The 141851-nt window shown below is 46.7% G+C and overlaps 6 protein-coding genes and 1 long non-coding RNA gene across 10 annotated transcripts in view; 1 reads left to right on the plus strand and 6 right to left on the minus strand.

The window, feature by feature from the left end:
- Positions 1-1651, minus strand: part of LOC309526195 (uncharacterized protein) — a gene marked incomplete at its 5' end in the record, with an annotated part of 4364 nt that extends 2713 nt beyond the window's left edge. The window contains 3 exons of the mRNA XM_082212110.1: positions 1-371; positions 1045-1165; positions 1403-1651. The exon at positions 1-371 is cut by the window's left edge and continues 2713 nt beyond it. Coding sequence (XP_082068236.1) covers positions 1-371; positions 1045-1165; positions 1403-1651 — 741 coding nt within the window. The remainder of the gene's footprint in view (positions 372-1044; positions 1166-1402) is intronic.
- Positions 1652-3489: 1838 nt separating this feature from the next.
- LOC309524820 (uncharacterized protein) lies at positions 3490-11684 on the plus strand. 3 transcript variants are annotated; one of them, XM_082209910.1, is made up of 5 exons: positions 3490-3690; positions 3961-4025; positions 4973-5514; positions 9176-9305; positions 10323-11684. In XM_082209910.1, exons 2-5 carry the CDS (start codon positions 3977-3979, stop codon positions 11171-11173), a joined length of 1572 nt encoding a protein of 523 aa, XP_082066036.1. In that variant the 5' UTR covers positions 3490-3690; positions 3961-3976; the 3' UTR covers positions 11174-11684. The 3 variants fall into 3 exon arrangements, with proteins under 3 accessions (XP_082066036.1, XP_082066037.1, XP_082066035.1); XM_082209911.1 differs by lacking the exon at positions 3961-4025 and having other exon boundaries at positions 3499-3690; XM_082209909.1 differs by lacking the exons at positions 3490-3690; positions 3961-4025 and having other exon boundaries at positions 4756-5514.
- A 3257-nt stretch (positions 11685-14941) lies between these two features.
- Positions 14942-30334, minus strand: LOC309524971 (tripartite motif-containing protein 10-like). 2 transcript variants are annotated; one of them, XM_082210248.1, is made up of 8 exons: positions 29716-30334; positions 28881-29296; positions 27339-27434; positions 25495-25725; positions 24966-24988; positions 19134-19252; positions 17067-17096; positions 14942-16443 (listed from the first exon to the last, which is right to left on the minus strand). In XM_082210248.1, exons 2-8 carry the CDS (start codon positions 29280-29282, stop codon positions 15926-15928), a joined length of 1419 nt encoding a protein of 472 aa, XP_082066374.1. In that variant the 5' UTR covers positions 29283-29296; positions 29716-30334; the 3' UTR covers positions 14942-15925. The 2 variants fall into 2 exon arrangements, with proteins under 2 accessions (XP_082066374.1, XP_082066373.1); XM_082210247.1 differs by having other exon boundaries at positions 28881-29323.
- A 2483-nt stretch (positions 30335-32817) lies between these two features.
- On the minus strand, positions 32818-102679 carry LOC309524790 (uncharacterized protein). Its single transcript, XM_082209833.1, has 3 exons — positions 102607-102679; positions 40887-41073; positions 32818-35129 (listed from the first exon to the last, which is right to left on the minus strand). The coding sequence occupies exons 2-3, from the start codon at positions 40984-40986 to the stop codon at positions 33373-33375; spliced, it is 1857 nt and encodes a 618-aa protein (XP_082065959.1). The 5' UTR covers positions 40987-41073; positions 102607-102679; the 3' UTR covers positions 32818-33372.
- LOC309524640 (uncharacterized protein) lies at positions 58264-89481 on the minus strand. Its single transcript, XM_082209432.1, has 4 exons — positions 89382-89481; positions 68395-69123; positions 66749-66881; positions 58264-60650 (listed from the first exon to the last, which is right to left on the minus strand). The coding sequence occupies exons 2-4, from the start codon at positions 69106-69108 to the stop codon at positions 58870-58872; spliced, it is 2628 nt and encodes an 875-aa protein (XP_082065558.1). The 5' UTR covers positions 69109-69123; positions 89382-89481; the 3' UTR covers positions 58264-58869.
- A 13665-nt stretch (positions 102680-116344) lies between the features above and the next one.
- On the minus strand, positions 116345-124238 carry LOC309525414. The gene is made up of 2 exons (XR_014216250.1): positions 122968-124238; positions 116345-116758 (listed from the first exon to the last, which is right to left on the minus strand). It is a non-coding gene; the product is annotated as an uncharacterized lncRNA (long non-coding RNA).
- Positions 124239-136003: 11765 nt separating this feature from the next.
- The window catches only part of LOC309524664 (uncharacterized protein), an 11328-nt gene continuing 5480 nt past the window's right edge, over positions 136004-141851 (minus strand). The window contains exons 3-4 of the mRNA XM_082209516.1: positions 141143-141329; positions 136004-139241 (exon numbers count right to left, since the gene is read on the minus strand). Of these exons, the coding sequence (XP_082065642.1) occupies positions 137350-139241; positions 141143-141329 (2079 nt within the window). The 3' untranslated portion in view covers positions 136004-137349. The remainder of the gene's footprint in view (positions 139242-141142; positions 141330-141851) is intronic.

The following is a 141851-nucleotide window of genomic DNA, read 5'->3' on the forward strand; positions in this document are numbered from 1 at the left end:
AAGAAGGTCTGCTCTCCTGTTAGCAATTTTCCCACAGAATGTGCATGTGTACAGCATTTTCTGATTCTTAGTTAGATCAACGTCCTGACAGAAGTTCTTTCCACACTCTGAGTCCATCTGTATTGCCTCATGCCTCAATAATTTATCTTGGAAACTTCCTTTGCACGAGTCACTGTTACCTTCCTCACAAAGTAACCTGTATTCTGGAATGGTCCACTGACGGTACTCCTGCCTGGATTCTTGAACTGCAGGGATCTCGTCCACCTCGCCACCCAGGAAAAACACCCCTTTAGCTCTTTCCAAGGAGATTCCACTGGTGTCAATTTGCTTAAGTGGAAAAGCCTCCTTTACACTCTCCCACTCTTGGCCTACTGGAAGAAACAGAATAACGGCATGAGTTAAACCCTGTACTGGAGATAGAAAAAGTTTTCTCAAAGGAATAAAGTGAATTACCCAATCCTCCACTCTTAAGTGGAGGTCCAGCGCCGAGGGCCTTCTGGCGGTTCCCTCATTGCGAGAAGCAAAGCTACAGGGAACCAGGCAGAGGGCCTTCTCGGTAGTGGCGCCCGCCCTGTGGAACACCCTTCCAGCAGATGTCAAGCCGATAAACAACTACCTGACATTCAGGAGACATCTTAAGGCAGCCCTGTTCAGGGAAGTTTTTAACGTGTGATATTTTATTGTATTTTTGGTTTTTATGGAAGCCGCCCAGAGTGGCTGGGGAGGCCCAGCCAGATGGGCGGGGTATAAATAAATTATTATTATTATTATTATTATTATTATTATTATTATTATTATTATTAAGACTGAGTTTTTCCTGTAAGTGATGTAGCCAAAAAGCTACCATCCACACACCAACAGGCTCAGGGAAACCCAAAGGAGTGCAGAAATACAAGCCTTACAAATGTGTACTGAATCTTCCAGCATTCAGGTTGTTGAATGTCCCTGAGTCATAGTGTTGAAAGAGAGGGAGAAAAACTTCTGCCTATCAGAAGCATCTAGAAGTTTCCAAATAATACTAACTTTCAGGATTCAAATCCTTACCCAGCAAGCTGGCCTCTCCGCAACCCTCCTCCTTGACTTCCAGAGGAATTTGGCCCTTCACAGGATTTGAGATTAACTTGGGATAATCAGCTGCCACGTCTTCAACGGATCCTGGTGGCATCTGAAATAGAAAGGGAGGTGGGGAGATACAAATTAGAAAGTCTGCATCAATGCCAATAATTCTGATTTCTCGCAGTCACCACTCCACCCAGCACTGAGGGAACAACCATGCAGGACAAGCTTCGTGTGGCTGTGTCAAGTCCCTATAAAATTGAGATTTATTGCACAATATAGATGGGCAGAAGGGGAAGGTTGAATAAATCCTGGTTGCAAAGCTTCCCAGAGTAGGCTAAATTACCTCTGGGGCCTCCATGGCTCTTTGGCCAGTGAATTCCTTGAAGTAGCTGCTGACAGTGTCCTCGTCCTCCAGAATCTCTTCCTTCACTTTCACTGAAGAATCCAGGCTCTCTCGGCTGAGGCCCAGCGGGGTGCTAGACGTGTCCCCTCCTCTGTGCTCCAGGCTGCCCTCAGCTCCTTCAAAGGAGACCTGGAATCCCTCAGCACCCTCTCCTGAGGTGGGCTCAAGCAGCCGTTGAGTTTTCTCCATGAATCCTGGCCACTGGCCTTCCCAGCCCAGCTCATTCGGTTCTTGCTTAACGGGCTGTGGGGCAGCCCCCGTCAGTAACTCCCTGGTGGCTCCCATTTGAGGGATGTGGGGTTTGCCTCTTCCTGCATCCAATCGCTCGCTTGGTCCAGGTCCTGGTGGTTCATGCACTTCCATTTTTTATTCTCACTGAAGCTCCTGGACTAGAAAAGAGAGTTTGCATTAAGAAATGCAGACGCTCGGGTGGGGATTGAACCTGGAAACTTCTGACTGCAAGGCAGGCGCTCTGAGTTGCTGTCCTCCCCCTACATCTAGAGAGCCACAGGTTCCCTTCCCCATAAGCTTAAGGCTGACACTTAGTTAGAGAAACCTTGTTTTCTCTCCAGTGTTTTTGCATCTCTTAGCCTTGCTCCTTTCCCAGTTCGAAAAGGGCGCATTGGTGCACAGACAACCCGCAAGGTCTGGGTCCTTTGCATGTCTTCTCCCTGTTTGCAACCCTGACCGGCCAATTGCAATCCCGTCCCTTTTCTGCCGTTTCTCTCACTCTTTCGCCTACCAGCTGATCTCTGCCTTTCCGCTTCATCCCCTACTCAACTTACCTCTCGCTACTGTTTCCAGTGCTGGGGATTCAGATCCCTGGAGCCAAAGTCTCCTAAGGCAAAATACCCCCTCCCCGCCCCCAGCTATTTATTGCACCAAAGCTATGGGGATGGGCAGGAACAGGAAGTCAATGCCCCTCCAAGACGCACCCAGCCCTTGCCTATCTAGGAACGGGAGAGTTGTCAGTTTAACTCTTCCCTTCGACACAAAGATTATTCCTGGCATTGCACACCTTTTACTAATGGGTGGTGGGGAGCAGAAGTTTTAGACTAACCCCTTTTGATTCATAATAAATGTATCCTCTCCCTTAGCCTCCATCTCTCCCTATTTCTGTATCTGTAGGCGTATTGCTATTGTTTACTTATTTAATTTGCAGAGTTTTGTACAGCATCACATATCCTAGCAAATACCAACTTAAAAAATACATCGCAGTGTGAGTGTCGTGTGTCCACATGTTGCATTCAAGTGATGCACAACCAGTGTACTTGTGAATACAAGAGGAGTGTTCACATGTTACATTCGATGAGTGCACAGTCTGTGCAGTATACCTCTCTGTACACAAGTATTTCACACGCGTACAGTTGCTGACGTGTAGCGTTTCACAAGTCGACAGCCTAGACACCTGTGTACGCAGCAGCTGTGATATGCAGATCAACAAGGGCTCACTCTTTCGCAAGAGCACCTGCACATATGCAGAGACAGTGTGCACCAGTGTTCAGTGTAACGTGCGAACAAGCCTTCTGTAAATCAGGGATACACCTGCTCCTTCTGTAAAGCTTTCACACTCTTTGTAAGGCTGCAATTTGGAGCGTGATGATAAGATACCAACCAGCGAGTTCAGTACTGGGTTTAAGTTTGTACGTAACCCGGGAGGCCGGGTGTTCTTAAAGGCTGCTTTGAATAATACTGAACCAAACAAAGAACCATAAATATATTGCACAGTCGGGGAACTCAGAAGAGACAATACCAATTTGTGGGTGTCTGCAGAGGGGCTTCAATGGGCATACACTTGCCTAGGAGTAAATCCCATTGAACTTAATGGGACTTAACGACTGTCTATTGCAATGCGGTCCTTTTGCTGAACAGGAAACACCTAATCAGGCAGGTGGCGCTCATTCCCTCTTTTTTGAAAAATTGCGAGTTCCCGAATGGAAACAGACTTTCCAACATTAATGATCTGGGGGCGGGGGACGCACCAATGAACTCCACCGTTTGCTGCGAGGCACTGAAAGAGTTAAAGGGCACTGAACGAGGATGCCTAGAGTGGCCGGGTATGTGTGACAAATTGGGGGAGAACTCAGGAAAGCAAAGCCACTTTCCCCTCCTCCTTTTTTTTTTTAATTGAAAAACAAATCCCTGCTCCCCTCTTTTGGGTTTCTTATCCTTGGAGCGATTAGGGGGCTGCTGCCAAGGGCGAGCAATGCAAAGCCTGCCTGAAGCAGGTGAGTTCAAGGAAGGAGGGGAGGGGAAGTGGATTGAGCGGAATCTAGCAGAAGGGGATCTGTTGGGAGAGCAAGCAGAGGGTGAGAGATGAGACTCTTCTCAGGCTCAGCAAGTGCCCTCGGGCTCAGTGGAGATCAGGGCTTCCCCTCTCACCAAGGGCGTCAGATCAGCTAGGAAGGACCACTGATATTGGTTGTGAAGGAAGAATGGGTGCTGTGCTAATCACAAATTGTATTTATTTATTATTATAATCTTCATCATACCTTCAGGATCACCGCACCGAATATGTGCCGGTTCAGACACTTTGGATCCGCAGAACTGGCAATGTTAACAGGTGCCACACATACTCCTTCTGCAGCTGTAAAATTTATCCTTTAGTGTGGCAGGGCCAACATGTTGGAGATCCCTGCCTGTCTGTCTGTTAATAATAATAATAATAATAATAATAATAATAATACCCCACCCATCTGGCTGGGTTTTCCCCAGCCACTCTGGGCAACTCTCAACAGAATTACCAAAAACACGATAAAACGTCAAACATTAAAAACTTCCCTAAACAGGACTGCCTTCAGATGTCTTCTAAAAGTCAGAAACTCTTGACATCAGGCAGGCCGCCTTCGCTGTGCTCTTTGCAGCACCTGCTTAAAAACATTTTTGTTTAGGCAAACCTATGCAGACACATAGATGCTGGCATGTTTTAATATCTTTCACTGTTGGTTTTTGTCTTTGTTTAAATGTTATTAGCTGTTTTTATTGTTAATTTTAATATTTACTGTAAGCAGAGGTTTCATCCCAGCCTCTTGCTTGTAGAACAAGGTTTCCCAATCTTGAGTCTCCAACTGTTTTTGAACTTACAACTCCCATCATTCCTACCTAGCAGGACCAGTGGTCAGGGATGATAGGAATTGTAGTTCAAAAATAGCTGGAGGCCCAAGTTTGGGAAACACTTCTGTAGAGCATGAAACTCTTAATGCCTGGAACCCTGGAGAGCAGCTGACAGTCTGACTTGACATAAGGCAGCTTCCTGTATAAACCAGGGGCCCTTCAGACATTGTTGAATGCAGTTCCCATCAGGCCCCAGCCAGCAAGGCCAACAACCAAGGATGATGGGAATTGTAGTCCAGCAATATCTGCAGGGTCACATGTTCCCCATCCATGAGTCATGGATGGTTGATAGCACATATGCCATATTTTTTATTAATAAAATGTGTCTATTAGGGGAGAGTAAACATGCCCAGTTTTCATCGGCTGTTGCTTATTGGCATTGCTTTTCTTTTCCAGGAATAAAAATGGAGGAGCAAGACCTGAAAATGGAGGAGCAAGACCCGCAGGGCTGGGAATCTCAGCGGCAGAAGGTTTTGCCACTGCAGATGCAGGCCCCATTTTCAGGGTGGAAAAGCTTGCAGGTGCCTCAACAGATGTCCATGGGAGTTCATAAGGATACCCAGGTCTCTTTCAGCAGGTGGCCTAGTAGAAGGGAAGATTCTCCTGTGGAAGTGAAGGAAGAGATTCTGGATGAGGATGCTGCCAGCTTGGAGATGCGGCGCCAAAGCTTCAGGCAGTTCTGCTACCTGGAGACTGATGGCCCTCGAGACGTGTGCAATCATCTCCAGGAACTCTGCTATCGGTGGCTGAAGCCAGACAGACACACCAAGGAGCAGATCGTGGACCTGGTGGTTCTGGAGCAGTTCCTGACCATCCTGCCCCAGGAGATGCAGAGCTGGGTCTGGGAACGTGGTCCGGGGAACTGCACGGAGGCTGTGGCTCAGGTGGAGGATTTCTTGATGAAGATCCACCAGGAGGCCATGAGAACAGAACAAGAGGTGAGGGTTTTGCATGCTGTTCACCTTAATGCACCTGTGGACGGCAGCATAAAAAGAGACCTGTGGCGTCAGGACAAAGGTCCATCCAATCTGCTTTGCATGCAAAAGGTCCCGGGTTCAGGCCTCGGTATCTGTAGGGCTGGGAGAGTCTCTCACTGAAAATCCTGAAGAGCTGTTGCCAGTCAGTGTCTTAGACAATAGAGCAAATAACCTAAAAACCCAATAACCGCCCTGTGGGGATGTTGAGGAAAGTAGAAGAGGATATGCTCTACATGGGGCTACCTTGAAGGTGACCCAGAAACTGCAATTAATCCAGAATGCGGCAGCTAGACTGGTGACTGGGAATGGCTGCCGGGACAACTTAACACCAGTCCTGAGAGATCTGCATTGGCTCCCAGTACGTTTCCGAGCACAATTCAAAGTGTTGGTGCTGACCTTTAAAGCCCTGAAGGGTCTTGGTCCAGTATACCTGAGGGAGTGTCTCCACCCCCATCGTTCAGCCCGGACACTGAGATCCAGCGCCGATGGCCTTCTAGCAGTTCCCTCATTGCGAGAAGTGAGGTTACAGGGAACCAGACAGAGGGCCTTCTTGGTAGTGGCGCCTGCCTTGTGGAACGCCCTCCCTTCAGATGTGAAGGAAATAAGCAGCTATCTTATCTTTAAAAGACATCTGAAGGCATCCCTGTTTAGGGAAGTTTTTAATATTTAATGCTGTATTGTTTTTAAAACTCGATTGGAAGCCACCCAGAGTGGCTGGGGAAACTCAGCCAGATGGGTGGAGTATAAATAAATTATTATTATTATTATTATTATTATTATTATTATTTTGATTAAATATTATCCCTCCTCACTCATGCTAGTGAGCAAGCAGCAGAGCACATTCCCTTGCACATTGCTGGAAGCAAGTTGATGGATTCGTTAGCATCATTTAAGTTGAGCAATCCAGTCTGACATGTCCAGTCTGGATTGTTCCTGGTAAGTTTCCCCCCTTTATTTCCCTCTTAAAATAATAATAACGTGACAGTCGTGTTTAAAAGTAAGAGTCAAGATTACTTACATTCACTTCACAGTATTGTCCTGAAGGCAGGCTTTATCTTGTGGTTACAGTTACATTTGTAGAGAGAAGAAGTCTGAGCTAGCCCTCAGACTTTCTACCTTGTGGCTTCCATCCTCTGTAAGGAGGAGCCGTGTGCTGCTGGCTAAGAGCCAGAAGAGAGGAAGATGGCAAAAGAGCAGAAGAGGAAGATTGCTGCATGACTAGCCCTTTTTATGAGGAGATTTCACCCCTCCCATACCCAAGAATCTCCTGATGATCTCCTGATGGTCTCTGCTGACTCTCCACAGAGAGGAGGAGGCGTGTCCTGCCTATTTACTTATTCTGCCCAGCAACATATCTCTGTGTGTGAGAGAGAGTCAGTCAGTCAGTGTATCGGAGAGAGTGAGAGTGTTAGAGATCCTAGAGATAAGATTGCTGCTAAGTGCAGCTGCAGACTCTCAGTGTAGCATTGATTTATGCTTAGAATATTCAGCTCTGTATATAGTTTTGTATCATAGTTGTAGTTACAGAATAAAAGGAAGATATTCTACAGAGCTGCTCTCCGAGTGGTTTATACTCTGCAAGACTCTGCAAAACTCTGCTGCGCAACGACTGTAGTATTGAGACAGTGAATCCGGTGCTCTCAGCTCTAAGCTGTGAGTCCACAGCACTGTGACCTGTTCCTGCGAGAAGGAGGTCTCTGGCGGTGCTACCCAGCTCGCCTAGCCCAGTCGGGGTTGAGGTACATGAGTCCAGTTGGCGCACTGGCTCTAGGGCGATGCTGACATTTTATAGGGTCACGCCCATCTATTTGGTCACACACACACACACAGGGAGGATGCTCCAGAGCTGGTATGACAGGAAGTCCTCCCTGTCTGGAGCAACATTTCCCTGTGTGTCCACTCTAGGCAACAGGAAATGTTGTATTTGACTGCTTCAGTGATGATACATCTAACACGCCCACCTCCCCAACTCATTTTAAAAGAGCATTGGATGTCAAACAGCCAAAGCCCTGGTTAAATAGGAACATTTTTGCCTGGTGCCTACAGGTGTATAATGCAGGTGCCAGACGAACCTCCCTGGGGAGAGCATTCCACAGATGGGGAGCCACCGCAGAAAAGGCCCCTTCTTGTGTTGCCACCTTCCAGGCCTCACATGGAGGAGGCACACAAAGAAGGCCCTCAGAAGATGATCTTAAGGTCTAGGAATGTTCATATGGAAAGAGGCAGACCTTGAGGTATTGTGGTTGGATTGCACCTTGTACCCAGAGGCGTCTTTCCCATAGCGCTTAGTGGTGCGTTGCGCCAGGGTGCCACCTCTTTGGGGTGCCCTAGCAAGTGGGGGAGCTGCACAGCTTTGCTGGCGGCCTCCACTTTCCCTGCATACCCGCCAGCTGCGCCCAGCCAACCATATGGCTGGCGGGCACACAACTTCCCTCCCAAGCCTCTGCGGGGATCACTCTCCTCCCGAGGAGGCTTGGGAGGAAATAATAATAATAATAATAATAATAATAATAATAATAATAATAATAATTTATTATTTATACCCCGCCCATCTGGCTGGGCTTCCCCAGCCACTTGGGGCGGCTTCCAACAAAATATTAAAATACCGTAATACATCAAACATTAAAAGCTTCCCTAAACCGGGCTGCCTTCAGATGCCTTCTAAAAGTCTGGTAGTTGTTGTTCTATTTGACATCTGGTGGGAGGGCGTTCCACAGGGAGGGCGCCACTACCAAGAAGGCCCTCTGCCTGGTTCCCTGTAACTTGGCTTCTCGCAGTGAGGGAACCGCCAGAAGGCCCTCGGCGCTGGACCTCAGTGTCCAGGTAGAACAATGGGGGTGGAGACGCTCCTTCAGGTATACTGGGCTGAGGCCATTTAGGGCTTTAAAGGTCAGCACCAACACTTTGAATTGTGCTCGGAAACATACTGGGAGCCAATGCAGATCTCTCAGGACCGGTGTTATGTGGTCTTGGCGGCCGCTCCCAAGCCTCTGCGGGGATCGTTGTCCCGCAGCGGCATGGGAGAGAGGTGCGCCCCCCAATGGCTGGCAGTGTGCAGCTGCAGCCACCCCAACACTATCCGTGGTAATTTGGGGGCGCTGGGTGAATATTTGCACCCCGGCGCCGCATCTGCTAAAGACGGCCCTGCTTGTACCTCTCCTTCCGGCAACTTCTGCAGCCAAGCTGGTGCCAGATGTATTGCTCTGCTTTCCTTTGGACCACATCAGCAAGGTTGAGAGGGGTTTTTTGTCCTCTGGGTATCCCAGGACCTCCATGTACACCACCCAGGCTTGTGCTCCAGGCATGTAGCTCTAGTGTCAATTATGCAGCAAAAACAACACGGGAGGCTGTGGTTTCACTGAATACACCACTGTTTCTCGAGAAAGGCAGATGCCAACAACACCAGAGACTTCCGGGAAGGTCTAGCCCAAGATTCCTTTGAAGAAAGTCTGTATAAAGGTTAGCAAATAAATATTTAGCACATTGTCACTTAGCTCAGGTCTGCCTACACAGATTGACACTTGCTCTCCTGGCCCTTTGTGAAGGTAGGGTATTGAATTAGGGACCTTCTGCTCTGCCTCTGAGCTGTGACCCCTGAACTGTGTGCCTCTTCCTGTTCCAGGTCCCTGGCCTTTCAGAAGAAGGGCCTGCTAACTTGCCTATGTTGGAGCAGAATTCATCAACCACCATGGAAATCCACCTCTTGCTGGAAGCCAAGCAAGAGGGCGAAGATGGGGAGACCAAGCTGGTGGGTAAGGATTTTATTATGGCTAAATGTTAACGAGTTTCTTTTCCTGAGGTTGTTTCTGTCATTCCCTTTCCAGCACTGCTCTTTGACAGAATTATTGGCTGTCCTGCACAGAAACCTCTTTCTGTGGGCCTGTTTAGGGAACAGCCCTGTATTGGGAAGATTTTTAATGTTTTATTATTTTTTTTATATATGTTGGCAGTGGCAACCCAGTCAGATGGATGGGTGCTAATAAATTTATTATTGTTGTTGCTGTTGTTGTTGTTTGACCACTGGCTCCGTTCAGGTTTCATGCCACACAATAGTTTGCACTAACCGTGGCTTAGAACCCAAACCACAATTTCAGCTGCCAGCAAGGAAACAATGGCTTAGAGCTGATTCTCCACCTTAGTTTTGGGACTACAAAATATGGACTTTTCAGCTCAGGACTACAACTCCCATCAGCCCCAGCCAACACAGCTGGTTAATGGGAGTTGTAGCCCACAACAGCTGGGAGTACCAGGTTGGTGAAGAACCCTGCCAGAGCAGAAAAAGGGTCAGGTAAATGGAGCCAGTTCCTCTGAGGAGCACTTGAGAGGGGCACGGAGGGCAGGGGAGGGGTCTGGGGGTAGGGGAAGAATGAGGAGAGTCATGAGAACCAGATAAAGAAGGCCCCAGGCCGGAGTCACTCCACTCCTCCTAAAACCAATACATCACATTAGCTATCCTGTACAGTGGTACCTCGGGTTACATACACTTCAGGTTACATACGCTTCTGGTTACAGATTCCGCTAACCCAGAAATAGTACCTCGGGTTAATAACTTTGCTTCAGGATGAGAACAGAAATTGTGCAGTGGCAGCGCGGCGGCAGCAGGAGACCCCATTAGCTAAAGTGGTGCTTCAGGTTAAGAACAATTTCAGGTTAAGAACGGACCTCCAGAACAAATTAAGTACTTAACCCGAGGTACCACTGTATTATTATTATTGGAGGCAATATGTAAGGTAAGAAGAGGTAACAGGTTGTTTTTCGATGTCTTCCAGCAGGTGATATGCAAGTGAGGATGAAGGAGGAGGATCCTGAGCTGGAAAGACTTGACTGCATGAACGTTGATACAACATCCTTGAAAAGTGCTGAAAGCCTATCCCTCCAGGCCACTGAGGAGGAAGTGAGGGATATAGGTCAGCAAAGACCCATACATCACCAGGAAGTCGATCTGGGAACAGCAGCAGAAAACACTGTTCATTCCAAGGAATGTGATGAAAGGCCCTTCCAAGGGAGGGTTCATTGGTGTAAGAGAGAAAAGATGGCCTCTGACACTGGGAAAAGTTTCTCCCAGAACTTGGTCCTTCTCAATCGTCAGAGGATGCAGAAGGGAGAAAAGGCATTCAAATGCTCATACTGTGGGAAAATCTCAAACGGAAGGACGAACCTGATGATACACGAGAGGACCCACACGGGGGAGAGGCCCTACGAGTGCTCAGAGTGCGGGAAAAGCTTCAGCACCACCTCGAATCTCATAAACCACAAGAGGGTTCACACGGGGGAGAAACCATACACGTGCTTGGCTTGTGGACAAAGCTTCAGCCATAATGCGTCCCTGATAAGACACAGAAGGACCCATACGGGGGAGAAGCCGTACGAGTGCTCAGACTGCGGGAAAAGCTTCATTCAGAAAGGAGAACTGGTTGCGCACAAGAGGACCCACACTGGAGAGAAACCGTACGAGTGTGCCGAGTGCGGAAGAAGCTTCAGCACCAGCTCTCACCTGATAAGGCATAAGAGAGTCCACATGGGTGTGAAGCGATGGAACTGCGTAGACTGCGGCAAAGGCTTCCATCAGAAACTCAGCCTTATGAAGCACAAGGGGACCTACACTGAGGAGAAAGAATAAAAGTACAGAGCAAGGATGAGGGAACCTGTGGTTCTCCAGATGTTTGGAACTCCCACTCCCACCAGTCTAAGCTAGCATGACCCAATGTTTGGGAATGATGGGAGTTGTAGTCCAGCAATATCTGGCGAGTCACAGCTTGTCCAAGAATATGGGTAGAGGGCTTCAGGTAGAAATCCATATTGTCTTGTTTCCACGATGGAGGTGGACAGAGAGAGGCTGTGATCAGCAGCTCAGGAATAGCTTGGTCCTTACAGTTTCTAAAAACATACAAATAATGTGTGCAAACATAACTTTCCCAATCTAACCATGGTTGGAGATTAATATCATGCCACAGATTCGCTCCCCATCTCCTCTATAGTACACCCTGCTTCTTTCCCTCAGTGGACTTAACCATAGCTCAGGATTGTGTCTACCTGTAGCTCGTGTTAATCAGGATTTGCACACCTGCAGTAGTGGCAGCAAGATGCGTACACGTACAGTCAATTAAAAGTTGGTTTTATTCCAGAAAAAACATGCCGCTTGTCTGGAGCTCTCGGCCCCGTGACTTATGGCTACCCTGATGATGACTCAACTAAATCCTCAGCGTTGTTCTTCTTCCTCCGGAAACAATGCGCAAAAACAAAGCTCTTCCGTTGCTTCAATATCCCCTTTTCTTGTACCCCTCCTCTTCTGCATTCTTGCACGCTGAGAGGTTTGCAAACTGGTTTGGACAAGCTATCGTCTGCTAAGTCCTGTGTTTCTGTTATACACTGGTTATACAGTGGTTTCGCTCCTTTCTCCTGGGCCGTGTTCAGAAAGTGGTGGTGGGGGATGAGTGTTCAGACCCTTGGGCCCTCACTTGTGGGGTGCCTCAGGGTTCCGTCCTCTCCCCCATGCTTTTTAACATCTATATGAAGCCGCTGGGAGAGATCATCAGGGGGTTTGGACTGGGTGTCCATCAATATGCAGATGATACCCAGCTCTACCTTTCTTTCAAATCAGAACCAGTGAAGGCGGTGAAGGTCCTGTGTGAGTGCCTGGAGGCGGTTGGAGGATGGATGGCGGCTAATGGATTGAAGTTGAATCCTGACAAGACAGAAGTACTGTTTTTGGGGGACAGGGGGCGGGCTGGTGTGGAGGACTCCCTGGTCCTGAATGGGGTAACTGTGCCCCTGAAGGACCAGGTGCGTAGCCTGGGAGTCATTTTGGACTCACAGCTGTCCATGGAGGCACAGGTCAATTCTGTATCCAGGGCAGCTGTCTACCAACTCCACCTGGTACGCAGGCTGAGACCCTACTTGCCCGCTGACTGTCTGGCCAGAGTGGTGCATGCTCTAGTTATCTCCCGCTTGGACTACTGCAATGCGCTCTACGTGGGGCTACCTTTGAAGGTGACTCGGAAACTACAACTAATCCAGAATGCGGCAGCTAGACTGGTGACTGGGGGCGGCCGCCGAGACCACATAACACCGGTCTTGAAAGACCTACATTGGCTCCCAGTACGTTTCCGAGCACAATTCAAAGTGTTGGTGTTGACCTTTAAAGCCCTAAACGGCTTCGGCCCAGTATACCTGAAGGAGCGTCTCCACCCCCATCGTTCTGCCCGGACACTGAGGTCCAGCGCCGAGGGCCTTCTGGCGGTTCCCTCATTGCGAGAAGCGAAGCTACAGGGAACCAGGCAGAGGGCCTTTTCGGTGGTGGCGCCCGCCCTGTGGAATGCCCTCCCATCGGATGTCAAGGTGATGGAAAACTACCTGACATTCAGAAAACATCTTAAGGCGGCCCTATTCAGGGAAGCTTTTAATGTATGATATTTTAGTGTTTTTTGGTTTCTGTGGAAGCCGCCCAGAGTGGCTGGGGAGACCCAGCCAGATGGGCGGGGTATAAATAATAAATTATTATTATTATTATTATTTCTCTGGGCTGTGAGCTCCCCCCTGCCCTTTCCTCTGATCTTCCCATGACAAACCTCCCTTTGTCTCCTGGGCTGCCGTCCAAGTCTGGCAGCTGCTGCTGTTCGCTTGCTGGCTCCAGCCTGACACCTGCTTAAGATTCTGGTTGCAGTCTTGTCTGAAGATAACCATGGTTAGAATTAGCGCTGTTGTCAATGTAACACTGCACCATGGTTTGCTCTAAAAAAAGAGGAGGGGGGGACAAGAATTCTGGCGAAGGGGAAGAAGATTCGGGTGAATGGAGAGTCTGTGAGCACATATTTTGCATCCCAAACCATGGGAGAACGTTGCCGCTGGCACGGGCTGCTCTCTATACACACCCTCCTGGACAGACCTCAAATATTTATATTATTTATTTGCAATATTAACTGCCAATATAAAAAAATATGCCGTGATGGTGAACCATGTAAAATCAAGAATAAATTTGCCTTCGGAAATCCAAGTGCAAATGATAAATCACTACATCAGATCAAAAGAGATAGGTCAGCCATCAAGACCAGTTTATTGGCTCTCATCCAGCTGTGCCTTGGCACCAATCCAGTTGTTGCACAGCCACACCTGATTCACATGTTATGAAGCAGAATTGGGTGCCATCAGGACGCTCCAAATCCTGTCTTAGTTGCTCCCAACTGCTTTGTATAAACCAGGGGTAGGGTACCTCTCTCACCCTCGGAATCCCACCGCCAGGATGCACCCTTGCTTTGCTCCCCACTTGTTTTCTCGCCCGACTGGAATGTCTTCTTGAACTCATGATGTCTCTTGCGTCTCTGGAAAGCTGCAAAGGTAAAGTTTACATTAGTTGCTCCTCCCACTTTTGCCACTTGGACACTCCCGCTGTTGGCATGTGACCAGCGGAAGGTTGCTCAGAGGGGAATGCCGTTCTTCAGATCAAAAACGGTTCCCCATCCCTGCTATAGATGTCTAATAGCATTGGGATAAGTGCCCTGTGGAACCCAGATTCCAAGGGGCTGAAGAGCAGCTCCCCTGAAGCTGCTGCTTGCAACCAACCCTGGAGGTAACTGCTGTGAAACTGTGAGTGCATTCAGTACATGCCCCACAGGGCCGACCCCAGAGGATCCCCTGGCCAATGGCATCGAAAGGATATTGAGATCAGGCCCTGTTGGGCAGCAGGAGGGGCAAAACTCTGGGTGTGCAGAAAGTCTGAGAAATGGAGGCTAAGAGCAGGACAGAAGTGGAAAGAGCCAGGAGGGCTGGGAGAAAGCAACTGAGCATTTATTTCTAAAGACAGCTCTTCTGCGCAAGAGATGCTTTTTGAAATAAAAATACTGCAACCAGCTAGTAGCAGGGCCCAGTTCACCCGTGAGGCAGTTGCCTCAGAGGGCAGATTGGGGGACAGTAAGGGAGGGGCCGCAGGTCCAAGCTCCAGGGATGCTGCTTTCCTCACTGCCTCCTGTTGCCTGCCTCCTCCCCTGCTGCTCTCTAGCCTCCTTTTTTCACCCCCTCGGGCAGCAGCTTCAGTGGGTGATAACTTCAGCAGCAGTAGCAGGTGATCACCATTTTCTGTTTTGCCTCAAGAGGCAGTGGACTCTGCAACACAAGAAGTGGTGGACTCTCCTTCTGGGATCAAATCAGAAACCTCTCTCATTCTGGGATCAAATCAGAAACCAGGACAGTGTCTCTAAATCAGGGACATCCCTGGAAAATAGTGGCACTTGGAGGGTCTGTCTTTCCCTGCTTTTTCATTCGCTGCCTCTGGTCTCCTGCATCCATTTAGCAGAGGAGGGGAGAGGTTTTGGCCATCATACTTCTCCTCCACCCCCACCAATATAAACAAAAGCACAAGGAGACACACCATTTTGGAGTGAGGACCAAAAAATAAAATTGTTTTACTATTTTATTACTTATTTTTGCAGTTCAATCTATCTATAAATTTTATTGTTTATAGCCAATGGCCACCACAATACAATATGAGCACAAATCACACAGCTGCAAAACAAAAGACATTGCATGCACCATACCAGGATAAATCTATAGCGTCCAAAATTTATATTCATGGTTGTTTCAATGGGAAGGATATAGGGCAGCAGAGTCCAGGTGGTGAGGTCCAGATTACAGCTTCCATCATCCTTGACTGTCAGCCCTGCTGGCTGAAGCTGATGGGAACTGGACAACAACATCTGGGGACACCTCAATGACTATTCTGTGATATACAGAATCTACAATACTCTCCTGGTATGCCCCACGGAGGACCTTAAGATCCATAAATAGCAACACCCTAGTGGTCCCGGGCCCTAAGGAAGTTAGATTGGCTTTAACCAGAACCAGGGCCTTCTCAACACTGGCTCCGGCCTGGTGGAGCGCTCTGCCTCGTAAGACCATGGCCCTGCAGGATCTGATATCTTTCCGCAGGGCCTGTAAGACAGAGTTGTTCCACCTGGCCTTTGGCTTAGAATCAGTTTGATTCCCTCCCCCTCTTTCTTTTTCCTTTTTCTTCCTGTGAAGAGGCTGTATCCTAATTTTTTTATGTTGTATTTTAATCTTGTTTTTTAAATTGTATTTTAATCAACTTGTTTTTATTATTGGTTGTTAGCCGCCCTGATCCCAGTCTTGGCTGGGCAGGGTGGGGTATAAATAAAATATTTATTTATTTATTTATTTATTTATTTATTAGAAAAGGATTAAGACACTGATCCAGAAGACAATGAACTGCTGACTGTGGCTGGAATGAATCCTCTCCAAGGACCTCTACAAAGATGTCAACATAGCTCTTTGCAAATAAACGTTCCCTTTTAGAGCAATCATTTTGCTCTGGAGAGAAGCGCCTGCTGGGCCTGAGAGGTAGATTTGGTCCCCTTAAGTCTTAAGCCATCCTAAGTTGGGTTTTGTTTCCTGACAGCCAAAAGAAAGGGAGGAGCATCTCTCCAGAGAACGAGGCTCCTAGGAAGGTGTAGAGATGGGCTCCTGTGTCGGCATCGAAGAAAGACACCTCCCTCCCATCATAGTTCAGAGTCACTCGGATCCGCTTGGGCTTGTTGCTCAGGGACAGTGGAGGGTTGTCAGGGGGGTTGAAGGCACTGTACCAACCTCCCCTCTTCCCCACAGCCCAGACGCCTCCTTCAGGACTTAAGGCTAAGCAGCCCTTTCTCCTCACTGACTTCCTGGCAACCCCAAGAGCCCACATCTCCTCACTTCCCACAATGACTTCCCAGTAATGGCTGCCTTTGGTGAAGCCCTCACGTCCCAGCACAGCAGGATCGCTGTAGAACCTCTCAGAATTGTTGGGCAGGTGTTGATACTCGTCTCGCCATCTCACGCTTTTGCAGTCCTCAGACAGGACAAGCCGAGGATAAGCTGTGGCTGGATCCAGAGTGACATTTGCTGTTGGGGAGAGAGATGAGGCGTAAGGAAAAGAGGCAGAATCTGCGGAAAGAGAGGACACACCAATCCAAGACAAAACCCAAGAACCAGGTTCCCTCTCTCATGAAATAGGACTTCATTGCATTGCATTCAGGATTGGGACCCTCCTCTCCTTCCTCCAGACGATAAATGCCCTTTTTGCTGTCTTTTTTAATTAGGCTCCCCACCCCCTTATTTAATATATGTTGCTGGATGAACATTTTGTATATTCTGTTCATTGTCTTACATTTTCTGACTTTTTCTGACTTTTACATTGTGTATTTTATTTGCTCAAGTTGTTTTGAGATATTTTCTCTGTATAAAGAGATTGATAAATGTAATAAAGAAACAAAATAATAACATTATTTATGCTGTACCCCTCCTGTCAATCCAGGTATCTCAAATGACCCAGAAAAGGTTTACTTTCCTTTTTTGTGTGAGTGGATCCAGGAATCGGATGCTATGATGGCTGCAACATCACAACAATGCAATTCACTCAAGTTAAGCTACTGATTGTTCCAAGGTCTGGGGGACGGGCTGTTTAAACCCAATAAAACAACATTTCCCATCCCCTCTGTGAATTTGGTCTTCCATTGGAAATTCACCTTTCTGAGCCAGTCTGAGGAATACAGTGTCTGAAGAAGGAAGAAGATAGAAAGTTTACAGTGTTGGACCTCTGGTAAATCTTGTCACAAGAATATGACTTAATAACATAATGCATATTGTTTATTTAAAGTTAAAGAAATTAAGTTGAACAAATATTTTTATAAAAAACTAATAATAATAATTGAAACAGAAATAGAAATTGAAATACTTTATTGTCACTTGTACAACTTGTATACAGTGAGATTATACAAGCACCCCCACTCAGCTCTCTTAGTCTTAATTCCCCTCGTTTACTGACACACCAAACCTGAAAGTCAGTTGCCCTGTTGTTATCTTTTCATTCAGCAGCCTAACAGTCCATGGATAGAAGCTGTTCTTTACCCTGTTGGTGCGACTAATCATGCTTCTATATCTTCTGCCTGAGGGCAGGAGATCAAGAAAGTGCTGGCCAGGGTGTGAATAATAATAATAATAATAATAATAATAATAATAATAATAATAATAATAAAACAATAACAATAATGTATATATACTGCCCTTTACCAGAATATATCAGGGTAGTTCATATGGGGAACAGATTAAGATAATTAAAAATGTAAAACACAGAAATAATAAATCATACTAGAAAAGATTGTCTATGAACCTCATAGTTCAAAGTAGGATCAATAGTGGTGCATAAGCTCTGCAGTACCAGTCTTTGGCAGGAATACAAAGGGGAGCTGGCCACAGCCTCACATCTGCCCCAAGTACACTGGTGGTTCCAATGGTGGGGGTTATTAAAGCCGCAATTTTTTAACATAACAAGAAGCTAAACTTGCAGAGGCAGAATTGGCAAAGCTCTTAAGCAAAAGGAAGTCCCAGACCTTCTAAGAGTCCCTAGTTTCCAGGGACAGTCCTGGATTTACAGAAGCTGTCCAGGTTTCTGATTTGTCCTGCTTTTCCTTGGGACATCCCTATTTTCATCGGAGAAATGTTGGAGGGTATGAAGTCCTGCCTCACTGAATTTAATTTCCAGTAGCATTGCCCTGGAACTCTAGAGATGGTTTTTGCATCAAAGGCTGGTAGGATCATATATGGGACGTTGCCCTCTCAGAGCACACGACACAGCTCTGTTGGGGTGGTCAGATACGCAGGTTTGCCAAATGAGGTCAGTTTGGAAAGGTTATGGTTTCTCTTCCTTTGTTTTGCAAGCAGTAACACTTCCGTACTCAAATTTCTATATGGTCTATCTGGATCTCAATCACAGAAGGCGGAGAACTCAGTTAAATATAGACATTAACTTCAGCACTGCTTGCACTGTGTTCTATTTTTATGGCCTTAATGTAGTCTACATTGTGGTTTTGGTTCTTGTTTGAAAGTGGATAAAAGCATTTTGGGGGTTTGGGATTCTTTCAAACCAACACTTAGGTAGAGGCTGTTTGGAATGTCCCCTTACTTCTCCAGTGAAATGTGGAATCTCTTGTGAGACCAAGATGGTTGCAGCACTAGATTTTTTCATTCTGTGATTTGCCCTGAGATCTAATAATGAAGGAGTGGTATAAAAATAATAGATAGATAGATAGATGATAGATAGATAGATAGATAGATAGATAGATAGATAGATGATAGATAGATGATAGATGATAGATATAGAGCAGATGCAGGTGTGAGTCTGAGGAGGAGGAGATGCCTCAGGAGGGTAATAGGTGATTGTTGTGAAGCCCAAGCAAACTCTGAGAACCTCCCAAAGGACCACTCCTGATTGTGTAGATTGGCAACAATACGCAAAGGAGATTCCATATAGTTATGAACAGAAACATGTTGGAACAAAAACTCAGGACTTTACAATACAATACACCCTGGTGCATTTGTGGCGGTTACCATTCCAGCCTCAGAGGACGAGAATGGCAATATAAATGGGGCAATGGGTAGTTGCAGGGGCGGGGGAATGATGACTAAGCTGAAAAGAAGGAAGCTCTGCTGGTGCCACTATTTGGCAAGAACAAAATATAATGAAGAGTCTGGCATGCTCATTTTCAGACTTATACAATACCTAGCATAAAATCCTCACCGTCATTATTCATTACCTTTGAACTGCTTCATGTCACCCTGCAGAAGGGGATTTGTAGCACAGAATTGCGAGATCCTTTTCTTCAGCTCTGGAGGGAGATCCACTGGATTCCCTAGTCTCTCTCTTTTCTCATATCTGGTGGAGAAAAACAATTTTAAACCACCCAACTCCAAGGAATGCAAAGGAATTGAGAGGAGGAAGGAACTGCTAGAAAGCCAAGAGGGAGAGGCAAGCACAGAGGGATTGAGGCCCAGAGGGATGGAGGAGATTATGGACGCCAAAGCCTGGGGGCCAGAACACGGTCTCTGAGTCTTTCCACTTACATCTATGCCAGTAAAAAGAAACGTTAAGTGATACCATTATGCTCAGAGTTTCTCTGTTTCTAGCTTTGCAGCATTGCCTATAACATGCAACGGGCATAGGGTTGCCATACGTCTGAAATTTTCCAGACATAGCTCAACAACTTTGCCCAAAAAAAGCCCAACAACTTCTGCATCCGGATTTTAATTTTTTGAAACATGGCAACCCTAAAAGGGCATAAATTATCTGAATGTACAGTGGTACCTCGGGTTACAGACGCTTCAGGTTACAGACGCTTCAGGTTACAGACTCTGCTAACCGGAAGGAGTATCTCAGGTTAAGAACTTTGCTTCAGGATGAGAACAGAAATTGTGCAGTGGTGGCATGGCGTCAGCGGGAGGCCCCATTAGCTAAAGTGGTACCTCAGGTTAAGAACAGTTTCAGGTTAAGAACGTACCTCCAGAATGAATTAAGTTCTCAACCCGAGGTACCACTGTATTGACAACACATTGCATATTTCATTCCATCACCCATTCCTTGGCACTGGGCCATTCTTGCCCTCTTTTCAACCCATTGCTCAGTTCATTTTTGCCTTGATTATGCCTTTTGGCTGCTCTAACCATTTGTTAAAATTCAACATTTGGAATCAAATGCAACTCGAAAAAGCACTTCGAGAAATAACAGAGTGGGCTACAGAAGACAACTCCCACCATCTTAAAAGTATATGTAAGGGTATCTAAGAAGAAGTTTAAAAGTCTAGAAAAAACTGAAAGGATTTTGCCTGGCTCTTAAAAGATGTTTTCTATTCTTTGTCATTTTCTGACAAAGAGAACAAAGGAGCAGAAAAACAGGTTGGACCTGAGGGGTTCAAAAGAGGGCTCCTGTAGTTACCTGCGAAATGCTGCAGGTGTGGGGAGTCCCCCTCTCTCTCCCTTGGAGCCTGGAGGGGCAGGTTTTATGTACTGGGCTCCTGGACCCTTCCCAGCCTCATGAGGGGAAGCAACTGGAAATGAGAATCTTTCACGCCGGCATCGGAATCATGGCTTCACTTGTGCCTCTACCGCCGTTTGCGCCAGCATCTGAATCATGGGACTCCTACCTCGCTCGGTTCGACTGCTACCTCCAAGCCAACGAGCTGACAGCAGTATCAAAGGATCGGAAGCGGGGCCTATTCCTCAGCCTCTGTGGGCCTGAGGTGTTTGAGACGGCCCGAGCATTGGTTGCGCCTGAAGCAGTCCAGGAAACACCATGGGACACAATCCAAGAGAAGCTCCGCAGCCACTACGCACCAAAGCCGTCCAAGATTGCTGCCCGCCATGCGTTCTACCACCGGAACCAGGCAGAGGGGGAGTCAATCAACAACTACACCACCGCCCTGCGACAGGCTGCAATGCACTGTGAGTTCCGAGACTTAGACGATGCCCTGATGGATCGAATCGTCTGCGGGGTCCGGGACATCCATCTGCAACGGCGTCTCCTAGCCAAGCCAGACCTCACGCTACAGAAAGCCATTGAGGAGGCTGTGGCCTCAGAAGCTGCTGAACGCTCCGCTCAGGAGATCCGCAAGTCCAGCACCCCGCGTCTTGCTAGGGAGCCAGTTCCGGTGCATCATGAAGAGGCCAGCAGTGATGAGGCATCCTCCAGTGAAGACGATGATTTGCACCAGACAAAGCGGGAGCGCAGGAAGTTCCAACAGAACTCCAAGGGCCAACCGGAATGTGCTGGCTGCGGAGGCAACCATTCCCGTGCCAAGTGTCGATTCAGAGACGCCATCTGTAGGAAGTGTTCCAGAAGGGGCCACATCGCTAAGGTCTGCCGATCGGCTCCGTCTGACACCCCCCCTTCATCGACTCACAAGTCCAAGTCTTCACGCCAGTCTGCCAAGGGAAGTTGTTTCGCTCTCACCAACTGCCGCTGCCCGTCTGGAACCACGATTGGCCAAACCGACTCGTCGACGCGACGCAAGCTGAACGTCACGGTGCTCATTGAAGGAGCTCCATGTGACATGGAGATCGACACCGGGTCTGCCCTGTCCATCGTGTCATGGAGCACCCTCAAAAGACTGGTACCCAGAGTGTCCAAAAGGCAACTCGACTCTCACCGCGTACACCTGAGAGACTACCAGGGAAACGACATTCCCGTGGTAGGCGTTGGCCGGTTCCGGATCGCCTTCAAGGATTTTTCGGGCCTGCTCCGGTTGGTGGTGGTCGAAGGTCAGCGGCCAAGCCTCCTAGGGCTAGACTGGTTTGATGCCCTCGGCCTGGAAATCACCGGCATCAACTGCATCTCTAACACAGAGACTGAGGGTCTGGTCAAAGACTTTGCCGAGGTTTTTGACGGCACCTTGGGGCAATATACAGGTACGCCCATCTCCTTTAGCCTTGATCCACAAGTCGCCCCCATCAAGCTAAAACCACGCCGGGTTCCCTTTGCTCTCAAGGCTAAGGTGGACGAACAACTGGACAAACTGATCGCCCAAGGAGTTTTGGAGCCGGTTGACCACGCAAAGTGGGAAACCCCCATCGTCACGCCTGTCAAGCCAGATGGGTCGGTGAGAATCTGCGCTGACTACAAGTGCACGATTAACAAGGCACTTCAGCAGCACGCTTATCCGGTTCCTGTTGTCCACCACCTGCTGCATTCCCTGGGTGAGGGTAAGATCTTCGCTAAGCTGGACCTTGCCCAAGCCTATCAACAACTGCCTGTCGATGATGCCACTGCTGAGGCCCAGACAATCGTCACCCACCGGGGGGCATTCCGTTGCCGCCGGTTGCAGTTCGGGGTGAGTGTGGCTCCTGGCATCTTCCAAAGCCTTATGGAGCGTCTCCTGCAAGGGCTTCCGGGCGTGGTACCATATTTTGATGACGTCTTGGTGTCTGCAGACTCACACCAGCAGCTGTTCGAGCGCCTCCGTGCCGTGCTGACCAGGTTCCAGGAGGCCGGGCTCAAGGTAAAGAGGGAGAAGTGCCAGATCGCCGTTCCACAGGTGGAGTTCCTGGGCTATCTTATCGATGCCTCCGGCCTTCATCCAACCACATCCAAGATCCGCGCTATCCAGCAGGCCCCCACCCCAAAAAACAAAACGGAGTTGCAGGCATTCCTGGGGCTGCTGAACTTTTATAACATGTTCCTGCCCCACAAAGCCACAGTGGCTGAGCCTCTTCACCGACTCCTTAGCACTAAGACGCCTTGGTCCTGGGGTCATCGGGAGACGGCGGCCTTCAACGCGGTCAAGGCTCTCCTTTCTTCAGACAGTGTGCTGGTACAGTACAGTGAATCCAGGCCGCTGGTCCTTGCCTGCGACGCCTCACCTTTTGGCATCGGTGCTGTCCTTAGTCACCGTTTTCCAGATGGAAGAGAAGCACCGCTCGCCTACTTTTCCAGGACACTATCTCCGACGGAACGGAATTACAGCCAGCTCGACAAGGAGGCATTGGCACTTGTGGCTGGAGTGAAGAGGTTCCATGAATACCTCTATGGCAGGACTTTTGACCTCATCACTGACCACAAGCCACTCCTGGGCCTCCTCGCCGGTGATCGACCAACTCCACCGGTCCTCTCACCACGCATGCTGCGATGGACTGTTTTCCTGGCTGCCTACCACTACCAGCTCATCCATCGCCCGGGGAAATCGATGGGCCATGCCGACGCCCTCAGCCGTTGCCCTCTTCCAGCATTTGTGGAAGACCCGGCTCCAGCTTCATCGCTCCTTCTGATTGAGGATCTTCCGACAGCGCCTGTATCGGCTGCCACTGTGGCCTCCGCGTCTGCCCAGGATCGCACCATCAGCCGGGTGCTCAACTGGGTGTGGAGGGGGTGGCCACAAGGGCCTTTTGCATCGGAGTTACAGCCCTTCGCAACCAGACAACATGAACTCTCAGCTCATCGCGGCTGTCTGCTGTGGGGAGACCGCGTCGTGATTCCCCAGGGACTCCGTCAGCGCGTCCTGGAGGCTCTGCACGTTGGCCACCCGGGAATTGTCAAAATGAAGGCGTTGGCTCGGTGTTACGTCTGGTGGCCTAATATGGACGATGCCATCACTGCCTGGGTGTCCGCCTGCCAAGCGTGCCAAGAGTCGAGGCCTGCACCACCGGCAGCTAAGGGACACACCTGGGAGACGCCAAAGACACCCTGGTCGAGGGTGCACATCGATCTGGCTGGCCCCTTTCACGGCCGGACCTTTATGGTAGTGGTGGACGCCTATTCCAAATGGCTGGAGGTCGCCCTGATGCCCTCCACCACTACCGAAGCTGTCATCCGGGTGCTGCGAGGCCTGTTTGCAACGCATGGGTGTCCTGATGTCCTGGTCTCTGACAACGGACCGCAGTTCACGTCAGGCACGTTTGAGCGGTATCTTTTGGGACTGGGCATCCGCCATGCCCTAACGGCACCTTTTCATCCATCCAGCAACGGGCAAGCAGAAAGAATGGTGCGCTCGACAAAAGAGGCACTGGCGCGCCTGGACCGGGGAGACTGGCATGAGCGGGTCGCCGAATACTTGTTCATGCAACACATCACCCCTCATGCGGCCACAGGGAGGAGCCCTGCTGAACTGCTTATGGGCCGCCGCCTCAGGTCACCGCTCGACCGGCTACACCCAGACTTTGCCGTGGCTGAACCCCCAGGCTGTGCCAACGCACCACGGTCATTTGTCCCAGGAAACCAGGTCTTTGCCCGGAACTATGTGGGGGACATTCCTTGGGTGCCAGCCACAGTAGTGGGAGTCACTGGACCTCGCTCATACCAGGTGGCACTCGAAGACGGACGCTTGTGGCGACGGCACATAGACCAGCTTAGGCGCAGGGTTGGGGACGTGGACACTACCGAAGTGCCCCCAACTGCGCTTGCGGCTCCAGAAGAGACACGTACAGATGGCGAGGCCCCACCTACACCACCCTCGCAAACTGCCAGCGTGGAGCCGAACCAAGCCGTTTCAGAACAGACTCAGACCACTCCACTTGCGGAGGCTCCACCCACAGCAGCGGATCCAGGGGAGTTGGTTCCAACGCCACCTAGGGTCGCACCACAGCCTCAGCGAGAACTGTGTGGCTCTCCGGACTTGGCTACCAGTCCCCGGCGGTCTGGCAGAGTTTCCAAGCGCCCAACTTATTTAAAGGACTATGTTGTTGGACAGGTATCACTGTTGGTCTAAGTAGGGGAAATGTAACCGATATGCTTTTGTGCCTAATTGAACCATTACGCGTAGTGCTGTATATAAGGAAACCATTACGATTGTAACTAACGCCTTATCTCGGTGGGGAGGGGTGTTATGTAGTGTAGTTCACCCTGGGCCAACAGGGGGATATTGTATATAGTTTTCACTCAGGTCTGTAGATAGTTTTCACTCAGGTCCGCGTCCGTTATTTTAGGCGGGAACTCTGAGCTGTTATGGTTACAATGTTGACAGCCGGCTGACTATAAATACAGGCCGGCTGAGCTGTTCGCAGTCAGTTTATTTCCAGCTTACCAGAATAAAAGAGCTACTTGAAGAAATCGCTGTGCCGGCTGCTATGTCAACTCACAACTTAATAGAGAAGGACCCACTTACCTCTGCAAGGTGCTTCTCACATCCTAGAGAGAAAAAGAGGGAGAGAAGAAGGGAAATCAGTGCCTTCCACAAGATAGACCCAGGATAGGATTCGCTCTGGCCCTTTGGCGCTGTGGGTTTCCCATGGAGGAGATATTCACGAGACTATTGTCAACAGACAAAATGGCTCCATTTTGACGCAGTGAAAGGTGAACTATTAGATGCAAATGAATAGAACAAAGCTGCTCCCACTTTTAAAATCTGCAGGGAAACTTCCCAGTTTTTCATGCAACATAAGAGAGAAAACCCACATTTGGAAAACAATGGAAAGAAGCTCCCATAGAATCGTAGAATTGTAGAGTTGAAGGGAACTCGAGGGTCACCCTGCTCCTCTATAGAACAGCCCTGGCAACCAAATATATATATTCCAACAGAATATATATATATATTTATATCTATAAATAAGGAAACATCAAATCTTTAAAAACTTCCCAAAATGATAATAATTCCCTTACAAACACACTTTCAGCTGCTTCTGCCACAGCCTTACCCGGAGGAGTTCACTTCCCGGCTGCTGGCATTTCTCCTCAATCTCCTGGATGATCCTTTGAAGAGAGGAGAGTTCCTCAGAGAGCTGGTCCATGAGCTGATCCCTTTTTGCTGCAATCTCCTTCTCCACCTTCTCCATCTGATTCAGCAGGCGCTTCTCTTGCTTTTTGAGAAACTGGCGCAATTGCCTGAACTCATTGGCTGCCTTTTGCCTCTCCGTTTCTGTTAATTTCTGCAATAAGCAGAATAAAAAAGAAGAGGAAAGGAATTCAGCATCTCTATTTGTGTCCAATCTTCGCAGAATAGAGGGGTGTTGAGAGAATTCCACAGGAAGGGCAACTCTGGCTTCTCAAAGCCTACGGGAACGCCTCTCCTGGTATGCCCCGCGGAGGACCTTAAGGTCCACAAATGACAACACTTTGGAGGTCCCAAATCGCAAGGTGGTTAGATTGGTCTCAACTAGGGCCAGGGCCTTTTCAGTCCTGGCCCCAACTTGGTGGAACGCTCTGTCACAAGAGACTAGGGCCCTGCGGGACTTGACATCTTTCCACAGGGCCTGCAAGACAGAGCTGTTCCGCCTGGCCTTTGGTTTGGACTCAGTCTGGCCCTTATGTTTCCCTCCCCTTATGGGTTTGATCTATGGGCTACTTTTAAAATGAGGCTGCATTTTAAATTGTAATTTTACTGGTGTTAGCCGCCCTGAGCCCGGCTTTGGCTGGGGAGGTCAGGGTATAAATAAAAATAAAATTTATTATTATTATTAAAGGCACGATGAGAAGAAGAAGAAGAAGAAGAGGAGGAGTTTGGATTTGATATCCCGGCTTTCACTCCCTTTAAGGAGTCTCAAAGCGGCTAACATTCTCCTTTCCCTTCCTCCCCCACAACAAACACTCTGTGAGGTGAGTGGGGCTGAGAGACTTCAGAGAAGTGTGACTGGCCTAAGGTCACCCAGCAGCTGCAGGTGGAGGAGCGGGGAAGCGAACGCGGTTCACCAGATTACGAGACTACCGCTCTTAACCACTACACCACACTGGCTGGAAGATGCTGACTCTGAGACTTCTAAACTGGGTGGGAAGCGTTGGGAGTAAAACGCCAAGGATTGTAACAAGTAATTTGACCCAGAAAGGGCTGGTGGTGTAAAGCAGTGTTCCCCCACCGGGGCCCCCATGATATTCTAAGGGGGCCAAAGGTGAAAAATGCATAAATGGGGGGCCACAGCAAGAGACTAGGGGGCCACAGAGGGAAGTGAAAAGTGAAGCAAGAAAATCCTGATTGGCTGGCTATTCGCTTGGCCAATCCCAAGTGGGTAAGGGGGTGCCCACCAGGGCCTGGAACTCCTTTTTGCCATGTGCGTTTTCTTGGAGTAGTCCTGGTTTTTTCCTGGCAGGAGGGGGCGATGGCTGAGGCTCCCATTTCCACCAATAGAGCCCACAATCCAGAACCCCCATGTCAGGTAAATGTGATGGTGGGGTGGCAATGGGTAGGGCTGGGTGAGCCGGAGCTGCTTTTTTGCTGCCCCCTGGTGGCAGCCTGGGCCTGACTCTGCAATCCACCCCAGCGCCTTGAGGATTGGGGCCTTTGGATGTTGCCGAGGCGCTTTATAGGTTAAAACCAGCACTTTGAATTGGGCCCGGAAACTAATTCGTAGCCAGTGCAGTCAGAAGAAAGTCACACTGCGTTCAGTGGGCCTAACTCCCACTTTTAGGAGAGATGAGGCCTTTCCAAAGGACATGTGTTCTGAGGACTTGGGCTGCCTCTTGGCTTTTGTTTCTCTGCATTTTACATGAAGTTTCTCAATATGAGGGTGATGGTTTATGTCCTCCTTCCCTGGTCCAGGTCACTTACGAGAAGGTCTTCGCTTTCTCTTTTCACCGCTGCTTTTTTTAACAGAATTTTCTCTTTCTCCTCCAGCAGATTCTCCAGGCAACTATCCATCACATTCTGAAGAGAAAACAAAAACTCAGGATTGATTTGGAGAGAGTAAAGGTGGGCGATATGCTTATTTTCCGCCATGCATTCAAGCGCCTGGGAACAAGGTCGGCCCTGCGCTTAGGAAGAGTGATAGGCTTGAAGCTGCTCTGTCTCCTTGCAGAGGATGCAATCCTAGGTTTTAAGTGAGTAGTTGCAAAGTGCTTTCTGTCATTTTTGAGTAAGACCCGTTTGTATAACTCCTGCTATTTCTATAAATGGTATTTTTACTAGAGGCTTATGTGAATTGCTGAAACAGGCACAGAGCCTAAAAGGTAAATACAAATATATGTATAATTGCCATTTTTAGGGCAATTTCCTGTTTGCTTTCAGCCTTAATTCAAATTATGAAGTAATCTAAAGTTCAGTTTACATTGCTAAACATCATGTGAGAGGAGTTTTTCAAAACTAAAATTAATCAAGAGCTATCTTGGGTCCAGTATGAGTCAAGCTCGGATCTCTGGCTTAGCCATCTTGTCAATTGAAAACAAAGTAGCGAAAGGAATTGATTTTGATGATGTGATTTCAAAATTTGCAGAGAACAAAGTTCGGAAAAAGGGGTTTTAAGTGATTTTGCCTACAATGTTAAGTAAATAAACCAGAAAATAACACCTGCAACTATAAGTATCTTATTTTTCCTTCTTTTAATAATTTCAATGTGGGGGGGCGGGGCGGGGTGACAATAAATTTTCGCACTGGGTACCGCCTGACGTTACTACGCCACTGAGCATAAGTGTGGATGAACCCTAAGATTCTCCTGTCAGACTGCACAGCTGCTGTGTTTGCAATGAGGAGAAAGGTGTTACCTTGTTCTTCACCCCTTGGGATGAAACTATCCTTTACAAAATGTTCCAGGAAATGTCAAAACAAAGAATCCCTTAATACAGAAATTTTTTTAGGGGAAAGATGGGAGCCCCCACTATAATTATTATTATTGTTGTTAATTATTTATACCCCGCCCATCTGGCTGGGATTCCCCAGCCACTCTGGGCAGCTTCCAACAAAACACTAAAATACAATAACCTATTAAACATTAAAAGCTTCCCTAAACAGGGCTGCCTTTAGATGTCTTCTAAAAGTTTGGTAGTTATTTTTCTCTTTGACATTTGGTGGGAGGGCGTTCCACAGGGCGGGCGCCACTACCGAGAAAGCCCTCTGCCTGGTTCCCTGTAACTTGGCTTCTCACAGCAAGGGAACCGCCAGAAGGCCCTCGGCGCTGGACCTCAGTGTCCGGGCAGAACGATGGAGGTGGAGACGCTCCTTCAGGTATACTGGACCGAGGCCACTACCTACAGAAAACTAGAAGCTCCCTTGCATTGGGAGTTGCTTTCCAGACACATTGAGACAATATTCTGCAAAGAGAACGCACGGTGGGGAGGAGGAAGGAGTCAGTGACCAAGTGCAAAGATGACTTCGTACCTTGTATTCCTGGACAACTTCTTCCTTGAGGACCACCGTGTGCGATTCATGTTCCGGGGAACGTTCACAAAACATGCACACCAATTCTTTATCATCTCTGCAGAACAGGTGGAGTCTTTCCTTGTGTTTCTCACATAGCTCCTTTCCTCGGAGTTTAAACTTTTCTGATATATTTGCCAGGTCCCAATTGGGACGGAAATTCCCTTTCTGGATCTTGGCTCTGCAGACAGGACACGCCAAGTCCCCCGCACCCTTTTCTTCCCATTTATCGCTGCAGTTCTGGATGCAGCCCTGACAGAAGTTGTGGCCGCAGTCCAAGGTCACGGGGTCTGTCAGATAGTCCCTGCAGATGGGGCACTTAACTTCATCCTCCACATCTGTGGATGGAGAATAGGAGGCCATGGTGGGTGGAGAGTCTGCGGCTTTGTTGACAGAAGAGGCAGCTGTAAAAAAAAAAAAAGCAAAATGAGAAGCAGCTAGAGGATAAAGGCCAGTTGGGGGGGGGAAACTATTGGTCAATAAGCATTTCCAAATCCTTCCAGTGAGGAGTGACAGTGCCTCCAGACTGTGTGTGTGAAATAGATTAAATAGCTCCACCATCCTAGTGGAACAAACAAAATTTAAAAACACTTGGCCTTTTTGTGGTCTGCAATAGAAGTTTCTTGCCTGGGGTGAACAGTTTCTGTATGGATGTCTTATTTTCCACAGGATTGTGAAGGCGAAGGCAAGGGTTAAAACACCCCTGCAGGTTCACTGAGAACTGAATGAAAACAGCCCTTTCTGAGCAACCAGCTGCCTGGGACCATAAATTGGGGTCTAGTGGTAAAATACTCACCCCTGGATTAGCTTTCTCTTGCTGCCAAGATGCTGGGCTGACTGATCGACGAGAAATTCTGAGGCTTCCTTTTTCCTCGGTCGGCTATTCCTGCTGTTGCTTCCTCGCCCTTTCTTTACGACAGGGCAGAGAAGTGTGCATGATGTAACTACAACCAGGAACTGTTGCCTTAAATGGTGCTTCTGGGAATGCTCATCTTCCTCCCTCTCTCCCTTCACTTCTCAAATATCACTGATTTCCTCTTCATCTTTGCTCCACCCGAAAGAAAGAAAGAAAGAAAGAAAGAAAGAAAGAAAGAAAGAAAGAAAACCACCCTTCTCCGTCGTTATTGAATTGAGCATTTGTGTGAGACGTCTTTATACAAAACAGAACAAAGACATAGTTTCTTTGGGGGGAGGCATGGAAGGCTTTTTAAAATCAGAAATATTACAGTAAATGGTTAATGAGTAACTGCTTTGGCCTTTCTAGCATGAACTTTGCCTGACACTTCAGCCACACTCATATTGTTCCTGATGCAGATATAGACTGGCTGTTCCTCTGTGTGTTCTGGGAGATCAAGAGGAAGGGAACTGGTCACAGTAGGAGGAAGATTCCCTGGCTTCTCCAGCAGCCTGCCTGATCTCTTCTTCTTGCCCCCCCCCCCCCGCTTCTGCCTCTGATTCTGGACTTCTCTCTGGTGCAGACTCTCCCTGCTCACTAAGCCCTGTTGCCCCTTCAGCTTCTGACACCTCCTCCTCCTCCCCACTGTCTACTCCTTTTTCTCCCTCTGACCACCCATTGTCATCCCACCTCTACTCCCCTAGCTCTGAGCTTTCTTCCCCTGGGGGTTCTCTTAGGGGTCCCCCAGCTCGTGTCTCCCACCACTCCTCATCCAGTCAGTCCATGGCAGTATGCCTTTCTTGTCTGCCTTCACTGCCACTCAGTAGGCTTGGTGGGGAGCCCTTTCCAATTTTTGATAACATTTGACAGGATCTTTCCTCCAGTTGTGTTTGAGCTGTCTCCTAGCTTGCTTCTTTGCCCTAAGCTCTGGAGTAGACCAGGGAGCCAAGTGGGCTCCACAAAGTGGGAGAGAGCCCTTCGGATGTTCCAGAGGTCAGTCAGGGCTTTCGCAGGAGCACTTGTTACCAACTGCCTACGCCATGTGCTCTTTACCCAGCCTGCCCCATTTCCCCCATACAGTGGGACTTCGGGTTACATACGCTTCAGGTTACAGACTCCACTAACCCAGAAATAGTACCTTGGGTTGAGAACTTTGCTTTGGATGAGAACAGAAATCGTGCGGTGACAGCAGGAGGCCCCATTAGCTGAAGTGGTGCTTCAGGTTACGAACAGTTTCAGGTTAAGAATAGACCTCCAGAACGAATTAAGTTCTTAACCTGAGGTACCACTGTATTTCCCCCTACTCTGAAGCACTGTAATTACCCCCCCCTTCTCCCAAGCTCCTCTCTTCCCAGGCGCATCCTGCACTCATTTAAAGCAAAACAACCAAAATTTAAATGTTGTTGTTTAGTTGTTTAGTCGTGTCCGCCTCTTCGTGACCCCCGAGCACGCCAGGCACTCCTGTCTTCCACTGCCTCCCGCAGTTTGGTCAAACTCATGTTTGTAGCTTCGAGAACACTGTCCAACCATCTCGTCCCCTTCTCCTTGTGCCCTCCATCTTTCCCAACATCAGGGTCTTTTCCAGGGAGTCTTCTCTTCTCATGAGGTGGCCAAAGTATTGGAGCCACCTCCAATAAAATTTAAATACCCACAGATGAAAAGCCATTTTAAAGCATTTTAGACATTTGGGGCAGTAAAACCAATAACGGAGACCTGAAAAGGAGACCCTAAGCACTGCCCCAACCCAAGAGTTTGTTTCGGCATTATTTTTTAATATGGAGGCTGGATTCTGCCCTCCGGGTCAGGTGGAAAAGGCCTCCCCGCAGTGGATAAGTCCTCCAGCATGAGTTCTGGGGCCATGAGTTCTGTGAACTAGACCCTCCATGGCCAGAAGAGAGCTACCACAGTGAAGCAGATCTGACTCGCCTGAGAAATAGCTGGATTAAGGCTGTGCAAAGGCATTGTGAGCCCACCCGCAGCCAGAGGAAGTCAGGGCATCCATGCCCATTGCTCCCTGGGTCCTGAACCAGGAGAAGAGCTCCACCTTTTGGTTTTCTGGACTTGCAAACAGGTCCACTCTTGGGAGGACAAAGTGATCCCCTATTTGCTGCAAAACCTGTTGGCGAAGGCTCCATTCCGCCTGGGAGGTCTGCTATGTGGTCTGCTGATAGGGATTATAGATTCCATCACATCTGAAAGTGGAGGGCCAGTCTGGCCACTCTGAGCTCCAACCTGTTTATGGATTGGCTGGCTTCTTCCTTGGATCAGGTCCCTTGGGCATACTGGTATTCTGTGTGGGCTCCCCACCCCAAGAGACTTGTGCCCATGGCTATTTGCACCTGTTAGGGTGCTGTTAGATGGCAGCCCAAGAAAGTATAAAGACAAGGGAAAGTTTCTAACAGTCCTTATTTATTTCAAACTTTATAGAGAGAAGCTGTAGAACCCAGCCTCTTGGATAATGGCATTGTCCCGAGTGAATCTCCACCCCCCCAATCTCTCCCACCTCCTCATTCGCCGCCATCAGCATCACCTGCTCTGCCACTAAGTGCTCTTTGTCTTCAAGCTCTTTGCTCTCCTACTTTTATGGCTCACTGGGTTCCCCAAGTTTGGGAAAGTGTTAAGGATAATAGTTTAATTTCCATAAACCTGCCCTTCTACATTCCTTGAATTTCATTGTCTGTCTGACCTCACTTTTTTCTTTCCACCCATGAACACATGGGTGTGTGTGTGTGTGTGTGTGTGTGTGTGTGTAGAGATAAATATAAGAAGCTTACATTCATGCTTCATGCATCTGACAAAAGGACATTTCCAAACCATCTCTGTTTTGGGGTGGGATTCAGTCACACACAGGAAAATTCAGGTTTCGTAATTAAAGCTGCTTTGGAGTTCTTGCGCAACAAACACACTTCACCAAAAGACTGGGCGCTCTGCAAGAAACAAAACGACCGGGCAGGGGGGTGGCACAGACCAACCAAACTATACAGTGGAATACATGAGAATAAATCTCTTGAAAGGGATCTTTGCTTTATTGAAATTTCATGAACCCATTACCAGCAAAAAACCATTTTGAACAACAACAAAAGTAGATTATTAGTAACTGGCCCAAAGGAATCCAAAGCAGCCATATTCACAAACTGAGGAAGTGTACGTGGGAATGATGCACTGAAGCAGGAAATCCGGATCCAGCTCTCTGTTCTGACCAATAAGCAGCATTGTGGGGAAAGTCCAGAATGCCAGATTCCAAGCTATCCAGATCAACAGTTCAAATTAAAAAAGCAAGGGTCTCCAAACAGCATGGCCCCGAAGATGGAAAACAAACACTACCAAATTCTCTTCTGCACATCCAGAGACTTGACAGTCATCGTCACTTATCAGGAACACGGGGAACCCTGAGTGGAAAACTCCATACATTTATATGGTTATCCGCCTGTGTGAATTTGCTTATGAATATTAAGGTCTCCACTCCCTCTGGAGCTCTTTCCAGATTCCATACATCTATAATTTCCCCCTGTGTGTTAGCTGATTTTTCCTAAGGTGTTCCTTTTCAATGAAGCTCTTTCAACATTCAATACGTTTAAATGGCTTCTTCCCAGTGTGAGTCCGTTGATGTTTTCTAAGAGATCCACTTCCACTGAAGCTCTTTCCACATTCAATACATTTATATGGTTTCTCCCCTGTGTGAGTTCGTTGATGTGTTCTAAGGTTTCCCCTTTCACTGAAGCTCTTTCCACAGTCAATACATTTAAATGGTTTCTCCCCTGTGTGAGTTCGTTGGTGTGTTCTAAAGTGTTGAATTCTACTGAAGCACTTTCCACAATCAATACATTTAAATGGTTTCTCCCCCGTATGAGTTTGTTGGTGTGTTCTAAGGTTTCCATACTGACTGAAGCTCTTTCCACATTCAATACATTCAAATGGTTTCTCCCCCGTATGAGTTCGTTGGTGTGTTCTAAGGTTTCCCCTTTCACTGAAGCTCTTTCCACATTCAATACATTCAAATGGTTTCTCACCCGTGTGAGTTCGTTGATGTATTCTAAAGGTTCCACTTGTACTGAAGCTCTTTCCACATTCAATACATTCAAATGGTTTCTCGCCCGTGTGAGTTCCTTGATGTATTCTAAAGGTTCCACTTCCACTGAAGCTTTTTCCACATTCAATACATTTAAATGGTTTCTCGCCCGTGTGAGTTCGTTGATGTTTTCTAAGTGCTCCACTTTCACTGAAGCTCTTTCCACATTCAATACATTCAAATTTCTCCCCTGTGTGAGTTCGTTGATGCGTTCTAAGTTTCCTACTTTCACTGAAGCTCTTTCCACATTCAATACATTTATATGGTTTCTCCCCCGTGTGAGTTCGTTGATGCATTCTAAGTGCTCCACTTTGACTGAAGCACTTTCCACATTCAATACATTTAAATGGTTTCTCGCCCGTGTGAGTTCGTTGATGTTTTCTAAGTGCTCCACTTTCACTGAAGCTCTTTCCACAATCAATACATTTAAATGGTTTCTCCCCCGTGTGAGTTCGTTGGTGTGTTCTAAGGTTTCCCCTTTCACTGAACCTCTTTCCACATTCAATACATTTAAAGGGTTTCTCGCCCGTGTGAGTTCGTTGATGTTTTCTAAGGTTTCCACGTTGAATGAAGCTCTTTCCACATTCAATACATTCAAATGATTTCTCCCCTGTGTGAGTTCGTTGATGTCTTCCAAGTGATCCACTTTGACTGAAGCTCTTTCCACATTCAATACATTTAAATGGTTTCTCCCCTGTGTGAATTTGTTGGTGTGTTCTAAGGTTTCCCCTTTCACTGAAGCTCTTTCCACATTCAATACATTTAAAGGATTTCTCCGTGTGAGTTTGTTGATGTATTCTAAGGTTTCCACGTTGAATGAAGCTCTTTCCACATTCAATACATTCAAATTTCTCCCCTGTGTGAGTTCGTTGATGCGTTCTAAGTTTCTCACTTTCACTGAAGCTCTTTCCACATTCAATACATTTATATGGTTTCTCCCCCGTGTGAGTTCGTTGATGCATTCTAAGTGCTCCACTTTGACTGAAGCACTTTCCACATTCAATACATTTAAATGGTTTCTCCCCCGTGTGAGTTCGTTGATGTCTTCTAAGTGATGCACTTTGACTGAAGCTCTTTCCACATTCAATACATTTAAATGGTTTCTCCCCTGTGTGAATTTGTTGGTGTATCCTCAGTCTTCCCCTGTGACTAAAGTACATGCCACATTCCATGCATTTAAACTGTTTCTTTGTTCTTCCTAATGAATACAAAGGCTCCATAGAATACTGGTCGTCATCTTCCTCACCTGTTTGGGAGTAGAGGTGAGAGAATCCTGTTAAGACTTTCAACAAAGACAAGAAAGGGACTGAACACATTCCAAACCCAATGTCCACATTCTGTTATTTTAACACTTTCCCCATTCTCCACTGTCCTCTCTATGTTCCAATTTATAGCAATGCAGATGAGAAAATGGCAAGAGCAACACATGATCACTCCATTCACACTAAGTAATACAGCATCATTTTATAATGCAGATCTATGGTGGAATTGACTTAATTAGACACATCTCCAATCAGAGTATCGCTAACATTTTGGGCAATAGAATGAAAGGTGTTTTAGCAGAAATAATTCATCACAATCAGTCCAGTATGTCAGATGAAGGATAACATAAGGAATATAATTGATATTATTGAATATTTGGAAGTAAGAAATGAGATAAAGCATCCTCAATGTTTATAAATGCTGAAAAGGCTTTTGATAACGTCTCATGGGTTTTCATAGAAAAAAATGAATTTTGGGAAGCATTTGGGAGAGGAATTGATGTCATTTATTCTGAGCAACAGGCCATGCTGATTGTTAACAAGGGTTAGATACAGAAAAGTGTAAGATAACGAAAGGGACAGGACAATTATGTTCCCTATCACCATTATTATTTAATTTGGTATTAGAGGCCCTGGAGAGATAAGAGCAAAGAAATTACATAATTAGAGGAATAACAGTAGGAAATAAAACATATACCGTATTTTTCTTCCTATAGGATGCACTTTTCCCCCTCCAAAAATGAAGGAGAAATGGGTGTGCATCCTATAGGGCAAATGCAGGCTTTCGCTGAAGCCTGGAGAGCGAGAGGGGTCGGTGTGCACCGACCCCTCTCGCTCTCCAGGCTTCAGGAAGCTCCCACCGGGCTCCCTAGGCTTGCGGATAGCAGCCTGTTCTGGGGTCGGGGGAAGCTCGGGCTTCCCCAGCCCCGTGCCTGGGGGGGAAAAATAATTTCCCCCCAAAAAAAAAACTAGGCGCGCCCTATAGGGCGAAAAATATGGTAAATTAAAAGCTTTTGTAGTTGACCTTGTAATCTCAAAAATACTCTACCAAAGGTGTTAGAAAAGATACAGGACTTCAGGCAGGTCATAGGCTTTAAACTAAACAAGAATAAGACTTAGGGTTTTTGGTAAAAAACCTGACGGAGTAAAACAAAAAGGAATTACAACAGAAAACAGAGTTACAGTAGCTATACATAAAAAAGTCAAATACTTAGTTTGGTTGATAGCTAAGAATATTAATATTTTTAAACACAATTTTTAGAACGTGTGGAAAGAAAGAAAAAGAGTTTTAGATCTATGGGGAAGAATGAATTTATCATTTTGGGGAAGAATCTCAGTAATAAAAAATAATGTATTGCCAAAAATGTCATTTTTATTCCAATCAGTCATGGCGATAGGCAACACAGGATGCGTTGAAAAATGGCAAAAAGACATATCTAGGTTTATCTGGCAAGGGAAGAAACCAAGGATAAAATATAAATTATTTACAGTTGTAAGAGAGAGAGGAGAGAGAGCCAGTGCGGTTTAGTGGTTAAGAGCAGTAGACTCGTAATCTGGGGAACCGGGTTCGCATCTCTGCTCCTCCACATGCAGCTGCTGGGTGACCTTGGGCTACTCACACTTCTCTGACGTCTCTCAGTCTCTCAGCCCCACTCACCTCACAGAGTGTTTGTTGTGGGGGAGGAAGGGAAAGGAGATTGTTAGCCGCTTTGAGACTCCTGAAGGTAGTGATAAAGTGGGATATCAAATCCAAACTCTTCTCTTCTTCTTTCACCCTGCTGGATTTGAAACTTTAGTATGAAGCATCCTGTATCTGCTAGAACCGGGAATTGATTACATTGGAAAACACAGGTATTTTAGATCTGGGAGGACATTTTAAAATACCTCTAGGAGGTATTTTAAATCTGGGAGGTGCATAGAGCTTTTCAGAATCATATACAGTGGTACCTCGGGTTACAGAAGCTTCAGGTTACAGACTCCACTAACCCAGAAATAGTAGCTTGGGTTAAGAACTTTGCTTCAGGATAAGAACAGAAATTGTGCTCCGGAGGCATAGCAGCAGCCGGAGCCCCATTAGCTAAAGTGGTGCTTCAGGTTAATAACAGTTTCAGATTAAGAACAGACCTCCAGAACGAATCAAGTTCTTAACCTGAGGTACCACTATAGTAAGAAAATCAATTTTTAGGGTATGGGAGAAGTATAAAAATTTGCTTGAGCAAATAAAAAATTGCTGGTGGCTTTCCCCCTTGAAGCAATATCTCTGAAAAAACGGAATATGAGAAGTAATTGGCCAATTTACAGAGAGCTGTTAACTGAAGATGAAAACCAACTGAAATTAAAAGATTTTGAAGAGATAAGGGAAGCTGTAACTGACTGGTTACAGTACCATCAACTAAACAATATATTTAAGACAGACAAAAAGAAAGGTTTTAGTTATGAGATATCACAATTTCAAAAAGAACTCTTAGGAAGTAACAACAAAAATCTGTCTAAAATGTATAACTTGCTCCTAGAATGGTAACAAAGGATGAACAAGTCAAATCAGTTATGATTAAATGGGCAAAGGACTAAGGACATAACATACAAATGGCAGATTGGGAGAGGCTTTGGAAAACAGATCTGGACTTTACAGCTTGTTGTACATTGAAATAAAACTATATGAAAATGATGTATCAGTGGTATTTGACTCCTAGCAAGTTATTTAAAATGTATAGAACAAATTCAAATACCTGCTGGAAATGTAAAGAGACGTGGGTACCTTTTACTATATGTGCAAATGATTCTTCAACATCAACTTTGATGGCCTGGTCATGTTGTGCGGATGCCTGATTATAATCTTCCAAAGCAACTACTCTACCCCAAACTTAAAAAGGGGAAACGTAATGCTGGTGGTCAACAAAAGTGGTTTAAAGACTGTCTCAAGACAAATATTAAAAAATGTAGTATAAATACCAACAACTGGGAAACGCTTGCCTGCGAGCGCTACAATTGGAGAACGTGTCATGGGCTTTGAGGACACTCAAACTCGGGTTGCAAGGGAGAAACATGCTAAGAGGAAGGCACGCTTGGCAAATCCACACTGTGATCAACTCCCACCCGGAAAACAATGTCCCCTCTGTGGAAGGTCGTGTGGATCCAGAATTGGCCTCCACAGTCACTTACGGACTCATTGTTAAAACCGCGTTTGTGGAAGATAATCTTACTCAGCTATGAGTGATTTCCAAAGAGAGGAAGAGAAAAGAAAAGAAAAGAAAAGAGATGTGGTGGTCATGTAAGATAACAAAATTATTTTGGGAAATGGTATATAATGAATTGAAAAAATGTTTAAAACAACTTTTGTTAAGAAACTAGAAGCCTTTTATTAGGAATTACAGGTACAGAGATCCCAAAAGACCAGGAAAGACTATGTATGCGACAACAGCTGCACGGATGTTATTATTCCAAAAATGGAAATATGCAACAATCTTGATTAGGGAAGAATGGCAAGTCAAACTGCTAGACTCTGCCGAAATTGCAAAATTTACCACGAGACTCTGCAGTCAAGAAGATAAGGAATTTAAAAAAGAATGGGGGAAAATTATAATTTTGCCTAAGAGATTACTGCAAGCAAATCAAAACGTTAGCTGGACTTTAAGAATCACTTGTAAAGTAAAGACGTTTATGGACAATTTAGGTAAATGAAAACTGTGGGAAATGTATCAATATTTAGTTGGCCTATATATAGAGATTTGTTAAAGGATCAAGAAGGAAAATGGAAATTAAAAGATTAGGAGGAAATAAAAGACCATTTTCAGAGTTGGTTACACTACAGACAATTACAAGAGATGTACAAGGAAGACAACAAGAAGGGATTTAGTTATACAACTTCTAGATTTCAAAGGGAAGTTATAGAAGAAGTGAAGTTGCTGAACAAAGCATATAGTATCTTGCTAGAATGGGAAATAAAAGATGAGGTGGTCAAATCAAATGGGCACAAGATATAGGACACAATATACAATTTGAGCACTGGGGAAAAGCGTGGAAAATATTTTTAAAATTTACAGACTGTTCTCTTTTGAAAGAAAACTATATGAAAATGATGTATAGATGGTATATAACACCAGTACAGATAACAAAAATGTATAAAACCAGGTTAAACACATGTTGGAAATGTAAAGAAAAAGAAGGGACTTTTTATCATATGTGGTGGGAATGTAGAGAAGTAAAAAAAAAAAAAGGGAAATGATATATAATGAATGGAAAAAAAGTTTAAATTAACATATGTTAAAAAAACCAGAAGCATTTTTGTTAGGGATTGTAGGGCAAAACCTGCCAAAAAAAATAAAGAACTTATTTATGTATGCTACAAAACGGCAAGAGTCTTGTTAGCTCAAGGATGGAAGAATGAGGAAATCCCAACGAAAGAACAATGGCAAGAAAAATTGATGAGCTATGCAGCATTTGTAGCGTTCGCACCCCGAAATTCTACAACCCAAACCTAATGTAAGTAGAGATATTATGGCCTAAGCTTTTGTGGGCTGCAGTCTGACAAAGTGGACTCTTGTCCAGGAAAGCTGGTGCCACTATAAACTTATGAGTCTCTTTGTTGGCTTTGTGTACCAAAGTTGTACCACAGTTTCTCCATGTAAGCTTATGGGTGGACAAAATTGCAGGGGTGCTCTAAATTATTATCCCTCCCACTCCCTCACTCACTTTCACACACAACCCCAGTCTGTAAGATTGGCAAGTTTACACAATTTGCTTATAATACTAGCCACCTTTGGTCTTCCTATGCCCATCCCATGTATAGAGCCTCCAGCCACAGGAATTGTGTATCATGATAATTGGTCCTTTGTCCCTAAACAAATCAAACTGGGGAGGTGCATGCATTTATTGTGTTTGGATGCTGGTAATAGAAACAATTTAAATATATGAAGAGCAAATAATTATACCTGGAGTACTGTGTCCAGTTCTGGGCACCACAGTTCAAGAAGGACACTGACAAACTGGAACATGTCCAGAGGAGGGCAACCAAAATGGTCAAAGGCCTGGAAACGATGCCTTATGAGGAATGGCTAAGGGAGCTGGACATGTTTAGCCTGGAGAAGAGGAGGTTAAGGGGTGATATGATAGCCATGTTCAAATATATAAAAGGATGTAACATAGAGGAGGGAGAAAGATTGTTTTCTGCTGCTCCAGAGAAGCGGACACAGAGCAATGGATCCAAACTACAAGAAAGAAGATTCCACCTAAACATTAGGAAGAACTTCCTGACAGTAAGAGCTGTTCGACAGTGGAATTTGCTGCCAAGGAGTGTGGTGGAGTCTCCTACTTTGGAGGCCTTTAAGCAGAGGCTTGACAACCATATGTCAGGAGTGCTCTGATGGTGTTTCCTGCTTGGCAGGGGGTTGGACTCGATGGCCCTTGTGGTCTCTTCCAACTCTATGATTCTATGATAATTACAGGAAAGCATTTCCATAGCCCTCTTCACCCATTTTTCTGGACTGGTGTGCAACATCATTATCATCAGTTAATCCCGCAGTGGAAATAAAATGAGAGATTTAAAAGCCTGGAGGAAGAAAATCTGCTCCCACTACTTTATGAAAGTGATTCCAAAAACAAAGAGCTGCTTTGGAGAAGGCCTCACCACTTCCTTCTTCCTGTCAGGAACTTCCTTCCATTTGTCTCCTCTCCATCTTTTCCTCTTTCTCCCTCCACCATCCATCTATCCCTGTCCCCATCTCCTCTTCCCTGGAACTCACTAGATTTCTCCAAGTGTCTTGGGAGGGAATGCTCAGAGGTTGTGGGGAGGGATGCGGGAGACAGCCTGACCAGGTCACCCGTCCATCTTCCTCCTTCCATCCTGGCCAGGGTTGCAGGTTCAGTCTCAGCTAGGTTTGCAGCTTCAGCTTCCTGAGGAGCGCAGAATCCAGAGCAAGTTGCAGCTTCCTGGGAGGGAGGGAAGAAGAAGAAGCCAAGGGAGTCTGAGAGCCCCTGCAGGGATTCTCCTGCCCATGGGGCTTCCGGTTCTGGTCTGCCTTAATGGAGGCAACTCCTACAACAGCGGGAGATCATTATCGAAGAAAAAACAAGTATGATTGAGGGTAATCACCATTGCAAATCCCCCCCAGGGATGGGAAAACGGGCTTCACTCACAGATTGTCTTGGTACCTGGCTCTTGCTCTGGAATGGAATGCGAGAGGCAGGGAGGCACTGAATACAAAAGCACTTTGCCTGCCGATAACTCACCTAAGCTGCCATGAAGAAGCAGAGGTATTTCTGTTCATTAGATTTTAATTTGGACTAATCTACAGAGGCGTGCTGGGAAAGGTGAGATCATGAACTACATAATCGAAAAGTTGCAAGCTCGTTAAGGTTTTAACTTGGAAAAACAACATCATTCCATGTAAAAGTCGGAGTGGGGTTGAAGCCTTTGGCTTCTTTATACTAAGTTTGATTTTTTATATTTATGATTCGGCAACTCTCCCCTGAAATACTTGTTAAAATCATGGATGTATTGGCGATGGCGGTGAAAAATGGATTGCAGATGTGGAATATAACATCAAATGGAACTGTGTGTGTAAAGAAAAAATGGGGGGGAGGGAGAGAAACTATATTTTCCAAAGGTTTATGAGACACCATTCCCTACTTTTTATCCTCAGGCTGAACTGAATAATGCTAAAGACTTCAAATTTAGTTTAATTGGATCTAACTTCTTATCGGCTGAATGGAGAAATAACAGTGGGCTGGAAGCTTGCCAAAGAAGGTTCATTACTAGCTAGCTAGCTAGCTAGCTTTCCTCTCCTTGCCAGGCTGAGAGGAAATGGTGTATACTTATTTTGATAGTATGATTTCTGCAGCTGCTGCTTAAGGTGCAAAATAATGAAGCTTGGAATGGTGCAATGGAGAACTTATAAAACAGCTGTGGAATACTAGCTCCACCCAAGACATGATGTAGAACAGCGACAACTAACAAAAGATAGGCATAATACAGGACAAGGACAGGAAGAAACATTATGGGCACAATAATAGCCACACACAAGAACAAAGAGAGTTTGAATGCTTCACCCCTAGGACTGTAAATTATTTGATGTGTTAACGCGAATAGAAGTCGTTAAAATTGCAGATGTGGTATAAGGGTTTGTTATTCTGACTTGTGTGTAATTGGAATTAGTAACAGATAGGTAGCCGTGTTGGTCTGCCATAGTCAAAATAAAAAAATTCCTTCCAGTAGCACCTTAAAAGACCAACTAAGTTAGTTCTTGGTATGAGCTTTCGTGTGCATGCACACTTCTTCAGATGCACACGAAAGCTCATACCAAGAACTAACTTAGTTGGTCTTTAAGGTGCTACTGGAAGGATTTTTTTTATTTTGGAATTAGTAAGATTTTGGAATGATGATAAAGTAAATAATCCAGCCATCAATTCACGTGGGGACCAACAAAATTGTATCATTTGGCGTCTGAACAATTGGCATTATTAATTGTATTATAATTTGGTGTTGTGTCAATGAGGCTTTTATTGGATTATTGTAATTGAAAATCTGTGTGTGTGTGCATGCATATATATATATATATATATCCCATGGGACTTAAGAGTTCATCTGCAAAGGACTGCTCTGAATACATGGGTGGCCCTTGCATGGAGAAGAAGGAAGCCGCTTGCTTGCATCAGCAGCCCCTGGGAGAGGCGGGGGATCCACCCACTGCTCCCTCTGCCCTCGCTGCCTCCTCCTCTGTCCTCCTGTCCTGCAAACACCCTTTGCTCTTGTTCCTCAGGGGAGAGAGGCAGGAAGAGCCTTCAAACCCATCCCTTTCCTCCTCTGCAGCCCAGTGAGAGGGGAAGGAGCTGCAGCACGTGGTTCACTTCAGATACACACATTGTTTACTGGGATTGTGAATGAACACGTCCTCCGCCTTCCATGCGGTGGGAGTGGGGGGGTTAAAAGTGGTGAGGAGACCCCCCCCCTCCAGTCCTTTTGGGAAACAGGAGTTTTGGTCAAGAGTAAACAACTTAGATGGCAAGTTCACAAGAGAAGCACTTTGGAGCACTGCTTGCTCATACATGTGTGTTCTGTGTGTGTTTGGACCTAGAAGACAACATACATGTTTATACCACATGATTCCTTAAAGAGGGCACTTCTTTAAATTTGAAGGGCATTTCTACAAAACGGAAGACTTCTGAAGGCAGCTCTGTACAGGGAAGTTTTTGGTGTTTTTTATTTTGTTGGAAGCCACCCAGTGTGGCTGAGGCAACCCAGTCAGATAGGCTGAGTGCAAGTATTATTATTATTATTATTATTATTATTATTATTATTATTATTCCCTCCTAAGCCCGTCCTGCTATACATGCTGGTCAGAGACTCTGTCCCAACCTCCCCCTTGAACACAACAGGGCTTCCTGTTTTTTCCTGCTATTCTTTACATTTCTATACTGCCCTTCCTCCGAAGATCACAGGGCAGCTTACAAGAGAAAAACACAGAGATGCATAACAGAGTAAGAAATAAAAAAGACAACGTCCCTTCCTCTGCAGTTGTGAAGGCCATAGATAGTTTCATGAGCCAAATGCCTGAGAGAAGAGGAATGCTTTGGCCTGGTACCTAAAGATAAGGAAGGAAGGAAGCCGGGACACTGAGGTCCTCCTGCGAGGGGTCTTCTGCTGGGGTATAAATATTAAAATTAATGCTATTATTAAGGCGATCCTGGCCAGCAATGCCCACCCCTCTCCCATCTCCCCCCTCCATCCCTGCAGCTCCCTTTGCACCAGATCCCTGCAGGAGGAAGCATCTCTCTCTCTCCCCCCCCCTTCAAGGCCCCCTTTAAGGAAACAGCTCCCTTTCCTCCCTTCTCTTCTCCCCGTCCCGGGGCTTCTCATCCTGGACCCCCTCGCAAAGCCCCTTCCCTCCTTCCCCGCCACTGGCTTTGCACTCACCCGAAATCCCGGGCAGCGGGGGCGGGAATGGGAGCCCCCGCGTGGGAGGCAGGGAGTGAGGGCGCTTAATTAGGAGGCTTGATTAGGAAGCAGCCCCCTCCTCCGCCTCCATATGACGCAGCGCTGCTTCCCGCCTCCTCCCCTCCCTCCCTCCCTCCTTTGCAAACCCCAATTTTATCTCTGCTGGTGAAGCCGGAAGTGGAGGCAACTCAGAGGAGGAAGGGGAAGTTTGTCTCCACGCTCAGCCTCTTGTCTGTTATTTGATAATTGGGGGAAGGAAAACCTTGTAGCACCCAAGCAATGGGAAGAGGAGAGAGGGAACGTGTGCATGGGGAATAGAAGCTCATTCTTTGCCCCAGCTGGACTGTGCCTGCTTTGGCTCTCAGCTCTTGCAAGAATATATCGTCCTCACTGCTTCACCAGTTTTGTTCAGATTGCATTTTGAGGAGCACGTTCAAGGGTCTTGTTATAGGAAAATCCTTGGGCTCACCTGGATTACCAAACAGAGACACCAGCCAGGAACATAGGAACAAAACAGGTGCCAGGAGGCCTGATCTTTATTTTAAAAAAACTATTGCAACAGAGTTGCAATAGTTTGCAGGGCAGCAGTTGAAGAAGGAGCAAAAAGGGTTTTCTTGTGTGTGTGTGTGTGTGTGTGTGTTTCTTTGTGGCTGATTAGCTGTTTTCCCTGTGTAAAGGTCAGAGGGGGCAGGGTTTCTGTTGAGACAGGGGATTAGCTGTGGGAGGAGCTTATCAGAGTTTTCAGGGCAGCAGTTGAAGAAGGAGCAAAAAGGGTTTTCTTGTGTGTGTGTGTTTCTTTGTGGCTGATTAGCTGTTTTCCCTGTGTAAAGGTCAGAGGGGGCAGGGTTTCTGTTGAGACAGGGGATTAGCTGTGGGAGGAGCTTATCAGAGTTTGCAGGGCAGCGTCGCGCGCCTAGTTATATCCATCTTTTATATTTAGGGGAGCTAGTCTCAAACATTTGTTGCGGGAGACCTAGGTTTTTTTTGTGGGGGAAGTTATTTGTCCTGTCTTCAAGCTTTTTATGATGGAGGACCTCTGTAGCCACCCCCAACGACACGATCTCAAGATGGAAGGGGAGGGAACAGCTGCAGTCACCTGCGATTCCTGCGCAATGTTTGCCATCTTGCCAAAGGTTGCAGGCAGCTTTACCTGCAGCAATTGCATGTTGATTGCCCTTTTAAAAGACAAAGTCCAGCAACTGGAGGAACGTGTAGCTACGCTCCAAAGAATTAGAGAGCTGGAGCTCTTCTTGGAAGCAACAGAGCACACCGTTCCCACCAAGGAGGAGACAGGGGACTCCCCTGAGAAGGAGGCTAGTTCACCAACACAGGAGCCAGATATATGGAGAAACGTGACTCAAAGAAGTAGGAGGCCCAGGGTTCACTCTGATTGTTTAGAAATACACAATCGCTTTGAGGTCCTCTCCCCTAGCATGGAAGACGGAGAGCAGACTCCATTTGAGGATCTCTCCCTCATTACAGTCGATCAGGTATATGAAGACGAGCAGCAAAGTCAGTCCTCAGGGAATGTGCAGGCGACCTTGGAACGGACAGCTCATGGAAGAACCCCGACCAAACCCAAGAGGAGGCATGTAGTGGTGATAGGGGATTCCCTACTGAGGGGAACAGAAGCAGTGATCTGTGGGCCTGACAAGATGTCTCGGGAAGTGTGCTGTCTCCCTGGGGCTAAGATCCAAGATGTAACTGAACGACTGCAAGGAATCATAAAACCCACTGACAATTACCCCTTCCTCTTGGTTCATGTGGGAACCAATGACACTGCAAGCAATAGCCTCCAGAAGATCAAAAGAGACTACGAGGCTCTCGGCAGGAAATTGAAGAAACTAAATGCACAAATTGTCATCTCGTCTGTCCTCCCAGTTGAACGACGTGGCCCAGGGAGAGAGGGGGAAATAGTGGAAGTGAACAGCTGGCTTCGCAAATGGTGTAAACAGGAACGGTTTGGATTCTTAGATCACGGACTGCAGTTTCTTGAAGATGGACTTCTGGCAAGTGATGGGCTGCACCTCACAACGGTTGGGAGAAATGTTTTTGCCAAAAATCTCAGAAACCTCATCAGGAGGGCTTTAAACTGACTAATGTGGGGGAGGGAGACAGTGCTCCTGAAGGTAGGAGTCTATCAATTAATGAAGATGATCATCCAGATGTCATAGACCAAATGGAGCAAACAGCACGCGGACCTAGTGGTGGGAGGAAAAAATCCTTAAATAAGAGACACGGGGGAATGATTAATGGACTTCAATGTCTGTACACTAATGCGCAAAGCATGGGAAATAAACAAGATGAGCTTGAGCTCTTGGTACAGCAAACTAAATATGACATAATAGGCATCACTGAAACCTGGTGGGATAAGTCCCACGATTGGAATGTAATAATGGGGGGATACAATCTATTTCAGAGAAACAGACCAGACAAGAAAGGAGGAGGAGTGGCATTATATGTCAGGGATGTGTATACCTGTGAAGAGATCCAAGATTTAGAACCTCAAAGCCAAAGTGAGATCATTTGGGTCAAAATTAAGGGAGAGAAGAATAACAGAGACCTCATTGTGGGAGTTTACTATAGATCCCCAAGCCAAACGGAGGACATAGATGATGCCTTCCTGGAACAGATGGCCAAGCATGCAAAAGGAAGGGAGATATTAGTAATGGGGGACTTCAATTACCCGGATATTTGTTGGACGTCAAACTCAGCCAAGAGCATAAGGTCAAACAGATTCCTCACTGGCCTTGCAGACAACTTCATTGTCCAGAAAGTGGGAGAAGCAACAAGAGGAACAGCCATTTTAGATCTGGTCCTAACCAATGTCGATGACCTGGTTAGTGGGGTAGATGTGGAAGGATCATTAGGCGCGAGTGATCATGCTCTTCTGAAGTTTACTATACAGCGGAAAGGAGCAGCCAAGCATACTAGGACTCAATTTCTTGACTTTAAGAAAGCCGACTTCATAAAACTTAGGGAAGTGCTGGGTGAGATCCCATGGACAGCAATACTAAAAGGAAAGGGAGTTCATGATGGCTGGGAGTTTGTTAAGAGGGAGATAGTAAAAGCACAACGTCAGGCAATACCAATGAGACGGAAACATGGAAGGTGCCTAAAGAAGCCAGGGTGGCTATCTAAAGAACTTTTAACTGAATTAAGATTAAAAAAGGATGTGTACAAAAAATGGAAAAGGGGGGAAACCACCAAAGAGGAATTCAAACAAATAGCCAGCACGTGTAGACACAAAGTCAGAAATGCTAAAGCACAGAATGAACTCAGGCTTGCTATAGAGGTTAAAAGCAACAAAAAAGGCTTCTATGGGTATGTTCGTAGCAAAAGGAAGAACAAAGAAACAGTGGGGTCACTCAGAGGAGAAGATGGTGAAATGCAAACAGGGGACACAGAAAGGGCTGAACTCCTCAATGCCTTCTTTGCCTCAGTCTTCTCCGATAAAGAAAACAATGCCCGACCTGAAGAATTTGGAGCAAATGATTCTGCAAAGGAAACACAGCCCAGAATAACTAAGGAGATAGTACAAGAATATTTGGCTAGTTTAGATGTATTCAAGTCTCCAGGGCCAGATGAACTGCATCCAAGAGTATTAAAAGAACTGGCAGATGTGATCTCAGAACCACTGGCAGTCATCTTTGAGAATTCCTGGAGAACAGGCGAAGTCCCGGCAGACTGGAGGAGGGCGAATGTTGTCCCTATTTTCAAAAAGGGGAAAAGAGAGGACCCAAATAATTACCGCCCAGTCAGTCTGACATCAATAGCAGGGAAGATTCTAGAGCAGATCATTAAGCAAACAGTCTGTGAGCACCTAGAAAGGAATGCTGTGATCACCAATAGTCAGCATGGATTTCTGAAAAATAAGTCATGTCAGACTAACCTGATCTCGTTTTTTGACAGAATTACAAGCCTGGTAGATGAAGGGAACGCAGTGGATGTAGCCTACCTTGATTTCAGCAAGGCATTTGACAAGGTGCCCCATGATATTCTTGTAAAGAAGCTGGTAAAATGTGGTCTTGACTATGCTACCACTCAGTGGATTTGTAACTGGCTGACTGACCGAACCCAAAGGGTGCTCATCAATGGTTCCTCTTCATCCTGGAGAAGAGTGACTAGTGGGGTGCCACAGGGTTCTGTCTTGGGCCCGGTCTTATTCAACATCTTTATCAACGACTTGGATGATGGACTCAAGGGCATCCTGATCAAATTTGCAGATGACACCAAACTGGGAGGGGTGGCTAACACCCCAGAGGACAGAATCACACTTCAAAACGACCTTGACAGATTAGAGAACTGGGCCAAAACAAACAAGATGAATTTTAACAGGGAGAAATGTAAAGTATTGCACTTGGGCAAAAAAAATGAGAGGCACAAATACAAGATGGGTGACACCTGGCTTGAGAGCAGTACATGTGAAAAGGATCTAGGAGTCTTGGTTGACCACAAACTTGACATGAGCCAACAGTGTGACGTGGCAGCTAAAAAAGCCAATGCAATTCTGGGCTGCATCAATAGGAGTATAGCATCTAGATCAAGGGAAGTAATAGTGCCACTGTATTCTGCTCTGGTCAGACCACACCTGGAGTACTGTGTCCAGTTCTGGGCACCACAATTCAAGAAGGACACTGACAAACTGGAACGTGTCCAGAGGAGGGCAACCAAAATGGTCAAAGGCCTGGAAACGATGCCTTATGAGGAACGGCTAAGGGAGCTGGGCATGTTTAGCCTGGAGAAGAGGAGGTTAAGGGGTGATATGATAGCCATGTTCAAATATATAAAAGGATGTCACATAGAGGAGGGAGAAAGGTTGTTTTCTGCTGCTCCAGAGAAGCGGACACGGAGCAATGGATCCAAACTACAAGAAAGAAGATTCCACCTAAACATTAGGAAGAACTTCCTGACAGTAAGAGCTGTTCGACAGTGGAATTTGCTGCCAAGGAGTGTGGTGGAGTCTCCTACTTTGGAGGTCTTTAAGCAGAGGCTTGACAACCATATGTCAGGAGTGCTCTGATGGTGTTTCCTGCTTGGCAGGGGGTTGGACTCGATGGCCCTTGTGGTCTCTTCCAACTCTATGATTCTATGATTCTATGATTCTATGATTCTAGGACCTCCGCCCACCACCAGGAAGGAAGCCCAGAACAAAGGATGGCTCCCACTCTGATCAGTTTTACAGAGATACCCACAACACCCCTAAAATTACATCAAGTGATGCAAAAGAGGTATTTACATGTCCCTGTTTCCCAGCCAAGTTAATCACACCCTTTTGTCTTGATCTGGGTTTGCTATTGTTTCTGGAATGGCTTACCTGTCCCGCACTCAGGTATCAGGATGCCAGAGATTATTACTCAGGCAGAGGGGCTGCTGAGTACATGGCCTCACACTTTAGGGATTATGGCTGCCCTCACTCATGTCCCAAGCTCCTCCCTTGGCAGCCATTTCCTTCCTGAACAGAACAACGTTGGAATGGTGTAAATCCAACACTCAAGTGATTCTATATGAATTTCTGAAGTTTTCCCAGTGAGCCAGGACATAGATACAGTGGTACCTCAGGTTACATACGCTTCAGGTTACATACGCTTCAGGTTACATACACTTCAGGTTACAGACTCCGCTAACCCAGAAATAGTACCTCGGGTTAAGAACTTGGCTTCAGGATGAGAACAGAAATTGCGGTGTGGCGGCAGCAGGAGGCCCCATTAGCTAAAGTGGTGCTTCAGGTTAAGAACAGTTTCAGGTTAAGAACAGTTTCAGGTTAAGAACGAACCTCTGGAACGAATTAACACTTAACTCGAGGTACCACTGTACATTTATCAGTGAATTGTTATGTGCAGCACAGTTCCTTTTGAATGGTTAGGAAAAACTGTAATGATGTATTTTGTGGGGACATTTGCAGAAGTGATTGTGTTGATTTTGGTAGTCGGTGTGTTTGTGTATGATGTCTGCTGAAGGGGCAACCCCCCCCCAATCTCCTGGACAGAAGTCTCCCTGTTTATATTATAGGGAGGGAACACTATCTCTGGCTTATTGCACATTCATTACACACAGTGTCTTTTGCAGTGTCCTGTATTCTCCTCACAGACACAGAGACACAGGAACATTGAACAGGGACTTGCAGCAGCTGCCGGACAGACTACCGGCCAAAGAATTCCTCACATGCAACCCCTCCCATGAATCTTTTGGGGGGAACCATGTACTTTCAATACGTGCTGAATTTACACTACAGATGTAAAATAAATATTCTTCATGGGAAGTACTGAGAAAAAGTGGAGGGAAATTTTAATTTGTAAGGACAGAGGGGGAGTTCTTTGCTTCATTTTCTGTCGTGAAAAATAAAGCAATAAATTTAAAAAGCAACCCCTTTTTTCAGTGCTTGCTTTTAAAGCAATAAAGGTGCAGGTACTCACCATGGAATTGTTATAGTAAGTGCCATACTAAAGCCTTATTTCGCCAGGGAATCGTTTTTCCCGCGTCCCCAGGACCAAAGAAAGAGTAAAATAACACCAGGAAAGTTTCTTCTTTGGAGAAAAGGGTTTTATCTGTGCACAGAGACAGCCAGCAGAATATAGTTTCTGAAATATGACTGCAAAGTAATACACATCAGCAAACTTTCTTATACCTGAAAGCATTCACCCACCTCTCAAGACCTCCCCCAAAACTTCCCCAATCAGCTGGCAAGTTTTCACTTATTCCCTTTTAGGGCATATCTATATTGCTTGCTAAGCACTTCCTCCTCTTACCCCTGTACGTGTGCCTTTTCTGCTTGCTTAGCAGTCCCTCCCCTCTCCTTCGTACACGTGTCTTTTTTGCTAGCTAAGCAGCCCCTTGTACGTGTCTTTTTTTATCTTGCATTACTGAAGCAAGAAGCGCAAGGCAGGAAATGGCCCCATAGCCTGTCTGGTCAAAATTTAGCTTGCAACTGTGGGTCTAGCTGGCTGCTTAACCACAATTTGCAGAAGTAAATTTTGCAGAAACTCACTATGTGCAGAAAATATGAAGATTAACCCTTCAATACTTTGAACAGTTGGGGAATGTTGTGGATGTTGGAGTACTCACAGAAAAAAGCCCCACTTTTTTTTTTAAGCACCATAATTGCACGGTGGGTGGAAGACGATTGGCTCTGTCCAGTAATACCTGTATACAGCTGTTATAATAAAAATACTGCTCCCTTTACCTTAAGGGAAAGGGACCCCTGACCGTTAGGTCCAGTTGTGACCGACTGGAGTTGCGGCGCTCATCTTGCTTTACTGGCCGAGGGAGCTGGCGTACAGCTTCTGGGTCATGTGGCCAGCATGACTAAGCCGCTTCTGGTGAACCAGAGCAGGGCACGGAAACGCTGATTACCTTCCCGCCAGAGCGGTACCTATTTATCTACTTGCGCTGGCGTGCTTTCAAACTGCTAGGTTGTCAGAAGCAGGGACCGAGCAACGGGAGCTCACCCCGTCGTGGGGATTTGAACTGCCGACCTTCTTTTTTTGAAAATAATATTTATTACTTTTCCAACAATTTAAACACAACACTACAAAAAAAGAACAATACAATACAAAAACACTACATAACACTGACACATTAAACTAACATAACCAAACAAAAACAGTTTAAAACACATCAAACAATTTCAGTATCTTATCTTTCATTCACTTATTTCAACGACCTCCTCATACCTCCCTTTTTGTATTCCACTTCTGTTAATTGTTTCAGCAATTCCTTTCCATCTTCCTCTGTTTTCTATCCTATAATTATCTTAACACATTCTAACCTTATTTTTTCCTTTAATATTCTATTAATCTATTTATACTTAATTCCTTATAACATTTCTACTAAAGCCATATAACTTCATTCCAACATACTTCTAACATTCATTAATTTTACAGTATTTCTGTAAATAGTCTTTAAACTTTTTCCAGTCTTCTTCCACCGAATCTTCTCCCTGGTCTCGGATTCTGCCAGTCATTTCCGCCAGTTCCATATAGTCCATCAACTTCATCTGCCATTCTGAACTGCCGACCTTCTGATCGGCAAGTCCTAGGCTCTGTGATTTAACCCATAGCGCCACCCGCGTCCCCTTTCCCTTATGGGGTATCTAAAAGCCCATATAGAGTCCTTAAGTACAGTGGTGCCCCACAAGACAAACGCCTCGCAAGACGAAAAACTTGCTAGACGAAAGAGTTTTCCGTTTTTTGAGTCGTTCCGCAAGACGAATTTCCCTATGGGCTTGCTTCGCAAGACGAAACGTCTTGTGAGTTCTTGCGAGTTTGTTTCCTTTTTCTTAAAGCCGCTAAGCCGTTAATAGCCGCTAAGCTGCTAAGCCGTTAATAGCTGCTAAGCCGCTAATAGCTGCTAATAGCCGTGCTTCGCAAGACGAAAAAACCGCAAGACGAAGAGACTCGCAGAACGGATTAATTTCGTCTTGCGAGGCACCACTGTAGGTTCTCTATCAGTAGGAGAAAATAACAAAGGCTGTTATGAGAATTATAAGGTCTTAGATATAAAATAAATGCTCGTAAATGTACCAGGCAAACACATACATAAATATATATAACAGACATTTAATTCCAGCAAGCTGGTCTACGACCGTAATAATAAATTATTATTATTATTATTCTTAAAAACAGAGGCCAACCAGAGAATATTGAGAAGCAAAGCAGCTAGTAAGCATGATCTTTATTTAACTGTTGTAACAGGGTCCCCCACTCCCCACATGCAGGGAGGGAGGAGAGGAACCTAGAACAATGGTGTGCAAGCTGTTATGTAGACATTTGAAAATTGCCTCCTCTGTAGCTCAAGACCACCCCCCAAAACATCATACATACATCACAGAAGGGGTGGTCTACAACAGAAAACTTGTCTGCCAGGATATCTGATAATGGTCACTGATTGCTTTTACCTGGGCATCCTGGCCATTTTTTGTGACAGTTAATACTTTAGTTCCTGAATCCAGGTCACAGGCTCACCCTGTTCATACACAGATACGCTCTTAAGACAGGATTTGTGAGCAAAGAGACAATGGGGAGGCTTTCCCATTTCCTTCCTCCTTGCAGAGAAACATTTGAAGTCAATTTGGAAGAGACAAAATGGTTTCAGGATTGTTCTCCTGTACTATTTCAGACACTTCATTTATGTACTTATGTATGTGTTTGGCCTTGTAAATTTATGAACATATTACATAGAGATATAGATATAGATATAGATATAGATATAGATATATAGAGATAGAGATATAGATATAGATAAAGATATGACCTTAGAATTCCTATAACACAACCATGTACACAAGAACTCTGTAGCAATGATGCCACAAGCACATGGGGTCTCCCAGGGATTTTCCCCAGAGGGAGTCAATTGCTCTGTAAAAAAAAGGAATCTGTCACCAAGATCAGGTAAAACCACAAGTTGTTTTCAAAACACCGCTGCACAGCCAACTTCCCAGCTCTTGCTATAAAGAGGGAGGGCCCTGCTCTGTTTACAGCATAGATACTTTATACCCTAAGCCTGTCCGAATTTCCCTCCTCCAAATTGTCCCCGCCATTTCTGGACCTAGATCCTTGGACTCCAGCTCCCATGAGTCCCAGCCAGCGTGGCCAACGGCTAAAGAAGACGTGAGTTGCAATTTGACATCAATCTGGAGGGGCCACAGGTTACCCAACAGGTCCGTTTTCAGCGCCTTGACCTTCTCCAGGCGCAGCTGCCCTTGGAACTCCCTTGTACTGGATGTGCTTCGTCCTGTGGTGCCTCTGCAGGTGGGCCTTCTTCAGGACGGAGAGGGCCTCACAACAAATGAGGCACACGGGCATGCCTTTCAGCTCCACAAAGAATTTGTCGTGTGTCCATCTTTTTTGAAAATGCGGCACTCCAAATCGATCTTCCTCTTCTTGTGTGACGGCATTGCAACCAAATGATCTAACAACACAGGAACAGGTGGAGCGGTTAACTGGATTTCTTCCAGGGTGACGGGAGTGATAATATAATTATTATCAAGACCGATCAAAAGAAAATACTGGAAACGAAGGCTCCACAACCACCATCTTGTGCTTCAGTCCCCTTCAGCCTTATTAATGGGAGAGGAAGTCCTGCCTTCCATGGTAGGATTAAAAACTCATATATCTATCAGTTAATTGCTAAATGTCTCCTTAAACCTAGGCTACGGTCGCCACAATGGAATGTTGAAGTGCCGTTTCTTATTTTTGGCAATGAAATTATCATTATCATTATTTATTTCATTTCTATACCGCTTTATATTTTAAAGAAAAAGCCTCAAAGCGCTTCACAACACATCAAATAAAACAAATAAAAAAATAAAAACCAATTCAAGCTTCAAGGAAAATATTTCAGATCCTTCTTCTCCCCCTCTTCTCGTGTGGGTTCTCCCGTGTGTCAGGAGAGAGGGGCTACCTGGCTGAAGCTCTAACTGCAGTCAGGGCAATGGGAAGGTTTCTCTCACCTGTGTGGGTTCTGACCCCCAAGCTCTTCCTGCACTCAGAGCACCTGCATGGCTTCTTCCCCATGTGGATCCTTTTGTGTGAAGTGAGCAACGATTTCCAGCCAAAGCTCTTCCTGCCCTCGGAGCACCAGTACAGCTTCTCTCCTGGGAAAGCCCCCTTGCACACAGTGAGCTCCTCAAGGCTTTCCCACACAGGCTGCAGTGATTGGGGTCAGGGCCATAGTTAGGGGACAGCGAGGAAAGCCCCCACTAGGGGCGTAGGTGAGGAGGGTCCCCCAAAAACAGCTAAAAAATATGTCAGTAATATGTCTATAAATAAAAATTTCGATGATCGTCTGATAAGAAAAAGTTTTAAATAGAGGGTATTTATATTTTACCCGGGGGCCCTGCAACACAGCCGCTCGGAACAGAAAAGGGATTAGGGTGTGGAGGGGTGTGTCGCCCAGAAGAGAAGTGGCTCTGGCCCAGCAGAAGCCCACCCTCCCCTCCCTCTCGGCAGCCTGACCAAGAGGGCAAGTTGAGCTTGGGGGCAGTGCGCAACGTGAGGGAAGGCAAGAGGGTTCCTGTGTCTCTCTCTGTGTGTGAGTGGGTATCCAAGCGGAGGGATGGTGGAGGGAGCCAGCCCTGGGCCTCAGAGGTTCCTTTCATTAGTGGAATGAGTGGGTTGCCGGTTCTGCCGCTGCTGCCGCCATCACAACACATGAAGGCAGCAAAGGCAGTGGCTGGCAGCTGTCCGGGCCTGGCTCAGCACAACCGCTGACCTCCTTGTCAGCCTACCACCCTGCATGGGCAGGTCCGTGGGGGGTGTATATGAGACCCAGACAAGGGGGGCAGAGGGACGCTGCTTGGGGCGTTTCCCAGAGGCCCCCCTTTTTAAAAATATTTTTTCTTTATTTTTTTTACAAAATAAATTTCACAATAACCACATTTAAATTTCAAAATGAAAAAAGATTCTTCTTTGATGGATAACTTACCTAATGGACAATTCTCTTTGTTCCAGGGGATAGCCTTCTACCATGGTTAACAGATCCAGAATTAAATCCCTCACGAAGAATCAAACGTTTCTTCTCAGTACCACTACCACCTCACATTCTCAAAACCGCATCACGGGATCATTAGAATACATCTCTCATGTGGATAGAATAATTAGAATAATACGCAAACATTGGCATGTATTCTGGAACATACCAGGGTGTAATGAGTTTCCTCTGACAGGCCTGAGGCAGACCAAATCCATTAAAGCTATGTTAGTAGATACAGACATAAATTCTGAAAAAATCATTCCTCGCACCATTAGCACTTCCGGCCCCACTGGACATCATAGATGCGGTAGATGCTCATCTTGCCCATTTGCCTTACAGATGAAAGAAATTTAGGATGAGAAAACGAACTTCAGATTATTATTCGTCATTTTAGTACCTGTCAAACCACGGACGTAGTCTACCTGATTCAATGTCCTTGTAATTTATTGTATATAGGCTCTACCACTTGAGCTGTGGGGGTTCACATTGGTGAACACCAATCACGTATTCGTAATGCTAATTTGGAGGCACCTCTGGTAGAACATCTTGTTTCTCACAAACATTCAGATACGGATCTATTATTTACAGTTTTATGGGTGAATCAGAAGGCAATTAGCATCAGAAAATATTATGAGCGATAGTTACGGCAGCAAGTAACACAATTTATTTTCATGTTTAAAACCATTTATCCAGGGGGGTCTCAACTCTTGAGTTAGACCTTAATTGTTTCATTCAATTATTTGTATTTTGTCTGTAACTTTACACTGCTCCTTTAATCCCAACCTCCTTGTATTAGTATTGTTACTTTGCACTGTACCTTTAAACTCAACCTCCTTGTTATTAGCACCACCTGGAGTTGGCTTTATATGTTTTTCAAAAAACATTGTTAGTAGCAGTGACTATATTATTACATGAGCACTATTCCATAGGATTTGATATTTTCATTTACATACAGTGGTGCCTCGCAAGACGAAAAGAATCCGTTCCGCGATTCTCTTCGTCTAGCGGTTTTTTCGTCTTGCGAAGCAAGCCCATTGACAGCCTAGTGGATTAGCGCTACAGCGGTCTAGCGGCTTTCCGTGATCAGCTGTTAAGCGGGGTTTTCAGCGGAACAGCTGATAGGCGGCTTAGGAAAAGGGGGGGAGCGAAAAAAACCTGCGGGGACGCGCAAGATTTTTTCGTCTTGCGAAGCAACCCCATAGGGAAATTCGTTTTGCGAAGCGCCTCCAAAACGGAAAACCCTTTCGTCTAGCGGGTTTTCTGTCTTGCGAGGCGTTCGTCTTGCGGGGCACCACTGTACATTCATTTAAAATAAGATGGGGTATGTACTCTTTTTCATTACTGTTTGTATTCTAGTTTATAATTTTTGTAAAGTGGTATGTAATGCAGGTCATCGTCTGCAAAATTTTAGTTTCAGTTTATGAAGCAATTCTATATCCTCCCACCACGCTGACGAAGAATTCTACAAAACAGTAGTCAATATCCGGAATCACTGTTCAGTGTTGGACATCATATTTGCTGAATACACAAAGCTTCACAGCTTGTCTTTCATCCTACAAAGTCTGGTACCTCACTTCATTTAAAGATTTCCAGAGACTTTGAGACTAAAGATTTCGTTTTGTACTTGTTATGGTTTGAAGGAATTCTGTAAAGCTTGTCCATTGCGTATATATATGGTCATCGTGCTGCCTCGACATTGCTGAAGTGAGCTTAAGGGCGACAGCGGCCACAGTGCTGAAAAGTCCAAATAAATGGGCAGTCGCAGATCATGAATCTGACTTTCCTCCAACTTCCAAACCAAAACGGGATGAAAAAAGCTTTCAGGTTTGAAAGTGGCATGTTAGTCTGGTTTGCTAAACCAAAACTAAGCCAAAATTTAGCTTAGTAAGTGTGAGGCAAAATACAGGGCAGTAAAACAAGGAACAGGGTGGTGAATCCAGGGCAGGGCAGGGAGGGGGGGTTGGTGGACAGTTGGTTTTCTTTTTCCACCTGGTACTGAAGTGACTTCAAAACAATCCATTCCAATCTCCTGCAGCCTCACAGGATGCCCCCCCCCCGGAATTTGACACATTCATGCACACACCCAGATACTCATGAATCTGTCAGTCTGTGCTTGGCTACCCAGAGTTTAAATGCAGGACTTTTCACACACACACACACACACACACACACACACACACACACACTCACACACTCACACATTTTCAAACACCCTTTCAAACAGGTGCTCGGAGAGGATCCCTAATTTGGCAGAGGGGGGGGGGAGAGAGATCTGAAATACTGGACAAAACTATCAATACAGGACATGGCATTTTTGTATTAGGCAAAGCAGGACTTTATAGGTGATAACCAGCACATTGTGTCCAGAAACATACATTTAGGCAGACGGAGCTGTATGAATATGGGAGTCCTATGCTGCCTATAGCCAGGCCTGGTCAGCAAAGTGTCTGCAGCTCTTTCAGCCAGTTGAACTTTCTGAGCTCTTTTTAAAGGCAGCCCCAGGTAGAGTGTGTTACAGTGACCCCTACCCAATGTGGCACCAGACTGCCTCTTTTTTTGGGGGGGGGAATTACCTGTGCTAACCGTGTGTTGTTGTGTTCATCTTCACTTCATTCCTCAGTCTCTTTCACTAATCTCCCCTAGCCCTAATTCTTTCACACATTCCTTTAAAACATTTCTGTGAACTAAGAAACACAAAAAAACACCCTCACTGGTCACCTTCCACAGGTCAAAAGCCAATGCAGAAAATATTTAATAAAAACAGCTCAAAACAGGTACACAAGAGCACAGAAAAAAAGGAGATGAGTTTTAAAAGCAATCCCAAATGAACATTTAACACAAGAGACCTTTTCATTCAGCTGCAAAATGCTATCAGTAAAAAGCTCTTCAATAGATTATGCAAAGTTCAAGTAATGAGCGCCTGGAATGCTGATCTACAAGACAAGGGCAGCCGATCATTTTGGCAGTGAAAGGCGGACCTGAAAACTCAACAGATTCAACACACACCTTGAGCATTGCAGATTCACACTCTCTCCCTGTTTATCTAGCAAAAAGTTGCAAAACGTTTGTACATTTAGTGTATGTGACCTTCATTACTTTAATGCATATATATGTGTATACAAATTTAAGTACAAACACTAAAACATCATTCCATGCATTTACAACTGATTTCCCCCTTTATGAGTTTCTTGATACAAATAGTGAACCCTGAGTGGAAAACTTCATACATTTACATCGTTTCCCCCGTGTGAATTTGCTAATGAATATTAAGGTCTCCACTCCCTCTGAAGCCCTTTCCACATTCAATACACCTGTACTTTTCATCGTGTGTGAGTTAGCTGATGTTTCTCCCCTGTGTGAGTTCGATGATGTATTCTAAGTGTTTTACTTTCACAGAAGCTCTTTCCACACTGCATACATTTAAATGGTTTCTCCCCTGTGTGAGTTCGTTGATGACATTTAAGTGTCTCACTTCGACTGAAGCTCTTTCCACATTCAATACATTTAAATGGTTTCTCCCCTGTGTGAGTTCGCTGATGACATTTAAGTGTCTCACTTCGACTGAAGCTCTTTCCACATTCAATACATTTAAATGGTTTCTCCCCTGTGTGAGTTCGCTGATGACATTTAAGTGTCTCACTTCGACTGAAGCTCTTTCCACATTCAATACATTTAAATGGCTCCTCCCCTGTGTGAGTTCGTTGATGTATTCTAAGTTCTCCACTTCGACTGAAGCTCTTTCCACATTCAATACATTTAAATGGCTTCTCCCCTGTATGACTTCGCTGATGACATTTAAGTGTCTCACTTCGACTGAAGCTCTTTCCACATTCAATACATTCAAATTGTTTCTCCCCCATGTGAATTCGTTGATGTATTCTAAGTGCTCCATTTTGACTGTAGCTCTTTCCACATTCAATACATTTAAATGGTTTCTCCCCTGTGTGAGTTCGCTGATGACATTTAAGTGTCTCACTTCGACTGAAGCTCTTTCCACATTCAATACATTTAAATGGTTTCTCCTCTGTGTGAGTTCGTTGATGTATTCTAAGTTCTCCACTTCGACTGAAGCTCTTTCCACATTCAATACATTTAAATGGCTTCTCCCCTGTATGACTTCGCTGATGACATTTAAGTGTCTCACTTCGACTGAAGCTCTTTCCACATTCAATACATTCAAATTGTTTCTCCCCCATGTGAATTCGTTGATGTATTCTAAGTGCTCCACTTTGACTGTAGCTCTTTCCACATTCAATACACTTAAATGGTTTCTCCCCTGTGTGAGTTTGTTGGTGTCTTCTAAGTTTTCCACTAACACTGAAGCTTTTTCCACACTCAAAACATTCAAATGGTTTCTCCCCTGTGTGAGTTCGTTGATGTATTATAAGGTCTCCACGTTGAATGAAGCTCTTTCCACATTCAATACATTTAAATGGTTTCTCTCCCGTGTGAGTTCGATGATGTATTCTAAGTGCTTCATTCTTACTGAAGCTCTTTCCACACTCCATACATTTAAATGGTTTCTCCCCTGTGTGAGTTCGTTGATGTATTCTAAGTTTCCCACTTTCACTGAAGCTCTTTCCACATTCAATACATTTAAATGGTTTCTCCCCTGTGTGAGTTCGTTGATGTATTCTAAGTTCTCCACTTCGACTGAAGCTCTTTCCACATTCAATACATTTAAATGGCTTCTCCCCTGTATGACGTCGCTGATGACTTTTAAGTGTCCAACTTAGACTGAAGCTCTTTCCACATTCAATACATTTAAATGGTTTCTCCCCTGTGTGAGTTTGTTGGTGTATTCTAAGTTTCCCAGTTGTACTGAAGCTCTTCCCACATTCAATACATTTAAATGGTTTCTCCCCCATGTGAGTTCGCCAATGTACTGTAAGTTTATCCTTCCGGTTGAAGTTCTTTCCACACTCCATACATTCAAATAGTTTCTCTCCTTTGTGAGCTTGTTGATGTATCCTCAGACTTTCACTGTGATAAAAGCACATCCCACACTCCATACATTTAAGCTGTTTCTTTGTTCTTCCCAATGAATTCACAGGTGGCTCCACAGAATTCTGACTTTCATCTTCCTCAACTGTTTGGGAGTCTGGGAGGAAAGAGAATCCTGTTAAGACTTTCAAGAAAGAACTCAAGGCCTTTGCAGATGACTTGGTTTTGACATTACAGGAGCCAGAATCTAGTACGAAAAGGGTTCTACAACTGATTCAATAATTTGGTCAGGTGGCAGGATTTAAACTAAACAAGCAAAAAACTAAGGTTTTAGAGAAAAAATTGACAATAATGGAAAAAGAAAGGTTTCAGAAGGAGACAGATTTAAATGTGGTTAAGAAAGTGAAATACCTAGGGATTAATATGACGGCTAAAAATTTGAATTTATTTAAAGATAATTATGAAAAATATTGGTCAGAAGTTAAAAAAGATCTAGAAATTGAAGCTTTCCTTGTTGGGTCGAATTGCTGTTATAAAGATGAATGTATTGCCAAAAATGTTGTTTTTGTTTCAAACTTTGCAGATTGTGGACAGGATGGATTGTTTTAAGGGGTGGCAGAGAGATATTTCTAAATTTGTCTGGCAGGGCAAAAAGCCCAGAATAAAATTTAAAATATTGACTGATGCTAAAGAAAGAGGGGGGTTTGCCCTGGCAGACATGAAGTTGTATTATGAATCAGCAGTATTCTGCTGGTTGAAAGACTGGCTACTTCTTGAGAACACTGACATTTTGGATTTGGAAGGGTTTAACAATGCGTTTGGGTGGCATGCATATCTGTGATACGACAAGGTTAAAGCTCATAAAGCATTCAAGAACCATATTGTCAGGAAAGCAGTGTTTAATGTCTGGACAAGATATAAAGATTTATTAGAAAACAAGAGCCCAAGGTGGCTATCACCTATGGAAGCTAAGGCTCTGAAAAGACTCAATATGGAGGCCAAGTGGCCGAAATATTGGGAGATATTAGAACAAGATGGAGACACATTGAGATTGCAGGGTTTTGAGAAATTACCGTATTTTTCGCTCTATAACACACACCTGACCATAACACGCACGCAGTTTTTAGAGGAGGAAAACAAGAAAAAAATATTCTAAACAAAACAGTGGATGTATGATTTTTGTGGTTCATGCTGTGGCCACAGACATGTGATCTGACGGTGAGTTTGGGGTAGCCCAATGCAAAAATCCTGAGGATCCATGTGGGTCCATGCTTTGTAACCACGTTTTTGCGCCATTGCGGCCCCATGAAACAGTGGGTGCGTGTGTGTTTTTTGTGCAGGCTGTAGCCATGGACATGCTATGTGATCTGATGGTGAATTTGGGGTGACCCAGTGCAAAAATCCTGAGGATCCATGTGGATCCATGCTTTGTAACCACATTTTAAGTGGGGAGGGAAGGAAAAGCACTCAAGGGACAAGGAGCAGTGTGGGGTGTGTGGAGAAGGATGCTTCTAATAATGCAGGAGAGGCTCCTCTCCGGCTTTGCTCCTTTAGAACAAGCAGGCTCTGCGTCTCTCCCTCCTCCCCAGCAAGGAAACCACGATAGTAACCACTCTGAGACAAATCAAGAAAAATTGCGACCAACACTCTCCCCCAACAAGCGCAGTGAGGTCAAAACACACACACACAGAGAGAGAGAAAACTGGCCCTAAAGTCGCAGGGCGCTGGAAGTCGCAGGGGCGCTGGGGGAGTGAATGGGAAGCAGGAGAAGGAGAACGATCCCTCACACACACACAGACGCACAGAGTGTCAATTCTAAAGTCGCAGGGAGAGTGAAGGGAAGCAAGAGGAGAAGGAGCCCTCACACACACAGAGAGACACACAGAGTGTGGATTCTAAAGTCGCTGGGAGAGTGAACGGGAAGCAAGAGGAAAAGGAGCCCTCACACACACAGAGACACACAGAGTGTCAATTCTAAAGTCGCAGGGGCGCTGGGAGAGTGAAGGGGAAGCAGCAGGAGGAGAACGATAGCTCAAGCACACACACACACAGCCCCTACAGTGGCTAATCCAAAATCGGACAGCAAAAAACTGCAGGCAGGGACAGAGAGCAGGGGTTGTTTTAAAGCAGCCAACTCCTGCTCTGCTTCTCTCCCTCCTCCCCGGCTCCGCTAGCTGACAGGAGCCGCTTACACCCACTTTGCTGTTTCAAAGCGAGCCACGGACTGCTCACAACTGCAGCAGATTCCCCCGCCATCTGTAGGCATTCGCTCCATAACACGCACAGACATTTCCCCTTACTTTCTAGGAGGAAAAATCTGCGTGTTATGGAGCGAAATTTACGGTAAAAGATAAAGTGCAAGATTAGTTACATTATTATCAAATTAGAGAGGTTTTTAACATGGATAAAAAAATAGGCTTCCAGGTGGAAAAATCAAAATTAGAAACAGAATTGTTAGAACCTAAAACTAAGGTACTTTCAAGAATGTATAACTTGCTGTTAAAATGGAACACTCAGGATGAAACGGTCAAATCAGCTATGATTAAGTGGGCGCAAGATATTGGGTATAATATTATGTTTGCTGACTGGGAACAGTTATGGACCACTAGTGTGAAATTTACGGCATGTAATGCCTTAAAAGAAAATATTATGAAAATGATATATAGGTGGTACATGACCCCAGTCAAGCTTGCAAAAGTATATCATTTGCCTGATAATAAATGTTGGAAATGTAAAGAAACTGAGGGAACATTCTTTCATCTTTGGTGGACGTGCCCAAAGGTTAAGGCTTTCTGGGAAATGATCTATAATGAACTGAAAAAAGTATTTAAATATACCTTCCCTAAGAAACCAGAGGCCTTCCTCTTGGGCATTGTCAGCCAATTGGTGTTAAAGTAGGACAGAACTTTCTTTATGTATGCAACAACAGCAGCAAGAATACTCATCGCAAAGTACTGGAAGACACAAGATTTGCCCACCCTGGAAGAATGGCAGACGCAAGTGATAGACTATATGGAATTGGCAGAAATGACTGGCAGAATCCAAGACCTGGGAGAAGAGTTTGTGGAAGAGGACTGGAAGAAGATCAAAGACTATTTGCAAAAACATTGTAAAATGTTTGAATGTTAAAATGATGCAGGATATAAAGACAATATGGCATCAGTGACATAGTTAAAAGGAATATGTAAAAAATGTTTTAAAAGAATAAGGGTTAAAAAAACCAGAACAACATTATGTCAAATTTAAACAAAATGATATAAAGGGATTAAGTTATAAAGAACAGGTAAAAATGGATCTAAAAGGAAAGGAAAATTGGAGACATAACAGGCTGAAATGTATAATATAGAACAAGATTTGAAAGAGAGTAAGGAACTGCAGAACACGATTGTGTAAAGGGGAACACAGAAAAGGGAGATGTGAGGAAGTCAGGAAGGAAGGTTATAAAAACAATAAGTAAAAAACTGGATTTTTCTGTTTTTTCTGTTTTTCTTCTTCTATCTTTTTTATGTTTTTTAGTGTATTCTTTTGTTTTTGTTTGATTGCGATAATGTTTATGGTTTCTCTTCTTTTCTGTTTTTTTGTGAAGTTTGTTTTATTATACAAAATTTCAATAAATATCTTTTTTAAAAAAAGACTTTCAAGAAAGACAAAGGAACTGAACACCTGTCAATCCCAATCTGCACCTTCTCTCATTTAAATAATAATAATAATAATAGTAATAATAATAATAATAATAATAATAATAATAATAATAATAATAATAATAATAAATTATTTGTACCCCGCCCATCAGGCTGGGTTTCCCCAACCACTCTGGGCGGCTTCCACAGAGACCAATAATACACTAAAATGTCACACATTAAAAACTTCCCTTAAGATGTCTTCTGAATGTCAGGTAGTTGTTTATCTCTTTGACATCTGATGGGAGGGCGTTCCACAGGGCGGACGCCACTACCGAGAAGGCCCTCTGCCTGGTTCCCTGTTGCAATGAGGGAACCGCCAGAAGGCTCTCAGCGCTGGACCTCAGTATCCGGGCAGAACGATGGGGGTGGAGATGCTCCTTCAGGTATACTGGGCCGAGGCCATTTAGGGCTTTAAAGGTCAACACCAACACTTTGAATTGTGCTCGGAAACGTACTGGGAGCCAATGTAGGTCTTTCAAGACTGGTGTTATGTGGTCTCGGCGGCCACCCCCAGTCACCAGTCCAGCTGCTGCATTCTGGATTAATTGTAGTTTCCGGGTCACCTTCAAAGGTAGCCCCACGTAGAGCGCATTGCAGTAGTCCAAGCGGGAGATAACTAGAGCAGTGTTTCCCAACCTTTTTTGGGCAAAGGCACACTTGTTTCATGAAAAAAATCTCAAGGCACACCACCATGCCAGATGGGGAAAGGTCACTTTTTACTTATGTAAAAAAAAATAAAAAAATAGTAACAGCATAGAAGGTAATGGTTAGGCTAGCATCCCTCTTCCAAATATGCTAGGTTTTTATTTGCAGGGACTGTTCTACATGGGAAGGGGAAAGGAAAGTTAATAGAAGGAAAGGCGGGTGGGAGAGAAAGAGAAAGAAAGAGGGAAGGAAGGGGGGAAGAGAAGTGGAAAGGAGGGAGACCGAGGCGGGGGAGAAGCGTCTGGAGAGTTGCTCCGAAGTTTGGGGGGCCGCGGGGGTGGGCGCGCGTCCCAGGAGGCGGAGGCCAGCCTGGGCTGGGAGCCGCGCCGTGGCCCGGGGGCGGAAGGCGGACCGCGGCTCCTAGGATGTGGAAAGGGGACGGTGGCGCAGGGGGAGGAGACCCGCACGGCTAGGGCAGCGCTCAGGGGGAGGGGAGCGGGCCGGAGGCGGGCGAGGGGGGCCGCGATCCCGCGCGCCACGAACATGGCCTCCTTCCCCGCGGGCCCCGCCGAGCCCCCCGGCCGGGGAGGGCGGCGCGCCCCCGCCGCCAGAGGAGAGCAGAGGCAGCAGGAGGAGGACGAAGGCGCTGCCGAGGAGGCGCGCCAACTTCTGCCAACTTCGGCGCCCGCCCCGTCGCCGCAGGCTCCTCCCGGCCGAGAGCCAGAGGACGGCGGCGGAGCAGGAGGAGGAGGATCGGGTTTGGCGACGGCTGCTGCGTCCTCGCCAAGCGCGGGGCTGGCCTCCGCCGCGCCCGATCCTCCGCGCTCGCCGCGCTTCTCGGCGGAGCAGGTCTCGTGCGTGTGCGAGGCGCTGCTGCAGGCGGGCGACCCCGGCCGGCTGGGCCGTTTCCTGGGCTCGCTGCCGCCCGACGCCGAGGCGCCGTGCCTGGAGGCGCAGGCAGGCGAGAGCCTGGCCAAGGCGCGCGCGCTGCTGGCCTTCCAGTGCGGCGACTTCGCCGAGCTCTACCGCCTGGTGTAGAGCCGGCGATGGGATGTGGGAGGGAGCTCGCTCGCGGCCCCGCATGTGCCTATGTGGGGCACGTTACAGCCCCGTGACGTCAGCGCCACGCAGGCAGCCAGGCAGGCAGACAGCGAGAGCCCCGCGCTGGGTGGCCTCTCCTCGCTGCCGCCGCCCCGCCTCTCGCCGCCCGACTCGCCCGCCTCCCTCCCACGGCACACCAGGCAACGTCACTAGTGTGCCGCGGAACACTGGTTGGGAAACACTGAACTAGACCATGTACCACTCTGGCAAGACAGTCCGCGTACAAGCTGGAGCTGGTAGCTGCCCTGGATACAGAATTGACCTGCACCTCCATGGACAGCTGTGAGTCCAAAATGACTCCCAGGCTGCGCACCTGGTCCTTCAGGGGCACAATTACCCCATTCAGGACCAGGGAGTCTTCCACACCAGCCTGCCCCATCCCCCAAAAACAGTACTTCTGTCTTGTCAGGATTCAACCTCAATCCATTAGCCGCCATCCATCCTCCAACCGCCTCCAAGCACTCACACAAGACCTTCACCGCCTCCACTGGTTCTGATTTGAAAGAGAGGTAGAGCTGGGTATCATCAACATATTGATGGACACCCAGTCCAAACCCCCTGATGATCTCTCCCAGCGGCTTCATATAGATGTTAAAAAGCATGGAGGAGGGGACGGAACCCTGAGGCACCCCACAAGTGAGGGCCCAGGGGTCTGAACACTCATCCCTCACCACCACTTTATGAACACGGCCCAGGAGGAAGGAGCGGAACCACTGTATAACAGTGCCCCCAGCTCCCAGCTCCTCTAGACGGTCCAGAAGGATGTTATGGTCGATTGTATCAAAGGCTGCTGAGAGATCCAGCAGAATTAAGAAACAGCTCTCACTTTTGTCCCTAAACTGCCGGTCAACCGTCCATCTTCCTCCTTCCATCCTGGCCAGGGTTGCAGGTTCAGTCTCAGCTAGGTTTGCAGGTTCAGTTTCCTGAGGAGCGCAGAAGCCAGAGCCAGTTGCAGCTTCCTGGGAGGGAGGGAAGAAGAAACCAAGGGAGTCTGAGAGCCCCTACAGGGATTCTCCTGCCCAAGACATTCTGCTGCCCCTGGAGAAGCCCCAATTGGGCACCCCCTTTCCCAAGAGCCCCCACCCATTTTCAAACACCTTTGGCAATTCCTTTCACCTGCCTGTCCCACCTCCCTTCCTAAGGCTGGCATGGTATGCACATTAGAAGCTTGAGATTAGGTCCCATAAACCAACCAAAGTTTGAAGTTAGCTTAATATCCTGGCTTGTTCTAAAATTGGCAGCTGTAGTTTCCTGGTTTGGGCAAAATGGAAAGTTTGTTAGCTATGGCTCATAAGAGACTGCCTGGTTTCATCACAGTTCACCCTCAGGGCCGGCCCAACCATGAGGTAAGCTGGGAGAATTAGGTCAGGAGGCAGATGCAGGGAGATACGGGACTAGCACATTCCCAGCTCCCCTGTTTGTTAGCCTCGCTGCCAGTGCAGGACCACAGCTGGTAAATTTGTGAAGCTACCCATGCAGAGTCCTTTTCTTTTCCCCTTTCTCACTAAAGGTTGGGTGGGCGTCCTTCCTGGAGTGATGCATTCTGGTTGTGGGGGCCAGGAGACTGCGTTGGCAGCTAGAACCTGGCCATTATCATAATAAATCTGGCAAGATAGGCCAGTGTTATTCTATTTACACTACACATGGCAGTGCTGAGGCTGCAAGACGTGCCAAGATTTTTACCACAGCAGAGTGCTGGAGGTGAAATAGTTAAACAGGTTGCCAAGTCAGGACCCAGGGGGGTGGAGTCAGTGGGACTATAAAAAGAGCTCAGGGAGGGGCAAAGGGGGAGTTCTTTGAGGAGTTTGTTGGGAGTTGGGTGGTTGGTTGGAGTGGGAGTGAGTTGGAATGGAGTCTGTGGGGAGGTTGAGTTAGTGTAGCGGAATAAGCTGAGTCAGGAACAGTTAGGAGCTAGGAAGACAAGTAAATATCTGAGAGGTGGTTTCGTGAGTGAGAACAGGTAGCGAAAGTTATGGGTCTGGATAGGCACCCCATGAATGTAATTGACCGATACCGTTTATGAAACCATACGCTTGTTAAACTGCAATAAATAAACAGAAGTTTATGTTTCAATTTAACCCTGACTGGACTCCGTATTGTCCCAGGTAGGGCACAGGTGCTGACAGCGAGAAATAAATTGGTGGCACAGGGATCAATAGACAGTGAAAGGTCCGGGGACCCTGTGTGATCGCCACAGGAGCAAACAGCATTTTGGAAATGGAGGCAATTTAGACGCGGAAAACAGGGGTTGGTGGAGGGACAACTCTTCTGACGTAGCTCCTGCTCTGATATAATTGCCAACCTCCCATGTATAGTAAAGTTTGCTCTAACAAGCCATTTTAAAGTGGATGAGAGAGAAAATGAAGGTAGGAGGAATATTCACCACCATAACTAAACAGAACCTCCATGTCTAGAGGCACTGGACCTGTGACCATGAGATGCTGGAGACCCAGGTGAGAGGAGGGCACTTACCTTTCCCGGAGGCCCCTCGGTGTCTTGCAGCTGCAGCAGGAAGTCCTCAGCGAGGGCCGCCGCCTGGGCGCAGGTCTCTGGCCTGCATCCCTTGACCCAGCTCTGCATTTCCGCAGGCAGGATGGTCAGGAACTGCTCCAGGACCAGCAGGTCCACCATCTCTTCCTTGGTGTGCCTCTCTGGCTTCAGCCACCGGGAGCAAAGTTCCTGGAGCTGAAGCCAGGCCTCTCGGGGCCCCTCGGCCTCCTGGTAGCAGAACCGCCAGAAGCTCTGCCGCTCCATCTCCGACCTCCTGTTGGCGTCTTCTTCTTCCTCGTCCAGGATCTCCTCCTTCACTTTCACAGAGGAAATCTGCTCCCCTCCTTCCTCGTGTGCCTCCCCACTCAGGTCTGGCAGGGTCTGGTCTGTCCCCCCTGCTCTCCCACTGGGCCACCGACTGGCATCCGCAGCTCCCCTGAAGGAGGCCGGGAGGACAGCATCTCCGGAGAGGGGAGGACTGGGAGCCTGTGGGGTTTCCCACCGTGAACGAGGGGGCTGCATCGTCTTCAGGAAATCCTGCCACTGGGCATCCCAGTGCTGCTGTGGCCTCCGCTCCTGCTTAATTTGACGTAAATCTTCCTGAGACAGAAGATCCCTGATGGTCCCAAGTTGGTCCGCAGCAGATTCCTTTCCTTTGGACTCCAGTCTTTTCCTCTTTGGTCCCTGTTCTTCCATTTTCACATCACTCTGCTGCACAAGGCAAAACACCAGGGAAGGTTAAAACACAAAAACCAACTTCAAAAACCCATTGACTGTTTTTATTATTGTTATTGTTATTATTATTATTGGAAACATGCTTTTGGACAATTCATCCTTTTAAATAAAATATATCATGATGATCATCCCCTCTATTGCCAGTCCTCACATCACTAAAACCAACTTTAAAAACCCATTGACTGTCCTTCCCTCTCGCCTGCTTCTGCCTCCCTACAGGGGCTGCAAGGGTGATGAGTGGGTTCTGGGGGCGGCAGCACAGGCACAAGCTCACGCTCTCCCAGCGGCGGAGAGGGAAGGCGAGGCAGGGGGGAAAGTGTAGCAGGGATGTGCCCCTCTCACTCTACAGCCCCTGACACCCTTTGCAGGCCACTACTCCTGCCCCCTTCCTCTGCCAGTGCCATTGATAAACCTACCGCCCTCCTTCGTGAATTAGTCTGATCACCTTTGAAAGCTCTCTTAGCCACCACCATCACCGCATCTTGTGGCAGTGATTGTTACGATAACGAAGCAATGCAGCTGCAAAGTCCTAGCTTGAAGTGTAAACATGATTGGAATGTTGGGACTGCTGTGGGAACAGAGGAGCAGTCATTTCACAGTGCGCAGCACCGGAATTACCTCAGAGTGTAATATGAGCTGTACAGGAAGTTTTAGTCACAACACTGCTGGAATTTGGAGAGAGCAGTCATGATTTCTGTAACGCTGCAAAGACAGAAATAAAAGCATGTAAATACGTTTCTGTCTATCTCTTTCCCTTGCCTGGGGGGAGGCAGGAAAGAGGGGTGTGTTCTTCTCACGTTTGAGAAGAATCACCGATCGAGACCTTGCCTGCGTCTGCTGGGGAATGCAGCCAGGGAGGTCAACAGGAATTCAAGCCGGGTGCCTGGACTGCTGCCAGCTTCTCGTGAGAAGAGCTTGAACTTCCAACAGTGATGTCTATCTGATTCATTTAGCAAGGAAATGGCTTCTTTTGCCTTCCCCAAATCAAGGTACACTGTGCCAACACATGGAGGCTCCGTTGTTCTGTCACGGCTAATGAAATAGCTGATAGATTTACTCCCTGGAGAACGCATCTTATCTTTCCCCAAGCTGTCAAAGCTGGTGACCTCTTGTGTCTGCGTGTAAATAAGTGAGAGAGTCTTAAGGTTTTATCTTCCTCCTTCCCCAGTAATACAGCTGAGTTTTCAGGTGTAAGCTGAGAGTTGAAGTGGGTGACAGTTTTGAGAAATGCAGAGGAAAGGAGGATTCTTCAGAAGTGTGGCATATGGAAATGACTTAATGATAATAAATACGTTGAAGACAGTATTGTAAAAGACTGAGGGAGGCGAAATTGAAATTAGCTATTCATGTTCAGATTATTACTCATTTCATTTATATACTGCTTCATATTTTTAAGGGAAAAAATCTCAAAGCAATTAAAGGGAAATCTCATTGCAGTTTGTGTCCATAGGATGCTGAGAACATTAACTCTGTAGATCCAGGAGTTCTCTCCTCCTGATAGTCTCAGATTTGATTGTTCTATCCTATAGAGCAAGAGGAACGAAACATTTATGGGCTTAAAGCTGCATTGATTCTTGAGGCCACATTCCAGTGAGTGAGCTTTGTGGCCAATGTATGCACATGTATGTACACACAGAAAAGAGATGCAAACCATAAAGTCACATGCACACACGCCAGAGGTGCTGCACACACTCACCAGACATGCCATCTAGCATACATACAAGTCTTGCAAACACAATCAGAATGTTTAGACCTTCCAACCCCAGTGCTGGGGGGAGGAGAAATAAGAGCACCAGAAGACCCTTCCGAATTAGCAAGGAGATCTGTGGGGAAAAGACCCTTCAGATTGTTCTTTAGAAATCCTCTTTAAAGAGCAGCTAGAGGGATCATTTATTTCCATGTCAGAACTTCTATCCCATCCTTCCAATTCATGAAGGAGGGCGATAGGTTTTTCAATGGCACTGGCAGAGGGGGGGGGGGCAGGAGTAGTGATCTGCAAAGGGTGTCAGGGGGCTGCAGAGTGAGAGGGGCCCTCCTGCTGCACTGCTCTTCCTTCCTCCCCCCCGCCTCCCCTTTGACGGAAACCAGCCGTCACAAATGGTGCACAGCATAGAAAAAAGACACAGAGAGACAGCAGTATTTTCAGGGTGGAGGGCAGCTCATTCGACTTCTCTCCTCTCCGGTAATTTTTATTATCCTTTGTCTCTCAGCCTGCATGGCCGTCTGCCAATGTCTCACGTTACATCCTGGTAATTGCCTTACAACTCCCATCACCATATAAGGTAATACACTCTATACACTGCAAGGCACAGAAATGCCGGTCACCGAGGTCAGGAGCCACCATGCAGCATTTACAAGCCTCTGCCATGGGTTTATGACTCCCATACCCCTTCCCTCTCCGCTGTGGGGAGGACCGTCGAAATGGGCTGGGCTCCCTGATGAGGGACAGGGAGAGGGGCGGCAAAAGCCCCAGGTACGCCGCTGATCCGTGAGCGACTATATGCATCGTCCATCGCGGAGCAGCAGCTGCCTTGGACCCCTCATTCTGCCCCCAGGGGCCGGTTCACTGTTCCTCAGACTCTGTCGGGGCCAGACTATCATTTGGAAAAAATATGAATGAATTCCTGTGCGCACAGCAGGGAAAACAATACAATATTTAAAATCAAGAACGATTTTAATCTAAATAATAATAATAATAATAATAATAATAATAATAATAATAATAATTTATTATTTATACCCCGCCCATCTGGCTGGGCCTCCCCAGCCACTCTGGGCGGCTTCCATAAAAACCAAAAATACAATAAAATATCACACGTTAAAAACTTCCCTGAACAGGGCTGCCTTAAGATGTCTCCTGAATGTCAGGTAGTTGTTTATCGCTTTGACATCTGCTGGAAGGGCGTTCCACAGGGCGGGCGCCACTACCGAGAAGGCCCTCTGCCTGGTTCCCTGTAGCTTTGCTTCTCGCAATGAGGGAACCGCCAGAAGGCCCTCGGCGCTGGACCTCAGCGTCCGGGCAGAATGATGGGGGTGGAGACGCTCCTTCAGGTATACTGGACCGAGGCCGTTTAGGGCTTTAAAGGTCAGCACCAACACTTTGAATTGTGCTCGGAAACGTACTGGGAGCCAATGCAGGTCTTTCAAGACCAGTGTTATATGGTCTTGGCGGCCGCTCCCAGTCACCAGTCTAGCTGCCGCATTCTGGATTAGTTGTAGTTTCCGAGTCACCTTCAAAGGTAGCCCCACGTAGAGTGCATTGCAGTAGTCCAAGCGGGAGATAACCAGAGCATGCACCACTCTGGCGAGACAGTCCGCAGGCAGATAGGGTCTCAGCCTACGTACCAAATGGAGCTGGTAAACAGCCGCCCTGGACACAGATTTGACCTGTGCCTCCATGGACAGCTGTGAGTCCAAAATGACTCCCAGGCTGCGCACCTGGTCCTTCAGGGGCACAGTTACCCCATTCAGGACCAGGGAATCCTCCACACCTGCCCGCCTCCTGTCCCCCAAAAACAGTACTTCTGTCTTGTCAGGATTCAACCTCAATCTGTTAGCCACCATCCATCCTCCAACCGCCTCCAGACACTCACACAGGACCTTCACTGCCTTCACTGGTTCTGATTTAAAAGAGAGGTAGAGCTGGGTATCATCCGCATACTGATGAACACCCAGCCTAAACCTCCTGATGATCTCTCCCAGCGGCCGCATGTAGATGTTGAAAAGCATGGGGGAGAGGACAGAACCCTGAGGCACCCCACAAGTGAGAGCCCAGGGGTCTGAACACTCATCCCCCACCACCACTTTCTGAACACGGCCCAGGAGGAAGGAGCGGAACCACTGTATAACAGTGCCCCCAGCTCCCAACCCCTCAAGACGGTCCAGAAGGATGCTATGGTCGATGGTATCGAACGCCGCTGAGAGATCCAGCAGAACTAGGAAACAGCTCTCACCTTTGTCCCTAGCCCGCCGGAGATCATCAACCAGTGCGACCAAGGCAGTTTCAGTCCCATGATGAGGCCTGAATCCCGACTGGAAGGGATCCAAATGGTCCGCTTCTTCCAGGCGTGCCTGGAGTTGTTCGGCAACCGCTCGCTCAATCACCTTGCCCAGGAATGGAAGATTTGAGACTGGGCGATAGTTGGCCATCGTGGCCGCATCTAAAGATGGTTTTTTAAGAAGCGGTTTAATAACCGCCTCTTTCAGCGGGTCTGGGAAGGCTCCCTCACGGAGGGAAGCATTCACCACCCCACGAAGCCCATCGCCCAGTCCTTCCCGGCTAGCTTTTATAAGCCAGGATGGGCAAGGATCCAGGAGACAGGTGGTTGGTTTCACTCGTCCAAGCAGCCTGTCCACATCCTCGGAGGTAACAGATTGGAATTGATCCCACTCAACTTGACTAGACAGAACTCTAGCACTCTCCCGCCCCGGCCCTGCTCCCACGGTGGAGTCTACTTCTTCCCGAATCTGAGCGATTTTATCTGCAAAAAACTTTGCAAAGTCATTGCAGGAGAACATGTGGCCCGTACTGGGCCCTGATGTTGCAGGTGGTTCCGCTAAATTGTGAACCACCTGAAAAAGTCTCCTGCTGCTGTTTTCTGCAGATGCAATAGAGGCGGTGAAGAAATTCTTCTTCGCCGTCGCTATCGCCACTTGGTAGGCTCGACGTTGAGCTCTAACCTGTGTCCGGTCAGATTCGGAATGAGTTATCCGCCACCGGCGCTCTAGCCGTCTCAACGATTGTTTCATTGCCCTCAGATCCGTGGAAAACCACGGGGCTGTCCGGGCTCCATGAAAAACTTATAAGTATTTCAATGGGAAGTATGGGCCTGCTTTTGGTTAATGAGATGGTCATTATCACTAATGCTTGTCCCCACGACCCAGCCTATGCATGTGCTTCCCTATCCGATCCACTGGCTTCGCAAGTTTAAGCTTCCTTCTGTGAGAGCTCTGCAGCTTCTGTTTCCGGAGATGAGTTATTGGGAAAAATCACAGACTCCTCTGATGCTTTTGTCAGTGGAACCTCTTGTCTAAGAGAAACTTCCCTTTATAGCATTTTAATTACAATGCTTTCAAGCACAGCATTATATGTATATTAAACTTATAACACTTGCTCCCTTCCAAGTAACAATGACACTTTCAAACAGGTTGTCACTTTCTTTTTCTATGTTTGCTTCATATGTGTAATGGTTGTATGGGGGTTGCTCGTGCGTAAGTTGCCACCACTCTTGGCGAGGTTGCCTGGTTAAACCTTTTCCTAGCTGGACAGCCCTTCACTTCGTGGCTGTTTCAGTCATTAGCAGAATCCGTCAGTGGGCGTTTCCTGAACCTCTTCCAGCATAAAAGTTCTTTGATGCCAAGTCTCCGCCTACTCTCCCTGCGTGGAAGTCTTCTGCGCAGGGTGGGTGTGGGCAGCGGAGGACCCATGCTCTCCCTGCTGGTCTCTGGCGAGGAGTCCTGGAGCCCCCTCTCCGATGCCCCCATCTGCCCCCCTTTCTCCCTGGTGTCACGCTGATTTCCTTCCCCAGCCGATGAGTCCCCTCTCTCCCTGCTGGGCCCTTCTCCGGCATCGCTTGGGAGCCTTGCCTCCACTCCTGGCTCCGATGTCAGTTCCCTGACATCCACCTCCCCCCCAGGACCCCCTCCACCTCTGGCTCGCTCCTTAGACCCAACTTCGTCCCTTTCCTCTGCCGACGATGCGGGGAATCCCCGGAAGGAGCTGTCCCCATCCTCTGAGGATTCAAACTCCACTTCCCACCTGCTCCTATCTCTTCCCGCGGGGTGGCCCTCCCAGTCCGATTCCTCTTCCTCTAACGCCTCTCCTCCCTCCTCTTCGGAGGCCGGAAAACACACAAAATCCTCTTCATCTTCTGTGACTCCAAATTGCTCCTCCCAGAATCTCGCTAGTGGTTTAGGTTTATCTGGGAACAGGCTGTGGAACTCCTCCCTAAGATACCCATCCTTGATAGCCTCCGCGGGAACCCACGTGTTTTCTGACTCGGGTTCGCCCTCCCAAGCCACCAAGTACTCCACCTGGCGCCCTCGCCATCTTGAATCGAGTATTTCCGTGGCTTGGTTGTGAAGTTCCCTCTCCTCCACCTGCGGGTGTGTGGTGACTTCTCCCTCTCGCCCCGGAAATTCCCGCCCCTCCCTGTATGGTGAGAGTAGAGACCTATGGAACACCGGGTGTAATTTCATGCAACTTGAGCTTAAATGCCACGGGGTTCACCTGCTGTGTTACCTCAAAAGGTCCCAGCCGCCTTGGCCGCAACTTCTTGCACCCTCCCTTAAAATGTAACCCTTGGGTTGACAACCACACCTGGTCCGCCACCCGTATGGTTTCTCCTTCCCAACGGTACTTGTCTGCCTGCCTCTTGTAAATTTCCTTGGCCCGTTCCAAGTTCATCTTAAGTTGCTGGTGTAAGGCCTCCATTTCTTCCACAAACTGCTCTGCCGCAGGTACGCTCCACCCTCCCTCCCCCCTCCCTGGGAAGGCCCTGGGGCGACACCCATAATTAGCCATGAACGGGCTCATTCCTGTGGACACATGTTCAGCCTTATCGTACGCAAATTCGGCCAGCGCTAGTTTCTCCACCCAATCGTTCTGTCTCTCGCTTACGTAGCAGCGTAGGTATTGTTGGAGTATACTGTTCGCTCTTTCTGCTTGCCCGTTGGTCTCCGGGTGTCTCGCCGTTGAGAAGCCCACCTCGACCTGCAACAAGCTCATGAGCTTCCTCCAGAACCGGGAAGTAAATTGTTTCCCGCGATCCAAGATGACCCTAGAGGGAGCCCCATGCAGCCTGAAGATGTGATCCACAAACAACCTGGCTGTTTCCTCTGCCGTTACCGCATGCGAGCAAGCGATGAAATGGCACATTTTTGTTAGCAGATCGACTACTACCATGACTGCCATTTTCCCCCTTGACTTGGGCAAATCGTTCATAAAATCTATGGATACCACCTCCCATGGTCTTCCCGGCGTGGGTAAGGGTTCCAGTCCAGATCCCACCCGAGCCGGTGGATCAGCATCGCAAAACGTGACCAGTAGTCTCTAACTGATTGGCTCCTCTGCTTGCAAGCCATCAATTCTCGGCGAGTCACATTTTGCTCCACTTGACTGGAATACATTGCATCCATCGCTCCAAAAAATTTCCTAAGGTCCTTTAAGGCAGCATTCTGCGTCGCCATTAGGGGCCTGATCCATTCACGGGCCTCATCCTGTAGATGCCCGACAATATAGGCCACCCTTTCCCTATCACCAGCAAAGTCATTATGCTGCAGTTCCAAAGCGTACTCTATTTCCGTTCGGAACGCGTTATAGTCCTGGGGATTCCCCCCAAACTTGTGTACCAGTCCCGGTACCTTCCTTGCGACGGGGGTGGTTCTGACCTGTGCATCCTGAGTCCGCCTTTCGTCTAGCCGCGCCATCAGCAGAGCCACATGCCGTTCCAAATCTCGGTTCCTCTCCACCAGATTTTGCACTCCAGCTGCTTCCTCCGTGGCGCCGGCTCCTCCGGTTTGGCTCATGCTGCTGCCTGCCTGTCGCTGTGCACAAGCAACGTCAGGGACTGACGGATTGCTGTAATGGTTGTATGGGGGTTGCTCGTGCGTAAGTTGCCACCACTCTTGGCGAGGTTGCCTGGTTAAACCTTTTCCTGGCTGGACAGCCCTTCACTTCGTGGCTGTTTCAGTCACTAGCAGAATCCGTCAGTGGGCGTTTCCTGAACCTCTTCCAGCATAAAAGTTCTTTGACGCCAAGTCTCCGCCTACTCTCCCTGCGCGGAAGTCTTCTGCGCAGGGTGGGTGTGGGCAGCGGAGGACCCGTGCTCTCCCCGCTGGTCTCCGGCGAGGAGTCCTGGAGCACCCTCTCCGATGCCCTCATCTGCCCCCCTTTCTCCCTGGTGTCACGCTGATTTCCTTCCCCAGCCGATGAGTCCCCTCTCTCCCTGCTGGGCCTATCTCTGGCATCGCTTGGGAGCCTTGCCTCCACTCCTGGCTCCGATGTCAGTTCCCTGACAATATGCCACAGTGTTCTCTCTCTTTTTCTTCAAATGCTCCAGGCGACCACAGATGAGTGTCTAAAGGGAAACCAAAAGCTCAGAGTTGGGCTGGGGGAGGAGGAGGCTTGTATATCAGGTTGCCTTGTAGTGCCTGGGAGCCCTGCTATTAGATTTGTATCTGGTAACTGCAGCTCTCAAGGAAGAGGCAGCCCAGGAATACAAGGTAGGAATTCACCTTGACACTTGCTAACAAAATCCTCTCATAGCTTATTGTGAGGGTGTGGCTGCTAAACCTTAACCCGGGATGAGCACTAAGAATTGGGCCTCATTTCTCTGTTATTATATAAAAAAAATGCTTGTTCTTCTTCTAAAGAAACCCTTTATAATAAATTTTTATTCTTTTCTCATATTAAAAATCACTGTTTTAAACCTGTTTTAAACTGTGCAAACGTGCTCCTGTGCAATGCTATAACAATGCAATGTCAGAATAACAATAGAATGAAACATCTCATGAGAGCCTTGTTTTTAAAATATACAGCTAAAAAACCTAAAAACTCCTACAACACTTCTCACTAATAAGAAAAGCAATGACAAACGTAGTCAGCATCCTAAAAAGCAGAGACATCGCCATGCCAACAAAGTTCCGTATAGTTGAAACTATAGAGCAAGAGGAACGAAACATTTATGGGCTTAAAGCTGCATTGATTCTGGAGGCCACATTCCAGTGAGCTTTGTGGCCAATGTATGCACATGCATGCGCACACAGAAAAGAGATGCAGACCATAAAGCCTTTGACTGTGTCGACCACAGCAAACTATGGCAAGTTCTTAAAGAAATGGGAGTGCCTGATCACCTCATCTGTCTCCTGAGAAATCTCTAAGTGTGACAAGAAGTTACAGTTAGAACTGGATATGCAACAACTGATTGGTTCAAAATTGGGAAAGTGGTATAACAAGGCTGTATATTGTCTCCCTGCTTATTTAACTTATATGAAGAATTCATCATGTGAAAGGCTGGGCTGGATGAATCCCAAACTGGAATTAAGATTGCCAGAAGAAATATCAACAACCTCAGATATGCAGATGACACAACATTGATGGCAAAAAGTGAGGAGGAATTAAAGAACCTCTTAATGAGGGTGAAAGAGGAGAGCGCAAAATATGGTCTGAAGCTCAACATCAAAAAAACGAAGATGGCCACTGGTCCCATCACCTCCTGGCAAATAGAAGGGGAAGAAATGGAGGCAGTGAGAGATTTTACTTTCTTGGGATCCATAATCACTGCAGATGGTGACAGCAGTCACGAAATTAAAAGACGCCTGCTTCTTGGGAGAAAAGCAAGAACAAACCTACACGGCATCCTAAAAGCAGAGACATCACCTTGCCAACAAAGGTCCAGGCTGGCATAGCAGGTTTGTTGGTTTTGGAATGTCTGGTGTAGATTTTTTCAATTTGGTTGTTCTGTATGGGACAATGACAATAAAGATTATTGTATTGTATTGATACATGTGATCCCATGGCAAGGACCCCGTAAGGAGCCTCGCCATGGCATTCTGCACCTGCTGGAGTTTCTGGGTCTGATTGTTTGTTTAGGACATCATTATATTGTATGAAATGCCGCTTGTTTCTTTGAAGGGTAGACTCTTTTCATCAGCAGTAATAAATATGACATTAATTGGTTAATGAGCAGCAGCTTCAATGCTGTCAACATGAACTCTGTCTGAGGTTTCAGAAATACCCATTTCCTTCAAGAAAGATGCAGGAATTACTTTCCTTTTTGATTCTGGGCACTTGACTTCTCCCATCCTGCTACCATCAAGGCAGACATTTTGGGCTGAGATCCAGAGAACCCCTCAGCAACAGCAGCAATGGATGGAGCCCCCACAAACATATGGCACATTTTAAAGTTGTTTTTTTTAATTAAAAACAAACAAAAGGCTTTTCCTTAGCCTCTCATAGCCCCGAAGTTAGCTCTTGAAAAAGAGAGGGTTGCCAAACATCATGGCCCCCAAGAATGAAAACAAACAGTATTGCACCGCAGCATATCTGTTCCGTTCTGAGACACCCTCCCAGGGTTCGGGGTGTGCGAAGCCTTGTTTCCCTGTTTATAACTCCGCTACCGAATGCAGCGAGCGGTTCCTTCTGCAGGACGCGTGTGTTGGGAAACTGCCAGGGAGATATTGTCCATCATGGCCCCAAGCCGTCTGCCGGACGTCCATCGATCTCCCGTAGACAGGCAGATCCAGCAGTTAGCGACACGAAGCCTCTGGAAATTCCTTGCCACATTCCAGGGCTTGTGCACACTGTTTATCAGCAGAAACACAGCCAGAAGTTGCACCGCAGAAGAGCATAATTTACAGACTTTATTTAGCGTTGAACAGAACAAAGAAAAACATGACCGTTCTGTGTCGAGTCTCTGACCAACAGAAATCGAAAGGAAACAGAACATAAACATCCTGTGAACAGAACATGCGCAGACTCTGTGACTCACAAAGCCTGCTCCCTTTTAAGGTGGAACGGAAATATCCCAACATCCTCCCCCTTTCCGTGTAACCTGTAGTACCTGTGGTTCAACCCAATTGCAACCTCTGTGTGTAAACCTTAAGTTGTTCTTTGTTAACAACCTTAGACAACAGATCAGCAGGAATTTCATTTCCTGCCATGTAGGACACCTGAATCAGTCCTTTCTGAATACACTCTCTTGCACGATGTAGCTTAATCTGCAAGTACTTGGTTCTTTGCTTGCAACTCTCGGAGTTCAGCAAAGCCAAACACGATCTATTGTCTTGATACACTTGTACAGGACATTTCACAGACACCCTGATGTCCTTAAACAGTTGCATCAACCATTCACAATCCATGAGTGAAAATGACAGAGCATTGAGTTCTGCTTCACAGGAACTTAGGCTCACTGTTGTCTGCTTCTTGCACAACCAGTCAAACAGGCAGTGGTTGTACATGTAGCATACTCCAGAAGTGTTTGTACCATCCGTGGTGTCACTTCCAAAACTTGCATCTGCAAAGATTTCAAGACCTCCAGTCTTGTGACTGGTGAACCTCAGCCTGTAGTGCATAGTCCCTTTCAAATAGCGGGCTATGCGCTTCAGAGCTTTCCAATCCTGAACCGTAGGATTGTTGGCATGTCTGCTAAGCAGATTACAGCTTACAGCTATGTCAGGTCTTGAACATCTGGCAATGAAATTCAGCTTGCCTAGAATGCATCTGTACAGCGTTGTGTCAGAAAACGCTTCAGCAGTACTGTCTACCTGGTAACCTGTCACCATCGGTGTGTCTGCTGGGTTTGCATCAACCAAATTCAACCTGGTTAACACATCAGCAATTTTCTGTGTTTGGTGTACCAGAAAATTACCTGCTTGGTCCCTCTCCACCTGCAGAGAAAGATAGTTGGATACCTCACCAAGATCCTTCATGTCAAAGTGCTCCTTCAGCTGAGCTAGGGTGCTTTGATAAAAAGCCTGATTCTTCCAAAACATCAGAAGATCATCAACAAAACATAAACAATACAGTTTGTTTTGCCCCTCCTCCTTGACAAACACACATGGATCAGCTTTGCCCTGGTGAAAACCTAGAGAAAGCAATGTCTCAGTGAGTTTTGTGTTCCAACACCTGGCACTCTGCTTGAGACCATATAAGGATTTCCGCAGTTTACAGACCATTCCCTTCTGTATCTCCATCCCATCAGGTGGAAGCATGAACAGCTCTTCATTCAAAATCCCGTACAAAAAAAGCTGTATTAATGTCATGGTGGGAAACATGCAGTTTATCCTCCGCAGCGACCTTGAGCATCAGCCAAATGCTCTCATACTTGACTGTGGGTGAGTAGGTCTCGTGGTAATCCTGTCCTGGTACCTGTGAAAAACCTCTGGCAACCAATCTGGCTTTGTGTCTGACTACCTTGCCATTCTGGTCTGTCTTGGCCTTGAAGACCCATTTGCTGCCAACCAGTCTCATTCCTGGGACTACCGGTACCAGTTCCCAAGTTTGGTTCCTGTTCAAGGAATCAACTTCAGCCTTCATGGCATTAAGCCAGGGCTCAGCATCTTTAGAGGTTAACTCCTGAACCTCTTTGAAGCTTGAAGGTTCCCATACCTTCTCTGAGCTACTAAGAACAGCAGTTGCTGTCTTAGCAAACTCATCAGCATACCTCTTTGGAGGTTTGCCCTTCGTGGCTCTCTCAGATCTGCGTAATATACGCAAGTCTTCTTGACTCATCTCCTCTTTCTTAGGAGAAAAGCGACCAATTGTGAACAGTGGTTCTTCCAGTTCATTATCAGACGCATCAGATGGTCTGACTGAGGCCTTTGCGCTCTGGTAGTCTGCTGTGTCATCACTGTCACTGACACCAGCAGCAGCGCCGCCCACTGAACTGGAATCCGAACTCTGATCATCATCATCATCCTCATCCTCAGCAGCAGCAGCTTTCTCATCTTTAGCTGCTTGCTTGACATCACCTTCATCATCCTCTGGGTAACTCTGGAAAATTCCCACATTTCCCCCCCACTTAGGATTGTACTCGACACTCCTTGTGAACTTAATGGACTTAGAGTTAGTCATCCATACCCTGTATGCACCTTTTTCGTACCCCATGAACAAACCATGTGCCCCACGCTTCCCAAGCTTGTTGGTTTGTGGGGAATGTATCCACATGTCAGATCCAAAGATTTTCAGGTGTTTGGTGTTGGGTTTCTTGCCAAACATCTTCTCATAGGGAGTACAGCCAATGGGTGATGACAATCTGCGATTATAGGAGTAAACCAAATTCCCCAGAGCCTCCCCCCAAAACTTATCAGGGAGATTGGCATCATGCAGCAAGGTTTTGATTCCTTGCAGCAATGTCTGATTTGCTCTCTCCGCAAGCCCATTCATCCATGGCGATCTGGGCGTTGACATGTCATGCTGGATTCCCTTCTCAGTCAGGAAAGCTTCAAACTGCTGAGAAGTGAACTCCCCGCCCCAATCAGTAAACAAACAGGCAATACGTTTACCGTGCACATTCTCCAACCAAGCACAGAATGCCTTAAACTTTGGAAACGCTTGCGATTTCTGTTCGAGCAAATACACATGAATGTACCTAGAAAAGGAATCAATCAGAATCATAAAGTACCTTGCTCCTCCTAAAGAGGGCGCTAGTGGCCCACCCAGGTCCGCATGCACTAGCTGGTAGGGTTTGGAAGCCTGCCTGCTAGACTCCTTGCCTTTTGGAGCAACCTTCACCTTGTTTTCTGCACAAGATACACATTTCATGTGAAATTTACAGGGTTTGATGTTCAAACCCTCAACCACCTCTGGCATCTTGGCCAGTGCCTTCCAAGAGAGGTGACCAAACCTTCGATGTGCATCGTGAATGCAACCTGCATGAAGAACTTTGTTAGTTTGTGCAACACAACAAGAATCAGCATTAGATACAACAGCAGTGTCATCATAAGTTATATGGAACAAACCATCCATAAACTTTGCATGCAAATAGTCCTCTTTGCCTTTACTGATGACACAGACGCTCCTCTTGAAGGAAATCTGAAAACCACGTCCAGTAAGCTGTGGAACGCTGAGCAAGTTGCTTGCAGCGCCTGGAACAAAAAGTACATTACTGATGGTAGTGTGCAGACTTGCAAGTTTCACAGTCCCTTCTCCTGCAATTTGCAACGTCCTTCCATCAGCCAGGTGGATCTCACCTTCCTGAGGCTTGAAGGAGATAAAGAGATGCCGATCCTTCGAAATGTGGCGGCTGGCACCTGAATCGATAATAAACCTGCCTTTGGCTTTTGGAGCAGTCTTTACAGCAAGCAAACCCTTGTTTTCCAGCGGTGTGGGCTTTTGCAGCTTGCCCCCCCCCCCCGCTGCTCCTGGCCAGCAGACGTGCCTTTAGCCTTTGGTGAAGCAGTGCCAGCAAACATAGCCTTGTTTTCCGCTGGCGTGGGCTTTTGCAGCTTGCCCCCCTGCTCCTGGCCAGCAGACGTGCCTTTAGCCTTTGGTGAAGCTGTGCCAGCAAACATAACCTTGTTTTCCACTGGTGTGGGCTCATCACCCTCCCTCTGCTCCTGGCCATCTGCAGACGCCTGCCTGTGTTTTCCTTTGCCTTTCCAGCCTCTGCAAAGGCGATGACCTTGGTTCCCATGAGAAACAGAGCTCTCAGCTGCCGACTCCTCGGCTCCCCCTGGAGGCTGGAATGCTGCCTGGGATGACGTGACGGTCAGCTCCCCCTGCAGCTTGCAACCGGTGCCCTCAGCATCCCTGCATTCACTCGCATTCTGGGAAACAGCTAGGACCTCCGATGCAGTCAAACTCTGGGCTGGGATGACTGGCAAATGAGCAGCTTTCAAAGCATTCCACATCCCACGTGCAGTGGTGTTGCCAGCAAGCGTCTTAATTTCCTCAAGAGAAACGGATAAGACTATTATGTCTATGGCCTTCGAATTCTGGCCTTTCCATTTCTCTGTCAGAGGAACCGGAGGGGGCTCACTCACGATATGCCATACCCCAAACTGACGCAGCAAACATTCACACCATTCTGCCCAGGTTTTATAATTCTGCCCATCCAACTTCGGATACTCAGCATCTCCATAAGCTTGGAAAAACTCCATTTCCAGCCTTTTGCTTGAGCCGTGAGCCTTCAGAGACTCCTTATCTTGGCAGCCATTAATCACGAAGCCTCTTTGGCGCAGCTCCCAGGCCAATTAAGCCTTGCCGGAGTTCAAAAGGCTCCTTGCTGAGGTAAACAGAAAAGCCAAAAGCCTCCCTCATTTCTTTCGCTTTTCCCACATACCTCTTAAACGCAGTCTGTTGCAGCATTTACTCTCCTGTAGGTCCTGTGAATCTGGGCCCGAAACCTTGTTGTTGGGAAACTGCCAGGGAGATATTGTCTATCATGGCCCCAAGCCGTCTGCCGGACGTCCATCGATCTCCCGTAGACAGGCAGATCCAGCAGTTAGCGACACGAAGCCTCTGGAAATTCCTTGCCACATTCCAGGGCTTGTGCACACTGTTTATCAGCAGAAACACAGCCAGAAGTTGCACCGCAGAAGAGCATAATTTACAGACTTTATTTAGCGTTGAACAGAACAAAGAAAAACATGACCGTTCTGTTCTGAGTCTCTGACCAACAGAAATCGAAAGGAAACAGAACATAAACATCCTGTGAACAGAACATGCGCAGACTCTGTGACTCACAAAGCCTGCTCCCTTTTAAGGTGGAACGGAAATATCCCAACAGCGTGTTCTCTCCTGTCCTGGAGGGGGAGACGCTTTCGGTAGCGGAGTTAAAAACTGGGAAACAAGGCTTCATACACCCCAGAACCCTGGGAGGGTGTCTCATAACGGAACCACTCACTGCAGCGGCAGGAGCAGCGAGCCAGGGGAGGGCCTGCCTTCAGTGGCGGCCGTCGAGGAACCATGCTGGCACAAACAAAGCCCAGGCCCTTTCCTCTCGGGTCTAGGAGGAGGGAGGGAGGACGAAAGAACTCTGCAACCTATCAGAGGGAAACAATGCTGCTGGCACCAATCAAAGGCTAGCCCCCTTCCTCCGCAGGGTGGGTAGAAGCCATAAGAGAGAGAGGAGGTGCCGCCGTCAGGAAGAGAAAAAGAGAGAAAAATGGTGCAGCCCAAACTATATGAATCAGAACCATGAGGCGATTTCTGGACCTTCTGTGGGCCGGATCCAGAACCCATTTGGCGGGAACCAGCCCGTGGGCCTTAGGTTGCTGACCTAAGGAGATGAGTTTTAAAAGCAATCCCAAATGAACATTTAACACAGAGACCTTTTCATTCAGCTGGAAAATGCTATCAGTAAAAAGGTCTTCAATAGATTATGCAAAGTTCAAGTAATGAGCGCCTGGAATGCTGATCTACAAGACAAGGGCAGCCCATCATTTTGGCAGTGAAAGGCGGACCTGAAAACTCAACAGATTCAACACACACCTTGAGCATTGCAGATTCACACTCTCTCCCTGTTTATCTAGCAAAAAGTTGCCACTTACTTTGAACATTTAGTGTATGTGACCTTCATTACCTTAATACATATATATGTGTATACAAATTTAAGTACAAACACTAAAACATCATTCCATGCATTTACAACTGATTTCCCCCTTTAGGAATTTCTTGATGTAAGTAGTGAACCCTGAGTGGAAAACTTCATACATTTATATTGTTTCCCTAGTGTGAATTTGTTAATGAATATTAAGGTCTCCACTCCCTCTGAAGCCCTTTCCACATTCAAAAAACACGTAGTTTTCATTGTGTGTGTGTTAGCTGATGTCTTCTAAGGTGTTCATTTTTACTGAGGCTCTTTCCACAATCCACACGTTTAAATGGTTTCTCCCCCGTATGAGTTCGTTGATGTATTCTAAGGTGTCCATTTTTACTGAAGATCTTTCCACAATCCACACATTCAAATGGTTTCTCCCCTGTATGAGTTCGTTGATGTATTCTAAGTGTTCCACTTTGACTGAAGCTCTTACCGCACTCCATACAGGAGACTGGGGTGGTGGCTAGAGTTTTTTGTTTTAAACTTGGATCAACTTAGGTTTTATCGTAACTTTGCTGCAGCAATGCATCAAAAACTGTTCCTATTTGTAACCCAGCTTTTCAGGTTGTGATTCAGTCATCTGAACCTGACCATTATCATAATAAATCTGGCAAGATAGGCCAGTGTTATTCTATTTACACTACACATGGCAGTGCTGAGGCTGCAAGACGTGCCAAGATTTTTACCACAGCAGAGTGCTGGAGGTGAAATAGTTAAACAGGTTGCCAAGTCAGGACCCAGGGGGGTGGAGTCAGTGGGACTATAAAAAGAGCTCAGGGAGGGGCAAAGGGGGAGTTCTTTGAGGAGTTTGTTGGGAGTTGGGTGGTTGGTTGGAGTGGGAGTGAGTTGGAATGGAAGCTGTGGGGAGGTTGAGTTAGTGTAGCGGAATAAGCTGAGTCAGGACCAGTTAGGAGCTAGGAAGACAAGTAAATATCTGAGAGGTGGTTTCGTGAGAGCAGGTAGCAGAAGTTATGGGTCTGGATAGGCACCCCATGAATGTAATTGACCGATACCGTTTATGAAACCATACGCTTGTTAAACTGCAATAAATAAACAGAAGTTTATGTTTCAATTTAACCCTGACTGGACTCCGTATTATCCCAGGTAGGGCATGGGTGCTGACAGCGAGAAATAAATTGGTGGCACAGGGATCAATAGACAGTGAAAGGTCCGGGGACCCTGTGTGATCGCCACAGGAGCAAACAGCATTTTGGAAATGGAGGCAATTTAGACGAGGAAAACAGAGGTTGGTGGAGGGGCAACTCTTCCGACGTAGCTCCTGCTCTGATATAATTGCCAACCTCCCATGTATAGTAAAGTTTGCTCTAACAAGCCATTTTAAAGTGGATGAGAGAGAAAATGCAGGGAGGAGGAATATTCACCACCATAACTAAACAGAACCTCCATGTCTAGAGGCACTGGACCTGTGACCATGAGATGCTGGAGACCCAGGTGAGAGGAGGGCACTTACCTTTCCCGGAGGCCCCTCGGTGTCTTGCAGCTGCAGCAGGAAGTCCTCAGCGAGGGCCGCCGCCTGGGCGCAGGTCTCTGGCCTGCATCCCTTGACCCAGCTCTGCATTTCCGCAGGCAGGATGGTCAGGAACTGCTCCAGGACCAGCAGCTCCACCATCTCTTCCTTGGTGCGCCTCTCTGGCTTCAGCCACCGGGAGCAAAGTTCCTGGAGCCGAAGCCAGGCCTCTCGGGGCCCCTCGGCCTCCTGGTAGCAGAACCGCCGGAAGCTCTGTCGCTCCATCTCCGACCTCATGTTGGCGTCTTCCTCCTCCTTGTCCAGGATCTCCTCCTTCACTTTCACAGAGGAAATCTGCTCCCCTCCTTCCTTGTGTGCCTCCCCACTCTGGTCTGGCAGGGTCTGGTCTGTCCCCCCTGCTCTCCCACTGGGCCACCGACTGGCATCCGAAGCTCCCCTGAAGGAGGCCGGGAGGACAGCATCTCCGGAGAGGGGAGGACTGGGAGCCTGTGGGGTTTCCCACCGTGAACGAGGGGGCTGCATCGTCTTCAGGAAATCCTGCCACTGGGCATCCCAGTGCTGCTGCGGCTGCCCCTCCTCTGGCTCCTGCTTAATTTGACATAAATCTGCCCAAGGCAGAAGATCCCTGATGGTCCCAAGTTGGTCCGCAGCAGATTCCTTTCCTTTGGACTCCAGTCTTTTCCTCTTTGGTCCCTGTTCCTCCATCACTCTGCTGCACAAGGCAAAACACCAGGGAAGGTTAAAACACAAAAACCAACTTCAAAAACCCATTGACTGTTTTTATTAGGAAGAACTTCCTGACAGTAAGAGCTGTTCGACAGTGGAATTTACTGCCAAGGAGTGTGGTGGAGTCTCCTCCTTTGGAGGTCTTTAAGCAGAGGCTTGACAACCATATGTCAGGAGTGCTCTGATGGTGTTTCCAGCTTGGCAGGGGGTTGGACTTGATGGCCCTTGTGGTGTATTCCAACTCTATGATTCTATTATTAATTATTATTATTATTATTGGAAACATGCTTTTGGACAATTCATCTTTTAAAGAAAATATATCATGATGATCATCCCCTCTATTGCCAGTCCTCACATCACTAAAACCAACTTTAAAAACCCACTGACTGTCCTTCCCTCTCGCCTGCTTCTGCCTCCCTACGGGGGCTGCAAGGGCGATGAGTGGGTTCTGGGGGCGGCAGCACAGGCACAAGCTCACGCTCTCCCACCAGCGGAGAGGGAAGGCGAGGCAGGGGGGAAAGTGTAGCAGGGATGTGCCCCTCTCACTCTACAGCCCCTGACACCCTTTGCAGGCCACTACTCCTGCCCCCCCCCCTCCTCTGCCAGTGCCATTGATAAACCTATCGCCCTCCTTGGTGAATTAGTCTGATCGCCTTTGAAAGCTCTCTTTGCCGCCACCATCACCGCATCTTGTGGCAATGATGTCCATCCGATTCATTTAGCAAGGAAATGGCTTCTTTTGCCTGCCCCAAATCAAGGTACACTGTGCCTACACATGGAGGTTCTGTTGATCTGTCACAGCTAATAAAATAGCTGATAGATTTATTCCCTGGAGAACGCATCTGACCTTTCCCCAAGCTATCAAAGCTGGCCTCTTGTGTCTGCGTGTAAATAAGTGAGAGAGACTTAAGGTTTTATTCATGTTCAGATTATTACTCATTTCATTTCTATACTGCTTCATATTTTAAGGGAAAAAATCTCAAAGCAATTAAAGGGAAATCTCATTGCAGTTTGTGTCCATAGGATCTTGAGAACATTAACTCTGTAGATCCAAGAGTTCTCTCCTCCTGATAGTCTCAGATTTGATTGTTCTTTCCTATAGAGCAGGAGGAACAAAACATTTATGGGCTTAAAGCTGCATTGATTCTGGAGACCACATTCCAGTGAGCTTTGTGGCCAATGTATGCACATGCATGTACACACAGAAAAGAGATGCAGACCATAAAGTCACATGCACACACGCCAGAGGTGCTGCACACACTCACCAGACATGCCATCCAGCATACATACAAGTCTTGCAAACACAATCAGCATGTTTAGACCTTCCAACCCCAGTGCTGGGCTGGAGGAGAAATAAGAGCACCAGAAGACCCTTCTGAATTAGCAAGGAGCTCTGTGGGGAAAAGACCCATCAGATTGTTCTTTAGAAATCCTCTTTAAAGAGCAGCCAGAGGGATCATTTATTTCCAGATCAGAACTGGCACTGGCAGAGGAAGGGGGGGCAGTAGTAGTGATCTGCAAAGGGTGTCACGGGGCTGCAGAGTGAGAGGGGCACCTCCCTGCTACACTGCTCTTCCTTTCCCCCCTGCCTCCCCTTCCCTCTCCGCTGTGGGGAGAACCCTCGAAATGGGCTGGGCTCCCTGCTAAGGGAGAGGGAGAGGGGCGGCAAAAGCCCCAGCTACGCAGCTGATCCATCGCGAAGCAGCAGCTGCCTTGGACCCCTCATTCTGCCCCTTGAGCCCAGGACTGAAGGGAGCAGCTCCCCAGGGTCTCCGGCAGGGTCCGTGCCAGCCTGAGCCAGAGATGTTTGCCCCTGCGCCCTCCTGCAGATGCCCTGCCCCTCAGCTGCGCCCCTTCCCCTTCCTGCCCGGGTGGGGGGGGCGCCCTGCAGCCTCTGACTCCACTCGGGGCCCGATCCTGCCAGGCCCACCTGCTCTCCTCCTCCTCCCCCTCCTGCCCCCCCCCGCCTCCTGCACCTCGGACTCCTCGCTCCGTCCCTGCTCCGGAATCCGGCTCCTCTCCGGGGAAACTCGCCAGGCCACGGGCCGCTGCTCCTCCGCTCTCCTCGGCGGGGGACAGGAAAGTGCAGCCGCTCTCAAGTCCCCCTGGCTGGCCCCGTTTCCTGCCTCTCTGGGCATCGGAGCTCGCTGGCTGTGGGTGGGGCCCTGGGAGGCTGCGAGGCTGGATGCGCCCCCTTGCGCTGTCCCTCAAAATTTATTGTATCGTTGGAATCTACCTGGCATCTTATATGCTATCCAGAATGTTGGACAAATAAGTTTCCTTGTGATCTGATGTGCAATCAATCACAATCTGATGTGCAATCCTCATCACTAAATCTTTTCAGAAAGCTGGGACGACGCCACCCTGCAGCCATAGCTGTCAAGTTTCAGATTTGAAAATAAGGGATCAGCCGACTGGAAAATAAGAGATGAGCAGCCTCACCTCTCCCGGGTACAGTCTACAGCAGGGGTCTGCAACCTTTAAGACAAAAAGAGCCACTTGGACCTGTTTCCGAAGAAAAAACAACTGGGAGCCGCAAAACTCGTCATTATAAAAATGACTTTTTTGTCACTTTTTTATTATTTCTTTGTTTGACCCCTCAGAATTACTCCTCCTCATAGAAATAAACGTTAAATTAACAAGTTACCTTTTTGTGTGTGTGTGTTCTTCACTCCCCTTCAAAACAGTGACCAGTGTACATGCCCCTTACAATGTAGCGGGCAGGTGGGCGGGAAGGTGACGTCGGGACGGTGCGTGACTAACGCACGCACCGCCCCCATGCGATGTCACAGCCAGTACAGCGCCCACCACAGTGGGGAGTGTCGGGGCGCACAATGCGCCTCCTCCCCTCGCTAGTATCCGCCCCGGAGCCGCGGCAAAGGTGTAAAAGAGCCACATGCGGCTCCGGAGCCACGGGTTGCAGACCCCTGGTCTACAGGATATCTGACAATCCGGGATAGCAGTGGGAAATGGCACTGGAATAAGGGAATTTCCCGCAAAAAAGGGAAGGTTGGCAGCTATGCCTGCAGCCCGAATGGGTAGCTGGAGGAGGCAGTCCAGTTCCCAGCTCTGCTGGTTGGGATCATGCAATCACTTAGCTCCAGCAACCGACCTTTCCAAACCCTCCAACATTTCTCTGGTGAAAATGGGAACATCCCATTCCATAAATATAATTTTCCTATTTATACACCGCAAATCTTAATACGTTGCCCCAGCCACTCTGGGCAGTTTCCAACATATATAAAAAACATAATAAAACATTAAACATTAAAAAACGTTCCTATACAGGATTGCATTAATAGGGCCGGGGGTTGGATAACTCCATTCCCTTCAACATTTCTTCAATGAAAATAGGGAGACCCTAAGGAAAATCGTGACATTCTGGGATCAAATCAGAAACCAGGATGGCTTCTCTAATTCTAAACAGTGGCACTTGGAGGGTTTCTCTTTCCCTGCTTTTTCATTCGCTGCCTCTGGTCTCCTGCATCCATTTAGCAGAGGAGGGGAGAGGTTTTGGCCTTATACTTCTCCACTCCCCACCCCACCCCCAATATAACCAAAAACACCAGGAGACACACACACACCATTTTGGAGTGAGGACCAAAAAAATAAAATCCTTTTATTATTTTATTACTTATTTTTGCAGTTCAATCTACCGTATCTATAAATTTTATTGTTTATAGCCAATGGCCACCACAATACAATATGAGCACAAATCACACAGCTGCAAAACAAAAGACATTGCATGCACCAGATCAGGATAAATCTATAGCGTCCAAAATTTATTCTCACATTTGTTTCAATGGGAAGGATATAGGGCAGCAGAGTCCAGGTGGTGAGGTCCAGATTAGAGTTCCTATCATCCTTTACTGTCATCCCTGCTGGCTGAAGCTGATGGGAACTGGACAACAACATCTGGGGACACCTCAATGGCTATTCTGTGATATACAGAATCGACAAAGGATTAAGGCACTGATCCAGAAGGCAATGAACTGAGAAGAGGCCCCACTGAATTATCTTGGAGCAACTGTAACTGTAGTTTGTTAGTGTGATCTGTCTGAAGTGAAACAGATCTAAATAATAATAATAATAATAATAATAATAATAATAATAATAATAATAATTTATTATTTATACCCCACCCATCTGGCTGAGTTTCCCCAGCCACTCTGGGCGGCTCCCAATCAAGTGTTAAAAACAGTACAGCATTAAATATTAAAAACTTCCCTAAACAGGGCTGCCTTCAGATGTCTTTTAAAGATAGGATAGCTGCTTATTTCCTTCACATCTGAAGGGAGGGTGTTTCACAGGGTGGGGGCCACTACCGAGAAGGCCCTCTGTCTGGTTCCCTGTAACCTCACTTCTCACAATGAGGGAACTGCCAGAAGGCCCTTGGCGCTGGATCTCAGTGTCCAGGCTGAACGATGGGGGTGGAGATGCTCCTTCAGGTATACAGGACCGCATAGGCGCCGACTCCATGGGGCCTGAGGGGGCCCGAGCCCCCTCAAAAATTCGTTTGGGGGGCTCCGCCCCCCCAATAATCTCAGACGCCCCTCCAGCAGAGCGCCATCGCCGCCCCTCCCCCAGCCCAAAATGCACAGGGTCGGGCTGCATGCCTCCTGCCCTCCCTCCCGAGCAAAAGCTCCACCCAATTTCCTTCGGAGCTGATTAATAGGCGCAGCACGCTCTCCCCTATTCGCTCATGAGGAGGCGGCGCCACTTTATTTGCATATTCATGAGCTTATTTATTATTCATGAGCTTTCATTTATTATTCATTATTTATTATTCATGGGCTCCCCCAATATTTTTTATAAGTTGGCGCCCCTGCAGGACCGAGGCCATTTAAGGCTTTAAAGGTCAGCACCAACACTTTGAATTGTGCTCAGAAACATACTGGGAGCCAATGCAGATCTCTCAGGACTGGTGTTATGTGGTCCTTGCGGCCACTAAATGTTAACAAGCAGAAACCTGTGCAGGAATAGAGACAATACTGCTGATGTGAAAGGAAAATGTTTCATAAGAAACTATAAGAGAATTCAAGTGAGAACGCACACGTGTTTGAATAAGCAGAAGATTGTACAGTGGTACCTCGGGTTACATACACTTCAGGTTACAGACTCCTCTTCTATTCTTCTCAATTACCGTATTTTTTGCACCATAACACTCACTTTTTTCCTCCTAGAAAGTAAGGGGAAATGTCTGTGCGTGTTATGGAGCGAATGCCTGCGGCTGGCAGGGGGGATCTGCTGCAGTCGTGAGCAGAGGATCCATGGTTCCCCTTCCTTCCCTCCTCCGTGGTTACAAAGCATGGATCCACATGGATCCTCAGGATTTTTGCATTGGGCTACTCCAGACTCACTGTCAGATCACATGTCTGTGGCCACAGCATGAACCACAAAAATCATATATCCACTATTTCGTTTAGAATATTTTTTTCTTGTTTTCCTCCTCTAAAAACTACGTGTGTGTTATGGTCTGGTGCGTGTTATAGAGCGAAAAATACGGTATATGATTATGAAAGTAAAGTTCTTTTGAATAGCAAGAGTCTGGCCACTGTATAGTCTGTAAAAAGGAACTATCAACTAGAATAGCTATTTGGTTTCCTAGCTATGAGCTACTCTGTTACTTTGGATATCATAAAAATTCACAGACAGACTTTAATGTTGTATACAGTGTAAGGCTGGAGAATTGAGAGGTGGGGAGAGTGAGCGGGGGGGAGGGGTAGTACACTTTCATTATTTTACGAAGTTCATATGCAAGGCGTTTGTGTCAGTGTGACATGGGTAGCTTCTCTTCCTATTCATTTATTAGTTTTCATTGGCAGTGAGAAAGATCGGGGGGCCCAGGGCACAGTTGGTTGCCTTCAGTTGACTGCAGTATAGGTGGTGGAGGCTGAACCATTTTGAGGACGTGAGTTGCAATTTGAAGAAGACGTGAGTTGCAATTTGACATCATCTGGAGGGGCCACAGGTTACCCAACAGGTCCGTTTTCAGCGCCTTGACCTTCTCCTTGCGCAGCTGCCCCTGGAACTCTTCGTACTGGATTTGCTTTTGTCCTGTGATGCCTGTGCAGGTGGGCCTTCTTCAGGACGGAGAGGGCCTCACCACAAATGAGGCACACAGGCATGCCTTTCAGCTCCACAAAGAAATAGTCGTGTGTCCATCTTTTTTGAAAATGCGGCACTCCAAATCTATCTTCCTCTTCTTGTGGACACATTGATTGAAAAAGACAATTAGGCAGACGGAGTTGTTCAAATATGGGAGTCCTATGCTGCCTATAGCCAGCCCTGGTCAGTAATGTGTGGGGATTTGGATCCAGAAAAGGAGCAGACAGGGAAAGGTTAAGTAGAATCCCACCCCCCCACACACACACACCACCCTTAGGTGAGCTCAGCCTTCGCCTGCTTCATGACTCCACCTTGCATGAGAAGGCAGGATGGAGCTCCAGGAAACAGGAAGTGGTCCTTCAACCGGCCAGGACATCTCACCATCACAGACAGATCCAGCCTCCTGCTGTGGAGTCAAGAGTGGCCCTGGGATGGCAGAGAGAGGAGGGGAAGGGGGCAGGGACAGAAGGAATGGCAGGGCTCCAGATGCTGCCTTGGACCCCTCCCCTGACACCAAGGGGAGGTCCTCTTCTGGGGCTGAAAGCATTGGGGTGGTCTGATATTATCAGTATTGCAAGGAAGCATAGAAGGAAAGGTAAAAAACACCTATGCGGTTTATTAAAGTTTATTAAAATATCTGTGGTTTTTCCCCTGTGTGAGTTCGTTGATGTATTCTAAGTGCTACATATTGACTGTAGCTCTTTCCACATACAGTACATTTAAATGGTTTCTCCCCCGTGTGAGTTCGTTGGTGTATTCAAAGTGATCCACTATCACTGAAACTCTTTCCACATTCCATACATTTAAATGATTTCTCACTCGTGTGAGTTCGTTGATGTATTCTAAGTGCTTGACTATGACTAAAACTCGTTCCACACTTCATACATTCAAATAGTTTCTCTCCTTTGTGAGTTTGTTGTTGTATCCTCAGTTTTTTTGTTCTTCCCAATGAATTGACAGGTGGCTCCATAGAATTCTGACCTTCATCTTCCTCACCTGTTTGGGAGTCTGGAAGGAAAGAGAATCCTGTTAGATTTTCAAGAAAGACAAAAAAGGAACTGAATACATGTCAATTCCTATCTGCACCTTCTCTCATTTTAACACCGTCTCCAATCTCCACTGTCCTCTCTAGGTTCCAATTTTTTGCAAAGCAGATGAGATAATGGCAACAGCAACACCTGAGCACTCCATTCACACTTAATAAAGCACCATTATTTCATAATACAAATTTATGTTGGAATTAGCTTATTGGACACATCTCTGTATTTTTCTTTTTCAGGTGAGGAAATAATCTCATTCTCGAGTAACAGTATCTCCTTAGTGAAATCAGTAAAACTTAAGTGCTACATGTCACTGTAAAATATTGCAATATATTGGAACCTAAGAAGAGCCTTCTGCATCAGGCAAAGGCCACCTAGTCCAGCATCCTCTTCTCACAGAGGCCAACCAGATGCCTGTGGGAAACCGGCAAGCAGGATTGGAGCACAAGAGTCTTCTCTGCCTTCCCGTGCTTTCCAGAAACTAGTATCAAGAAGTATTATTGCCCAGGACTGCGAGAGCAGAGCAGAGACATCAGTCTTATCCTGTTTTTCAAGCTATCCAAGTTGCTTCCCGTCACTGTCTCCTGTAGGATAGATTCCATAGATGAACTACGCTTCTGTTTATTCATCTTTTGCAGCCCTTAAAGGCAGATAAATGTATTATGGCCTAAGCTTTTGTGGGCTGCAGTCTGACAAAGTGGACTCTTGACCAGGAAAGCTGGTGCCAGTATAAACCTCTGAGTCTCTTTGTTGGCTTTGTGTACTTATTTTGAAATTTGCACCAAGGTTGTACCACAGTAGCTCCATGGAAGCTTAGGGACGGACAAAATTACAGGGTGTCAGCTCCGTGAATCTCAAGCCTCTCGTGCCTCCGCTGACAGAGCCTGAGAACGCAAGAGATGTGATTCGGTTGGAATGTGAAGCAGAGGAGGAGCAGCCAAGCTGCAGCAGGAGCAAAGAACAAAGAGCAGGAAGAGGGGGTGACGGGGCGGGGCACAGACTGTTATCTCCAGTTTGAGCTCTGACAAAGAGCCCCCCAAATAGCCTGTCCAAAAAATCGTAGGCTCGAGAGAATCTGCGAGAAGAGGGGGAAAGAAAGCGAAAGTGGGGGCTTCTTTGCTGGAGGACTCGGCAACTTTTTCTTTTTGTAATTCTTTGAAACTTTAATAAATATTATTTATTTATTTTTTAAAAAAGAATTATGGTGCTGGAGGAGACTCTTGAGAGTCCCATAGACTGCAAGAAGATCAAACCTATCCATTCTGAAGGAGATCAGCCCTGAGTGCTCACTGGAAGGACACATACTGAAGCTGAGGTTTCAATACTTTGCCCACCTCATGGGAAGAGAAGGCTCCCTGGAAAAGACCCCCCTGATGTTGGGAAAGATGGAGGGCACACGGAGAAGGAGACGACAGAGGACAAGATGGTTGGACAGTGTCCTCAAAGCTACAAACATGAGTTTGACCAAGCTCCGTGTGCTGGCCCCAGGGGGAAGGTTACCGTTGGCGTTGGCAAAGTCCTTTCCTGGGTCACTAGCCTGAAAACAGTTCACAAGGAGCGGGGCCAGGTCCGAAGCCGGAAGCCGGGCGGGGACAGGAACACTGGAGGGTCAGGTCTGGGTCCGGGCAGGAACAGGTACTCAACAACGACGTTGCTCCCGCAACCTGGGACTGGGCTGACTGGCCTTTATCTTCTCTGAGGCCGGGGCAGTCCCGGCCCCCAGGAGACCCGCCTCTCCTGGCCTTAAGGCGAGCACTCCTCCTGGGAGAAACCAGTTCCCTTCGCCTCTCTGCCCTGAGCCTCTGCAGTTCAGGAGAGGCCGAAGGGTTACTGGGCCCAGGGGGAGACTCACCTGTAGGCACTGAGTCCTCAACCACCTCTGGAGCCAGAGTGGACTCACCTGGTGCCTGCTCCTGAGGATCCTGCACAGGTGCAGGCACTTCAGAATCAAGGCCCTGCCCCAGTTCAGCCGGCCCTGGATGCGGGGACTCCTGTGCAGGCTGGGATTCCTCCGGTTCAGCCTCTGAATCGGATTCCCAGGCCATCACACCGCGGGAGGCAGTAGAAGACAGGAATGCCTGGTGTGCTCTGGTCCACGGGGTCATGAAGAGTCGGACACAAATAAACGACTAAACAACAAACTTGCCAAATGAACCTTATATTGGCCCGTTTGACAAGACCAGCTACCATGTTTGAGTTGTTGTTTTTTTGGGGGGAAGGCTTAAGCATAATTTTGGGAGGTAGCAAATGGTCACATTTATTTATTTATTTTTAATAATATTTATTAAGGTTTTAAAGGTTACAAAAAGAAAAAAATAATAACATCATATTAAACAACATCAAAAACAACACATCATAATAAGAAAAGAAAAAATAGAAAAAAATACAAAAACAGAAAAATAAAGTCCATTAAAAAAATAACACACTGAATCTTCCCATAACTTATCTTTCGTTAGCTTGTTTTCTAGACCTCCTCACACCTCCCCTTTTGTATTTTAGTTCGGATAACTATTTCAGCAAATCCTTTCCATCTTTTCCAAATTTTGCCCTGTAATTTATCTTAATATGATATAACTTTACTTTCCCTCGTTTCACCAATTAACAGTCTGTTTTTTTCCTAATCCTTTATAACATTTCTGCTAAAACCACATAAGTTCATTCCAATATCTTTCTAACATTCATTAATTTTACAATGTTTCTGTAAATAGTCTTTAAATTTCTTCCAATCTTCTTCCACCGACTCTTCTCCCTGGTCTCGGATCCTGCCAGTCATTTCCGCCAGTTCCATATAGTCCATCACCTTCATCTGCCATTCTTCCCTGGTGGGTAGATCTTGTGTCGCAAATGGTCACATTTAAGACCTGTGGAATCGGTTATCTGTCACATGAGAAACAAGGCCCGATTCCCGCCCCCACCCCTTAATCCTCTCTAGCTATTTGCTGATCCATCAACCCAGATGGAACTAAAAATATTCCTAGTTCCCCGAATTCCTGTCAAAACTATCCCAAGGTGGTGTCAACCATAAATTTTCTCTACTATTTTGAACACATCACATGAATTGATTCAAATCAATATTCATAAGCATGGAAATGAAAATGCTCTCCTAAGTTTCCTTGGCTTTCCACTTCCAATCTCAGCTCTTGGCAGACTGTTTCTGAACTGGGAGGCATTGGCTGGTTCCTGTCACCTGACAGCTGGAGGTTTCCAGAGAGAAAGTGCAGAGTGCTGAGGAACCAGATGCTGAAACTTCAGCTAGAGTTCAACAACACAGGTGCTTGCTATATGCAATTTGGAGACAAAGAATCCTTTATTTTCAGTCAGATTCAGAACTATTTCCTGTCTTCTTACCTATGAATTACATTTCTGTTCCACACTCCCCTCATCAAGCCCACCACAAGATATATTGCCTTCACGCACAAAGCAACCCTGCGAGGGAGGTTTCGCATAAAGATGGTGACCAGCTTTAAGTTGCCCCATCGGCTTCATGACTGAGGAGGGATTTGAAATGTCCCCGGCATTTGTGGACCTAGATCCTTGGACTCCAGCTCCCATGAGCCCCAGTCAGCGTGGCCAACGGCTAAAGAAGACGTGAGTTGCAATATCACATCATCTGGAGGGGCCACAGGTTACCCAACAGGTCCGTTTTCAGCGCCTTCACCTTCTCCTGGCGCAGCTGCCCTTGGAACTCCTCGGACTGAATGTCTTTTTGTCCTGTGGTGCCTCTGCAGGTGGGCCTTCTTCAGGACGGAGAGGGCCTCACCACAAATGAGGCACACAGGCATGCCTTTCAGCTCCCAAAAAAAATAGTCGTGTGTCCATCTTTTTTGAAAATGCGGCACTCCAAATCTATTTTCCTCTTCTTGTGGACACATTGATTGTGCCCAGAAACAGACAATTAGGCAGATGGAGCTGTTCGAATATGGGAGTCCTATGCTGCCTATAGCCAGCCCTGGTCAGCAAAGTGTCTGCAGCTCTTTGAGCCATTGAAGTTTCTGAGCTCTTTTCAAAGGCAGCCCCAGGTAGAGTGTGTTAAAGTAACTCCTACGCAATGTGGCGCCACACTGCTTTCTTTTTTTGTAATTATCTGTTTGTTTTAAATTCTATAGCTTAAATTCTCTTGATGCTTGTTTTTTTGAGAAGGGCCTCTTACGGTCACAAAGCAATGATTTTCAGTGCAGCTCCGCAACACTGATTGCGCCCTCACACTTCCCCTTTTTGTGTGGGGATTTGGATCCAGAAAAGGAGCAGACGGGGAAAGGTTAAGCAGAATCCCACTCCCCCCACACACCACCCTTAGGTGTGCTCAGCCTTCGCCTGCTTCATGACTCCACCTTGCATGAGAAGGCAGGATGGAGCTCCAGGAAACAGGAAGTGGTCCTTCAACCACCCAGGACATCTCACCATCACAGACAGATCCAGCCTCCTGCTGTGGAGTCAAGAGTGGCCCTGGGATGGTAGAGAGGGGAGGGGAAGGGGCCAGGGACAGAAGGAATGGCAGGGCTTCAGATGCTCCCTTGGACCCCTCCCCTGACACCAAGGGGAGCTCCTCTTCTGGGGCTGAAAGCATTGGCGTGGTTTGATTTTATCAGTATTGCAAGGAAGCATAGAGGGAAAGGTAAAGAACACCTATACAGTTTATTAAAGTATCTGTGATTTTTCCCCTGTGTGAGTTCGTTGATGTCTTCTAAATGCTCCATAGTGACTGTAGCTCTTTCCACATTCAATACATTTTAATGGTTTCTCCCCTGTATGAGTTCGGTGGTGTATTCTAAGTGATCCACTTGTACTGAAGCTCTTTCCACATTCAATACATTGAAATGGTTTCTCCCCTGTGTGAGTTCGCTGATGTATTCTAAGTTTCCCAGTGGTCCTGAAGCTCTTTCCACATTCAATACATTTAAATGGTTTTTCCCCTGTGTGAGTTCGTTCGTGTATTCTAAGTGCTCCGCTTATGCTAAAACTCTTTCCACATTCAATACATCTAAATGGTTTCTCCCCTGTGTGAGTTCGTTGGTGTGTTCTAAGTGCTCCATTATGACGGCAGCTCTTTCCACATTCCATACATTGAAACGGTTTCTCCCCTGTGTGAGTTCGCTGATGTATTCTAAGTTTCCCAGTGGTACTGAAGCTCTTTTCACATTCCATACATTGAAACGGTTTCTCCCCTGTGTGAGTTCGCTGATGTATGCTAAGTTCCCCACTTGTACTGAAGCTCTTTCCACATTCAACACATATAAATGGTTTCTCCCCTGTATGAGTTTGTTGGTGTTTTCTAAGTGTATCATTTCGAGTGAAGCTCTTTCCACATTCAATACATCTAAATGGTTTCTCCCCCGTGTGAGTTTGTTGGTGTATTCTAAGTGCTCTGCTTATGCTAAAACTCTTTCCACATTCAATACATCTAAATGGTTTCTCCCCTGTGTGAGTTCGTTGGTGTACTCTAAGTGTTTGACTTTCATTGAAGCTCTTTTCACATTCAATGCATTTAAATGGTTTCTCCCCTGTGTGAGTTCGTTGGTGTATTCTAAGTTTCACAGTTGTACTGAAGCTCTTTCCACATTCAATACATTCAAATGGTTTCTCCCCTGTGTGAATTCTTTGGTGTATTCTAAGGTTTCCATACTGACTGAAGCTATTTCCACATTCAATACATTTAAATTGTTTCTCCCTTGTATGAGTTCGTTGGTGTATTCTAAGTGTATCATTTCGACTGAAGCTCTTTCCACATTCAATACATTTAAATTGTTTCTCCCCTGTGTGAGCTCGTTGGTGTATTCTAAGTGTTCCACTTCGACTGAAGCTCTTTCCACAATCCACACATTCAAATGGTTTCTCCCCTGTGTGAGTTCGTTGGTGTACTCTAAGTGTTTGACTTTCATTGAAGCTCTTTTCACATTCAATGCATTTAAATGGTTTCTCCCCTGTGTGAGTTCGTTGGTGTATTCTAAGTTTCCCAGTTGTACTGAAGCTCTTTCCACATTCAATACATTTAAATGGTTTCTCCCCTGTATGAGTTTGTTGGTGTATTCTAAGTGTATCATTTCGACTGAATCTCTTTCCACAATCCACACATTCAAATGGTTTTTCCCCGGTGTGAGTTTGTTGATGTAATCTAAGTGCCCCACTTCGACTGAAGCTCTTATCGCACTCCCTACATTCAAATGTTTTCTCCCCTGTGTGAGTTCGTTGGTGTATTCTAAGTTTTCCACTTTCACTGAAGCTCTTTCCACATGCCGTACATTCAAATAGTTTCTCTCCTTTGTGACTTTTTTGTTGTATCCTCAATTTCTTTGTTTTCCCCCATAAATTCACATGTGGCTTCATAGAATTCTGACTTTCATCTTCCTCACCTGTTTGGGAGTCTGGGAGGAAAGAGAATCCTGTTAGACTTTCAAGAAAGACAAAAAGGGAACTGAACACATGTCAATCCCAATCTGCACCTTCTCTCATTGTAACACCTTCATTCTCCACTATCCTCTCTAGGTTCCAAATTTTTTGCAAAGCAGATGAGATAGTGGCAAGAGCAACACATGATCAGTCCATTCACACTTAATAAAGCACCATCGTTTTATAATACAGATCTATGGTGGAATTGGCTTATTAGACACAACTCCCATGTGAAATAAATAAAACTTAAATGCTACATGTAACTGTAAAAATATTGCAATATATTGGAACCAAAGAAGAGCCTTCTGCGTCAGGCAAAGGCCCACCTAGTCCAGCATCCTCTTCTCACAGAGGCCAACCAGATGCCTGTGGGAAACCGGCAAGCAGGACTGGAGCACAAGAGTCTTCTCTGCCTTCCTGTGCTTTCCAGACACTAGTATCAAGAAGGATTATTGTCTAGGACCGCGAGGGCAGAGCAGAGACGTCAGTGGACTTTTGACCAGGAAAGCTGGTGCCACTATAAACCTCTGAGTCTCTTTGTTGGCTTTGTGTACTTATGTTGAAATTTGCACCAAGGTTGTACCACAGTATCTCCATGGAAGCTTAGGAACGGACAAAATTACAGGGTGTCAGCTCCGTGAATCTCAAGCCTCTCGTGCCTCCGCTGACAAAGCCTGAGAACGCAAGAGATGTGATTCCGTTGGAATGTGAAGCAGGGGAGGAGCAGCCAAGCTGCAGCAGGAGCAAAGAACAAAGAGCAGGAAGAGGGGGTGACGGGGGGTGGGGACACAGACTGTTAGCTCCAGTTTCAGCTCCAGTTTAAGCTCTGACACAGAGCCCCCGAAATAGCCTGTCCCAAAAATCGTAGGCTCGTGAGAATGTGCGAGAAGAGGGGAAAAGAAAATGAAAGTGGGGCCTTCCTTGCTGGAGGACTCGGCAACTGCAAGCTGGGATGAACAGGCCAAAGACTGAGCTCCACAGTGATTTATCAGTTTGAGCAATAAACCTGAGATAATTACTACTGGAGTTGTCTTGCGTCTATGCGGGAGAACCAAGCCATTACACAGGGGCGCTATAAATTATTATCCCACTCCCTCCCTCTCACAAACAACCCCAGTCTCTAAAATTTACACAACTTGCTTATAATACCAGACGCTCTTGGACTTTATATGCCCAATCCTAAGTGTAGACCCTCCAGCCACAGGAATTGTGTATCATGATAACGGGTCCTTTGTCCCTTAAGCCCACCAACCTGGGGAGGTGCATGCATTTATTGTGTTTTGATGCTGGTGGAATGTATCATTCTGACCCTGTCTATAAAAAATAAGAGTAATAGAAACAATTTAAATACATTAATTATAAATAATTATGGGAAGCATTTCCATTCCCCTTCACCCATTTTTCAGGATTGGTGTGCAACATCATTATCATCAATTATTCCTGCCGTGGAAATAACACCTAAGATTTCAAAGCCTGGAGGAAGAAAATCTGCCCCCACTACTTTAGGAAAAGGATTCAAGAAACAAAGAGCTGCTTCTGAGAAGGCCTCACCCCTTCCTTCTTCCTGTCAGAAACTTCCTTCCATTTGTCTCCTCTCCATCTTTTCCGCTTTCTCCCTCCACCATCCATCTATCCCTGTCCCCATCTCCTCTCCCCTGGAACTCACCAGATTTCTCCAAGGGTCCTGGGAGGGAATGCTCAGAGGTTGTGGGGAGGGATGCGGGAGACAGCCTGACCAGGTCACCCATCCATCTTCCTCCTTCCATCCTGGCCAGGGTTGCAGGTTCAGTCTCAGCTATGTTTGGAGGTTCAGCTTCCTGAGGAGCGCAGAATCCAGAGCAAGTTGAAGCTTCCTGGGAGGGAGGGAAGAAGAAGCCAAGGGAGTCTGAGAGCCCCTGCAGGGATTCTCCTGCCCAAGACATTCCACTGCCCCTGAAGAAGCCCCAATTGGGCACCCTCTTCCCAAAAGCCGCCACTCATTTTCAAACACTTTTGGCAATTCCTTTCACCTGCTTGTCCCGCCTCCCTTCCTAAGGCTGGCATGGTATGCACATTAGTGGCCTGAGAGTAGACCCCATAGAACTTAAGAGTTAATCTGCAAAGGACTGCTCTGAATACATGGGTGGCCCTTGCATGGAGAAGAAGGAAGCCCCTTGCTTGCATCAGCAGCCCCTGGGAGAGGCGGTGGATCCGCCCACTGCTCCCTCTGCCCTCGCTGCCTCCTCCTCTGTCCTCCTGTCCTGCAAACACCCTTTGCTCTTGTTCCTCTGGGGGGAGAGGCAGAAAGAGCCTTCAAACCCATCCCTTTCCTCCTCTGCAGCCCAGTGAGAGGGGAAGGAGCTGCAGTGCCTGGTTCATTGCAGATACACACATGGTAAACACAGGGATTGTGAATGAACACGTCCTCCGCCTTTCATGCGGTGGGAGTGGGGGGGTTAAAAGCAGTGAGGAGACCTCCCCCTCCAGTCCTTTTGGAAAACAGGAGTTTTGGTCAGGAGTAAACAACCTATATGGCAAGTTCACAAGAGAAGCACTTTGGAGCATTGCTTGCTCATACTGTGGGTGTTCTGTGTGTGTTTGAACCTAGAGGACAACATACACGTTTACACAACGTGATTTCTTAAAGGGGGCACTTCTTTAAAACCTATTTTTACTGCTATTATTTCCAATTCTATACTGCCCTTCCTCCAAAGATCACAAGGCAGCTTACAATAGAAAAACACAGAGATGCATAGCAGAGTAGGAAATAAAAACGACAACCCCGCCCCATGCAGTTGTGAAGTCCATAGATTGTTTAATGAGCCAAACCCCTGGGAGAAGAGCAATGCTTTCACTTGGTGCCTAAGGAAGGAAGGAAGCCGGACACCGAGGCTGGGGTATAAATATTAAAATTAAAATTAATACTATTATTAAGGCGATCCTGGCCAGCAATGCCCACCCCTCCCCTGCAGCTCCCTTTCCATCAGATCCCTGCAGAAGGAAGCTTCTCCCCCCCCCTTCAAGGCCCCCTTTAAGGAAACAGCTCCCTTTCCTCCCTTCTGTTCTCCCCGTCCCGGGGCTTCTCATCCTGGACCCCCTCGCAAAGCCCCTTCCCTCCTTCCCCGCCACTGGCTTTGCACTTACCCGAAATCCCGGGCAGCGGGGGCGGGAATGGGAATGGGAGCCCCCGCGTGGGAGGCAGGGAGTGAGGGCGCTTAATTAGGAGGCTTGATTAGGAAGCAGCCCCCTCCTCCGCCTCCATATGACGCAGCCCTGCTTCCCGCCTCCTTCCCTCCCTCCTTCCTTTGCAAGCCCCAATATTATCTCTGCTGGTGAAGCCGGAAGTGGAGGCAACTCTGAGGAGGAAGGAGAAGTTTGTCTCCACGCTCAGCCTCTTGTCTGTTATTTGATAATTGGGGGAAGGAAAACCTTGTAGCACCCAAGCAATGGGGAGACGAGGGAGGGAACGTGTGCATAGGGAATATAAGCTCATTCTTTGCCCCAACTGGACTGTGCCTGCTTTGGCTCTCAGCTCTTGCAAGAATATATCGTCCTCACTGCTTCGCCAGTTTTGTTCAGATTGCATTTTAAGGAGCACGTTCAAGGGTCTTGTTATAGGAAAATCCTTGGGCTCACCTGGACTACCAAACAGAGACGCCAGCCAGGAATATAGGAGCAAAACAGCAGCCAGGAGCCCTGATCTTTATTTTTAAAAAACTATTGCAACAGGACTTCCACCCACCACCAGGAAGGAAGGCCAGAGCAAAGGATGGCTCCCACCTTAATCAGTTTTACAGAGAAACCTACAACACCCCTAAAATTACATCATGGATACATTACAAATTACAGGGTCTGCATAAAAGGCGGATCTACACGGATCCTCATGGATCCTCCACTTTTTAAAAAATAATTCCAACAAATGCAGTGTCAAATCACACCTAGAAGGCACGCCTACAAACTGGACTATAAAAAACATGGATCCAACACTTTGCCGCGCTGCAGCACCCTAAAAACATGGATCCGAGGCATGGATCCTCATGAATTCATATGATTTTTATATTGAAACAAAATAAAAACACAATGCTACTGTAGACCACATCTTAGTCTGTAGGAGGAACCAAAAAAATCACGCATCCACTGTTTCGTGGTGCCGCAATGGCGCAAAAACATGGTTAAAAAACACGGATCCTCATGAATCCTCATGATTTTTGCACTAGATCAGCCCAAACTCACTTTCAAATTACACATCATGTCCAGGGGCACAACATCCACCACAGAAATCACGGATCCATGGCTTCCTGGCCATACCATGGCCCAAAAACGTGGTTTTCAAGAACAGATCCTCATGGATCCTCACCCTTTTTGCATTGGACCAAGCCAAACTCACCCTCAAATCACACATCATAGCCAGAGGCACAGCCTACACCACAAAAAATTCAGATCCACGGCTTTCTGGCCACGCCCTGGCCCAAAAACGTGGTTCCGAAGCACGGATCCTCATGAATCCTCATGATTTTTGCACTAGATCAACCCAAAGTCACCATCAGATCAAACATCATGGCCATGGGCACAACATCCACCAGAAAAATCACGGATCCACGGCTTCCTGGCGAAACCGTGGCCCAAAAACGTGGTTTTCAAGAACGGATCTTCATGGATCCACACGCTTTCTGCATCGGGCAAACCCAAACTCACCGTCAAATCACATATCATAGTAAGGGGCACAGCCTACACCACAAAAAACTCGGATCCACACCTGCCTGGCCACGCCCTGGCCCAAAAACGTGGTTCCGAAGCACGGATCCTCATGAATCCTCATGATTTTTGCACTAGATCAACCCAAAGTCACCATCAGATCAAACATCATGGCCATGGGCACAGCATCCACCACAAAAATCACGGATCCACGGCTTCCTGGCGAAACTGTGGCCCAAAAACGTGGTTTTCAAGAACGGATCTTCATGGATCCACACGCTTTCTGCATCGGGCCAACCCAAACTCACCGTCAAATCACATATCATAGTAAGGGGCACAGCCTACACCACAAAAAACTCGGATCCACACCTGCCTGGCCACGCCCTGGCCCAAAAACATGGTTCCGAAGCACGGATCCTCATGAATCCTCATGATTTTTGCACTAGATCAGCCCAAAGTCACCATCAGATCAAACATCATGGCCATGGGCACAGCATCCACCACAAAAATCACAGATCCACGACTTCCTGGCGAAACCGTGGCCCAAAAACTTGGTTCCGAACCACAGATCCTCATGGATCCTCACGCTTTTTGCATCGGGCCATCCCAAACTCACCGTCAAATCAAACATCATGTCCAGAGGCACAGCCTGCACCACAAAAATCACGGATCCACGGCTTCCTGACCATACCGTGGCCCAAAAACGTGGTTTTGAAGCACGGATCCTCATGGATCCTCACGCTTTTTGCATCGGGCCACCCCAAACTCACCGTCAAATCACACATCATGTCCAGAGGCACAGCCTGCACCACAAAAATCACGGATCCACGGCTTCCTGACCATACCGTGGCCCAAAAACGTGGTTTTGAAGCACGGATCCTCATGGATCCTCACGCTTTTTGCATTGGGCCAACCCAAACTCACCGTCAAATCACACATCATTCCCAGGGGCACAGCCTGCACCACAAAAAACTCGGATCCACAGCTTCCTGGCTACTCCATGGCCCAAAAACGTGGTTCCGAAGCACGGATCCTCATGGATCCTCACGCTTTTTGCACTAGATCAGCCCAAACTCACCATCAAATGACACATCATTCCCAGGCGCAGAGCCTGCACCACAGAAAACTCGGATCAACGGCTTCCTGGCCACTCCAAGGCACAAAAACGTGGTTCCGAAGCACGGATCCTCATGGATCCTCACGCTTTTTGCATTGGGCCACCCCAAACTCACCGTCAAATCACACATCTTTCCCAGGGGCACAGTTTACACCACAAAAAACTCGGATCCACGGCTACCTGGCCACTCCAAGGCCCCAAAACGTGGTTTTGAAGCACGGATCCTCATGGATCCTCACGCTTTTTGAATTGGGCCAACCCAAACTCACTGTCAAATCACACGTCATAGCCAGGATCAGAGCTTGCACCGTAAAAATTATGGATCCACGGCTTCCTGGCAACGCCATGGCCCAAAAAGGTAGTTTTGAAGCACGAATCCTCAAGGATCCTCACTCTTTTCGCATTGGGGCTCCCCAAACTCACCATCAAATCACACATCATAGCCACGGGCACAACTCACAAATCATGAGTTGCACTACAAAAATCACCAAAATCACCTTACCTGCACTGTTAATGTCACCACTTCAATATTATTATTAGAGCCGATAGGAGAATATATGACTACCGTATTTTTCGCTCTATAGGACACACTTTTTACCCTCCAAAAATTAAGGGGAAATGTGTGTGCGTCCTATGGAGCGAATGCAGGCTCCTTGGCTTCAGCGATAGCAACACGAAGCCTCCGATGCGCAGAGGGAGCGCTCCCTCCACACTCCAGAGGCTACGCGTTGCTTTCGCTGAAGCCTGGAGAGCGAGAAGGTGACCCAGAAACTACAACTAATCCAGAACGCAGCAGCTAGTCTGGTGACTGGGAGTGGCCACCAAGACCATATAACACATGTCCTGAAAGACTTACATTGGCTCCCAGTACATTTCTGAGCACAATTCAAAGTGTTGGTGCTGACCTTGAAAGCCCTCAACGGCCTCGGCCCAATATACCTGAAGGAGCATCTCCACGCCCATCATTCTGCCCAGACACTGAGGTCCAGCACCAAGGGCCTTCTGGTGGTTCCCTCACTGTGAGAAGCAAAGTGACAAGGAACCAGGCAGAGGGCCTTCTTGGTTGTAGCACCTGCCCTGTGGAATGTCCTCCCATTAGATGTCAAAGAGATAAACAACTACCTGACATTTAGAAGACATCTGACGACAGCCCTGTTTGGGGACGTTTTTAATGTGTGACTTTTTAATGTATTTTTATTTCATTTTTTGGGAAGCCACCCAGAGTGGCTGGGGAAACCCAGCCAGATGGGCAGGGTACAAATATATTTGTAGTAGTAGTAGTAGTAGTAGTAGTAGTAGTAGTAGTAGTAGTACTTTGTAGGATTTGATAATCTTTATAGGTCTTTTAAATTTCTAATCTATCTATCTATCTATCTATCTATCTATCCCCTCCCCTGTTTCCCTTTCTGTACTCCCTTATCCTTATAAAATTGAATATATATATATATTTTTAAAATTTACGGCTCCCCAGTTTTCTGGGTCGCCCCATATTCATTACCCAACCACCTATGCTGCTCATGGCCAGATCACTTTGGGGCACTGCCATGGTGTAAAAAGATTCTCATGAAGCACAGATCCCCATGGATCCTTAGGTTTTTTTTATGTTTGGTCACCCTGAAATCACTATCAAATCACACATGATGTATATGACCACAGAATGAACCACAAAAACCACAGAGCACAGCCAAGGAACAAACACTATATTAAATACTTTAATCCTCATGGATCGGCATGATTGTTAAATGGACTCCACCAAATTATATTATAAGATCACACCAATGTCCATGGAATGACCGAAATACAAACGCTATCTGAAATGTTCTGCATTAGCAAGAACATTGAAATAAAATGACATTCATATTCATAGCTTCCACTGTGAAGAACTGCACCTGGAAATTTTTGACACTGCTAAACCTCCAGAATGTCCAAGGCAGAGATTGTGATGATCTTACCTGTGAATGTAAATTATCAAACCAACTAGATGGAGACCACCAAAGTAACCATGAAAAACAATCACCTGTCTTGCGTCAATTCAGCTACAAATGGTTTTGGGACAAAAGTTGGTTGCTTTGCAGGGGTAGTAATTATAAATGGAGGTTTAACTGCAAGTTTTTTTGAGAACAGATTTTGTCAGTGCAAACTTTGAAATAGGGGGTTTCCAACGTGGTGCCCATGGGAATCATGTTGCCTGCTGACAGCTTTCCTGGAGTCCACCACGTGTTTTTAGAAAAAGAACAGGATTAGTGGTGAATTGTGCCCAGCATGACTTCAGATTGTTCATAGTACATTTGATTGACTACAGGGGCATATGAAGGGGCAGCGGGGTGATGGTGCCCCAGGGTGCCATGCTGGGGGGAGAGTGACAGTAAGGTCGCTGTACTGGCTGCCGCTCTTGCGGCAACTGTACAGGCAGCCCCTCTCGCAGCGACCGTATGGGCCATACGGGCAGCTGCTCTCGCGGCGACTGTACAGGCTGCTGCTCGCGTAGCGTCCGTACAGGCAGCTCCTCTCATGGCGGCCGTACAGGCTGTGGGCAGCCACTCTCCTGGCGACCATACGGGCAGCCATGCATGCACAGTCCATACAGGACATCATCCAGGACTTGTTACCATATTATAGCTGCCACAAAATCTATCGGCATGCCACCAGAACCAGGGAAGCCTTGCCAGTTGCAGCTCACACAGTTGAAGTGAAATAAAAGACAGAAAAGTAGATCGGGAAGAAAGTTCCCCAGACTGCAGGAAAAGATAACAGTAGCTCCAGCATCTGATTCAGTGCAGGCTGCTGAGGGGTTTGACTCCTTAAGATCACCAACTGACTATGAGACACCTGCAAAGCACTCAGCCTCAGATGACCTCCACTCCAAAAGGTGGGAAAGAGGATTTGACAGTGACCAATATTGATTATTTTGATAGCAGCCCCATATTCTCAACACAAAGTGAGAAGTGTTTGGACAAATCACTGATTTGTACATCTGTTCCACCATGGCACAACTGTACCTTCCCCACACTCAGTCTACAAACCATGGGACTTGGGTTCAGTTGGCAACATCTGTGTGTATGACTATGACATAAACACATTGAAAGGATCAAACTGGATAAATGATCGCATAATAGATGCCTTTCTTGCCTCCAGGGTGATCATGGCCAAAGAGCTAGGTCACAATGGAACAATTTTCCCACTTACCGTACTTGCCACTTCATGCAGATATGTCAAAGATTGCCAGTGCAAGCTCTGAAGAACTGTTTGAGATTTGGAGTGCTAAAGAAAGATGTTTTGATTATTCCAGTAAATGACAGAGAAGTCCACTGGAAACTGATAGTAATCATTTTTAAAAGGAAGACCATGCTCTATCTAGATTCCAAACATGGATTGAACCACTCTGTGATTGATGCAATAACATCCTTCTTAGCATGTCTGTATAAGATGGATTCAAAATATCCCTATAGTTTTGCGGCTGATCATTTTTTGCACCAACTGATATACCCAGGCAAGGTACCGTAATTCCAGTGACTACGGGCCTTTCACATGTACCATTGCCCATCTGATTGCTTCTGCTGCCCAATTACAGTTCATACAAAAGGATATGGCTGCCATTAGACCCTGGATTGCAAAAGAAATAATACAGTACTGTGGGAAAACCTATTTTGAAGGACAAGACAAATATTTTCAAGTGGAAATTGATGCTGTTCCTCCCAAGAAGAGACAAATCTTGAACGAGAGTTACATTACTGTGTCTCGATCATGCCCAGAGGGATGGAAGGATACACTAACCTATTGCTCAGATATCCTTGTTTGAAGGCTGCTGGTCACTATGTTTCTTGAAGGAAGGGTGCAGGAGGCCCAGTGGTGACCTAACTATGGCTTACTGTGAAGGAAACTGCAAGGACTGGTACCACTGCTTTCGCATAGGCATTGATTCAAAAGATCTTCCAGAGGTTTTTGTGTGTCCAGACTGTCAATCCACTGTGGCCAAATAGATTTTGAAACTACGAACTGTCATATTCCACAGGTTGGTATAATACAGCAAAATCCAAACATATAGTTTTCATCATCATGGCAGGGATGGACCTTTTCCATAGAATTCTTATTTATGGAGTTAGTTTTTATATCCTGCTTTTCTCTACTTGAAGGAGTCTCAAAGTGGCTAAAAATCTCCTTTCCCTTCCACCCCCACAACAGACACCTTGTGAGGTAGGTGGGGCTGAGAGAGTTCAGAGAGAAGTGTGACTGGCCCAAGGTCACCCAGCAGCTGCATGTGGAGGAGCGGGGAAGCGAACCCAGCTCACCAGATTAGAGTCCACCGCTCTTAACTACTACACCACAGAAACGTATCTCTTAAAACTCTGGAGCAAGCTGTTCAGTTCAGCCTCATAGTGATACTGATTTGTGGAGGGAAGGTTGGTGATGAGCAAGATCTGTTCCCATTTCCCAACACAGAGACCATAGAGCAGTTTCTTTTGGGGGCTGAACCTGCAGAGTGTTTCTGTTCAGAATTTCCGTGGCAGAAATTGGCTAAGTGCCTTTATAAACATTCAGCTTCTCAAATCGAACCCCATCATGAAACTTTCAGGTGTAAGTTTGGGTTGGCCCAATGCAAAAAGAGTGAGGATCCATGAGGATCCGTGCTTCAAAACCACGTTTTTGGGCCACGGTTTCGCCAGGAAGTCGTGGATCTGTGATTTTTGTGGTGGATGCTGTGCCCATGGCCATGATGTTTGATCTGATTGTGACTTTGGCCTTTTACCTTTTTCCCAAATGACATCACAAATTGGGAGGGTCTGGCGACAGAAACCTGAGCATCACGGCTTGCCCCACCCTTCGACTGACCTCCACCATACACTCATCAAGTGATGCAAAAGAGATATTTACATGTCCCTGTTTCCTAGCCAAGTTAATCACACCCTTTTGTCTTGATCTGGGTTTGCTATCGTTTCTGGAATGGCTACCTGCCGCACACTCAGGTATCAGGATGCCAGAGATTATTACTCAGGCAAAGGGGCTGCTGAGTACATGGCCTCATACTTTAGGGATTATGGCTGCCCTCACTCATGTCCCAAGCTCCTCCCTTGGCAGCCATTTCCTTCCTGAACAGAAGAACGTTGGAATGGTGTAAATTCAACACTCGAGTGATTCTATATGAATTTCTGAAGATTTCCCAGTGAGCCAGTACATAGATACATTTATCAGTGAATTGTTATGTGCAGTAGAGGCCCTTTGAATAGGTAGGAAAAACTAATGAAGTGTTTTGTGGGGACATTTGCGGAAGTGATTGTGTTGATTTTGGTAGTCGGTGTGCGTATTTATGTCTGCTGAAGGGGCAACCCCCCCCCCATCTCCTGGACAGAAGTCTTCCTGTTTACATTATAGGGAGGGAACACACTCTCTCTGGCTTATTGCACATTCATTACACACAGTGTCTTTTACAGTGTCCTGTATTCTCCTCACAGACACAGAGACACAGGAACATTGAACAGGGACTTGCAGCAGAGGCAGCAGCTGCCAGACAGACTAACTAGCTGCCAAAGAATTCTTCACATGCAACCCCTCCCATGAATCTTTGGGGGGAACCATGTACTTTCAAGACGTGCTGAATGTACACTATGGATGTGAAATAAATATTCTTCGTGGGAAGTACTGAGAGAAAGTGGAGGGCAATTTTAATTTGTGAGGACAGAGGGGGAGTTCTATGCTTCGTTTTCTGTCATGAAAAATAAAGCAATAAATTTTAAAAGCAACCCCTTTTTTCAGTGCTTGCTTTTAAAGCAATAAAGGTGCAGGTACTCACCATGGAATTGTTATAGTAAGTGCCATACTTTGAACAATTGGGGAATGTTGTGGTGAAGCCTTATTTACCTAGGGATCCATTAGCCACGCCATCCCCGGACCTCGGAGGGAACAAAAGTACCAGGAAAGCAAAATCTTCTTTGGAGAAAAAGAGTTTATTGAAAATCTGTGCACAGAGATAATCTGTACCCAGAGACAACCAGCTGGATAGCTCCTGAAAATATTCTGGCTGTAGAGCAAGACACTTCAGCAGACTTTCTTATACTTGTCTGAACACTCTTCCCCCTCCCACACCTTCCCCAGACTTCCCCTATATGGAACATCCATATTGCTTGCTAAACACATTTTATTGCTTGCTAAACATTCCTGTCTTTCTGCTAACCAAGCACTCCCTCCCTTCTCCTTCATACACGTGTCTTTTCTCATTCTTGCATTAGTAAGCATAAGACAGGAAAAGGGGCCTCTTTAGCAACAGGTCTGGTTGGTTATTGCTTACAGTAGCAGCTTCTGCTAGCCAGCAAGGCAGGAAATGAACTTTTGTCCTGCCAACCAAATTTAGCACTTCAGTCACTGGCGGCGTGCTAACTGTCTGGCCAAAATTTGCAGAAGTTGCAGAAGCACAGGATTAGCACAGGAATTTACTGCAGATAGTATTTGAGAGCAACCTTTCTTAGGTACAGAATACAAAGCACAGAAAATATTGAGAGAAACTTTTCCCATCTTCCTTTAGTGGATCTTTGAGTACCCCCGGAAAAAGCCCCTTTTTTTCTAAACACCATAATTGTACGGGGGGTGGTGGTGGAAGACAATTGGCTCTGTCCAGCAATACCTGTATGCAGCTGTTATACTAAAAATACTGCTCCCTTTCCCTTATGGAGTATCTAAAAGCCCATATAGAGTCCTTAAGTAGGTTCTCTATCAGTAGGAGGAAATAACAGAGGCTGTTATGAGAATTATAAGGTCTAAGATATAAAATAAATGTTCATAAATGTACCAGGAAAACAAATACATAAATATATGTAACAGACATTTAATTCCAGCAAGCTGGTCTCTGACCATAATAATAAATTATTATTATTATTATTATTATTATTAGTAGTAGTATTATTATTATTAGTATTATTAGTATTATTACGGTATTATTATTATTATTATTATTAACAACAGAGGCCAACCAGAGAATATTGAGAAGCAAAGCAGCTAGTAAGCATGATCTTTATCAAACTGTTGCCACATGCAGGGAGGGAGGAGAGGAACCTAGAACAATGGTGTGAAAGCTGTTATATAGACATTTATAAATTGCCTCCTTTGTAGCTCAAGACCACCCCCCAAAAAAAAACATCATACATACTTCACAGAAGGGGTGATCTACAGCAGAAAACCTGTCTGCCAGGATACCTGATAATGGTCATTGATTGCTTTTACCTGGGCATCCTGGCAGCGGCGTAGCGTGGGTTATCAGCACCCGGGGCAAGGCTAGTAATTTGCGCCCCCTAACCCGGGGCAAGGCAAGTAATTTGCGCCCCCTAACACCTAACCATGGTCATTAATACGCCAAGACGCGCGTCTTTGGGCGTCGCGGCGCAGCCTTCTCGGTCTCCCTCCCCGGCCCGGCTAGTCCCGACGCGGCTTCTTTCTGGCGCGGGGAGGGGGCTTCTTTCTGGCGCGGGGAGGGGGCGGCTCTGGGGCCAGTGCGTCGGCCGGCCTCCGGCGCGGGTGGGGGGGCCCCGTCGGGGCAGGTGGGCGGTCTTGGCGCGCAGGCACTAGAGCGCCGCCGATGGCGCGTTTGGCGGGCTGCGCACGTCCAGACAGCGACCTGAGCCTGGGCGGCGTGGCGCTTGGTGCCGGAGCCTCCGCCCGCAGCGCCCCGTCGGGAGACCCGGCCGGAAGGAGCCTCGAGCCGGCTGTCGGACGTGGTTGAAGCAGCCAGGGCGGCATGGCAGGCGGCGGCGGCTCCTCGGCGACTCCACGCGGCCAGCCCAGCGCGCTGGCCGAGCCCCGCAGGCGAACGCTGCCCGTCGGTGAGGAGGGGATGCCTGGCGACTCCGGAGGCAGCGAGCGCGCCCCCCCCAGAAGTTGCGCCCGGTGCGGCTGGCACCCCTGGCACCCCCCACGCTACGCCACTGCATCCTGGCCATTTTTGGTGATGGTTAATACTTTAGTTCCTGAATCCAGGTCACAGGCTCAACCTGTTCATACAGATACGCTCTTAAGACAGGATTTGTGAGCAAAGAGACAATGGGGAGGCTTTCCCATTTCCTTCCTCCTTGCAGAGAAACATTTGAAGTCAACTTACAAGAGACAAAATAGTTTCAGGATTGCTCACCTGTACTATTTCAGAAACTTTGTTTATGTACTTATGTATGTGTTTGCCTTGTAAATTTATGAACATATGAGATATATATATCTATATATATATCTATATATATATGACCTTAGAATTCCTATAACACAACCATGTACACAAGAACTCTATAGCAATGATGCCACAAGCACATGGGGTCTCCCAGGGATTTTCCCCAGAGGGAGTCAATTGCTCTGTAAAAAGAAGGAATCTGACACCAAGATCAGGCAAAACCACAAGTAGTTTTCAAAACACCGCTGCACAGCCAACTCACCAGCTCTTGATGTAAATAGAGGGTCTTTATATGATACCCGGGGGCCCTGCAACACAGCCGGTCAGAACAGAAAAGGGAGGGGTGTGTGGAGGGGGGTGTCGCCCAGAAGAGAAGCGGCTCTAGCCCAGCAGAAGCCCACCCTCCCCTCCCTCTCGGCAGCCTGATCAAGAGGGCAAGTTGAGCTTGGGGGCAGTGCGCAACGTGAGGGAGGGCAAGAGGGTTCCTGTGTCTCTCTCTGTGTGTGAGTGAGTATCCAAGCGGAGGGATGGTGGAGGGAGCCAGCCCTGGGCCTCAGAGGTTCCTTTCATTAGTGGAATGAGTGGGTTGCCGGTTCTGCCGCTGCCCGCCGCCATCACAACACATGAAGGCAGCAAAGGCAGCGGCTGGCAGCTGTCCGGGCTTGGCTCAGCACAACCACTGACCTCCTTGTCAGCCTACCTCCCTGCATGGGCAGGTCCGTGGGGGGGTGTATGTGAGACCCAGACAAGCTGGGCAGAGGGACGCTGCTTGGGGCGTTTCCCAGAGGCCCGCCTTTTTAAAAATATTTTTTCTTTTTTTTTTTACAAAATAAATTTCACAATAACCACATTTAAATTTCAAAATGAAAAAAGATTCTGAAGGGGTACAGTTAGGGTTACCCCAGAAAGCCCTAAAAACGGTTTGTGAATTCCCCCCCCCCCAGCCAGGCCTCAGAGTACGCATTTTAAAAACTGCATTTTCCCCTAAGACAAAAAGCATGAGCTAAGCAGTCCTCTCTGTAACAAAAATGCTGTAACAACTCAGAGCTGAGAACAGTAAAGCTTTCGCTTCCCAGATCCAAGCTAACCTTGTCCTGGTACATTGATTTGCAACATACTTCCGGGAACAGAGCCAGAGAACGAAAAGCAACATTTCTATGTAAGAATCTGTGAAGGGGGAGAGGAAAAAAGGGGTTTGAAAAAAGGATAAAACCTGCTTGTAAAATGTTTTCGGTGCGGCCTGTCTTTTGTGAACTGAATCACACAGGTGCCTCTGCCCCCCCCCCATGGCAGAATAAAACGCTCTTTCTCTGGATTAACCCCTTGGTGTCGTTTGGCTCCTTTTGTCTCTGCTCGGGTGCAACAATTATTCCGACCCATGGATTAATAAGGCTACAATACTTCTCCACTCCTCACCCCACCCCCAATATAACCAAAAACACACACACCATTTGGGAGGGAGGACCAAAAAAATATAAAAATCGTTTTATTATTTTATTACTTATTTTTGCAGTTCAATCGACTGTATCTATAAATTTTATTGTTTATAGCCAATGGCCACCACAATACAATATGAGCACAAATCACACAGCTGCAAAACAAAAGACATTGCATGCACCAGACCAGGATAAATCTATAGCATACAAAATTAATTTTCACATTTCTTTCAATGGGAAGGATATAGGGCAGCCGAGCCAAGGCAGAGGGGTCCAGATTAGAGTTTCTATCATCCTTGACTGTCTGCCCTGCTGGCTGAAGCTGATGGGAACTGGACACCAACATCTGGGGACATCACAATGACTATTCTGTGATATACAAAATCTTCAAAGGATTGAGGCACTGATCCAGAAGAGAATTAACTGAGAAGAGGCCCCACTGAATTATCTGAAGTGAAACAGAGGAAGATCATATAATAATAATAATAATAATAATAATAATAATAATAATAATAATAATTTATTTATACCCCGCAGACAGACAGACTTTAATGTTGTATACAGTGTATGGTTGGGGAATTGAGAGGTGGGGAGAGCAAGCGGGGGGGAGGGGTAGTACACATTCATTATTTCACAAAGTTCATATGCAAGGTGTTTGTGTCAGTGTGACATGGGTAGCTTCTCTTCCTATTCATTTATTAGTTTTCATTGGCAGTGAGAAAGATCGGGGGGGCAGGGCATAGTTGGTTGCCTTCAGTTGACTGCAGTAAAGGTGGTGGAGGCTGAACCATTTTGAGGAAGAGATTGTTGTAATTCTTGTTGTAACATGGGGTTTGTGATTTCATGGGGTTTGTGAGACAGTTCTCTAGTAACACTTCTTTATTAAAGCAACAAGACTAAAGACTGGGGAGAGGAAAGCTACATTTATAGGGACAGGGAACTAGCAAGAAAGGATACATTTTGGAGGGAACAATATCAGGCAATCACAGTCCTGCCTTTTGGAGGGAACCAATAAGACAGAGGATCCAAATACAGCAGCTTAAATGAACCAATAGTAGCTGTACCCTCTGGAACCAAAAGGCAGTTACTTTACCCTAATGCAAATACAGACAATCATAATACAGATATAAAATCCTTTGACTCAATACACAACACCCCTCCCCCCCTAGTGAGCACAGCAGACGTAATCTCTCAGGTACTGTGGGGTCCTACAACTTCTACTTGATCTCCTGACAACAGGTGTTGCAGGTTCTGGATTGGGTGTTACCTGTGGTAGAGGGGCTGCTCTAGGGGTTTCGTCAGGAACAGATGGAGTCCCAGACATCTCAGGGTCCCCTATCTGTACCTCGTCATTGTGAGGACTAGCAGACCCTGGTTCATTTGTTAAAGCCCCTGGTGACTGCACCTCTAGGCCATTTTCACTCTGGTCTTGCAGCTCTGCATCGTTAGCCAGGGATGAATTATCTGGCTCCTCCCTGCTGAGCGCCCGGCGCCTCAGCTGATCTATATGTCTCTTCCACACTTGCCCATTTTCCAAGGTCACATAATAGGACACAGGTCCACTAGCCCGGGTGACCACACCAGCCAGCCACCGCGAACCTCGTGAATAGTTCCTCACCCAGACCAGATCTTCAGGGGCGAGATACCTTGTTGTGTCAGTCTCAGCCTGGGGTGTTGCTCTTGAATTACGGTTTGGCATTTTATCCGGGTGGACATAATCCAGCACCGTTACCAGTCTCCTACCCAAGAGCAGCTCAGCTGGCGACTTGCCCGTCGCGGTACACAGCGTCGCATGCTGCAAAAATAACATTTGTGCGATGCGAGCTGACCAGTTACCCTCCATTAAGCGCGCAATGGATTCTTTGGCTGTTCTTACCATGCGCTCAGCCTGCCCATTGGAGGATGGGTGAAAGGGCGCGGATGTGACCCCTCTTATGAAGTTATCAGCCAAGAATGCCCTGAATTCTTGGGATACAAAAGCTGCCCCATTATCTGATACAATGGTCTCAGGTAACCCGTGGGTTGCAAACAGCTGCCTCAACACCTTGATTACGGCAGCTGATGCCATGCTAGGGACCATCGCCACTTCTAACCATTTGGAAAATGCATCAACGATAACCAAAAAGACCTTTCCTTGGAATGGCCCAGCAAAATCTAAGTGCAGCCGGCTCCAGGGAGATCTGGACTGCTCCCACCAGTGGACTGGTGCTCTGGCCACTTCTGGCCGCACCTCTTGGCATGCCTTGCATGTTCGTACCCATTGTTCTATGTTCTGGTCCATTCCAGGCCACCACACATAACATCGGGCTACCGACTTCATCCTGACCATTCCCGGGTGTCCCATGTGAAGCGTCTCAAGAACCCTGTTTCTCAGTGGTCCTGGGATGATCACCCTATCTCCCCACAAGAGACAACCCTTATGCATGGACAACTCGTGCTGCCTAGTCGCATAAGGCCTGAATTTGTCTTCATGCGGACCACCTGGCCACCCCCTCCCCACCCAAGTGAGCACACAGGAGAGAACAGCATCTTTCCTCGTTTTCTCAGCTATATCAGTAGCCGTTACAGGAGCCCCCGGAAGTGTTTCCAGCATCATTATGTGCTCCGCTGGAGCGGGATCCTCATTGCTCCCGCCAGGGAGCGGCAATCGACTCAGCGCATCAGCATGGCACAACCGTTTCCCCGGCACATGGTTCAAGGTGTACTGGAACCCGTTCAGGAATATAGACCAACGTAACATTCTGGGGGAGAGAATTTGTGGCGTTTGTTTGTTTGGGTTGAACAACCCTAACAGTGGCTTGTGGTCCGTTTCAATGTAGAAATGGTGACCGTACACATAATCATGGAACTTTTTGATTCCTGCCACAATTGCAAGCGCCTCTTTGTCAATTTGAGCATAGTTGCGCTCCGTGGGCGACAATGTACGAGAATAGAAAGAGATGGGCTTTTCCGACCCATCCGGTTCCCTATTACTCAGCACAGCCCCCAGGCCGTATTGAGAGGCATCACATGCCAGGACCAGCGGCTTTGACTCATCATAATGAGCAAGGACGCTCCTGCTACTCAACATTCCTCGTAAGGAGTCAAAAGCCTTCTGCTGCCCCTGCCCCCATCGCCACACATTCTTTTTCTGCAACAGTCTATGTAATGGTTCAGCTATCGAAGCTTTCTGGGGTAAGAACGAATGATAAAAGTTAATAAGTCCCAGGAATGACTGCAACTCCGTCTTGTTCTGTGGTCGTGGTGCCTCGATGATGGCCTTAATCTTAGCATCTGTGGGGTAGATGCCTGATGCATCAATTTTAAACCCCAAGAAATCCACAGTTGGCACCCCAAAACTGCATTTTTCCTTTTTCAGTTGCAACCCCACCTCCTTGAACTTGAGCAACACTGCACGAACACGCGTAACCAGTTCCTGTGGGTCTTTTCCAGCAATCAAAACGTCATCAAAAAATGGCAAGACCCCCGGCAGACCTCTTAACAGGCGTTCCATGAGCCCTTGAAAAATTCCTGGGGCCACACAAACTCCAAATTGTAATCTGTTAACTCTGAACGCCCCTTTATGTGTGACAATAGTCTGTGCTTCCGCTGATTGTGGGGTTACTGGCAGCTGTTGGTAAGCTTGTGCCAGGTCAATTTTGGCGAACACCTTGCCCCCAGCCAGTTTAGCCAACAGATGTGATACAACTGGAATGGGGTATGAGTTTCCCCCGAGTGCCTTATTGATAGTGCATTTGTAATCTGCACAGATCCTGACTTCCCCATTTGCTTTAAGGGGCGTGACGATTGGAGTCTCCCACTTAGCAGAGTCCACGGGTGAGAGAACTCCCTGCTTGACCAATTTATCCAGCTCTGCTTCGATCTTGGGTTGCAGTGCAAATGGCACTCGCCTTGGTTTGAGTCGGATTGGGGCCACCCCAGGGTCCAACTCGAAGTCAACTGGGGGCCCTTTATAACAACCCAGTTTTCCATTAAAGAGACCAGCAAATTCTTTGCATAATGCCTCGCTCATCTCAGGGCAGGTTTGGATTGAATTAAGCCCTGATATACTCAGTCCCAGGGCGGGGAACCAGTCAGTGCCCAGGAGACTGGGGCGACTGCCCTTCGCAATCACCAGTTTGAGTACAGCCTGTTTGTCCCGGAACTGTACTCTCACGGCACACATTCCCATAACATGGATGCGGCCCGCTGAGTATGACTGCAAGGTTGCCGGGAAGGGCTCCAGAGGGGGCAACTTACCCCTGGGGAAGAATGTCCTCGCGGTCTGGTCCAACACGATAGTGAATCCAGATCCGGAGTCCACCTCCATGTCGCACTGCTGACCCTCAATCTTCACCTTGACGTGTGCCTTGCCTTGCACTGGGAACTGCCCGACCCTCCCGTTGATCTCCGTTACGTAGTGGCAGTCCTTTAGAAAATGGGTTGCTGTGGGCGGTCTGCGATGCTCCAGTCGAGGTGCTCCTGTCGCTCCCAACGCCGCCGATCTACAGACCCTGGCAATGTGACCTGTCTTCCCGCACGTCCGGCACATAGCATCCCGAAAACGACAACTCTTCCGCTCATGGTTTCCGCCACAACCTGGGCACCTGCCTCGGTGATCTTTGTGCACTGTGCAGGCCTGACGCACTGACTCGACCCCACGGACTGGGCTCTGGCTCAGAGTAGCCTCTAGCTCGTCCATGGCATGCGCAACTTCTATCTGTGGCTTAGGGGCCTTGCGACTGGCATCAAGCTCCTCTCTTTCATAATTCTCCGTGGCGGTGGCCTCCTTCAAGGCTGAAGCAAGGGTAACCTCTTCTTTAGCCACGATGCTTCTTCTGGCTTTCTTGCTGTTCAGACCACCGACAAACCGATCCAGGAGAGTCTCTTCCAGATTTTGGAAGTCGCAGTGCTGAGCGAGCTTCCGCAGTTCAGCTAGAAATGCAGATACAGACTCCCCAGTACGCTGCTGCCTCTTATGAAACTCCATCCGCCGGGCCATCTTGGTCTCAGTAGGCGCCAAGTGGCTTGTTAGGCAGGCAAGAATATCTTTGAGAGATGTCTCACTTAGCTTCGCTGGAGCAAGCAATGCCTTGGCCAGCTTGAAGGTTTCAGGCCCACAGTAGCTCAGGAATGTGGCCCTTCTTTTGCTGGCATCGGTGATCCCTTGAGCCTCTGCGAAGAACTCAAAGCATTCGACGTAGTCTTCCCACGTGTGGGGCTCTGATGGCTGGAAGGGCTCCAATACCCTCAGACTCTCCATTGTCCTGTGGGCAGGGTCGTCTTCTCAGCTAGCCAGTGAGTCTTGTTCTTAGCTGCAATCCGGACTCTGAGGCAGGCCTGCGTTTAACCGCTCCTCAGCATTCCGGATCCCACCTTCGTCGCCAGTTGTTGTAACATGGGGTTTGTGATTTCAGCTCTCTTGATATAACATGCTGGAGACAGTTCTCTAGTAACACTTCTTTATTAAAGCAACAAGACTAAAGACTGGGGAGAGGAAAGCTACATTTATAGGGACAGGGAACTAGCAAGAAAGGATACATTTTGGAGGGAACAATATCAGGCAATCACAGTCCTGCCTTTTGGAGGGAACCAATAAGGCATAGGATCCAAATACAGCAGCTTAAATGAACCAATAGTAGCTGTACCCTCTGGAACCAAAAGGCAGTTACTTTACCCTAATGCAAATACAGACAATCATAATACAGATATAAAATCCTTTGACTCAATACACAACAATTCTTGGTTTGGTCCTTCAAGTAAAGGTAAAGGTGAAGGGACCCCTGACCATTAGACCCAGTTGTAGACAACTCTGGGGTTGTGGTGCTCATCTCGCTTTACTGGCCGAGGGAGCCGGCGTACAGCTTCCGAGTCATGTGGCCAGCATGACTAAGCTACTTCTGGTGAACCAGAGCAGCGCACAGAAACGCCGCTTACCTTCCCGCCAGAGCAGTACCTATTTATCTACTTGCACTTTGATGTTCTTTCGAACTGCTAGGTTGGCAGGAGCAGGGACCGAGCAACGGGAGCTCACCCCGTCGCGGGGATTCGAACTGCCGACCTTCTGATCAGCAAGCCCTAGGCTCTGTGGTTTAACAACCAGCACCACCCGCGTCCCTTCAAGTGCTTGTTGAAGTACCCTTCAAGTACTTGTTGTTAAAGTATTTCCGAGGAATTCCTGATTTGGACCTTGTGTGGAAATGAATTCTCTCCATCACAAAAATAAGTTTTGAAGCTTTACTGCAGAACAGTCTTAAACAGTCTAACAATAAGATAAGCATGATAAAGTAGCACACTGCAAACAATGTTCAGTCTTTTATGTACCAATTCAGTCAGCTTTCCTCTCTCTGGTCCCAGAGGGAGATCCTAAGCTTCTTCAACATTGCATGACTTATTTGCAACTGCTGCTGCTGCTTCTCCTAGCCATCTCCAACATGCACCCACTGACTTCGCAAGTTTAAGCTTCCTTCCGTGAGAGCTCTGCAGCTTATGCCTCCAGCGATGAGTTATGAGGAAAGATCCAGCCTCCTCTGATGCTTCTGTCAGAGTGGAACCTCTTGCCTAAGTCGAAGAGAAACTTCCCTTTATAGTATTCTTATTACAATGCATTCAAGCACAGCATTATATGTACATTAAACTTATAGCACTTGTTCCTTTCCAAGTAACAATGACACTTACAAACAGGTTGTCCCTTTCTTTTATTATGTCTGCTTTGTATGCCAGAATGTTATCTCTCTTTTCCCTCAAATGCTCCAGGCGACCACAGATGAGTGTCTAAAGAGAAACCAAAAGCTCAGAGTTGAGGGGGGGGGGTGAAGCCTTGAATATCAGGTTGCCTCCTAGTCCCTGCTATTAGATTTGTATTTGGAAAGTGTTGTAGGAGTTTTAAGGTTTTTTAGCTGTATATTTAAAAAACAAGGATCTTGTGAGATGTTTCATTATTTTGTTATTCTGACATTGCATTGCACAGGAGCACCTTTGCACAGCTGTTTGAATTTTTTTATGAAAAAAGAATAAGAATGCATTCTAAAGGGTTTCTTTAGAAGCAGAACAAGTATTTTATTTTTAATAACAGAGGAAATGATGCCCAATTCTGAGTGCTCATCCTGGCTTTAAGGTTAGCAGCCACAAAACCCTCACAAAAAGCTATGAAAGGATTTTGTTAGCAAGATTCAAGGCAAATTCCTGCCTTGTATTCCTGGGCTGCCTCTTCCTTGAGAACCAAAATTTTAAAAGATGATGCTGTTAAGGTGCTACACTCAATATGCCAGCAACTCTGGAAAACTCAGCAGTGGCCAGAGGACTGGAGAAGGTCAGTCTACATCCCAATCCCAAAGAAGGGCAGTGCCAAAGAATGTTCCAACTACCGCACAATTGCGCTCATTTCACACGCTAGCAAGGTTATGCTTAAAATTCTACAAGGCAGGCTTAAGCAGTATGTGGACTGAGAACTCCCAGAAGTTCAAGCTGGATTTCGAAGGGGCAGAGGAACCAGAGACCAAATTGCAAACATGCTGGATTATGGAGAAAGCTAGGGAGTTCCAGAAAGACATCTACTTCTGCCTCTCTGACTACATAAAAGCCTTTGACTGTGTCGACCACAGCAAACTATGACAAGTTCTTAAAGAAATGGGAGTGCATGATCACCTCATCTGTCTCCTGAGTGTTATGGAAAAATCTAGGTGTGAGGCTGTTCAGTCAAACCAGCTCATTGGGAAGAGCCCGCGGGTCCCTTGCGTAATAAAGGAAGGAATCCAGTCACCAACTGGAGCAAATAGCTGTAGACCAAAGTTTATTGCGCAACAGGTTCAAAGAGGAATTTTGGACCCCAAGCATGGGGTGACAAAGACTTTTAAAACTTTCCCACCATATCCCAGAATACAGTTCGTAGAGCATCATTGCTATATGATTGTTACATCACTGACATGTCACAATAGTGGAGGGGTAGACAGGGGCACTCCTGTATATACAAAAACTTGTGTTGGACCACTTGGCCGCCCAGGCGACAGATAACAGATTGCAGGAAGGGGGCTTTTTGTGATTTTCCCGTGGCTCCTATTATGTTAATCGTTTGCTTGGTGGGCTTGGACACTGGTACGGGCAAAACAGAGTGGGCAGCCCCTGTGTCAACCATGAAGGGGATGGTTTGGTTCCCTGTTTGTATTTTGACCATGGGCTCACGGGAACCTAAATCAGCTGGGCCCGGTCTGTCCTAATATTCTTCCTCCTCTCTCAGGCTCATCATGCCGGGCTGTCTTTGGGCTGGGGGGTACCAGGGAGGTCCCTGTCCACGTCCTCTACCCCTGCTGCTATTTGTCGATGACCAAGGTCTCGGTTCCTGTCCAGGTCTCATGGGGATTGGGCCTTGGACTCGTTCTCCTCGTCCTCTTCCTCCTAAGTGAGCCTGTGGGCATTCTCCTTTCCAGTGCCCTTCCTGCCGGCAGATGGCGCACTGATTCCTCCCCAGGCGGCCTTGCCCTCCTCCCCGGGCACTTCCTCTTTTCTGAGGGATGGGTGCGGTAGCCTGTAACGCCATCAACTTCTTTGCTTGATATTTCTCCTTTTTCTTTTGTTCCTCTTCCTCCCTCTGATTGTAAGTGGTTTGAGCCAATTCTAACATCCACTCAAGGGTGTGGCCCATGAACCCCTCGTGTTTCTGAATTTTTCGGCGGACATCGGGCGCTGCCTGAGCTACAAAAGCCGCTTTTACAATAGGGGCGTTGGCAGCCTCATCTGGGTTTACAGGAGTATACTGACGGTAGGCTTCCTTCAGGCGTTCCAGGTAAGCCCCTGGGGCCTCGCCATTCCCCTGCACTACCTCTCTGACCTTTACAAAGTTGGTGGGTTTCCTGGCTGCCCTCCTCATACCATTTAACACATTCTGGCGGTAGGTAGTGAGGGTTTTCTGACCATCAACAGTCTGATAATCCTAATTAGGTGTATTTTCAGGGTATCCTGTTGTAATGTCTGGATCCGCTATTCCCTGCGCTTTCATGTGTACTCGGGCTTCAGTATGGATTCGCCTAGTTTCTTCTGTGGTTAGCAGCGCATCCATCAAATACTGCACATCATCAAAAGTGGGATTATAGGTTTTAAAAATCCCTTCAAACAATTTTATAATCTTTGCTGGATTCTCCTCAAAGGAAGGATTTTGATTTCTCCAATTACAAACATCTGCACTCGAAAAGGGTATGTGCTGGACCGTGTAAGTCCGTGGTGCCTCTGCCCCATTAGGCCCTGGAGGTCCCGGTGGGTCATAAACCCTTCGGAGGGGCATTACTCCTGCTGCCTGATCCTTCCTGGTTTTCTCATGCTGTCTATGAGCCATAACTCTCTTTGCCGCCTCTCCCCACCTACGTTGCCATTTCTTTCTTCTTTCCGGGGTACAACATTCTGCTGCCTCAACTAACAAAGGGCTCACATCCAACTTCTCCGCATAGGGGCTCACGTATGCCGTAATGCGTTCCTCTTGTCCCTTGGTCCACTTCTTATTCTCCTCAGTCCATCTCATCAATTTCTCTATAAATTCCTCATCATCTCCTTCCTCCTTCTTTTCCTCTAAATCATCATTCATTAACAAGTCGCTGTCCTTTTGTTCTGGGCTCGATGGGGGGCTTGCTTGGGCTTGGGGGCCAGTTCCTCCCGGTGCCTGGGGACCTGGGCCTGGGGGATTTGCTAGAGGGGCAGTTGGTGGAGCATAAGGTGGCGGCGGCGGTTTGATGACTCCCCCCTCCTCATCTTCTGGGTCTGGTATCACCGGGGGCTTTTCTGCCTTCCCTGCCGGTTGAACTGCACAAATTGTATTTCGTGGGGCCGGTCGAACTGCACAAATTGTATTTCGTGGGGCGTTGCCTCAGCAGGCTTTCAACCACGGTGGATTCTTTTCTACATTGGTTTTCCAAGTAGAAATGTAGGGGATTTGGTCTGGGTGAACATTCAATATGTTCTGATATAATGGGCTGATTAGTTGCAAATCAAAGCTTCCTTCCGACGGCCAATTAATTTGCGTGGGCCAGTCAACTTCACATAATGTCCTCATTCTCTGTTTTTTTAATTTGATTCCCCAATCATCATTCTTTGTGGCCGCTTTCCAGTTGTTTAAAAAACATTCCAGAGGACTGCATTGGCTTGCCCCGGACCCCATTTTTCAGATACTCCGCTCCTAACCGGGCTGTAAATTCTTTCACACTTCACACGATACAGATTGTGATCTGCACGAGGTCGCCCTGGCAGAAAATGCACAATCCTGCAATCGCTCGGCCAAGGGGAACGCTAGGCCCCGGCCCGCACTCAAAATTCACTCACAGGAGTATCTGACATGCAACATACAGAACACGCCAATGTAATTTCAACATGCAACACACAGCAATACAATTTCCCTCTGTTTCCCTTTTTCCAACCTTACTGGCAGTGCCAGTTCCTTTCCTGGTAGCACCTTACTGCTATGACCAGGTGAGGCTGATCAGGCCTCGCCCTTTCCCTCGGGCTTACCTTTTTTTCCCTTCGCTGCGGAATTCCTTCCCAGACCGGTCCTCTTTTCTCCCTCGACCGAGGTCCTTACTCAGGAGCGGTGTGGCCGGTTTCCCCCACGAATTGGTAGGGTGCGCGCTGAAGCCTGCAGACTCCGGTCTGAGCTGTCCACCTGGTCGAGCCTGGCCTTCCCCGGCCCCCTGGGGTGGGGCAATTTCCCGGCCAACGCACCAAGCTGTAGGCTTATGCCTTTTACCTGCCAAGGAATTGCTTACCCGCGTCCCCAGGACCGAGGAAAGAACAAAAAAAGGTCCAGGAAAGTTTCTTCTTTGGAGAAAAGAGTTTTATTGCAAATCTGTGCACAGAGGACAGTCAGCAGAATAATTTCTGAAATCTGACTGTACCTTTACTATGTTCAGCAGGCATTCTTATACCTGAAAGCATTCACCCTCCTCCCCTACCTCCCCCAAAGCTCCCCCAATCAGCTGGCAAGGTTTCAACTTATTCCCTTTTACGGCATATCTATATTTGCAGGCTAAGGCTGCTAGCTAAGCACTTCCTCTGCTGGCTAAGCACTTCCCCTGCTGGCTAAGCACCCCCTCCCCCCTCCTTCGTACACGTGTCTCTTTTGCTAGGTAAGCATTCCTTCGTGTCTTTTCTTATCTTGCATTACTAAGCAGAAGCAAAGCAGGAAACAGCTTGCTGGTGGTTTGGTTTTTCAGTTAACAGCAGTTTCTGGCTAGGCAGGAAACGACCTCTTGACCTGTCTGATTTAGACTTTGCAAGTAACTGCAGTTTTGAGCTGTTTAACCACCATAGCAGAGTGCAGGAATTTACTATGTGTAGATAATATTAATGATTAATCGTTCCCCTCTCCCTTCAGTCTAACCTTGGCAAACATGTCCAGACAAGTCCTTAATAAAAGATTAGCATAAGCATGCCCATGTCAGGGCAAGACTCAGGCATAAGATTAGCATAGGCAAACACCTCTGAAGTCCCATCACCCAAAGTACAATAGAACTTCCTTTGCATGTCTGGCCCCTTGGCACGTTTGGTGATAGGATTAGGCTTTCCTTGGTCCAGCTCAGCAATTGTCACCCCTGGACACTTCCTGGAGTCCTTTTTCAAGGGGAAAATAGCTTTGGAATGGAGGAAACTGGCAAAGGTGTTGATTTTATATTATTTTTAAAGCTAGGTACCGTATTTTTCGCTCTATAAGACGCACCAGACCACAAGACGCACCTAGTTTTTGGAGGAGGAAAACAAGAAAAAAAGTATTCTGAATCTCAGAAGCCAGAACAGCAAGAGGGATCGCTGCGCAGTGAAAGTAGCAATCCCTCTTGCTGTTCTTGCTTCTGTGATAGCTGTGCAGCCTGCATTCACTCCATAAGACCCACACACATTTCCCCTTACTTTTTAGGAGGGAAAAAGTGAGTCTTATAGAGCAAAAAATATGGTAACTTCCCTGAGCTGTCAAGTTGAAAGGATACATTCAGGCATAATATCTGTAACATTTAATAACTTTAAAGATGTGCCCCCCCTAATTTCCTTAACATAAATCTATATGTGGGACAAGAAGCTACAGTTAGAACTGGACATGGAACAACTGATTGGTTCAAAATTGGGAAAGGCTGTACAACAAGGCTGTATATTGCTCCCCGCTTATTTAACTTCTATGCGGAATTCAACATCCGAAAGGCTGGAGTGGATGAATCCCAAGCCAGAATTAAGATTGCCGGAAGAAATATCAACAACCTCAGATATGCAGATGACACAACCTTGATGGCAGAAAGCGAGGAGGAATTAACCTCTTAATGAGGGTGAAAGAGGAGACCGCAAAATATGGTCTGAAGCTCAACATCAAAAAACCGAAGATGATGGCCACTGGTCCCATCACCTCCTGGCAAATAGAAGGGGAAGAAACGGAGGCAATGAGAGATTTTACTTTCTTGGGCTCCATGATCACTGCAGATGGCTCCATGATTACTGCAGATGGTGACAGCAGTCACGAAATTAAAAAGCGCGACAAGGTTGCCCAATTTCCCTATTGCTTTTTATATCGGACCTGGAGGTTCTCTTAAATATGATTAGAAGGGACCAATTGGTTAAAGGTATACAAGTCGGAGCCAAACAGTACAAATTGAAAGCATTTGCTGGTGATCTAGTATTGAGATTACAGGAGCCAGAATCTAGTACTAAAAGAGTATTGGAACTGATTCAAGAATTTGGTCAGGTTGCAGGATTCAAGTTGAGTAAGTTAAAAACTAAGGTTTTAGAGAATAACAGTGACTGAGAGGGAGAGGTTTCAGAAGGAGACAGGTTTAACATTGGTTAAGAAAGTGAAATACCTGGGGGTTAATATGACTGCCAAGAATGTGAATTTATTCAAAGATAATTATGAAAAATGCTGGACGGAAGTGAAAAAGGATTTAGAAATATGGTCAAATCTGAAGCTTTCATTGCTAGGCCATATTGCTGTGATAAAAATGAATGTATTGCCAAGAATGTCATTTTTGTTTCAAACACTTCAAATTTTGGATAAAATTGACTGTTTCAAGAAGTGGCAAAGAGATATTTCTAGATTTGTCTGGCAGGGCAAGAAGCCCAGAATAAAATTTAAAATACTAACTGATGCAAAAGAAAGAGGTGGATTTGCCCTGCCAGACCTTAAACTTTACTATGAATCAGCTGCTTTTTGCTGGCTGAAAGAATGGCTTCTTCTTGAAAACTCAGACATTTTGGATTTAGAAGGTTTCAATAATGTATTTGGGTGGCATGCATATTTGTGGTATGATAATGTAATGGTTTGGAGTTACTCGTGCGTAAGCCGACCCCGTTTGGGCGCTTGGTTGCCTGGTTAAACCCTTCGGACTGCACAGCCCATCTCCGCGTGGCTGCCTCAGTCACTGGCAGAATCTGTCTGTGGGCGTTTCTTAAACCTCTGCCAGCATAAAAGCTGTTTGACACCCAATCGTCTCCGCCTCTCATTGCGCGGGAGTCTCCTGCGCAGGGTGGGCGTGGGTAGCGGAGTGCCTGGGCTCTCTTCACTGACTTCCAGGGAAGAATCCTGGAGCCCTTCCACCTCCTCTTCCCATTGCTCTCCTGGACTCTTGGTGTTATGCGTATTTCCTTCCCCTTCCACCAAGCTGAGTCTCCCCCTAGTGCTAGGACCTTCACCTGCAGAATCGGAGACCCTCTCCTCCCGTGTCTCTGATGTCAGTTCCCTGACATCCACCTCCCCCCCCAGGGCCCCCTTCACTCCCCGATCGACCTGTGGGCTCTATCACTTCCTCTTCTCTGGTCGGTGAGACAGGAAAACCCCGGAAGGAGCTGTCCTTCTCCTCCGTGGGTGCGGAAACCTCTTCCCACCTGCCAAGGTTCCCACCCATGGGCTGACCCTCCCAGTCCGATTCTTCCTCGGATTCTGAAAACCCTTCGAAACTCTCTTCGTCAGCTGTGGTGCCAAATTGTTCCTCCCAGAATCTCTCTAAGGGCTGGGGCTTATCCGGGAACCGGTGGTGGAACACTTCCACCATATGCTCGTCACCAACTACTTCCGCTGGCACCCACGTGTTTTCCGACAAGGGCTCTCCTTCCCACGCCACCAAGTACTCCACTTGCCGACCTCTCCACCTTGAATCAACTATTTCCGCGGCCGAGCTTTGGTGTTCCCGTTCTACTTCTACTTCCCGCCCCACAAACTCCCGCCCCTCTCTGTGTGGTGAGAGCAAGGATCTGTGGAACACAGGATGTATTTTCATACTGTCGGGCAACCTGAGCTTGAATGCCACGGGGTTTATCTGTTGTGTAACTTCAAATGGCCCCAGCCATCTAGGCTGCAACTTCTTGCACCCTCCTTTAAAGGGTAACCCTTGAGTGGATAGCCACACTCGATCCCCCACCCGTATGGTTTCCCCTTCCCTGCGGTGCTTATCTGCTTGCTTCTTGTAATTCGCCTTGGCCCTCTCTAGGTTCATCTTAAGTTGTTGGTGTAGAGCTTCCATTTCTTCCACAAACTGTTCAGCAGCGGGCACACTCCAGCTTTGTTCCTCGCTACCCGGAAATGCCCTGGGATGACACCCATAGTTGGCCATAAACGGACTCATTCCCGTGGACACATGTTCAGTGTTATTGTACGCAAATTCCGCTAACGCTAGTTTCTCTACCCAATCATTCTGCCTCTCGCTTACGTAGCAGCGCAAGTATTGCTGGAGTATGCTGTTTGCCCTTTCCGCTTGCCCATTGGTTTCTGGGTGTCTCACTGTCGAGAAACTCACCTCGACTTGCAGCAGACTCATGAGCTTCCTCCAGAACCGGAAAGTAAATTTTTTTCTGCGGTCGGAGAGAACCCTCAAGGGGGCGCCATGCAACCTAAAAATGTGCACTACAAACAACCGTGCCGTTTCTTCTGCTGTCACTGTGTGTGAGCAGGCTATGAAAAGGCACATTTTGGTTAGCAAGTCGACTACCACCATTACTGCTGTTTTTCCCCTTGATTTGGGCAAATCCGTCATAAAATCAATAGACACCACCTCCCAGGGTTTGTTTGGTGTGGGTAAGGGTTCCAGTAAACCCACTGGTACCGTGCGTTCCCCTTTGGCCCTTTGGCAGCGGTCGCACCCTCGTACATATTCTCGTACATCTTCCCTCACCCTTGGCCACCAGAATTGTCTGGTCACCAACATCATAGTTTTGTGTTGTCCAATCCAATATTGGATTGGAATTTGGCAGATGAAGAAGTTAAGACGGTAATGATCAGATGGGCCAGTGATATGGGCTATGCTATACAATTTGAGGACTGGGAGACTCTTTGGAAAGAAGGCTTAGATTTTACTGCGTGTATGACAGTGAAAGAGAACGTCATGAAGATGTTTTACAGGTGGTACATAACACCTGCGAAACTATCGAAAATGTATAAAGTAAATAGCAAATGTTGGAAATGTGAGGAGAAGGAGGGTTCCTTCTACCATATGTGGTGGGAGTGTGGGAGAGTGAGAGAATTTTGGGAAGAGGTATATATTGAACTAAAGAAGGTGCTGAAATATACGTTTATTAAAAAACCTGAAATCTTTCTGTTAGGGATGTTGGGGAATGAAATAAAGAAGAAAGATCATAAGTTTGTCTATTACGCAGTCACAGCAGCAAGGATAGTCCTTGCCCAGAAATGGAAAAAAAAGGAACTGCCAACAATAGAGGAGTGGAGATTGAAGTTAGTAGACTACGCGGACTTGGATAGATTAACGGGGAAAATTAGATATCTAAGAGACCAAAAGTTTATCAAGGACTGGGGGAAGTATGTAAATTATCTGGAATACATAAGTAAAGGTCAAATAACGTTAAGGGGATTCAGAGAAGCACTGTGAAAGACTAAGAGGTATTGTCTAAGGAAAACAGAGGAAGAGGAAGGTGTAATGACAATACAAACCAGGCAATGTGTATTTCTGAAGTTTATTATGGAAGATTTACGGGCGAGTTGAAGGAAGTCCAAAAAGAGACGACAATGTTATTTTGACAAGTGAAATATTTTATGGGATATACTGTACACTTGTTCAGTGTTTAGTTGTTATTCCTTTCTATGTTTATGTTTGTGGTGTGTGGCTCTTTTTTTCTCTTTTTTTCTTCTTTTTTGTTCTGTCTTTTTCTTTTGAAAATTAATAAATATCTATCTGGAAAAAAAAAGTTTTGTGTTGTCCAAAGTGTCCCGCTGTGGGGGTGTCATGTAGTTGTTTGAGTACCCTTCTTCTTAGAACTTCCCCCGGTACGTACATCGCCCCTCTATAGTACAACACCCCTTCCTTCTCTTCAAACCCCTCTGGTGCTCCCCTCCCATTTTGGAGTTCCCTGATTTTTGTTCGGGCGAATTCATCATTCCTAGTGAGCCCTGCCAGTTCCCTCGTGCCCACTAGAGTTCCCCCACACACCCATCGGTCCTCAGGTATGACGTGTCGTGTCTCCGGCGGCCCCTCTCCTTCGAAGTACTCTGGTTTTCACGAAAGAGCGTCTGCTCTCACGTTTTGCTCTCCTGGCACATACCGGATTTCAAAAGAAAACTTGGAGAATTCCTGCGCCCAGCGAATCTGTCTCTGGTTGAGCACTCGTGCTGTCCTCCAGTATTCCAAGTTCTTGTGATCTGTACAAACCTGGATCTTCCGCTGGGCCCTATCAGCAGATGGCGCCACCGATGTAAGGCAGCGTAGATTGCGAGCAGTTCTCGGTCGTACACGGTGTAGTTTTGTTCCGACTTGCTCAGCTTCCTCGAGAAAAAGGCACACGGTTTCCATTCTTGCTTGCCCAATCCTGACTGCAAAAGAACAACCCCGATGGCTCTGTCTGATGCGTCTGTCTCCAACCTCAGTGGTTTCTCCAAATCCATGTGTAATAGTTGCTCTATTAATGCCTTAAGAGAGAATATTATGAAAATGATATACAGGTGGTACATGACACCAGTTAGGCACGCAAAAATATATCATTTGCCTGACAATAAATGTTGGAAATGTAAAGAGACTGAAGGTACATTCTTTCACCTTTGGTGGACGTGCCCAAGGATTAAGGCTTTCTGGGAGATGATCTATAATGAAATGAAAAAGGTATTTAAATATACCTTTCTGAAGAAACCAGAGGCCTTTCTCCTGGGCATGGTCGGCCAGTTGGTGTTAAAGAAGGATAGAAATTTTTTAATGTATGCTACAACAGCAGCAAGAATACTTATCGCAAAGTATTGGAAGACACAAGATCTACCCACCCGGGAAGAATGGCAGATGAAGGTGATGGGAGTACATGGAACTGGCGGAAATGACTGGCAGAATCCGAGACCAGGGAGAAGAGTCGGCAGAAGAAGATTGGAAGAAATTTAAAGACTATCTACAGAAACATTGTAAAATTAAGGAATGTTAGAAGGATGCTGGAATGAAGTTATGCGGTTTTAGCAGTAATGTTATAGAATTAGGTAAAATTCAGATGCAAGTAATGGACTACATGGAAATGGCAGAAATGACTGGCAGAATCCAAGACCAGGGAGAAGAGTTGGTGGAAGAAGATTGGAGGAAATTTAAAATTTATTTACAGAAACATTGTAAAATTTTTGAATGTTAATGGCATTGAAATGAACTGAAGGGGTTCTAGCAACAAGGTAAAAAATAAGATTGGATTGATAATAGATAAATTAATTGGATATGAATATGCTGAACTAATTTTCAAAATGGATACAAAAAAGGGAGACGTGAGGAAGTCAGGAAAATAAGTGAATCAAAGATGAGGAATTAAAAAGAGGGATTTTTGTGGTGTTTTTTTAATGTGCTTTTTTCTTTCTTTTTCTTTTTTCTTTCTTTTCTAAGTTAAACTTTTGTATTTTTTGTATTTTATAATTTTATATTTTTGTGTATGTGTTTTTCCTTTTTCTGTTTGTTGTTATTCTCAAAACTTAATAAAATATCATTTAAAAGACAACAGATCATGAATAGGTGAGAATGTAAAGTTACAATATATTAAGATAAATCATTAAGATAAAAGCAAAAATGGAAAGGATTTGCTGAAGTAACTAATTGAACTAGAATACAAAAAAGGGAGGTGTGAGGAGGTCAGGGAAACAAGTAAATGAAAGACAAGACATGTAAAGATTGATTTGTTTTTAATTGTTTTTATTTTTCTGTACTTTGTTTTTTTCTGTTTTCTTTTTATTTTTGTAATTCTTTGAAACTTTAATAAATGTTATTTATTTATTTTTTTAAAAAGAATTCTGGTGCTGGAGGAGACTCTTGAGAGTCCCATGGACTGCAAGAAGATCAAACCTATCCATTCTGAAGGAGATCAGCCCTGAGTGCTCACTGGAAAGACACATACTGAAGCTGAGGTTTCAATACTTTGCCCACCTCATGAGAAGAGAAGGCTCCCTGGAAAAGACCCCCCTGATGTTGGGAAAGATGGAGGGCACACGGAGAAGGGGACGACAGAGGACGAGATGGTTGGACAGTGTCCTCAAAGCTACGAACATGAGTTTGACCAAGCTGCAGGAGGCAGTAGAAGACAGGAGTGCCTGGCGTGCTCTGGTCCATGGGGTCATGAAGAGTCGGACACAAATAAACGACTAAACAACAACAAACTTGCCAAATGAACCTTATATTGGCCCGTTTGACAAGACCAGCTACCATGTTTGAGTTGTTGTTTTTTGGGGGGGAGGGGAAAGGCTTAAGCATAATTTTGGGAGGCAGCAAATGGTCACATTTATTTATTTATTTTTAATAATATTTATTAAGGTTTTAAAGGTTACAAAAAGAAAAAATAATAACATCATATTAAACAACATCAAAAACAACACCTCATAATAGGAAAAGAAAAAAAAGAAAATACAAAACCAGAAAAAGTCCATTAAAAAAATAAAACATCGAATCTTCCCATAACTTATCATTTGTTAGCTTGTTTTCTTGACCTCCTCACACCTCCCTTTTTTATATTCTAGTTCGGTTAACTATTTCAGCAAATCCTTTCCATCTTTTTACAATTTTTGTCCTGTAATTTATCTTAATATGATATAACTTTACTTTCCCTCGTTTCACCAATTAACAGTCTATTTTTTCCTAATCCTTTATAACATTTCTGCTAAAACCACATAAGTTCATTCCAATATCTTTCTAACATTCATTAATTTTACAATGTTTCTGTAAATAGTCTTTAAATTTCTTCCAATCTTCTTCCACCGACTCTTCTCCCTGGTCTCGGATCCTGCCAGTCATTTCCGCCAGTTCCATATAGTCCATCACCTTCATCTGCCATTCTTCCTTGGTGGGTAGATCTTGTGTCGCAAATGGTCACATTTAAGACCTGTGGAATCGGTTATCTGTCACATGAGAAACAAGGTCTGATTCCCGCCCCCACCCCTTAATCCTCTCTAGCTATTTGCTGATTCATCAACCCTGATGGAACTAAAAATATTCCTAGTTCCCCGAATTCCTGTCAAAACTATCCCAAGGTGGTGTCAACCATAAATTTTCTCTACAATTTTGAACACATCAGATGAATTGATTCAATTCAATATTCATAAGCATGGAAATGAAAATGCTCCCCTAAGTTTCCTTGGTTGTCCACTTCCAATCTCAGCTCTTGGCAGACTGTTTCTGAACTGGGAGGCATTGGCTGGTTCCTGTCACCTGACAGCCGGAGGTTTCCAGAGAGAGAGTGCAGAGTGCTGAGGAACCAGATGCTGAGACTTCAGCTAGAGTTCAACAACACATGTGCTTGCTATATGCAATTTGGAGACAAAGAATCCTTTATTTTCAGTCAGATTCAGAACTATTTCCTGTCCTCTTACCCATGAATTACATTTCTGTTCCACACTCCCCTCATGAAGCCCACCACAAGATATATTGCTTTCACGCACACAGCAACCCTGCGAGGGAGGTTTCGCATAAAGATGGTGACCAGCTTTAAGTTCCCCAATCGGCTTCATGACTGAGGAGGGATTTGAATTGTCCCCGGCATTTGTGACCTCGATCCTTGGACTCAAGCTCCCATGAGCCCCAGCCAGCGTGGCCAACGGCTAAAGAAGACGTGAGTTGCAATTTCACATCATCTGGAGGGGCCACAGGTTACCCAACAGGTCCGTTTTCAGCGCCTTGACCTTCTCCTGGCGCAGCTGCCCTTGGAACTCCCTTGTACTGAATGTGCTTCGTCCTGTGGTGCCTCTGCAGGTTGGCCTTCTTCAGGACGGAGAGGGCCTCACCACAAATGAGGCACACGGGCATGCCTTTCAGCTCCACAAAGAAATAGTCGTGTGTCCATCTTTTTTGAAAATGCGGCACTCCAAATCTATCTTCCTCTTCTTGTGGAAACATTGATTGTGCCCAGAAACAGACAATTAGGCAGATGGAGCTGTTCTAATATGGGAGTCCTATGCTGCCTATAGCCAGCCCTGGTCCATAATGTGTCTGCAGCTCTTTGAGCCATTGAAGTTTCTGAGCTCTTTTCAAAGGCAGCCCCAGGTAGTGTATGTTAAAGTAACTCCTACGCAATGTGGCACCAGACTGCTTTCTTTTTTTGAAATTATCTGTTTGTTTTAAATTCTGTAGCTTAAATTCTCTTGATGCTTGTTTTTGTGAGAAGGGCCTCTTATGGTCACAAAGCAATGATTTTCAGTGCAGCTCCATAACACTGATTGCGCCCTCACACTACCCCTTTTTGTGTGGGGATTTGGATCCAGAAAAGGAGAAGACGGGGAAAGATTAAGCAGAAACCCACCCACCCGCTGTGCCACCCTTAGGTGTGCTCAGCCTTCACCTGCTTCATGACTCCACCTTGCATGAGAAAGGATGGAGCTGCAAGAAACAGGAAGTGGTCCTTCAACCAGCCAGGACATCTCACCATCACAGACAGATCCAGTCTCCTGCTGTGGAGTCAAGAGTGGTCCTGGGATGGCAGAGAGAGGAGGGGAAGGGGCCAGGGACAGAAGGAATGGCAGGGCTCCAGATGCTGCCTTGGACCCCTCCCCTGACACCAAGGGGAGCTCCTCTTCTGGGGCTGAAAGCATTGGTGTGGTTTGATTTTATCAGTATTGCAAGGAAGCATAGAAGGAAAGGTAAAGAACACCGATACGGTTTATTAAAGTATCTGTGATTTTTCCCCTGTATGAGTTCGTTGATGTCTTCTAAGTGCTCCACTTTGACTGTAGCTCTTTCCACATTCAATACATTTAAATTGTTTTTCCCCTGTGTGAGTTCGTTGGTGTATTATAAGTGATCCCCTATCACTGAAGCTCTTTCCACATTCCATACATTGAAATGCTTTCTCCCTCGTGTGACTTTGTTGGTGTCTTCTAAGTTTCGAACTTGTACTGAAGCTCTTTCCACATTCAATACATTTAAATGGTTTCTCCCCTGTGTGCGTTCGTTGGTGTCTTCTAAATGATCCACTATCAATGAAGCTCTTTCCACATTCAATACATTTAAATGGTTTTTCCCCTGTGTGAATTCGTTGGTGTATTCTAAGTGATCCCCTATGACTGTAGCTCTTTCCACATTCAATACATTTAGATGGTTTCTCCCCTGTGTGAGTTTGTTGGTGTCTTCTAAGTTTCGAACTTGTACTGAAGCTCTTTCCACATTCAATACATTTAAATGGTTTCTCCCCTGTGTGAATTTGTTGGTGTATTCTAAGGTCTCCACTTGTACTGAAGCTCTTTCCACACTCAAAACATTCAAATGGTTTCTCCCCTGTGTGAGTTCGTTGGTGTCTTCTAAGTGTATAATTTTGACTGAAGCTCTTTCCACATTCCATACACTGAAACGGTTTCTCCCCTTTGTGAGTTCGTTGGTGTATTCTAAGTGCTCCGCTTATGCTAAAACTCTTTCCACATTCAATACATTTAAATGGTTTCTCCCCCGTGTGAATTCGTTGATGTATTCTAAGGTATCCATTTTGACTGTAGCTCTTTCCACATTCAATACATTTAAATGGTTTCTCCCCTGTGTGAGTTCGTTGGTGTACTCTAAGTGCTCCACTTATGCTAAAACTCTTTCCACATTCAAAACATCTAAATGGTTTCTCCCCTGTGTGAGTTCGTTGGTGTACTCTAAGTGCTCCGGTCATGCTAAAACTCTTTCCACATTCAATACATTTAAATGGTTTCTCCCCTGTGTGAGTTCGTTGGTGTATTCTAAGGTCTCCACTTGTACTGAAGCTCTTTCCACACTCAAAACATTCAAATGGTTTCTCCCCTGTGTGAGTTCGTTGGTGTATTCTAAGTGCTCTGCTTGTACTGAAGCTCTTTCCACATTCAATACATCTAAATGGTTTCTCCCCTGTGTGAATTCGTTGGTGTACTCTAAGTGCTCCGCTTATGCTAAAACTCTTTCCACATTCAATACATTTAAATGGTTTCTCCCCTGTGTGAGTTCGTTGGTGTTTTCTAAGGTCTCCACTTTCACTGAAGCTCTTTCCACACTCAAAACATTCAAATGGTTTCTCCCCTGTGTGAGTTCGTTGGTGTATTCTAAGGTATCCATTTTCACTGTAGCTCTTTCCACATTCAATACATTTATATGGTTTCTCCCCTGTGTGAGTTTGTTGGTGTACTCTAAGTACTCCACTTTTGCTGAAACTCTTTCCACATTCAATACATTTAAATGGTTTCTCCCCCGTGTGAATTCGTTGATGTATTCTAAGGTATCCATTTTGACTGTAGCTCTTTCCACATTCAATACATTTATATGGTTTTTCCCTTGTGTGAGTTCGTTGGTGTATTCTAAGTGATCCAGTATCACTGAAGCTCTTTCCACATACAGTACATTTAAATGGTTTCTCCCCTGTGTGAGTTTGTTGGTGTGTTCTAAGTTTTCCACTTTCACTGAAGCTCTTTCCACATGCCATACATTCAAATAGTTTCTCTCCTTTTTGACTTTTTTGTTGTATCCTCAATGTCTTTGTTTCCCCCCATAAATTCACCTGTGGCTTCATAGAATTCTGACTTTCATCTTCCTCACCTGTTTGGGAGTCTGGGAGGAAAGAGAATCCTGTTAGACTTTCAAGAAAGACAAAAAAGGAACTGAACACCTGTCAATCCCAGTCTGCACCTTCTCTCATTTTAACACTGTCTCCATTCTCCACTGTCCTCTCTAGGTTTCAAATTTTTTGAAAAGCTGATGAGATAATGGCAAGAGCAACACATGATCACTCCATTCACACTTAATAAAGCACCATCGTTTTATAATACAGATCTATGGTGGAATTGGCTTATTAGACACATCTATTTTTTCTTTCTGAAGTGAAGAAATGATCTCAGGCTCAAGTAACAGTGTCTCCTTTGTGAAATAAATAAAACTTAAGTGCTACATTTAACTGTAAAAATATTGCAATATATTGGAACCTAAGAAGAGCCTTCTGCATCAGGCAAAGGCCCACCTAGTCCAGCATCCTCTTCTCACAGAGGCCAACCAGATGCCTGTGGGAAACCGGCAAGCAGGACTGGAGCACAAGAGTCTTCTCTGCCTTCCTGTGCTTTCCAGAAACTAGTATCAAGAAGGATTATTGCCTAGGACCGCGAGGGCAGAGCAGAGACGTCAGTCTTATCCTTTTTTTCAAGCTATCCATGTTGCTGACCGTCACTGTCTCCTGTAGGGTGGATTCCATAAATGAATTACGCTTCTGTTTATTCATATTTTGCAGCCCTTAAAGGCTGATAAATGTATTATGGCCTACGCTTGTGTGGGCTGCAGTCTCACAAAGTGGAATTTTGAGCAGGAAAGCTGGTGCCACTATAAACTTCGGAGTCTTTGTTGGCTTTGTGTATTTATTTTGAAATTTGCACCAAGGTTGTACCACAGTAGCTCCATGGAAGCTTAGGGACAGACAAAATTACAGGGTGTCAGCTCCGTGAATCTCAAGCCTCTCGTGCCTCCGCTGACAGAGCCTGAGAACGCAAGAGATGTGATTCGGTTGGAATGTGAAGCAGGGGAGGAGCAGCCAAGCTGCAGCAGGAGCAAAGAACAAAGAGCAGGAAGAGGGGGTGCCGACGGGGGGTGGGGGTGGGGGCACAGACTGTTATCTCCAGTTTGAGCTCTGACACAGAGCCCCCGAAATAGCCTGTCCAAAAAATCGTAGGCTCTAGAGAATCTGCAAGAAGAGGGGAAAAGAAAGTGAAAGCGGGGCCTTCTTTGCTGGAGGACTCGGCAACTGCAAGCTGGGATGAACAGGCCGAAGACTGAGCTCCACAGTGATTTATGAGTTTGAGATAATTACTACTGGAGTTGTCTCATGTCTGTGCGGGAGAACCAAGCCATTACACAGGGGTGCTAAGATTATTATCCCACTCACTAACTCACTCACACAAACAACCCCAGTCTGTGAGATTGGCAAGTTTACACAGTTTGCTTATAATACCACCTGCTCTTGGACTTTATATGACCAATCCTAAGTGCAGAGCCTCCAGCCACAGGAATTGTGTATCATGATAACTGGTCCTTTGTCCCTCAAGCCCACCAAACTGGGAAGGTGCATGCATTTATTGTGTTTTGATGCTGGTGGAATGTATCATTCTGACCCTGTCTCTAAAAAATAAGAGTAATAGAAACAATTTAAATACATTAATTATAAATAATTATGGGAAGCATTTCCATTCCCCTTCACCCATTTTTCAGGATTGATGTGCAACATCATTATCATCAATTATTCCTGCCATGGAAATAACACCTAAGATTTCAAAGCCTGGAGGAAGAAAATCTGACCCCACTACTTTAGGAAAAGGATTCAAGAAACAAAGAGCTGCTTTGCAGAAGGCTTCACCTCTTCCTTCTTCCTCTCAGGAACTTCCTTCCATTTGTCTCCTCTCCATCTTTTCCTCTTTCTCCCTCCACCATCCATCTGTCCCTGTCCCCATCTCCTCTCCTCTGGAACTCACCAGATTTCTCCAAGGGTCCTGGGAGGGAATGCTCAGAGGTTGTGGGGAGGGATGCGGGAGAGAGCCTGACCAGGTCACCCGTCCATCTCCCTCCTTCCATCCTGGCCAGGGTTGCAGGTTCAGTCTCAGCTAGGTTTGCAGCTTCAGCTTCCTGAGGAGCGCAGAATCCAGAGCCAGTTGCAGCTTCCTGGGAGGGAGGGAAGAAGAAGAAGCCAAGGGAGTCTGAGAGCCCCTGCAGGGATTCTCCTGCCCAAGACATTCTCCTGCCCCTGGAGAAGCCGCAATTGGGCACCCCCTTCCCAAGGGCACCCACTTCCCAAGGTGCATTTTCAAACACCTTTGGCAATTCTTTTCACCTGCCTGTCCCACCTCCCTTCTTAAGGCTGGCATGGTATGCACATTAGTGGCCTGAGAGTAGATTCTTGGGAACTTAAAAGTTAATCTGCAAAGGACTGCTCTGAATACATGGGTGGCCCTTGCAGGGAGAAGAAGGAAGCCCCTTGCTTGCATCTGGACCCCTTGGGAGAGGCGGGGGATCCGCCCACTGCTCCCTCTGCCCTCGCTGCCTCTTCCTCTGTCCTCCTGGCCTGCAAACACCCTTTGCTCTTGTTTCTCAGGGGAGAGAGGCAGAAAGAACCTTCAAACCCATCCGTTTCCTCCTCTGCTCCCCCTCCTGTCCTTTTGGGAAACAGGAACTTTGGTCAGGAGT

This window comes from Podarcis vaucheri (assembly GCF_965113315.1).
Source record: "Podarcis vaucheri genome assembly, chromosome: 2".
In the NCBI taxonomy this organism is placed as follows: domain Eukaryota; kingdom Metazoa; phylum Chordata; class Lepidosauria; order Squamata; family Lacertidae; genus Podarcis; species Podarcis vaucheri.

Excerpts from the sequence above, each read along its gene's own strand:
- LOC309524820 (XM_082209909.1), top strand. The coding sequence starts at position 4,795 with ATGATGGGAATTGTAGTCCAGCAATATCTGCAGGGTCACATGTTCCCC. Across the intron at positions 5,515-9,175 it reads CCATGAGAACAGAACAAGAG|GTCCCTGGCCTTTCAGAAGA; the intron begins GTGAGGGTTTTG and ends TTCCTGTTCCAG. Across the intron at positions 9,306-10,322 it reads TGGGGAGACCAAGCTGGTGG|CAGGTGATATGCAAGTGAGG; the intron begins GTAAGGATTTTA and ends GATGTCTTCCAG.
- LOC309524971 (XM_082210248.1), bottom strand. The coding sequence starts at position 29,282 with ATGGCCTCCTATTCTCCATCCACAGATGTGGAGGATGAAGTTAAGTGC. Across the intron at positions 25,726-27,338 it reads GAGAAAGCGAAGACCTTCTC|AAATTAACAGAAACGGAGAG; the intron begins GTAAGTGACCTG and ends TGCTTATTGCAG. Across the intron at positions 19,253-24,965 it reads GTGAGAAGCACCTTGCAGAG|ATATGAGAAAAGAGAGAGAC; the intron begins GTAAGTGGGTCC and ends TTTCTCCACCAG.
- LOC309524790 (XM_082209833.1), bottom strand. The coding sequence starts at position 40,986 with ATGGAAGGAGGAAGATGGACGGGTGACCTGGTCAGGCTGTCTCCCGCA. Across the intron at positions 35,130-40,886 it reads AAGACACTTGGAGAAATCTA|GTGAGGAAGATGACGACCAG; the intron begins GTGAGTTCCAGG and ends ACTCCCAAACAG.
- LOC309524640 (XM_082209432.1), bottom strand. The coding sequence starts at position 69,108 with ATGGAAGAACAGGGACCAAAGAGGAAAAGACTGGAGTCCAAAGGAAAG. Across the intron at positions 66,882-68,394 it reads CCGAGGGGCCTCCGGGAAAG|GAAGCTGCAACTGGCTCTGG; the intron begins GTAAGTGCCCTC and ends CCTCCCTCCCAG. Across the intron at positions 60,651-66,748 it reads CCGGCAGTTTAGGGACAAAA|ACTCCCAAACAGTTGAGGAA; the intron begins GTGAGAGCTGTT and ends CTTTCCTCCCAG.